Consider the following 144179-nt stretch of genomic DNA (forward strand, 5'->3'; position numbering starts at 1 on the left):
ATGTTTTTTACATCTAACGCATAAGCCTCTCATCCATGAGTAGATGCATGCACACAATCTAGACTGATAAATAGTGCTATAGGTATAAGGAAAATATGAATTTTTGATTTTCGGGTGAACTGTCCCTTTAAAGCAACAGTGTTTAGCTGAGCCCACAATGAGGGGCATTGATGACCCATATTTAAAGCCTGTTCCTGAATATTTCAGTAGCTTAAGGAAATTAAAACTTCTTGCTGTGTAATCCACAGCTACACTTGCTCTTCTGTAAAAGTCATCATTGTACAGAGATTCATACAAACGGTAGAGATCATTTGAACTGTTATGCAAAATAAAAAGATGATAAGAAAGCACATCCCCTTCTCTGCATGACTGACAGCAAGATATACAGCATGTAAAGTAGTCTGAACGCACCATAAAATTAAATCATACAATCGTACAGCACATGAGTATAAGAGGTGTTTGACAGTACAAGCATGGAATCTCTTTCACGGCACATGGCACGTCAGGTCAAACAACTACAATGGAAATCACAGTGCATAACTTAAATATCAGAACATAACACACACTTGCACACGCTTGCACACACTTGCGCGCGCACACACACACGCACCTGCGCGCGCGTGCACGCACACGCACACACACGCGCACACACACACACACACACACACACACTTACTGCATCATCTGAGATAGCTCACATATTCAAGATTTACACTTTAAAAAGGGCACATTTTGAGAAAAGCAACCACAAGTCTATGGCTAAAACAAGATTATTATTTGGGTTGTAATGCCTCATGTTTTCAATATAATTCTCTACATCTACATGATATCTTTGTCTAGCACCTGAGATCTGTTTTTTTTTTTTGTTGCAAATGCTAGTTGTAATTATAGAAATAGTTCAACATTTTGTGATTTGTACCTATTCACTGTCTTGCTGAGAGTTCTTTCCATTAAATATGAAGCTGGAGCCAGGAGATTGTTAGCTTAGCTTAGCTTAGCTTAGCTTAGCAGAAAGACTGGAAACAGAGGAAAACCGCTAGCTAGGCTCTATCCAAAGGTAAAAACAATCCACCTACCAGCACCTCTAAAAATTTGTGGTTTTACTCATCTGTTCCTGTCCAAGAAATAGTCCAGCACGTAACCCTGTACAACCACAACTTGTCTTTTTTTTTTTTTTTTTGTTACAGGTTTTCTACAGATTTAACAAGCAAGATATAATGTATTAATTAATGCAGTTTAGACATGCTGGTAGGCAGGTTTTGTTAGGTTAGTTACAGTCACGCTAGCTGTTTCACTATCGCCCTTTTTACACAGAGATCCCACAATAGGGGTGCAAACTATCTAATCATGACTTAGCTTTGCTTTTGTATACAGACCCAAACAACACCTAACATAGCATGATGGCGTTCTGGAAGCAAAAGGCATGGTGAGCATAATGTGTAACACAACAGCGTGGAGCTCTAGTGGGACATACAACACACGTCAGGCAGCTAGGGTTGGGTCAGTATGAGAGAAAAAAACAAAAAAAACAAAAAAAAAACGGTCCAGTTTTTGTAAAAAAAACCGCATCAAGTCGGTAATACCAACCAATTTGCAGTCATTTTGGGCTGCTGTTCTTCTTCAAGTTAGCTGCTAACTGCTAACACCCATCCTGCACGCTGTCCTTTTTACACAAAAGTCGATTATGCACTGTTACAACCTCCCCTGCCGGCTTTAACGCAAGACAACTCTGTCAACCACTCCACGATCTTACCTTTAATACAGGACGGCAAGGTAGAATAACAGCACAATATTCTTGCCTTGAAAAGGCAGTGTAAAAGCTGATTTTGTTTCCAGTCTTTAAACTAAGCTAAGCTAAAGGCTCCTGGCTTCACATTTAATGGACAGACATGAGGGTGGTATACAGAAGACCTTTTCATTGAACTCTTGGCAAGAAAGCAAATATGGCTATTTACCAAAATGTCGAACTGTTCCTTTAATGTGTAGTAGCTGTTTTGTAGGAGTCTGCTGAGTAACACAGTCTGGTATACACAAGGATGCTCTCAAAATAAAGGACCCATCTAAAGTTATTTTCTCATCTTAAAATAAATTGTAAATGTTACAATGCTTCCTGTCTGCTGGCACTCCAAAGGCAACAAACTGCACTTCAAGGCAACATTACACGTCAATACAGCAGTAAAACAAAATATCTTTTTAAAATATCCTCCGTGACTTTGTACAAGTACCTCAGCGCTACTGAATTAAATAAAACACAATAAAATAAAATTAAAAAAAGACACATTTGCAAATAAGCAACTGAAATGAGAGGAAATGACACATCCATCCAGTGTCGTAAACCGTACAAAAGGAGACTTGAGGTGAAACTGCTGCCATGATATGGAACTCCGTGACTAAAACGGCGTTGTCTAAAGTCATCATGAAGTTTGTCTGCAGTTTGCTCCCTGCAGAGTGATGCAGTTGGTGCAATGAACTTTCAGTCTCTGCTCCTGTTTCCATGATTCATAACACTTTTGCACGTGCAGGTGGTTTTCAAGTAGCAATTTTAACACATTAAAAAAGCATATTTATAATCTTTGTCGATACGTCCTGGAGGCAAAGGCATTCTGATGTTTGACGGGAGAAAGATGAGCGTGAGGATTTCCTTCATTAGGAAAATGTTTGTGTGTTGAGATTATGTTCCATGGTTGAATAATCTTTGGATGATTCCATTCAGTCATTATTAACCACAGACAGGCCAGTCAGGTGTAAACATGAGAGGAGTGTGTTTGAATGCCATCAGTAAAGTAAAATATTTGATTGTGTTTGCTTCCCTTTTATCTCCATAAGTTAAAATCCATAATATTTGGTGGGTCTTCGGGTTTCCAGTGTTCTTCACGGTCGATTATCTTTGGCCAAGGAGTGCATCATCCAGTTGACCTTCGTCTTCCAGCTCTCCCGCAGAGCTTCGTTGAACTTCACTTTGAAATTCTTCAGTGCCTCTTCCTCTGATTTGCCCAAAGCTAAAGAGTCCTTTTGAAAAACAAAACAAAAAAACATTGTCATCATTATCATCCTCCTCCTCCTCACCATCATCAGCAGCATCATCATCACTGTTGCATACCTTTAGATACTGGATATCTTTGAAGGAGGTGAGCTCTGGCAGTCCTGCTGCCTTCATCATAGCAAAGAGGTTGACGAACAGCATCCCGTTCCGACACAGGATCTTGTAGGCCCGCTCGCAGTACTCTCTGAACCTGACAACATGATGCAATACTCAGTCATCGGTTTAAAATACGTGAACAGAATCCCAGATCAGTAAACAGACTGATACAAAAACAATGTACCTCTCAAACTTCTCACTGTTGTTCGTCCTTCCTTGTTGGATCACGTGGACAAAGTCATAAGTCAGGATGAACGGCACACGCTCCCTGTTGATCCCCAGTTTCCGTTTGAAGTTGCCCAGGAAGTGACCAAAGTCAATGTGGAACAGCTGAGAAGGAGAGAAGGTGAAAATGACTTCTGGGCTCTGAATCACTGACCACAGTCATATTTCTTAAAGGGACAGTTCACCCCCAAATCAAATATACATATGTTTCCTCTTACCTGTAGTGCTATTAATTAGTTTAGATTGTTTTGGTGTGAGCTGCAGAGTGTTGGAGATATCAACTGTAGAGATGTCTGCCTTCTCTCTAATGTAATGGAACTAAATGACACTCGGCTCATCAAAATAATACATTTGAAAAAGTCAACGCTAATGTCTCTTTCCAGAAATCATAACACGGTTACTCAAGACAATCCACAGACCTTGTAGTAAGCATAGACTGTATATAAAGATGGACAAGATGGCAGCTCCCCAAAAGTGAGGCCGAAACATCTCGATTACCCCCTGGCAGTAGCTCATAATCCCCGCCCCCTTCACGTTAGCAGATGGGACATGGACCAAATGATAAAATCAAAGTACACATCTAATACATTTTTTCCCCAAAGATGGTTTCTGTCATTTTAAAGTTTTGTGCCCTCATTCTTTGATAAGATGGTTTTAATCAGTTATTTGATGCTACAAGCATGCATATACTGCTGGCTCACCCAGCACCACTGAGCTAGCTAATGTTACAGCACAGCCACGGCATCTCACACTGTCACAAGCACAAGCCTCTTGTCCATGAGTAGATCCACGCTTCCTTCAGTGCTGTGAAATGATTGGCAGGTGTACTTTGGAAGAAGTAAAATAGTTGCTTGAGTTTCTTGAAGATGTTTTACCTCTCATCTAACTGACTGATGCGGAGTCGCAGACTTTGTGTGGGTGTGAACACACAAGATGGCCGGGTGGGTCAACGACTCACAAGTGCCCTTAACGACTCTGAAACTCAGAGCTCACATGGGACCTCAACGACTCTATAAGGGTCCACATCTACAGTTTAAAGCCTGTGACTCCGCACCAGTCCATAAGAATTGAGGAAGCCTTTTGGAACTTTGGATTTTGGCGAAACGTCTTCAAGAAATTCAAGCAAGTCCAGTTGCCTACGATACAGCACTTATGACTAACTGATGACCAATATATTAGTAACTGGTACAGTTATTAGTTACTTCTCTCAAAAGTAATTAAATTACTTGACCAGTTACTACACATAAAATTAGGAACTGGGAAAAGTACCTTTTGTGCTCCTTTTAAATGTCCTCAATTCTCTCATCAATGCACACAGAGCTATATTACTTTAGTGCAGCCATAGCACAGTCTGGGATAAGATATAATGTGGATCAAATCTCACACCTCCACATAGAGTACAACTCAGCACAATGTTTTTGTCCTTGGGCTTGAGCAAGGACAATTAATGTCCATATTTCCAGGACTGCAAGCTCAAACTGTCTGCCACTATGCAGTGAAAGTCTAATGTTGTTTGATTAATTGAATTAGGTTATTTATTGTGTCGCTGTAAGGTCGGATGACAATTTAAATTTTAGTAACCAAATTTGTGTCACTTCATTTGAAAAAGTAATCACTACAAAGTGACCATCTAATCTGACAAAACAGACTCACTGTAGTTAAATTTTAAGAAGTATTATTACAGAAGAACTACTCCCATTTTCAAAATTCATCCATGTTATTCCTATGGTCAAAGACAGTCCAAAACATATAAAGAAACATGACAAACTCTCTCAAAAAATATAACGACCTAAAATTTCTGATGTCATCAGGTGTAAAGTCTGGAGCTGCTCCATAGACAATGAATCAGGAAGGATGTTCAAGATGTCACTGAGAGCACCCAGGGGAATGATCTGAGTATATCAGGACATGTTCTGTTTCAGACCTGAGAACACTACAATAAAATAAAGCTCACTTGGATATAAAAAAGAAAAAAAAAAAAACATTCTGTGGGTCCATAAAATCAGTCGCCCTTCCACTGTCTATGGAGCAGCTCCAGACTTTATCCTCTATGACATCACACGTTTGAGACTTACTTCTCTGGTGTTTGGCTTTGAGAGAGAGTAGCTCATGTTCACAGACATTGATTAAATTTTCCTCGACTGTGGAAATTGGAATTCTTACATGGTGTTCCCTTCTAAGGTTGCTGGCAGTTTGGAAACTCACAAACCTTGAAATACCAATCAGTATTACATGTTGAAGGAAAGAACAATTTGTGTTTTTCAAACATTAACCAGTGACTACTACTTATGCAACTGTGCCACTGATTTTGGCAACAACAGTAAGTGTTCTGCTACACTGCATTATGAAGCAGAGCACAAGTAAAGTCAGGTCGACACCCATTTCCCACTCTATGGCCAATCGCCCCCTTGTGGTAAGGTGATGAAACATATCACAGCAGCACAGCCCCACCTGTCCAGTTTCCCTGATCATGATATTGTCGTTGTGACGATCTCCAATACCCAAGACGTAAGTGGCTACACAGTAGCCGGCGCAGGACAGCGTGAACTCCTCTATTGCTTGATCAAGTTTTTCCCTGGTGACAGAAATATCAGAAGAACAAGGAAGCAAAGCATGAGTGGGTTTTGTTCTTACTGTACATTTACACTTCTCTTATCTGCATCAAATAACCTGCAGGACTACTAACACACACACACACACACACACGGTCATGAGGCAGGATTTCCTCACTGCTTTATGAAATATTCACAGCAGGAGTTCCTGTGGCTGATTAATGATTGGCTGTCATGTCCTGTCACGGTCTAGACGTGCACGGAGGTTTAAGCTTTTACTAATTTTCCCTGCTCCAGTGCAAGTGCTGCAGCATTTCAAGCTAATTACCTTTCTCTTCTGTCGTGCAGTCAGCTGGGCATGTCTTGCCAACGTGACGTACAAAGGCTTATTCATTACACTGAATGGTTCTCTCTCTCTCTCTCGGAGGAGCTTTTAGAAAAGACAAGACCTTCAGACTGTCTGGCACCAAATAAAAATCTACTCTCACTTAATATTGCTAAACCTGTAGTCGTCTGTGCACTTTGTGTTGGTCTGTCGTGGTTTTAAGATTCTGCACGCATGAAATTCTTTGAAGTAAACACTTCAAACCACATGCACAGATATCCAGAGGGCATTTCTCAAAACATAAAACTTAAATGCTCCAAACATAGATGGAAAAAAAGGATTTCTCTCCATACTGTCAAGAAAAAGACTTCTACATACACTGTAACTGTGTATTCTAAGTAAGGCTACAGTGTCATGCTTAAGCAAATACCCATGCAAGTTTATATTACACTGAAATATGCAAAAAGCATTTTTTTTTTTAAATTTTCATTGTATTCAGAAAATACCCAAAGAAAAAAAACACCCCAGAAAAAAAACAGTACAATGTTGGCAGCCAATTAAATTTCACATGATATAGGGCAAAGTTGCAAACAATATACAAAAAAATAGAGGGGTGGTTAACTCTATAGGAAAATATATACTTGTCTGTGAACTGAGGCTGTGATGACAGGCTGGTATTAATGATGAGTTGAGAGGACATTTAATGAGTATGTGTGTGTAGTAATGAAGGGATGGGGCAATACAATGAGTCAGTGATTTAATGATGACTGTATTGACACAGAAACCGTAACAAAAGAAAACAAAAGAAAGCAAAACTTGTAAAAGTACCATGGGATCTTTGACTAGAATTTAAAGTCGGTACCTATAATGTTTGTTAATTAGCATGTCATTATATCTGGTAACAATAGCATCTTTAAGAACTACATAACAACAAAATCTTCAGCGGGTTACAAAAATAAATTTGTAAAAATCTGAGCATCATTTGGCAGAAAGACCTACTAAAGCAAAGGGGAATGGCTGCAAATGCTGTCAAATACTGGGAAATATATAAAGGAAACAATTTACTCAGTATAAATTAATTCAAGCTCCACAGCATGGGTCCACTGGCTGATAATTTATGTGGGAAATATCAAGACACAAACAGGAGCATTTGTACATGCAATCTGAGAATGTAAACTGGTTAACTCATTTTGGGAAGGAGTTGTGGATCACATAAGGAAGTAGTTCTAAATCACCAAAGCTATGCCTTATGGGGGACCGAGCAGAAATGCCAAATGTATCAAAATATGAAAATGTAGGTATCGTAAAAGCTGGTCGAGTGATCCTCAGATTCTGGAAAAATACATTCCCTCCAGATTTTGTAAAACTGATGGAATGTATGCTAGAAATTGTGTCATACGAACACATGTCAGCTAGGGTCAATGATAAAGTTCAAAGCTTTAAGGCTTTTTTGTTTGTAATATCTCTGCTGCGCTGTAATGATTTTCTGTTTAGTTGTACCGCTGTGGTTGCTAAATTACTATTTCGGGTCTAAGAATGTGTCGCTACCAGGGGCCTGTGGATATGTTGAGTTCCAATAACAATACTGTAGGTTTGTTGAGATTTGACTATATAGATAAATAAAAATTAGAATTATAAAAGACATAAACAGGAAAACACTATAAAGAGTTTATAATACACGGTAGTGTAGTTGTTAGCAGACATAAGAACATTTTATTGTTTACTAATGTACAGTATTTGTCAACTATTATTATCTCTCCTACAAAGACATATCTTACTATTAAACTGTGTTTTACTGTATAGTCATTCATTATCTGTTTATACACCAGCCTCTGCTTATGGGTGCCTCAAAGGCAGAGTTGTAGTTGATGACAAATATATCCATAAACAATAAAAAAAGATCCTTGCATCTGCTTACACCTATAATTTAGTATGTTAAAGAGCATTTATTAATTGCTTTTATATAGTTTATAAACCTGGTTTGAACAGAAAGACATCCTTTTTTTTCAAAGATGAAATTGTTTTCTCCACAACCATATGTTGCAGGACCATTGTGGAAATTCGTAAATGGAGCAAACACACTACCAGGGCCTAAAACTTGGTAGCACTTATTAACTTTGTTTTATTTAGGAAGGTATACAGATGAAGAGAGGTGACGCTGATGGGTTGGTTTATTTATTTATCTGGACTTGGTGGGGGTTTGTGTTTAATATCTAAAACTGTTTATCTATCTATATTAATGGTTGTAAATTAGTTTGGAATAGTGTTGGTAATTTCCTTTTTAAATGAGACATTATACAGTGTACACTTCTTCCTACTCCTTTTTGAGCATGTCTGTTACTGTTTTGCTTTTATTTTTTGTTTTGCTTGAAAGGAAGTCATTCATTCATTCAATTAATTGGTTATTAGTCAGGCATGTGACTAGCAAAGGACAAAAAAGTAGGAAAATAGTGCAGAGCAGAGCCTCCGCCTTCTGCAACCAACAAACTCAAATAATAACTCCACCATCCAAAGTCAGACACACACAGCTGCTAATTTACTGCCGAATTACAGCTCAAAACCTGTGCTAACAGCTGATGCTGCTCCGGTGTGAGCATTTTGCAGGCTGGCGAAACCTGATGCCGACTATTTACTGGTGTTTACAACCCAGTGGCGCGCTGAGCTCATACCGCTCATACAGCATCAGAAATTAATTGCAGACACAGCCGTTCTTGGCTTACTAGTTCAAAAAATGTACGTATTAAGTTTCATAAAATAATTTTCTGTTCTCTTCTCAAGTATATTCAAGTCTTTTTTCAAGGACCTAGTCAAAAAATGTCTGATTTTTAAGGTTTCAGTACTAAAATTGTCCCAAATTCAAGCACCTCAACCACCTTGTATGAACCCTGTATAAATAATAAAAGGGGGGAAAAAAGTGAGGTGTTACCGCAATCTTAAATAAGTCAGTTCAAAACAGCCAGAGCATGTGACACATTTCACGCATCACTGTGTTTCAATCCCCTGTAACATGAACGTACTAAAGGTGCTGTTGTTGGTGCATTTTTTTTGGCATTTTTTTCACACATCTTGCGCTGTACTTGGACACATAATCACAGTGACGTAGTTGTTTACAGGAAGTCAATATATTGCTCCTGACCATTTTCTGATAACAGGAAATAACAGAAGCTGTGCCCTGAGAGATGTCAGTGAAAATGCAACTCAAACAAGACGAACAAAATCTATTTGTGTTGTTACATCAAAACAAAAAAAAAACAACAAAACATGACTCAAACTAGTGTATCATACTGTCTGTATTTGGGACACTGCTTATGACAGAGCTGGTCTGGGAGCACTTGGGGATCCCCCGACAAAGAACTGAGAACTGGGCAAAGTTACTGGGTAAAAGGCCATTTGGGTGGTTTTGCTGATCACGATAAACAATTTGAAAATGTGTGGATGAAATTCTGAAGCCTTGAACAGCATTGGTGTTCACATAATGGACCCAGTGCTGGGTTCCTGGGGTTAAAGGGTAACTTTGAGATTTGTCAACCTGGACCCTATTTTCCCACGTTTTTGTGTTTAATTGACTAATGGGAACAACAATTTTTGAAACTGGTTGAGTACTGAGTGGGTGCTGCAGCCAGCAGCAGCAGCAGCAGGATAACAGGCTGCAATGTAACCACTCGGGGTGATATTCATCCTCAATGTACATCCACTAGAGGTGCTTGTTGTTACCAACAAGTTTCTGACAACATTATGAAAAGGATCCCTACAGAGATAGACCTTTTTTGTTAAAGATTAAGATCCTTTTGTTAAACAAGAAACAGCCCCAAATCACTATCACTAAACCCACCAGACTCCATTTAAATAAACAGTAATTTTTTTTATTGTTGAAACACACTTCACTCAAAGTCGACAGAAACACAATAAGACTCACAAAAATGGTCTTGGTTCATTTTACCACTGTTCCAACAATCACCAACTCTTGTTTGGCTGAAATAAACCTTTAATTCACCCAGTTAGATGTTAAAATATACTGGCTGTATACACCCTAAAATTACTGTTTATTTAAATGGAGTCTGGTGGAACTGGCCATGGTGATTTCGTGGCTGTTTCTAGTTGAACAGAAAGGATCTTTCTCTCTAACAAAAAGGTCTATCTCTGTTGGGATCTTTTCTATAATGTGTTGGACACTTATAATAACAATCAGAGCCTGTCAGTGGCAAAACAAGCACTTTCAGTGGATGTAAATATTGACGGTGGGATCATGCTCTTAGTCTTTACCATGCCGCTGCATCATGGCTGCCGTCTGCAGCTCTTTCTCTCAATACCCAGTTAGATGTGAAAATACACTGGCTCTATACATGTTGTTTTCCCTGCCACTTCACCACATCTAACTGAGCGAGTTAAGGGATCATTTCAACTAAACCAGAGTTGGTGATTGTTGGAACAGTGGAAAGATGAACCAAGATGTTTTTTGTGAGTTTTATTTTGTGGGGGGTTTTTGAGTCTGGTCAGGTGCCTTTGGCAATAACGATTTCAAGGTTTTTCTGGTTCAACAAAAAGGATCCTACTCTTTATTAGAAAGCGCTATCTCTGTAAGAATCATTTTCATTATGTAGTCAGCACTTTCAGTGGATGTAAATTGAGGGTGCATAATTGCCCTGAGTGGTTACATTGCAGCCTGTTTGGCATCTCCCAGCTGCAGCCCTCTCGCTCAATACTCCAGCAGTTTCAAAAATTGTTGTTCCCATTGGTCACGTAGACACAAAGCCATGAGAAAATAGGGACCAGGTTGAAAAATACCCAAGTTACCCTTTAAAGAGCGTCATCCATTCTAGAGCAGTGGTTCCCAACTGGTCCAGCCACAGGGTCAAGATCATTAGTTCAAGGTCCACACAGTTTAATATATTTAGCGTCATACTTGAATTTGGCCACATTGTCGAGGTACTTTGCTGTCTCTGTCAAGTAGCTGTCTGTTAGTCAGTCACTCTACAGCAGGAAATGGCACTTCAGCATTAAAGTTCTGTGCTGCTAATTTATTGTACTTCAAAATAAAGTGTGGCTTTTTTTTTTTTTTTTTAAACAAATTCAACACGTTGATGAGTCACTTGTGGTCTATTCAGAATGGACCCATGACCCACCAATTGGGAACCACTGTTCTAGAGAGTTCAGTACAGTATCTACAGTAGAAGATGACATTTGGAGGCTCCAGTATTAACATTGTGTCAACATTGTTCATCATACTCACTCAGGATTCTTAGATTTGAGCCAGTTGAGCAGGGCATCCTTGTTGAAGGCAGCGGTGGCGGCACTGTTGCTGCTGTTACGCTGGATGTTGGCGATGGTGTCGGAGTTCTTCACCACCTCGATGAGCCCCATCTTGTTCCCAGTGGACAGGCAGCCATACGGGATCATCCTGCGAGTGTATGGTGACATTATCAGTGTCAGGTTGGTTTAGAAGAACTCTTCGTCCAACAGCTGCTGCAAACAGCTGCTCCCACTGTACCTGAGATCGAGGCCTTCTTTCTTCCATAAAGTCTCCATGAGCTGGATCATCTGGAGGGTCAACATGTCTTGTCGAAGATCTAAAGATGATGAGAAAAAAACAAGGGGGGCAATCTTCATTTCATTGCCACGAGAGATGGATCAAATTTAAATTTCATGCTTACTTTCACCCTGGTACTGTTTGACTTTTAACCTTCCTCTTTTTGAATTTAGGGGACGTCCCTTTCCAAACAAAGCAGACCTGCTGGGTTTTCCAGTACATCTTTGCAGTACCTTCAGTCTACAACCCCGCATTTTAACCCTTCCGTGTATTCCTTTTGTGCTATACTAAAATTAACTACAGCTTAAATCTTGACACTGTGTGGCTGCCGTCTGTGTGTGGCCATGCACTCAGATGTTCTTGTGTCTTACCATCTCCGTTCTTGAAGATGATGCCCACCATGTCTCCCTGGGCCCAGGGGTTCTTATACATCAGCCAGAGTGGCTTCATCTTGGAGTCCATGAACCTGCACTTATCCGGACTGCAACAGCAAACACACTCATTATAAACACATGATCATTATAATTGTGCCACGTTAAAAAGGTTAGAAAAAGCACACTTTTACAAAATTCATTTTTTTCCCAGCCTTAATGACATTTTATTCATCGGGTTTTAAAGGTGTATTTCACTAACAAAAATGATCATCTGTACATCATACTCATTACGTGTTATATGGAATTCATGAAGAAAACATTGTTTTTCTCACATGCCTCTACGGTGAATGAAGAATCCAAAAACAGAGAACAGAAAAACTATATTAAAACATCTGTTCACCAACTCTCACACAATTCGTGCAGGATAATTTAAGTTTCATTCATGAAGTCCTATTCTCAGTACTTCCCAAACACATGCAATTTTGCAAAAACCTTTCTATTTAAAACACTTCCTCACAAAAAAAGAAAATCACTTCCACATGCAAGTAGCACACCCAAGTGCATTGAACTTTACTTGTGCATTTCGTTGAGTTAGCTCGCTACTTGTCCATGCAAAGACTGTTAATGCCAGGGGTAGCACAGCCGCTCCCTGTGGCTTTGACAGAAAGGTCTATGGAAATGAATAACTGTTGTTTTTGCTACATTTTAATTTTTTTATCTATTGTTGTAAAGTGATTCGTACATTCTTCAACTGTAAAAATTGCACAGCCTATATACTAATTTACAAAATTCTTTTTTTTTTTTTTTTAAGATTTTTTTATGGCATTTTAGCCTTTAATTGATAGGACAGAGAGGGGAGAGTGAGAGAGGGGGGGTGGCATGCAGCAAAGGGCCACAGGCTGGAGCTGAGCCCGGGCTGCTGTGGCAACAGCCTTGTACATGGGGCGCCTGCTCTATCCACTAAGCCACCGACGCCCCCCGATTTACAAAATTCTTTCAACATTTCGTCAACTAAAATGTGCGTCATTCCTCTGGCCTGGCGCCTTTTCCCTTTAAAAACATCACTAGTGATGGCTACAGTAGTCTTTGAGCCTTCCTAGCTGGGCTAGCTGTGGATTCCAAATTCAACAAAGGGAAAAGTCTCAGGGGAAAATAGAGAATTTAATAGTGCATGGACAAATTCGTTTGCTTTCATCAGCAATGCTGCAAAGTTAAAGTACCAAATAATCAAAAGTAGCCCACCACAGAAAAGCCACCTTGTGCTTATACATATTAATGAATGCTCAATTAGATCTATTAGTGATGTTGATAGGCTGAATTCAACTTAAAAGGCTGTGTTACCTTTATTATAGGGCTCAAATATGTTTTGCAGCTCCAGACAGATTTTTTCTTTTTTGGCCAAACATGGCTCTTTTGATAGTAGAGGCTGCCGACCCCTGGGTCATGCAGACGTGTCTAAAATTGTATGGTTTTAGCACAAATGCATGTGTTTGGGAAGTACTGAGCATACAACTGGATAAATGAGAGTTGGAATATACCGCACGAGATGTATGAGATTTGATGTGGCTTAGATGTATGTTTTGATAAAGTTTTGCTGTTAGACATGGCCCCCTTTTACTCCAGTTCATCAAAAAGTCCTATGTTTTTGGATTCTTTGTTCACCATGGAGGCATGCAAAATGCTTTCTCCACAAATTCACAGTAACACAGGGTGAGTAATTGATATGCAAATGATCATTTTGTGGGTGAAGTATTCCTTTAAATATTAATTTAATCAATGACTATTGTCCTTCGTGATGCCACTGTAGGACATGGGGAAATTCTGTCCAGGGAAAACAAGCTAAGAGCCAATATTATTTTAAAGAACTGCTGATAAGGGGCATTAAGATGAACAGGTTAAGGGCAGAGTATAAATAATGGCACAATTCGCATCTGTGAGACTTTCAGCAGTGTGAAATAAGTGTAATTCAAGAGAAAAAAAAGTCTACCGGTACAGTAACAACTAAGGGTTAATGTGTCAATAGGCTCTCTACATGTATTGTGTTGTAATTCTGTAAACCTAAAGAGGGACCAAAACTGCCCCTGAAAATCCAATTAAGGAGTTAAAAGATGTAATTTGTCGTTCGTGTGTGTGTGTGTCTGGATCTAACCAGATCTCAGCAAGGATGACGCTGGGGTTGAGCGGTGACAGCAGGTCTGACAGGGCCTCCAGGTACGACTCCTGTCTGATACACAGCTTCAGGTCGTCCACTGTCATCTTCTGGGAGCCCGATTTGACAAAGTCACTCAGGGCCTTCATTTTGCCCAGAGCCTCGGTCTGTGTGGGGAGAGGTAAAGCTGTGATTTAGTACAAAACAAAAACATTTTAGACCTTGACATCAGCGCTTGTTAGTGTGTGAGATTACCTGTTTGGCTAAGAGCTTGATGTGGTGGATGTTTCCCCTGCAGTAGGCCTCCAGAATCAGGCCAAAACGCAAACTCACAGATGCCACGTGAATCTCTGACCTACAATAAACAAATCCTCCCGTCAAAAAAAAGGCTGCAGGTGCAGAGTCGTGTGTTTTCTGCTGAACTGCGTCTCACCTGAGATGCCAAAACAGAAAGTGTCCTATCCTCCAGTTGGACAAAGCCCTTTCTAGCAGGAACGTGGTGAGGTCACAGTCTAAGTAGGACTCGTACTTCAGCACCTGGACCAGCTGGATCAAGTACTGCAGCAGTTCATCACCACTGTGTGCAGAGGAAATGTTCAGTTAATGATGAAACACTGTTAAAACTCAAAATGTGTGATGCTACATAATTATGAGCAGAGCATCAACGTATGGATGTATAAACATGTGTGTACCTGAGCTTCCTGAGGCATCTGATCGTGAAAGAACGCACTGCTGGGTCGGGAAAACTGTAGTCTAAGAGCTCCAGGGCATGGATGGCAGGGAGTTCGGGCCAGTTCCTCAGTAGACTCACCATCTGAGGAGATAACACGACCATTTTCTACCATGATGAGAACAATTATAACTCACGTTTGATGACAAATTGAACTTCTCATGAGACTTGAGTGTTTCTACTACAATGGAAACCTTCTATTCTGATCATGTTCATCCAGATCAACGTGAATGCAAAGTCATGAAACGGACAGTTTCGCTGTTTACTGATATAATTGACTGTTTCAAAATACAGTGCAGCGGCATCATCACTCCACGTCACGAGGGCAGTTTCAACCACAGGTGGTTTCCCCGTGCACATTTGTTTTTTATCTCCATCAATAGCAACCGTGACTGTTTCTCGTATTTTGTAGCCCAAGTTTCGCTGCTGCATCACGTTAGCTCGTTTTTGGCAGTTTGTCACAAGCATTGAGAAGAATATGTTTTTCATCAAGATTAAATTACTTTCTTTTTCTGTTGTGGTTTAAATGTGCACACAGTGTCAGCCTCAGGTAGCCAGTTTGGATCAGACAGGTTACAGCGAAACAAGTATGGTGAGAGTCAAAAAAAAAAAGAACTACCATATTTTTTTTCATGCGTTGTCATGTATGACAAGACCCAAAAGGAACACAGTGAGCAGACTAATTGATACATAATTATTACTATACTATAGGTATTGAAACAGATTTTAAAGAATAATTCTGTCTGAAGCTTTTGAATCACTATAGCTGGTTTTGATCAATGATTAATCGTTTAAATAATTTATTGAGCAAGAACATTTGGTGGTTTCAGTTCATCTGATAATATGTTGCTTTGTACCATTGCTGATTAAATATATTTGAGTTTGACACAGCTGGTTGGACACAATAAACAATTTGATAAGTGTCACCCTGCACTCATGGAAATGCATGAGCATTTTTAGTTTGTAGCCATGCAATGTTTACATTTGGGTTCACATTTCTAGTTCAGAACCAAATGTCTCGACAATCACTGGATCAGCAGGTTTATCGGGTTTGACCAAATACAGGCAATACGTGACAGACATGACATTGCCCATTCCCACAGCCTCAGCTGTAGTTTGTGTTTAATGGGTCAGTCCATAGGGACTTGGGTTGGGAACCGTAGGGTCGCCTGTTCAAGTCCCCGTCTGGACCAAAATAGGGAGCATGGACTGGTAGCTCCTGGGCACTGCTGAGGTGCCCTTGAGCATGGCACCGAACCCCCCCCAACCGCTCGGAGCGCATGTCCATGGCAGCCCCACTCTGACATCTCTCCACTTAGTGCATGTCCTGTTTGTGCATGTATGTGTTTGGATCTGTGTGTAATTGACAACAGAGTGAAAAAATTGAATTTCCCCTCTGGGATTAATAAAGTATATAAAATTAAAAAAAAAAAAAAAAAATCTAACATGCTAATGTGTTGATTTAAAGGGGAACAGTTCCTAAATTAAGAGTTCCAGTATATTATTGGGAAGCTCAAAAACATTGGTGATCATGAGCTGCTCTCTCTTAAAGCCAGAAACCAGAATAGGAAGTCTCAAACTTGTGATGTCATCAAGTATTAAGTCTGGAGCTGCTCCATAGACAATGAATGGGAGTTTGATTTTATGGATCCACTAATGTTTGTTTGCTTTTTTATTCTGTTGTAGTGCTCTCAGTTGTAAAACAGAAAATATACCTATATACTCAGAACATTCCCCTGGGTGCTCTCAGTGTCATCAAGTACATACTTCCTAATTCATTGTCTGTGGAGCAGCTCCAGACTTCATACTTGATGACATCACATATTTAAGTTTTAGCAGTGGTGGAATGTAACAAAGTTCATTTACTCAAGTACTGTACTTAAAAATATTTATCATTTTACTTAAGTATTTTGATGCCACTCTCTACTTCTACTTCATACTTTAGAGGGCAATATTGTACTTTTTATTCCACGGCAATTATTTGATAACTTTAGTTACTCGTTACTTTACAAATTAAGATTTTTGCACACATACCTGATGAAAATGAAACAACTACTTGATTAGAAAATTGATTGCTATTTTGATGATAAATATGAGAACTTGCTGCTTTTCCTTTTAATTATTTTAACTACTTTATCATATTTAATTATTTCTTTTCTGCATAGGGTCCTTTTACTTTAAATACTTTACCTAACACTCTCCTGATTGCACTTCAATGTAACATTTTCAGTTCAAGAGGGCTTTTACTAGTAAGAGATTATATTTACAGTGTGGTATTAGTACTTTAACTACTTTTACTAGTTTCAGCCCTCTGATTTTTGGATTTGGGACAGAATTGTTTATGTTGACTAACATTTTTGGACTGTCTTTGGAATAACATTAATTCATTTTGAGCGTAGTTCCCTTCTCAAATACTAAACATTAGCCCACACAGTCTTTGCCAAACTTTAAGCATGTTAGCATGGTCACTGTGAACATGTCAACATGCTGACGTTTAGCTCGGCATTTACCTCAAAGCACCAGCATACTGTGCATTCTTTGTCTTGTTCTAACATTTTACAGTCAAAATTAATTGTTTAATCAGCCATATACTTGATACATTTATTGTTTGAAAGCATTAGCTGTAGCCCTACTGGGTGGATTGTTCAGCATGACGTATGTTGACAGTGGATAACTGGTAAAAAGCTAGCAAGTACCACCAGATCAAATATTATACGTTAAATATGTGAAATAAGTGATAAACATACAGGTAAAGTTATTTAGCAGAAGCAAAATAAATATTTCTGTACATTGTGAGCGGGCCGTTCCTATGTTTAAGGGGCCTCTGTGACCTGATATAAATGAACACTGAAAGAGACTGGTAAGTCTAACTGGTAAGGGCTAGCTTGGTAGTTAAAATAGCAAAAGAACAAACGGATATGGACGTTTCAAATATGGTCTATTTTTAGTCTATATTTCACCAATGTGAAGATATAAATGTCAAGGCAAGGCAAATAAAAGGCTTTGCCCACAGATGTGAGGGCGGAGGTTTCAAGGAGTGTAACATCAGTAGGCTGTCGGCTGTAGGTGGGTGAATTCAACATATTGACTGACCCAGGGAAACATACACTGAATATTCAGCCTGGGGAAAAACACTGCTTAGAACATAATACCCATAATGAGTCACGCTAAGAGAATAACGAGCTTAAGAATACAGGACCATGAGAACATACATGCGTTCTCCATTGTGAGGACTTTAATCTATTTAGGATATTCTCCATTTATACCTGAACTACGTCCTCACGCCGATTCCACTTGGTGATGAGGAGCAGCTTGGACAGACTTTCAGGAAAAAGGTCGCGGACTTCTGTGCGCAGCTTCCACAAGAGCTCCTTCTCATCCTCAAAGAACTCTGTGTAGTTTTTGTTGTCCATGATTTCTTTTAGCTTCATGTACTGCAGAAAGTAAAATGACACGTGTGGTCGACAACAAACAGCTGCTGTGTGAGAATTGTAAACTGTGAGATGTAGAAAGTCTTACCTCTTCTTTTGAGACATAGGTGGCATCGCCATTCTTCTCCATGTCACTCACCTGTAAAGAGATGACTGGCTGTGATACACATGAACATGTTGGTATTTACTCAAATACAGCTTTTTGAGAATGAGTACCTTGTCCAGCAGAGGGTAATAGAGAGGATGTGGCCGGATGTTGGGGAAGCGAATGAGAAGCCCGGCAGCACTGTCAACATTGGGGTTCTTCTCGACTGTTCCCATCGGGTTCAACAGGTCGCTTTTGTCATCTGTGATAAAAATGTCATACATAAAATGTGTCATTCACTAGATACTTTCATCTACTTAGTCAGTACATTTCCATTCAAATCACTCCCATATCTCTAAACGTGACAGCACATTTTAAACTTACAGCTCTTCCAGACTGCAGAGAAAAATAATTTCAGTGAATAAAGATGCAGCCATAATTTACACAGCAGACAACTGTTGTTTCCGCATCTTAAAAGGGCTATCTCTTGCATCAGTGAATGCATAATGTGTAAATATGTGGGGCTTTTGATGGCGCCACATGTCATTTTCACTGTGGTGCTGCCAGGCGCCGTGGAGGAGGCTGTCAACATACAAGGTGTTTTTGAAGAGGAGGAAATGCAAGAAAAGGGAAGGTCTGAAAGTACCAGGAACAGATGGCCATGTGGACAAGAGGAACTCCCCAGTCTTCAGTTGGTCCTTGTAGTCAAACACCATGGTGTTCACCCAGGCTATTGGACAATCCTGAGGAGAGGGACAGGGAGGATTAGGGTTTGTTGGTTGGCTTTGAAGACCATCTCCAAGCAGGGAAATTTTTCAGAAAGGAAGGAGAAGAGCCACAAAGAGAGAGTACTCTCACTTTCAATCAAAGTTACATAAAGATTTCATAATTAGGTCAACAAAAGTTTACATCTTTTGTTATCAAAATACATAAGTAGTGTATAGTAATTTGTCTTTAAATCTATCTGAACATCCATCTGCTCTTTTCCCATCAAGAAGAACAAATAAGTTCAACAGCTAAATCTATTTCTACAACATCCAAAAGATATATTTAAAGATAAATGATTTTTTTTAATCAATTTATTTAAGGGTATTGAATTTTTAAATCTCTCTTGTATGATATCTGATTTGTTTTAGACATTCATTTGAACTCAAATCAAATGACAATAAGAAAACTTAAATATTTTAATGACATAAAAAAGTTTAAAGGGTGTTTGAGGCAACTTTTACTTCATAATTCACCATGTTGAATAATACAATTTGAAGCAAAAGACTCTGCCGCTTCTGGTAAAACAACAAAAAAAAAAAGCATGACAGTGATGGTACATTTATAAGGTCTAAAGTTGGACTGTGAAGCCGCAAAAATGGAAAAAAGTTCCAGGCAGTGATCAGCAGATAAAAAAACCCTGACCATCCATCGTGTTAAAAACAAGAGAAACACATTCTGGCTGAGTGCACCCGGCTAAAAAAAGAGTCGATGCACATATACAAGAACAGGCTAAAATAGCTCTACTTCTCTCTGTCTGCAGGACTTCTTCTCTTCCGGGCAACAGAAGAGAGAAGTGGCTCAGAAAGCAGAAGTGGCCTTGATGCCCATAAACACACCTGGGCGCCATGTTTGGGCCCACCTCTGAAACATGTTGCCCACAGTCGCTGCAGCGCTTCAAAACAAGAGAGGCTGAGACCACAGCGGCAGAAAAAAGGGGAATTTGTTGTTCACTGTACTTGCCAGTGTACAGTGAGTGGGTGTGTGAAGTCAGCTTCTCACTGTAGCAGCTACTGTTGCTGTAGGTTTGTGCATAAACAGGGTTTTAAAAAATAAATAAATGGCAAGAGGGCGATAAATTCCTTAAAAACCTCTGTGTGCCTCTATTGGCATATTATTATTCTTCCTTATGATAGACTAAATTGCATATTCCTTTTTAAATGTATTAATGTACCGATACAGAAATGTAATATATGTTCATATACTCAGTTCCATATATGAAATATACGTGCATATTAAGTAAAAACATTTATGTATCAATTATATATGAAACTATTAAAAATTTGGAACAATTTCATATATTGACATTTATGTCTAGCAAATATTTGTTTATGCCCATATAATAGATTTATCGCCATATATGTCATGCCATTATTTATCATTTATACATATAATATATATGTATTTGTGTACATGTGTAATAGTCAAATTACACATTTAAGTTTTGTAAATAAAAAACAAAACCAAACTCAATATCAACATTGCAACGATATTATAGGGTTGACTGTTGGTGCTTTCACAAAATATTTACATAATGAGATTTCTGATAAATAATCACCAGTAATGTGGATATGAAATGGGTGCCGGCCAATAATAGAACAGCTAGAACATGCAGTCTGTTAAATTCAGGAAATTGCATCACTTTACTGTAACGTAGCCTTTAAAGTCAGGAAAAGACGACAGTTACGACATAAGACGATATCTACTGTCTTATTGGTATATTGCCCCATCCTCATGTGCACATAGTCACATAGCAAACTTACATCTTTAATTAATTTTTTTTACATTGCTAACACACCTGGTCGCAACATTACTAATGTATAAAACATTTCATGTAGAAATATTTTAAATATTTGTACATACATATTGAATGCTTATATTGTAGATACACACACACATATATATATATATATATATATATATATATATATACACACATATATATATATATATTCATACCAAAGCCTGTCATTATATGTTGATATATTTAGATATAAAACATAGACATTTATGTCAAAACTTATTAAGCTGAAAATATATAAGCATACAGATTTTTTTGTATATATGCTGTTTTTAAACACTTGCATATATATTGTTAACATATATGTTCGCAACATATATTACAGTATGAAATTTAACCATACAAATATTTTTTTAACATATCTACATGTACAAATTTTATTATGGGTATTTCATATATGTTATAAACTTATATCTTAATATATCCAGATGATGTATGTATGCGATAATAATATATCACATACAGGTAATATATATGTCAGTATCACTCTTGGTATAGAGGCATATATGTGATTTCCATATGGGTAATTAGGATATCAACTAATAGCTATCTTTGCTCATTGATTAATCTGCTGATTATTTTCTGTGAAACATTTCCCGGAGCCCAAGATAACATCTTCAAATGGCTTCTGTTGTCCAAACCAGCACTCTAAAATGCAAAGATATTCAATTTACAGTGATATGAAACAGAAAAAAGCAGCAAATGCTTGGTATTTTGCCTCAAAAATGTTGATGGTCAAAACATATGCACAGGTTTTAGGCATCTCCTCTGTACGGTCCCCACTACAGGCCTTATAGGAATACTTTGCTGATTTTTAACCAGCTTTGTATCATTACAGTGTGTGTAGTGTGTGTAAATGAACTGCGGTAAACTTTCCTCCATCTTCACAGTGCCAAGAGCTCCCTGCTCATCTCTCAGCTCAAATTGTATTTTTGCTGGATCTAGGGCTGCTGCTCGAACAACAGATTGTACTTCTGCATTTTTGTATGCCCAGCACCATGGAGACAAAGAGTATAGAAGCAGATCGAGAGAGACCCACCCCCTTCTCGCAAACTCAGATCAAACAGTAAAACTAGGCAGCACTGATCAAATATAAACCAAGATTTGGGTACTGTGTCGCCTATTTCTGGACTAAAAAGTCTTCAGAAACATAATTTAGCTCGACATTTAACTGTAATGCAAGATAGTTTGTTACCAGCCACCCGCCATCCGACAAATTTGCTTTACGTCATCCACCCTGCTGGACCGTATATTGGTCCGGTGCGGCGCAATGCACTCTGGTAGTTGAAGGTTTTCTACCTTATGAGTGATGCCACAGCACTTTCCCCTTGTTTTCTCTGGTCATGTAGCACCACTTTCAAAAGTATGTGTTTCTTTCTATTGCACAGGCAGCCCAGTTTCACTGAAAGACCATCTCTCCTGCAGTGAAATACTTCTTTAAATATGAGAAGAAAAGTCAAAAGGTAAAATGCTCACTGAGCAGGAGAGCTGTAACTACGAATGGTGACAGCGAAGATGAATTTAGAATTCCTTGAAAATGTTTGTCAATTCCTTCCTTCCTTGGAGTGATGTACAGATAAAAGAACTGAAGCGGATGAAATGTTAACCGCAGCCTTGCCACTGAACACACTTGCACAACCAGACACAGCAGCAAAACACACCCACACAAGCACACACTGACTACACGCACTACACAATGGAGAGGAAACAGATCTGTTTGTGCTTGCTAACAAATTCACACCCACCAGCCAAAAACACTCGCCTCCTCCATCACAATTTGTACACTAGGGCCCGAAAAAACGGCACAGGTTTCTGACAAACTCACCGCTTTCTTATTCTTCTTTTTAGTGCCGCGGGGTTTCTTGGCTTTCTCAATGACAGCATAGAGCGCAAAGCACAGGCGGCTCATGCGAGGCAGGTCAGCCACGTTTATGTCAAACTCCAGCTTCTGATCCCACAGCGGCTCAGAGCTGACTGTCACCTCTGAGGATGTCACCACCTTACAGAGGAGCTCACTGCCATGGAACAGACCAGCCTGCACCACGAGCTGGAAGGGAAACACACATAGACAGTGGTGATTAGATGAAGGCATGAGCATGTGGTTTGGATGCTGAAGAGTTTGTGTGAGGGAGATTGTTTGTGGAAGATTTACAGACTTCACAAGATGATTCAGAGTTTCCTGTGTCACTCAGGCTATGAGTCAAAGGGTCTACACATTCATAACGTAAGCAAGTCGCGATGCCTTTCAATGCTAAGTCCGTCCAGAATGATAAACAACCAGCAGAGCCAAAATTCAATATTGTGCAGCCATTAAGCTCCAGCCTTTTGCCAAATCAAGATAGTCTAAATCTATATTTCCAAAATATATGAGTGGCTATTCTCCCCCGGGGTGTGTTTTCAAACCTCTGCCTGCCAACTGCAGACATGACCGATAATTATGTGACAGGATAAATTTGCCATGAGTCATGATGTGCTCTGAGGCAGCGGCCGGAAGTGCACTTACACTTAATAACCCATCTAAACAGTAACGCAGTTAGTTATGAAACTGAATCACAAACACAGACACACATTAACAGAGTTCCCTACTTCTCTTCTCACTCTTTTCCTTGTTTGTCAAATTTGATGAGGGAAAAAAACTGACAGAAAACATTAATATTTGGAGTATTATTGCTGTATTGCTGCTATTTCTACATGCTCATTCACAGGGAGACACGCTTTAACACTCAGGTCAGGGCCTGTCTGCAATAGTAACATAATGCATGCATCGCCTTCAAAAAAAGAAGTGCATTGAAAGCGAGAGAGGGAGAGACAGCGTGCAGTCTGTCTTTTTTCTTAGAATCTAGGCCTCAGAATGAGATGTAAAAAGCAGATAGGCCCTCCCCACTTCCTGTTTTGAAGTTTCAACCAACCGCCTTGATGAATTATGGGAAACGTGTGGTCTGGACCATGTGACCCCCTGTCATTTACATGTCAACCCCGCTGTTCCTACAACTGAAATTGAGATATTGGTAAACAAGTGAATGCCACATTTCATTGAGTGACAAACCCACGCAAAACCACACCGACCTTCATTCCTTCGTCTGCATTGACTCGGCTGCCCTGCAGCAGGTGAATGTAGAAGGGCTCATTGATGGACCACAGAGAGGACGTGTTCTGCTGTAGAAAGAGTAAAAAGAGAGGACATTCAAAATTTTCACTCACATTCTTTACATTAAAGTGGAAACAGATAACTTTCTAAGTGGTATTCTTGTTGGTGCCACTGTCACAAACACAACTGGATCGCTTTCTGTTTTCCTAGCAACTGCCACCATTTGTTGTTACTTCAGTTCTTCCACCAGCCGCCATTTATACTACTGGGGATATTAACCACAAAGAGCTTACACTGATACTCAGTAGTACCTGAGCATAGCTACTGGTATTTACCAGACAAAACAAAAGTGCTATACTCTTCCTGTTTTAGTTGTGCATGGATGATGCACTTTCTTTGAGCCGTAAATCCAAGCAGCAACCTCGGGGCTGAAAAATGAAGCCAACATGGAAGTGCCACAAACTGCAGTTCCTTGAATGGCCACTGGAGGCTGGCTCCAGAAGCCATTGAATTCCCATAGACCCTCATGTTAAAACGTCAAACTTTACAGCAGAAATCAACATGTTTACAACCTGGTACAAAAAATAATTTTGGCCTCCATAGCTAATTCCCTTGTTCACGACAACTGTATGCGTTGTCTTATGTTGAATTTTTTTTTTTTTAGAACTAACCAGTTTCCATTTTTTTAGGGCTTAAAGTTACGCATAATTAAGGGTGGACCACTTTATGGGACAGGCTGTCTGCCGATAGTGTCCACGCCTTCTCAGGCCGATCCACGCCTCGCTCCTCCACAGCGCCAGCTGAGACTTGCCCAAATATGGTCACTTCTGACTCTAAAAAAACAAGATTGCGATCGTTGAAATGCCAATCTTAAGGCTTCAAAATGGGGGTCCACAAGCCAAAACCAAAGGTTACGTCACGGTAGCTGTTACCATCATTTTTACAGTCTATGGATCATTCCCAATGGCAGACAAAATTGCACGGTGAAAGTGGTGTCATTGTTCTACAGCAAGCAAGTTAAAGCAAGAAACTTTCACTATTTCCTCCTTAAAACGACATTTATAGCGATTACTGAAGTCTGAAGTCATGAAACTGTTGCTAAAATTTCCTGTTTGGCAACACGTCAAAGGACAGAAGCACGACAGAGGACACTTTAACCAAAAAAGTAAGAAAGAGGAACAAACTTTGAAACTGGAGGAAACTGACAAAAAGCTCTTCAGGTACTTTGATTAAGTCTTAAAAACCTGTACGTTTATTGTTTTTTTGCAGCTCATATTTCAATATTTCAAAGATATAAAGGCTTAAAAATGCATAATAGCCTTAAGTTCAAAATAGGTAATATATGCTCTGTGTTCAACTACAGTAAATGCAGGCACAGGTGTGAAGTGTAAATTATCAACATTGTGTTGCACAGCAGGTTTCAAGTGTGCCAAAGTCCGCAGTCTGGTTGAGGAACAACTGCGATGAGGAGAGAGAAAGGAAGAATTGCTGCTCTGTTAATGAAAGATGACAGCCGTCCGCTGACCTCTTACCTTCTTCAGGGGTAGTGGAGGAGGTCTGGACAAGGAGCGACTCTTGTATGCCTGGCTGCACATTCTGCCCTGCTCCTCCTGATATTTGCTGATGGTGGAGTGGTGCACCATGGTGAGGTGAGGGTTCTGACCATTTCTCAGACATGAGAATATGTACTGGGAGAAAAAGACAGACAGGAGGGGACAGGAGAATAGATCTGTTTACTCGCACAACCATCAGTCAGCTCACCCACAGATATTTCCCAGTGTTCTGATAGCGCTGGTTAACTCCTGGAGGCTGTTCATTTACTGTAGGTTAATGCAACCGAAATCTCATTATGTGTGGATGGATGCAGTTCCTTTCTGCAGGGCTGCTAGACAGATATGAGTCACCCCTGCAGGTAGCTGAGGTTTCAAAGTCAACAGTGGAGTCTCCTGCCACCAAAACCTTGACTCACCCCACTCTTGATCTGACAGCCATTTCTGATACTATGGACCACCCGCACAGGGCCAGACTCACAGGCACAATACAGAAAAGAAAATCACCCACAACCACTGAGAAAATAACAGCTCTAGTTTCTGTTTGAAATCATTTAGCAATTAACCGGTTTGACTGCACAACCTGCTTACAATGACACACCTAAAAAACAATAGCTACATAATGAGGATAAATTTTAAACAAATCTGCAGTAAGATTATTAATAAATACCAACCACTGGGAGGACACTAACAATCCAACATTTAACAGCTAAGTCAATCACAAAAATGGCACAGATGTATCCTAAAAAATCATCAACTCATTAAGTTGCTTGATTCCATCCTTAGTAAGTCACAACTCTGTGGGGGAAAAGTAGGGCTGGGTATTGTTTAAAAAATAACAGTACCACTACAAACACTAGTACCTTTAAAGTCATACTGATACCAATAGAGTCCCTCATTTAATACCTTTCTGTTCTACTTCATTCCATACACATACACACCACAGACTGTATGGTTTGTAGCTGCTGCAGCAGAGCGCCGATCACATGTCGCTTTTAATTGAAGCTTGCTGTAACTGGCAATGCAAATAGTCTTTTTTCAAAGATCTGGGTACGAAAAGGATTAAATACTTTGACTGTTAAAGTTTCAATACTACTTAGTATTGGGTCATTTAAAGGTATTGAATACCGGTACTCAGGAACTGTTGCAAAAAACTGACATGACATCTGGACTAAAGTTTGTCTGGAGGCATGTTGGAGCCTCTGAAACAAAGTGGAGGATAATTTTATGTTCTGATGAGACTAGAATTTAGCTTTTTGCTTATATTAATCGTTAACATGGAGGAAAACCAGCTTGAGTTGGAATGGGAACTGGGGAAATAATTATAATGAATAAAACATAGAACAGATCTGCTCAAAGATGCTGTTGCTGAGGTCACTCACTTTGAACTGGCACAAGGGATGATTCCCATAGATGAACTCCCACCTCCCGTTGACCTGTAAAGTGTAGTCCTCGGGCTCCTGTCGCACTGAGCGAAAGACGGTGGCCTTCTTCTTCAGGGCGCTCTTCACCAGAGCCAGTGGGAGGTCCTGAGGTTCCTGCTGCAGCATGAAGCTTTCCTGTGAGAAACACATGAATGCAAATAAAGCTGCTAGCTTTACAGAAAATGTAGCTTTCATGTCGGGGGATCTTGCTCCCGGGTGATGTTTTGAAGGTGGCATTCGTGGTGTGGGAGCGGGATTTCCAAAGCTGCTCACATTTACTTAAAATCCTCCTTTGATTTGTCTCAACAACCTTTAGAAATATGACTCATAAAAACTACAACATCAACTCACATCACAAGCCTCAAACTTGACATTGATGAAAATCTTCTTGGTGTTTTTTGACTTCACGCTCCCGCTCTGCGGCAGAGAGCAGCACGGCTCCAGTTCACATGGGAAGCTGTATTCCAACCACTGCTGCCATGGAAACATCTGCCGCTCCTGAGCCTTCTCTTCGCAGAAAGTACGCATCTTCGTCCGAAACTCGTTCACCTCATGGTTCTTCTGGGCTTCAAACTCATGGAGACCTGAAAAATCATAATGAAAGTGTCAGATAATACAGGTCTGGTACAGTGAGAGGAACGCTGAGCTCATTGTGAAAGATTTGTTTTTACAATCATTTACTGGAGCTTTTAATTAAATGAAACTCAAAGTAACTGACTGAGTGAAGTGAAACTTATTAAAGACAAACAAGAACAGATTATCGGGTAAAACTCTCATGACTGAGGTCAGAATATTTGAACTCGCAATAGTTAGCCTAGCTGTGCTCCATTTTCAAGTTAGATTCATTAGCTTATAGCTAGCTAACTAATAAAAAATATTTTAGTGCCTTCTTTTTTCTTCAAATGTTAGAGTTAATTTTGCTAACTGTTAAGAAAGTGTTACATCTTTATTTCAGTGCTGCAGGAATGAGTCCTAAAATCTGGAAATGAGTTAGCACGTTAGCACTCCCGCTTCCCTATTTTTGAAGTCAAATGGTTTTTACTTAGATGCCTGAAATAAGGTCTGTGGTTAACAAAAGCTGAAGAGACTTTCAAGTTTTGTTGTACAACATAACATACGTCACTAAATACCCCACTCATGAATTTCAAAGCTTTTATGTGTCTTAAAAAAGGCAGTTGATTAGAAGTGGCTAAGTTGTTCCGAGATTGTTGGGACATTAAATGTCATCACACCGAACAGCAAGCTCAGTGGTAGGAATGTTGAGTCATATGTAGTTGGTTTATAGCCTTTTTTCTGCAACAAACCAAAACCCAATGGAAATATCCCATAGGTTTTCTTTTAAGGGAACCAGGGGGATGTTAACTTCTTGATTGGACTACAAATTTAAGTTATCCCTGCACCACTCTGTCGTGCTGCTGTTGTGCTTGTTCCTATGGATGTTTCTCTGATTGGGAAGACAGTTGAGCCAATCAGAGTTTTGTATGCAGGATTAAGAATGGGACCGCCACCTTCATGTGCCCGTACAGTCTGTCATAAGTTGACTAACAGAAATAACAATTCCCGAAACAACATGTTTCTTCAGTTAACGTGAAAGCATTAACTACTATAGAAACTGCTATGGAAATTTCCTCGTCACCTGAAAATGATGATGATGATATATCACTGTATCACTAGAACGGAGAGGAGAGTCACTACTGATTGGTTAGTGTTAAACAGAGTGAAACAAAATGGCAATTTGATCTGAATTATATGTGATTTCACTTCAGTGTTGTAGGGCTGAACAATATGGAGAAAATCAAATATCACAATATTTTTGACCAAATACCTTCGACATTGATATTGTGACGAAACTGTAGGGTTGATTATTGTTGCCTTCACAAAATATTTATACAGTGAGATTTTCAATAAATGCTCATCACATCAAATAAATATTGTTGAAATGATCTGAGTAGTGTTGTCAAAACTATTGATTTATCGATACATATCGATCTTCCAAAGTATTGATGCACCAATACCAGCTGTGCTTTCTAGCTCTCTCTTGTTTTTATTGTTCACAGGAGTCATTATGCTTTTTTCTGCCACTAACCAAGAAAATAAAAGTTGTCATTATTATGTTAAAGCCCTGTTATATTTATCTCTTCATGAAAATTTTTAAATTTTATGTCCTCAATGTACATTTTTCCCTGTGGTATAAAAAATGGTATCGAACAGCACTGAATCGAAGTTAGAAATTCCAGTATCTTGACAGCACTAAATCAGAGGTCTGGACAATGACTCAGAAGACTGGAGCCACGCAAGGAAACTCTCATCTCCTTATTGATGGTGGCAGAAGACTGCATCTTGTCCTACACTTGGTAACTATACACAACAACACCACCAACCAGCAAAAACATACAGCAGGTCAGCTCTGTCAGAGGATGCGGCTGACCTTTGCCAATCAACTGGCTGATCTGGGTGTTGGTGAGTTTCTCCACTCGGTCGCCCTCCCTGGCCACCAGCCTCAGAACACACATGAAGGGCCGCACGTCGCTTATGCGCCTCGATTCTTCCTCCAGTTCTTCCCTCTCTGCTGTCTGGTTGATGCAGGTGAAGACGTACGCATCAGGATCACCCAGTGCACTGAATAGCGCCTCGCTTCTGGCATTTTTCCAAACCATCTGAAACAAGAGACACCAGCAGTACATGAGGTTGAGAGCGCCGTGTTTATGATCTGGCGTGTACAGCATGTTCTCTGGGCCTGTTAAATTTATTCTTGAGGAGTCATGTCAAACAAACTTTATCCAGACAGTAATTTAAAGCAGCTTGACTACTGTCATTATATTGTCAAAGCTATCAACTAAAGCGCTGTTGAAGAGGAACATATTTGCCACCACTCTGATGACTCTCATTTACTCAATGAGATAAAATGACACTCAACTGTACAAAAAAATGACCCCGACAGTTTCTGAACATGTTCTAAAATTCTTTGTGAATCACCCCGATTGGAAAGACATTTAATCTCTTAATCATCTTAACAGCTTCCAAGAGTATCATTACTTAACACAGCTAAATCAAACAGCCTGAAGTGGCAGAACTGTTGGCATAGAAACTGGCATATTCACATTTAACAGCAGATCTGCCTCAGCAGAGAGCTGGCCGTGTATACCAAGGAGGAACGCTGTGGCTCCTTCCCCAACAGTTGCATCAAAACTTCAAGATGAATCAAAAGCACAAGCGGGCATTGTTCGGATTGTGTCATGTTTTAATTAGGTTAATGTCTAAAGGAAATATTCAGCCAATTTGCTTAAAAGCTTATTGAGTAAATATTGTAAATAACATTCTGAATCAGTGGTCACCAGGGCTGCACCGCTGCGCTGCAGTCAGTCAATCGCAATCTATCATAAGGTCTTGTCTTCTAACAGGTGAACTGCACTTTAATTGTCCAAGCCAAAAATATTCTATCAAGGGTTTTCTGATCTCTAAAAGCAGCTAGTGATAATTAATTAAAGGGAGATGGGAGGGGACGTACTTTTTTGATGCCTTTGATGGTGTCGTTTCGAGACACAGGGAATTTGAGGAAGATCCCAGTCGGCAGCAGGAAGTCCATCATGATCCCCAGGTCCCCCTCCTTCTCCCATTCCTCCTGCATCCCATACTTCCCCGGGGGCATGGTGACGGCCTCTCATTTACCGTCAGTTCCTCTGCTGCACACCGGAAGACAAGCCGGCCGTCCACACAGAGGAAACACAGCCGGGGGTTAATATGTCCACTATGAACACGTGTAACAGTACAGTGTGTTGTTTGTTCCCAAAACCTGAAGCTGTCTGTCTGCACAAGGTTGTTTATGAGTATTAGAGGGCAAAAACAGAGTGTGTATGACATGAATGAATGAGTGACACTGTGGATGATCCTGCAGCTGAAGGGCCTTGTTTGCACCTGATGCCTTCCTCCATCTCCTCAATGTTTAATGCATATACAAGGATTTTAATATACGATATAAAATGGCAAACTGAGGCATGACATTGGGATTCTTCACACTTTACTATCAGCGTATAATCTGCAGTTTAATATTCAGTTAAATTCATACATCTCCATCTTAAAAGACTGAATGTTCTGTCAGAAAAAGGTGCTCAGGGTCAAATCAGGTGAAGACAAACTACAAAGAAACTTCAATCCACTGAATCATACACACTGCAAAAAAACAGACATTTTGGTAATGTGATGTGCTACTTCCTGTCAGTCTCCTGAGCTGACAGTGCAGACAGAGAGCATTTTATCTTGAGAGTAATTTTCACAGTTTGCCCTAAAGTAATTCTACACTATTGATTTTGGTAAGAGGAAACTTGCCCTGCGTGAGCTGCATTGCCTGTATCTTAATGCCAGATATATGCTGACTTCAGCCCGTATATAAAAATGTAATTAAACGGATTTACAGTATGGATATTATAGCGCATTGTAAATGTTTAAAATCAGAAAAATAAAACAGAAGGTGCACATGAATAAGCTATGCGATATAAAAGGTGATATTTAGCTGTTTAAGTAAAACTTGTGCTATATGTATGATAGCAAAGCCTTGCCAACCTGTTAGCGCAGACACCAACCTGTCAGCTCTACAAGCCGGTCATCTCTTCATGGTTTTCTCCCAGCGAAGATGGAGGCTGTAACATCACGGAGACATGTCTCGCTCAGGCGGCTGAGGACTGCGGATGTATCCGTGAAGTTGGAGCAATGTGACGTGTTGAAAAGCCAGCTCAAACGGAGGATTCGCCAGCACACGGCTCATGTGAGACGGAGGAGTGTGTGCGTGTGCCTGCTCCGGTCCGGTGCGCCGTCATTCATGGTGTGATGTTGCTGCGCTGAGCCTGACTGACTGAGACTGAGCGGCTGCGCTCTGCCTCTCTGCTCCCTGCGGGCCAAGGGACCGTCCAACAAAACTTCTGTACGCGCCAAGTGAACGTGCAGCTCTGCCTCTCTGTAACTTCCGCCCTCCGCTCCTTATATGGGCTTACTTGTTCTTTTCTGTCTAAACACACATTTAGACAACCACTCCATTAGTTAACTGACAGAAAAAAAAAACTGGAAACTAGTTTGATTATTGCCATTTCAGTAATTTTTAAAGTCAACTATTTGCCAGTTCAAGCCTCTCAATGTGAAGATGAGCTGCTTTTATATTTTAGTTTATCAGTCATTTTTTAAATTAATAAACTAAGAAATTAAATAATTCCTCACAAAGTTCAACAGTTTAAGCAAACGACTCATAAGCACTGCTTTTAATGTGGTAGTTAACTGAATAGCCTTTCTTTGAATTTTGGACCACAGTGGAGGAAGTATTCAGATCCTGTCAGTTAAAGTACCACAACAAACAAACAAACAAATAAATAAATAAATAAATAAATGAAAATACTACTTATAGCCTACTGCTACTAGTACAACAACACAAACAACAACAACAACAACAACAACAACAACAACCACTACTACTACTACTTCCACTAATAATGATAATAATTATGATGCTGATAATGATAATAATATTAGCCTAATTATAATAACGTCTATACTACCACTATGACTATTACTACTATTACTACTACCACTAATAATAAAAATGATAATGATAATAGCCTAATAATAATGGCTATACAACAACAACAACTACTACTACTACTAGCTACTTTTACTACTACTACAGCTACGATTAATAATAATGACAATAATGATAATATCAGCCCAATAATAATGGCTATACTACAACTACTACTACTATTCCTACTACAACATTACTACTAAAAATAATGACAATGATAATGATAATATTAGCCCAATAAAAATGGCTATACTACTACTACAACATTACATTACATTAATAATGATAATGACAATGATAATAATATTAATCACTCATAATAATAATAATAATCATCATCTCCCTCACACAAGTAAAGGTCATGTTCGAAAATGCAACCACAGTAAAAATGCAGAAGTAGTCTGTTATGGGCAAAATGCAACTGAAGTATCAAAAGCACAAACAATTCAGAGAAACGGTCCCTGTGATGTGTTATACTATCATATAATACATTTTGGATTATTATTACTGAGACATATGTATGTCATATACAAGTTGCATTTTACTGCTGTATTTTCTCTAGGCGAACCATTTTTTTTTAAAGTCTATTTTATAGATGTATCACAAACAGATCTAAAATAATAATAAATATTTTATAAGCTCATCAGATGCTTTATGTAAAATCTTTATCTGTAAATTATCTAATAGATGATGAATAAACAAATGTAAAGGAGTAAAAAGAAAAATGTTTCCCTCTGAAATGTAGTGGAATGGAAGTACAAAGTGGCATCAAATAGAAAGAATCATGTAAAATACAAGTACCTCAAATTGCAATAACAGTACTTAAGTAAATATACTGTGTTAGATTCTTCCACTGGGTTTGGGACTGTTGGTCAGATAAAAGAAAAAAATATGAAAATAATTGTTTGTTGCAGCATTTTAGTCTCTCTGATGTTCATTGTGATATTAAAAAAGCTTCTCTAATTTCTCAGGGACACCAATGAGAGCTTTAGAATCTTATGCACTGTCGCCACAAATAGACCCGAGGTGGCTCCTGGTTTTCAAAATTCTTGTAAGTCAGATGGTGGTTAGGTTTATTTCCAGGTACTATGTTGTCACTTGTGAAAGTCCAGCCCCCTGACTATTTATTTATATATTTCAATAAAAGGAGGTTAAACTGTGCAATCACTTGTTTATGTGCACTAATATAGGTAACCCATCATAAAAGAGACGGAAGAAAATGATATATCTGATGTTAAATGAACGTTACATGCAGGTGCATATAAGAGTTGATGAATTCAAAAATGTATATTTGTAAAATGAATAAATAAATATACCTTTTTGGTGAAAATTTTAACTACTTCCTAAATAAAACCAGTAAAATGACAAAATGCTTTGTGAGTTAAATGTTCAGACGGCCCCCAGCGTTCATATTTACACACACTGAACTTTACTTTAATGTCCTTTATTAATCAGGAGTTTTTAAGAAGTGGATGTCTGTAATCAAAATGAAACTCCTCAATGGGAAACCTGCCTTCCTTTTTCATATTACCATCAGGTAACTATAAGCCAGAGATATAACCAGAGAGGATTTTAGTTTTGCAGCAAACAGTGAGCAATGTCAACACCCTGGAAGTGGAGCGCAAACCACAGTAGTACTACCGTAAAAGGGGAAATGCAGGGGCCAACATCATCAGCATGACATTACAAATATTCCCTCTGCGCTATTTGATGCATAAAGTACCTCATTCTTTGACTTGATAGCTAGGCCAGGCTGCGTCTTAGCGAGAGACATCACAGGTAAATAAAAACATATTTGTCAGTTTGGTTTGCAGGTGTTAATCCTTCATGTGCACTCAGAGTCTTGGTGGTCTAGTAGCTCTGGTAAAAAACAGGAAGTGATTGTACAGAAGAGAAACTTTTGGCTGACTGACAGACTGAAAGTATCAACCTGCTTTCAACCCGCCAGTCGCTGAGCTATTTTCAACTATAAAACCCTGCCAGTAAACAAGAGTCGAAGCTTTTGTCAGCTGTGTCGGACAAAAGCTTCAACTCCGCCTGCTTTAATAGGAACTCTGGAGCCACAGTACTGTGTTCAGAGGGGTCACATAGGTCAGATCATTTCTGCTGGGATTTAATGAAACTGCAGTTTTAACTAAATTTAAAAAACACTTTCTCAGTGCACGAAAACACCAAATATTTAAGACAATATATTTACCCTGACAATAAGCGAACACATTATTAGGTATGTCATGTGATCTTCAGATGTGTGACCTGTTTACTGTCTTTAGGCTTACCCGCAGTGCTGTGGGGGGGCTGAGAGGGGTACATTCACTTCCTGGGTAAGTGTTGTTCTGGCCCTGTCAGCCAAATAGAAAAACAGTCAAGACTTAGAAAATTGCACTCTATTTCTTCTTTTTTCTTAAAAATGCACATTCTTCTATTTGTTATTCCTCTCCTTTCTCTCATGGTGTGTTGTGCAATATAACAGTGTTGTCATTTTGAAGAAAATTCCCAAGAAAAAGAGGTGCTGATCTAATACAAAATAGATACAAAAGATTATATTAACAAGTAAAATAAAAGCAAACACAATGCCAGAAAATGAAGTATGCAACAGTAACAACAAATCATAAAGGTGACAGATAATGACCCAAAACACACCACCACCAACTGCCTTGCTGTGGAAGCTGAAGGTGAAGGTGATGGACTGGCAAAGTATGTATCCAGCCCTAAACTCACCTGTGCACCTGTGGGCCATCCTCAAGCTGAAGGTGGGGTAGCGCAAGGTGTCTTCACATCCATCTGCTCCATGATGTCATCATGGAGGAGTGGGAGAGGATTCCTGAAGCAACCTGTGAGCTCTGGTGAATTCCATGCCCAAAAGGGTTAAGGCAGTGCTAGATAATAATGGTTGGCACACAAAATATTGACACTTTAGGCACAATTTGGACATGTTCACTGTTTAGATGTTGATGGCTGTGTTTTGAGTAATTTTCAGAGGAAGGTAAATCTATACTACTATACAAGCTGTACACTGACTACTTTAAGTTATATCAAAGTGTCATTTCTATAGTGTTGTCCCATGAAAAGATATAATGAAATATTTGCAAAAATGGGAGAGGTGTACTCACTTATGTGAGATACTGTATTTATAATCAGTTACAGTTACTGAGAAAGAAAATGCATTTTAATGTCAGTTACTAACCTGCATGTTGGTGATTACAAAAGGGTTACATCTAAATATATACTTTTGGGAACTATGTAGAATATAACATTCGTTCTTTGCTTTGCATCTTTTCAACATGTAGGAATGTCTTTTTTGGCACATTTCTGAATGACAACATATACACTTATGTTTTTAGGACTTTTCAGCATTATTGCAAAGTTTAAAGCATTTCTTCTAAAAGCAATCAAAAATGTATTAAGTTACTTTGATGAAGTAATTCAAATAGTTAAAAGGGTAACTAGTAGTCTGTAACCTATTTCATTTCAAATGTAACCTTCCCAACACTAGTGGTAACTGAAAAATGTGCAAAAATTCATTTCTACGTGTTGGATTTTGTATGGATTCAACAAATGAGATATAAAGTGTGTTTTTTGTGTGTTTTAGAGGTGTTGGTAGGTTGATTTCGTTACCTCATGCAAAAGCCAAGCTTGCTGTTAAGCTTTCCTGTTTAAGCTGAGCTAACTGGATGCTGGTTTTAGCTCCATGACAGATATGAGAGTGAAATTAACCTTCTCATCTGACTCAGCATGAAAGCGGATGCACTTATTTCCTCAAATCTCCCTCAAAAAATCCAACTATTGCTTTGCACTATAAATAACTTTCATCTGATGTTGACATAAAAGTAAGGGCTCGAAAATGACCCTTGGTTGGAGGAAACTGTACCTGACTGCTAGCTGAATGTCTTTTCAGAATCAAAGATGAAAAGATTATTTGTTGATAGACAGAACAGCCATCCAACTTTTGAGACAATCTCAAGGGTCTTTAAATTACACTGAGTTTGGTTACAGAGTGAGATCTAACATCATGCCATTAACAGTGCAAAGAAATACAAGCAGTACTTTTGAATGATTTGACAAAGAGGAAGTGTGTTGCAAAGAGAGAGAAAAAAATGGCACCTAACATGGACTAACTCCCTGAGGAACTCCACAGAGGATGAGAAACTGCCCATGTTGACTCAGAACGTTCTGTCTGTAGGCCAGCAGGTAAACAATGTGCCATTGATACACCACATTTTGAAGGTGGTTAATCAGCATGGCCCATCATGTCAAAAAGAGAAGTAAGATCTAGGCGGAAAAAACAGCAGTATAAAGAGCTAAAATTAAATCACCTGAGACTTTCATATGTGCTTATCATCTGAGATGTTTATTTCCTAACACCACTCTGAACTGTATCAGATGTAATATGAAGGCTTAAATAACAACTAAGACATCCTCCATAAATGGGAGACTGAAGCTTAGACAAGACTTGATTTAAAAGTCAATTTTATATATATAGCATAGTTATATCACAAGTTTGCTTCAAGAGGATGTACAACACCCTTTGTCCTTTGAACCTTGCTTCCTCTTAGTCTTCCTTAAAGATGGTAGCACCACTAATTATTTCAAGAGTAGAGTGATGCAGCACAGAGAAAACTGGAGGCCACAGTTCCAAAGACTGTTTGAACAATATAGAGGGAGACTTTTCAGACTGGCTGTAATAAAAGACACCGGCTGAAAAGGTTAGCTTTAGAAAAATTCATATTTGAGAAATTTCCTCTCAGGTTTCAGACACGAGTCAAGGCTAGAGATATTAATGAGGAAACATATTCTAAAAAGGATCTTAGGCGTATGTGAGACAACATCACAGAGATAATTTTGTTTTGCTTTTTCCTTGTGAATATCTAGTTTTATCATAACATTTTTTTTCCAAATTACCCTAATATCATTCAGCCAAAGCTGAGTTTTTGAAACTGAAGACATTTATGATGGCTCGGTTACATTAGGTGTCCCAGTAAGCTCTTCCAGTGAGCCAGCATGCACAACACCAGCGCCCCCTCTAAGTATTAAAGACACCCGTGCTTTCCCTTCTATACCATGTCAAAATGACTGATTGCAAAAGGTCTATTATTCTGAGAAACAAGCTTCTCTGAAGGTAACACAGAAGGGAAGGCTCTAATCAAACAAACAAGCACTTACGAGGAAGTAAGTGGCAACTTATTTAGAACAGAAGCACCGACAGAGTAAGAGCATAAAAGCGGAGGAGTTCAGCTCAGGGTTAAGTAAAGGACATAAGTTACGAAACATAACTGGCCTGTGATGGCATAAGAAGACTGCCATTTCAAAATTTTGAACAGAAAAACTACATTTTAAGTTTAAGTGCTCCTATTTCATACCTTCACACACCATCTGTTAATTAATGGAGGTCATTAACAAAAGCTGGAATGATGTGGGAACTTATGAATAAGCAATTTAGAGAGGCTGGACATATGACTGTCACATAATCACCAAAGATTTAAATGCTGTCAGATCTAAATAATATTGTCAGAAGGAATAACAGACAGCTCTTGATCTTTTAGTTGTCTACCTACTTTACTTGATTAGTCAGATTAAATTTATACTGTATAATGACTGATTATTTTATGTCAATATGTCATGTGACCACTTTTACAGACAATTACAAACATTTCCTAATTTCAAAGTTCATAAAATACCTGAACTGTGTTGAGTTTGGTAAAATCAGAGTTTTGTGGGACTAAATCTGTGACAAAATGTGAGTGCTCCTCTACAGTTTTGTTTTAAACTTAATAATTGTGTCATTTACCCTAATCCACAGAGGCCTTATATTTGTCCTTGACTGTTTGGTCAGCAATGCACTTACAGTTTCTCTCTCATCAGCTGTGTCAAACTCAGTCTGTCATTGCTATGGCAACATTTTAGGTGCCTGACTTCCCTCAAGGCTTCGGTGTACGCTCAGTGATGCAAACTTTCAGTTTACTGAAAGACTGAAATGCTCAACAAAGGCACTCATCACAAGACTAAACAAAAGTTTAGAGGGAAAAACGTTTGTGATTTCAGAGCATTACTCTATTTGATGTGTGCTATCAGAATAAATGATGGTGTATGTTTCTACGAATCATAGATATGTTACAATACTATGTTTTAAAAGCAGTAGATATGGTGACACTATACACTGATCAGCCAAACCATTAAAACCACTGGCAGGTGAAGGGAATAACATTGATCATCTTGTTACAGTGCAATGTTCTGCTGGGAAACCTTGGGTCCTGGCATTCATGTGGATGCTACTTGACATGCTCTACCCACGCAAACACCGCTACAGAACAAGTATGCCTGATCAAGGCAACAACACTCCCTGATGGCAGTGCCCCCCCCTGGTGAGGTACCAGCACATCCCACAGATGCTCGATCAGATTGGGATCTGGAGACCAGTTTGACACCTTGAATTCTACGTTCCTCGGGCCATTCCTTAACAGTATTTGTGGTGTGGCATAGTGCACTGTCCTGCTCGGGGCTCACTGCCATGAGGGAGTGCTGTTGCCATGAAGGGGGGATCTCAGTCTACATGTGTGGATGGGTGGAGCACGTCAGGTGGCGTCCTCATGAATGCCTGGAACCAAGGTTTCCCATTAGAACATTGCATTGGAACAAGATGATCAATGTTATTCACTTCACCAGCCAGTGGTTTTAATGTTTTGGCTGATCGTTGTTCATGTGTTGTGACAATTAAGCATCCATGAGTGGTTAGGTGTAGGCACAATAATCAATGGTTTGGTCGCTCAACATGTCCCAAACTCTCGTTACAAAACACTCACTTTTGTTGTTCTCGAACAGTACTCTGTGACTGTCTGCTGCCTAGTAGGCGTCTCACCCAGGTGTCACGCCATCTGTCATCACGTCCTCCTCCTCCTGGTGAGAAACTCAGCTCATAATACATATAATCTGAGCTACATCATATACAAGAAACATACAAATGTAGCATATCTGTGGTTTTCAGAAACATACAATGACAATATTGTAGAGCAACTGGGATGTATCAACACTTTCAGGTACCTGAATAAAGAGTAGATACTTTACACATAATTACAATAATTAGGAAAAAAAACTTTATTAAAAAAGTATGGGTCCACATGAAACAAGCCAATGTTGTTCCGTACATTCACACAGACCACACAGCTGTTGCAGACGAGCACTTGCATTGCCGAACACAGTGAAATAACAACCCTTCACACCTTTAGTAAGAGAACATAAATTAATACTTCTTGTCTTAGTTTGAAATGAACGACCTTTGATTTAACATAATGTGAAGTCCAGAGAAAAACAGCACAATATATTTCCATTTACACTTTAAATACAAATTCAAAAATAATTTCATTTGACTGAAAAATTAGGTTTGTCTCATTCAGGAAAATTCAAAATGGTTGATGTACATTTCAACCTGTACGTGATCTTTCAGTGAAAGAGCCTTCTTCAGAGAAGAAATAAACACACACCAAGTTACACATCAAGTACAAATGCACAAGTCTGTACACAGTACGGTGAAAGGTTACAATACCTTTCAAAAACTATATTTATAATAAGGTTGACACTTTAGTTGGATAGTTTAGAGAGCACTTGTCACATTTCAATTTAAAAATTCAACTGGTTCACTTTATTCTGTAAATGTTTATCTATAGAGTATATGCAAAAATTCACTACATATTTGCAGAAGAATTTAGTTGAACTGTTCACTCAACCTGTGCTGAGCAGATTGAGTGAATATGTAATACCAGAATCTCAACTAATAAGCTGTTGACATGTTACAAACACTGTGTGAACTTGGCAGACTATCCAAATAAAGTGTTTCCTAAGGTTGTCTAATCATAGTTTAGACAATTCCCAGTCATTTTCATGCCTTTCAGTAGCAAGATTTAGTTTTCTCAGAAACTTAATTTTTCACTAGTTTCATTAATGATAACTTTGGCTCAATGTAACATCAGACAAACCACTGAATTAGCACAAATTGAAACTAGCATCAAGTGTCTGAGAAAACAACATAAGCCAGTAATTCTTCAAAGAGGACAAAATGATTCCTCTTAAAACTCAAGTGCACGGTCATTCAACAACACAATACTCATGTGAAAATAAACACCCATTAGTTTTTACATGAGAAGCAAACTAACCTGTTTATACACATCTTACACATGTCCAAAAGTTACAGCATTATGTAAATCATGTTCAAAATATATGCACGCACAATAATCAAACATATGTGATCTTCATTTCTAATAGAACGATTTCAAACACATAGTCAAAACACAACACGACCAAACACAAAAAGCAGACAAATTCTTAAATTTCAGAAGAAAAAAAAACAAACAAGCAAATTAATTCAAATTCAATATGTAGATGTTTAATAAGTTATATGAGAAGTTCTGAAAAAATCAGTTCACAGCTCAGTTAGGGTCGGGCAATATATAAATATTACATCAATACTGTGATGAGACTGGATAATGGACATTTGGACAAAATTGTGTAATTCTCTGAACTTACCAGACTCTTCTAGCTGCTCTCTTTTTTTGTCTTTATCCACTCAGTCATCATGTCAACATTACTGATGATTATTTATCATAAATCTGTAAATATTTCGTGAAAGCACCAATGGTCAAAACTCAAATATTGTCACAATATCGATAGAGGTATCTGGTCAAAAAAAAATCATGACTTGATTTTTTCTATATGGCCCAGCCCTAGTTACTGCAGGAGTAAATTGCTGTGCCATTCTTAAGCAATCGTCATGTAAATGTGATTTCATTTTATAGGTTGCAAATTAAATACAATTATCATTGCACTTGACCATAGGAATTTTCTCCACTTACAAACTAACACGTGAACAGGATATCTGTAAGAGATAATGGAAAAGAAACAGTTTGGTGTAAGAGAACCATTTCTGTAGTGAGTGACTGACTTGTGTCACTTTGGTATGAGATATAAATGACCACAATATTAAAAATGTTGACTGTAAACTGTATGACACAACATCATTACAGGAGAGTTTGACACACCAGTCTTTCCCAGTTGAATATACGTTGAAAGACAATAGCAAACATGTGCTGTGAAATTGTGACATCACAAAGTGAAAATTTGTACAAATTTCCAAAATGCGAAAACTCCAACTATATGCCACGAGCGTTACGTGCTGCTTAATGTTTAATTTTTGGCTATTGTAGAGTCACGTAAGTATTATTCAGTTAGGAGAGATGATGCACTCATCACCATCAGTATAAGTAGGTTAAGACGTGACCCTCTGTGTCTAAGCAGCATCAACTCAACAGTACATGTTTATTGCACATTTTGCAGCATCAGTGCAAAAATGGAGCCTTTTAAATCAATGACACATGCACCTGCATTCATGTAAGAAGAGCAGTGACAGACCAAAACAAGGCCAGATCAAAAGAAAATAAAACTATAAGCAGTGAATCATAAATCGCAAAGAAAACCACAATTTCCTTGTAACTCCAATCAAATGGGAGGTATGCTGTTGAAAATCTGTCAGCTGACATCTGTATTTTCACTAAGCACCAGCAAGCGATAAGTAGCTGCCAGAAATGTGATGTTTTCTGGCATTGCTGAGTAACCTCCAGGTCCACAGACACCACACGGCTGTCACAGGCCGAGCCCGACCCACTGTGCAGGTCACAAGAGAACAGCAGCAGACTCATCGGCAGTTCATCTCCAGTTGTTGTACATGTACAGGCCGGCGAAGAACAGGTTGGACGTCAGGCTCAACAGAAGCCCCGGCCAGATAAGACTCTTGACGAAACCTGGAGATGCCACAGAGAAGGCAAATTAGTATCATATTACTGTCATCATGCATCATCAATGTGGCATGAAGGTTTTCTATTTTGTGTACAGGCACAGGTCCAGTGAAGGTTATAGAAAATTCTGCTGCATTGAAGGTTCCCAAAAAGCACAGTGGCCTCCATAATTCTTATATGGAAGGCATTTGTACAACCAAGACTCTTCTTAGAGTTGGCCGATGGGCCAAACTTAGCAACTGGGGGAGGACGGCCTTGACAAGAGAGGTGACCAAGAACCCAGGAGTCAGTCTGGCTGAGCAACAGAGATCCTGTTTAGAGATAGGACAAACTTCAGGAAGGACAAACATTACAGCAACACTCCAGGATTTATGGCAGAGTGGCCAGATGGAAGCCTCTCCTCAGCAAAAGACACACACACACACACAAACAACAAAAGGACTTCTCAGGTCTGACGAACTGTGTCTGGACTATATGGCTTCAATCAGTGTAATTTCTGGAGGAACTCAGGCATCGATCATCACCTGCCCGATACCGTCCCAATGGTGAAGCATGATGGTGGCAGCATAATGCAGTGGGGGTGTTTTAAGCGGCAGGGACCAGGGGACTGGTCAGGATTGAGGGAAAGCCAAACTGAACCAAGTAAAGAGATACCCTTAACCCTATGGGCCCTAGGCGTTTTTGGGGTATTTTTACTGCCTTTACTTTTAAGCTCATATCACAGTCATTATAAAGGCTACATACACATGCTACATCTTGTTTTTTCTCAGGACAATGTGGGCTAACCGGATTTGCCATCATTTCATGTCCTTTTATGTGCCTGTATTTTATATTAATTTTTCTATCAATGAAAAAAAAAAAAAATCTGTGTGCCTAAATTCTTACATTTTTACATGTATCTCAAGTTGGAAGAAGACATATTCTGCCATATATGAAGAGGGGAGACTCTCTGGAATCTGGCAATATAAGAACCATGATGGTGGGACATTCTGTCACTTCACAGCTGTCCAAAACATGTGGTTTGTGCCAGGCCGACATGATTGCCAGTATTTTTTCGTTATTGCAAGAAATTCCATTGACTCATTCACAAGTCAAAAATGTGTTTTATCTGAAAGAAACATGCAATATTTACATCTAAGATCATAGAAAAATAGTCAACCAAGTGCAATGATGTCCTCCAAGATAATATTTACCACTTTGTTTGCAGTAAACACAGTTTGTTGTTGTTTTTCAGTTTCAGATATATTGGGGGGCATTTTGGGCATGGGGGGGGGGGACACGTCCCCCTCAATGTATATGGTGACTACAGCCCTGTCATGCATGTATAATTAGGCCTCAGTTGTCTGAGTGCGCAAAGGTGAAGTACGCTGGTCTTGTCATACAAAGCTTGATGGAGTGTCAACTGGACAATATGGAGATATTTGCATCTTGAAAGCCGGACTACAAATGTGGACAGACAGGGAGAAACACACGCAAGCCTAAGACGTGGTAAGATACGATATTCCTCACTATATGAATTGACTGATAACAAGATGGATTGTAAAGAAATTCGTCAGGTTTTTATTTTGTAGACAATTGATCTGGATTTATAGCGTGATGGGATGACAGCACAATGATGTGTGTGGTATGGAAAGCTCTGCTCCAGTGCTTTCATGTGATATGCGTGGCATTTCTGTGCGACCCTGCGTTCGCGAGTAATCTATCCAAGAGTAATGTGTGTGCAAAGCTGTATGAAAGCTCTGTTATACATCATTTTAGTGTAACTTCATCATTTTTTTCGCTGTGAAAACATTCGACTACCAACAAGTGCTTGGTCTTGTCGGAAAGCTATGATTCCGCTGTTTCACGTGATATCCGTGGCTTCTCGCTATGACGCACGGTTGCGGAAGAAATCAATATAGAAGAACAGTTGTGAATTTGGACGCACTATGTGTCGTTCGGGCCCATAGGGTTAATGAAAACCTGGTTCAGAAAACTCCTCATGCTGGCTGAAGGTTCATCCTCCAACGACACAATGGCCCTCAGCCTGCAGCCAAGATGACAAAGCAGTGGCTCAGGGACGACTCTGTGAATGTCCTTGAGTGGCCCAGCCAGAGCCCACACTTGAACCCACTCTTACAACTCTGTAGAGACCTGAAAACGGCCGTCCACTGACAATGCCCATTCACCCTCACTGAGTTTAAAAGGATCTGCAGAGAAGACAGGCAGAAAATACTCAAAGGTGTACAAAGCTTGTTGCGTAATACTCAAGAGGACTCAAGGTTATAATCACCACCAAATGTCTTTCATTTAAGACTAATGGAGGCCGCTGTGCTTTTAGGAACCTTTAATGCAGCAAAAATGTTTTAGTAGTCATCTCCAGATCTGTGCCTCCACACAATCCTGTCTCTGAGCTCTGCACTCTTACACTGACCTCATGGCGTGGTTTCAGCTGTGATATGCATTGTAAGCTATGAGGTCTTTTATATACATGGGTGCTTGCCCTTTCAAATGATGTGCAAACAAATGAATTTATCACAGATGGACTTATTATTTTTATAATACAAATACACTAAAAACAACAAGTTATTGTTCTCTTTTTCATACATTTAAATTAAAGAAGAGATTTTATTCCTCTCAAACTTTTGTGTATATATTTGTTCAAAATCATTGTTGGTGAGCACTTCTTCTTTGCAAAAACAATCCACCCACCTGACAGGTGCTGCATATACAGATGCTAATTAACAGCATAACAACACAGGTTACAATAAAAGGCCAGTTGGCACAGTTTACAGTTCAGATGAGGACCCAAATGCAGAACTTGATGCAGGCAGCATGACTCAACAAAATGCAAGCTTTAATAGCAAGTTGCTTACAGCAAACAAAAACAGGCAGGCAACAAAAACTGTAGAACAGTCTAAACAAAATCTAAGTCCAAGGGAAAACGATACAAAAACTAAACTAGGAACAAACCAGGATGGCATCAGGAACACAAGAGACAGGGAACACTAGCAACAAATAAAGGCGGCCTGAGAATGACACAGAGAAAACACTCTGACTAAATACAAAACAGGAGAAGGATGTCAACAAGGGAAATGTGACAGCAGGGCTAATGATGGACAGATGAAACAAACCAAGTTGTGGAAGACAGTAAAAGAAGACCTGACACATTAGGAGTGACCCTCAAAATAAAACAGGAAACAAACTCACAAGCTCAACAAACAAAAAACCTAGGCGAGAAGTTGAGCATTTAACTCAGTTACAATGACAGACTGCAGTCAGGTCAGGATCCTGCTGACAATGACGAGCATGCAGATGAGCGTCACATTTTCAGACAGTTTCTTTGGTAGTGCGAGTCAACTGTTGCATCAGCTGTCTACATAGCTGGGCTGGATGATATTGCAAATTTAGATGCTGTTTATGAAGGTCCTGAGGTGACATGGTCTGTATTTGAAAGACTGGTTGGATGTTCTGACAAATTCACGGAAAAAACATTGCAATCGGCTTATGGTAGTGAAATGTACATATAGTTCCAGGGAAACAGCTCTGGTGGACATTCCTGCAGTCAACATGCCAACAGGACGATCCCTAGAAACTTGCAGTATTTGTCAAATTGTGACAGAACTGCACATTTTTGAGTGGCCTTTTATTTTGATCAGCCTAAGATGTAATATCAGTATCTCGATATGCCATACCAGTCACGTGGAGGATTATCTTTACAAAGTGCTCACTAACACGGATTTTAACAAATTTGTGAACACAGCGTGAGAGAAATAAGTCTTTGGTTCTGCATAGAAAAAAAGTCTTGGATCTTTGAGTTAAACTCAGAAAAAATGGAAGCAAAAACATAAGTGTTGCGTCTATATTTGTATATATAATGTATATATAGTGAAGTTTACCTAAGTTGCCAGTGAGCAAGTCCCCCAGCAATAGGATTTTGTCCGTCTATGACATTTGTGCTACAGTCTATTCAAACTAAATGAAAAGAAATGTACCTAGTATGGACAGAAAGAACAATTACAGTGTTCAATAAAAATGTACATATAAACATGCAAGTGTTGTTTTAACACAGCCTTCATTAAATGTGAGCCTATTCTTTAAAAACTGCACATCATTACCATTTCATTTTATGAGGCCTGAAGTTATGACATCCAGTTAGACAACAGGCATGAAACCAGAATTGTTATGTTTAAATCAGAGTCTGTACCTTCTGGAGGAGGGGCGTTCTCAGGCCCCTGTGTAGTAGTGCCAACTATACATGCAGAGGACTCAGAGGAGCTTCCTTGCTTCTCTTCCTCTTCAATCACACTGTTGTCCCTTAACAAAGAACTCAAATCTGCAAACAATGGAACCAGGTACATCATGAAGCCAACCATCAAAACATGAAGTCACTAATGAACATGCATTATTTTCTATCTCTGTACAGTTACTGTGTTAGGTTTGAGAATCACTGCCACCTGGTGGTAATATCACGCATGACACTGAGGTGGACAGAAATGTATGTTGCTGAAAAACCCTTACAATGAGCGTTTAACTTTTAACAGTTTGAAGTAAGCCGTACGTACCGTTTTGGCTTTGGAAGGGTGATATGTCAGGTGAAAAGCAGCTGCTGTAAATGGAAGAGTTTGACTTCACATGGAAATGTGATGACGACACAGAAGGGGACATGAGAGCGGGTTCTGGCTCTGCTGAGAAAAGTCGGAGTTTCCGGCCGCTGATGTTGAGGCGAGCGGGGCTGATGAGGGGCCGCCGTCTGGCAGAACCTGAACTGGATGTAACTGACCCTGCTACTGAGGGCGTTGGAGAGGGACCTGGGGATGATGGGCGGCTCCCGGATATCAGGGAAAAGTAGTCTGTGTCAAAAGGAAAAAGCAGTGATAAATCAAGTGCTCTGAAAGGGTTAGGGAATTGTTTCATACAGAGGGTGATCACAAAAATCACTCGTTTTTATACCTGACGATGGGGAGTCTTTGTAATATGAGGCTGGTCTGCTGCCACTAAACAGGTAACCAGAGTCTGAAAAGAAAGATGAAAGATTTAAAAAAAAAAAAAAAAAAAAAAAAAGGTACAATACATCATTTACTCCAACCATGACCCAGGGCTCTTCGTAAACCTGTAGAAACACAACTATAAATTAAAGCTAATGTTTTGTGCCTGATAAACCTAAAAGAGAGTAACTTTAAGCTGACACATTTAATTTCAGAAGTTAGTGGTATGTGGTGGTGGTCTATCTGTCAGGTTATTTTATTAATTTCAGCCCCCTAGTGAGTAAAAATGATAAATGCGGGTAGAGCAGCAACTTTCCATTTTTTAATTATTAATTAATCTGGCAATCTGGATTTTCTTGATTAATTACTTTGTCCATAATAAGTTCAGATGGTAATAAAAAAATTAAAATTACTTAAAGCCCAAGGTGACAACTCCCCATGGCTTGTTAATCACCTGCCAACAAAATCCAAGGATATTCAGTTTACTAACACACAAGACAAAGAAAAGCTGCCAATCCTCAAAACATAGAATTTGGGATTAGGTTATTTTTGCTCAAACCATGACAAACGATTAATTAATTATCACAATAGTGATGATTACCTTCCTGTCAGTGGACTAATTGATTAATTGACTAAACATTTCAGCCTTAAATAGGGCTTTTAATTTAAAGCTGCATTTAGCACAGCTCTTCTGTAGGTGGTAGGTTTAGCATCATATTACTTATGTGATAAATGTTCAGTGGATATTATGAAGCAATTTTATTACACAATATAGAACCCATTAGTCATTATTATCTTACTGCAGATGTGTATCTGCGTGCATGTTGGCCAATAAGTACAGAAATGCTGACGATATGTCTGAGGCCAGTAACAAGCAGTGTTTTCATTACAGGGCTCGTCCTCCACAAGGCACTGGCGGGTATTATTTTTTTTAAACTGTATAATGTTGCGTTCACAAAAAACAAACAATTGAAAAAAGAAAAAAAAAAAAAAGCAGATCCACATTAAACAGTACATGTGAAATTAATCTATGCTAAGAAGCCAACAGTGAGTCAACAGTGAGTCTTTCCCATATTCGCAAACAGTGGCATGACCCAGTTGTATGTCAGGCAGCAGAAAGTGAAAGAAAAACTGCATCTTATCAATTATAGATCTGTTCTGTATGCAATGCAAGACGCATGTCAAGATCAAACAGGTCTGAGCAGCTAAGGGACGCCATGCAACAAGAGCTGTGGGCAGCAGCAGGGTGAATATTCCCTCCTGCCCCTGCTGAAGGTCATGACCAGCTTCTTGAATAAATAATTAGCACTACTATAGTAATTATTTTCAGTTCGTTTCTTTAAGTTTAAGACCACAAAGAAAAGACATGGCACTAAATCTACTCACACAAGTCATGTTCAGATTATAGCTTTTTGTTTGTCTGAACTAACAGAATAAATAATTTGAATGTTACCTGTCCTGGTGAGGGAGGGGATGGTGCCAAGGCAGAGAGCTCTGTTGAGGCGCCCAGGCAGAGAGGAGGGGGAAGCCTTGCGCTCGCGAGGACTCTGTTGGCGGTTGATGAGCTTGGAGAGGTTAGGTGGTGGGGTGGGGACAAACGAGTCTGCCAGGTCTGGAGTGAGCAAAGGAGGCTGGCTGCTGAAGGGGGGCACTGCAGAGCTGCCTGCAAGGTATCTGCAACACAAGAGCAACGGAACAGTCTACTACCTGGAATCAAAATTATAAGAAGATTGTCACAAGGTCTTAACACTACACAACTCCATACAGAGCATTACAAATGGAGTTTTAAGGACACTGAATTTTCAATTTGTGATTGTATGTTTAAAGAAAGTTGTCTCCAGATGTGGTTTATCTTTTCCTCACAAATGTCACTATAAAACATTCTTGACATTAAAATATAAACTCTGCACTATGTGAAAAGTGCAAAGAGTCTGACAACAAATAGGTGCACAAACTGTGAACCATACAGCTCTGATACCCACTTAATGTGAGCACTGTATTAAAGGCGGCTGTCACTGAGATACTGCTGCAGCTGTCAGACAACATGTAGCAGCTGAAAGCTCCAACAGGACAAAAGCTCAAGGAGAAATGCTGCCCTCCAATACAACTCAACTTGCACACATCTCCACACCATACAATCAGTGGCCCAAACATGTTATGTGTCAAAGCAGATATAGATTATTTTCAGTGGAAATAAAGATTTGTCTGTCTATAAAAAAAGACAGCAGTCCTGGTCAACATAAAGCTGATATATTCCTTTAACTAAAATGCTCTGTAATAAAGCTACTTTTTTTAAAAACAGAAGAGACATACACATGTGGAAACAAACAGAGAAGACATATTCTTTAAGCAGTTTATTACACATCATGAACAGCAAGCATTCCTACAAAGTCTTCAAATTGGAGCCTGGCATTAAAAGAAAGACACCCAATTTCAGCATGTGAGCACCCAAAACACGGTACGGTTCATTGGGTACAGTATGTATGTTGCAGGAAACCTTTCAACATGGACGGAGCTCCAGTTCAGAGGCTACTACACAATATATAAATACATAGTAAATGATCAAATTGAGATAGAATGTAAATAAACTAATGAACTCTATCTTGGAAAACCAAGTTATTGCTTAAATTGTGTATAAAGTATCAAGATTTGGCATTATAACCTTTAATATTTTATGTCTTAGTGTTTCTGCAACACACACACACACACCTTGCTAAAACAAAGGTATGACAGTCTTGCTACAAACTTGATAACCATACAGTGCAGTAAAAATACAGACATTCACGACTACATTAGTAAAAGGTAGTAGGTCTACAGCTATCACTGTTAAAACACCACCACAAAATATGTTTGTGGCGACAGTATGATGCTACTGTTGCACTTGGCAACCTACACTTATGATTAACATAAAAGTTTATATCAAGTGCTTCTACAGCTAAACGTGTGACACAAATGAAGGTTAACAGTCGTACAGCTGATCAGGTAGTTACAGGAATCCTTTAAAATAAACACACAAATAGCCAAATACTCAGGCTAGATATTATTCATACATCACAGCATAACAAACATGCACACGGGAGCTTTACAGCAAACACTTTCGCACAGCATGTAAAATTTTGGCAAAAATAACACTTTTTGATATGTACCTTACATATGCAAACAAAAGGTAATAATTACTGGAATATTATATTTTTGTTACGATACAATTATAACAAGGCGCAGACCAGCGTGAGCTTCAATGCAAGTCCATAAAAATGTCACAAAACTCTTCCACAGTGCACCATGATTTTTTCAAACACTTTCAGCTATTGTGCCTTCATCAGGTCAGAGAAGAGTTTTGAAATGTGTTTTGACTTTGACTAAATATTGTCTTTGTCAAAAGTTTAAAATGCAGTTTGTCACATGATTAGTTTACGAAAGGTAAAAAAGTACCTCAGTAATTACTGATCAATCACTGTCTCACTGTCAAAGTGCTACAAATCCAATGCTAGAGCACTGTGTGGCACTGAAATACTTGCATTAGATTTTTCAAAGGCAGAAAAGATAAATCGCAGCTTAAAAGCTTGGAAATTGCGCTGTGTGAGTTAAGGGCTGGGCGATATGGACAAAAGGCTGTAAGTGGTTTTCCATGGCCTTTCAAATGAATCTAGTGGCAGAAAAAGATTTGAACAATTTAATTTATTTAGGCTATTTATCTTATTTAAGCACAGAGCATCAACAGAAAGGCCGAGGAAGGGAAGGCACAAGAGACACTTTGTCTGCATCGTATACGTCTTGTATATGAAATTTCTGTGTTGTCTCTGCATTTTTTTTTAAAAACAGATCTGTCGCCGCTGTCTCAATGTTACAAAATAGAATACAACTACCAAGAATGGCGATATGTGTTGACCACCTCACAAACAGACTGGCAATGCTGAACTGTACGTGTGCTGCAGTCATTTCATTCATCTCACAGACTGATTTAACGTAGTACGTGCAACATATAGATCGATGTCACACCTTAGACTAATCAACAGACTGATTAAACAGAGGAGCAGGTCTGTGTCTCTCTCTGAGTGTTGCTGGAGAACCTCGGAGTGAGTGGGGCGGAGCTGTGCGGAGAGTGTGAGACAGGAGAGATGCACGCTGGCATGCACTATGGAACGCAACTTGACCCTATATTAAGATAAACGGGGTTCTCTACGTTTATATGCTTGTCTGAAAATATATCGAAATATCGCTCATAGTTGTACTATCGCCCAGCCCTATGTGAGTTGTGCACAGACGATTATTTCCTCATAACCCTACAAACAGCATCTTTCATATCTTATATTTGGCAGCGCTTTTGTTGCAAAAATCCACAGTTTAAAGCTTTGAGGCGACTACACTGAAGATGCTGGTTTGAGAACACAACTCCAACTACAGGACAGCACAACGTGAAATTTAACCCCACAGTTACAATACGCTACCCACCAAATACAGTCTATTAACACAGCTACTAGTTCATAACACCTTTTCACATTAATGTCAAAAAATGACCCCCCTTCTCTTAATACATTCCAACAAAGTAAAACAAAAAAGGGTCGACTTGCATAAATTGACGAGAGGTAAATGTTAGCACATGCAACGTCCATCAGTGTTTTTAATACATCAACATGTTAGAATGTTGGTGGGTAATTAAGGGAAGCAACAGTTAAGTGCTAAAAAAAATTTCTGGCTGTAAATGGTAATGCAGTGCTTCTTTCTTCTTCTTCTTGGTTTATTTAAAAAGAATATGAAAAGGATAAGTCCAACATCTTACTTGAGACTTGCTTGAATCTATTAAAATCTTATAAACTTACTTTCCATGTCAAACTATAACTTTGATTTTATACACTCTGCAGAGAACTTGGTTGGTGCTTGCAGTTCTATATAACACTTGAAATACTTCCTGCTAACGCCTATATTCAATATAAGAGTTGAGCACTTCATGTTTGATCGCGAACTGATACAAAAAGGAGACAAAAATACCACCTAGACATGATCCCTTCAAGCAAATATTGAGACAAACCAAGTATCTGCCTGGTAGGCACTATTTTTAAGCATTAGCTTTCAGCACAGCAGAGAGTAACAAGGCATGAATTTGTACATGGATTATCTGTTAACAATGATCAAGGACAAACTGAAGCATGATCCAAATGGAAATCACAGAGGCACAAGATCTCAACAGTGTGTTAAGAAGAAGAGCAGCAAACAGCAAGACCTTTGAACTATAACAGAATTTGGGAACAGCATTGATGAACAAATGAGTGCTTCTCCCAGGCAGCTAAGTGTTTAGATTTTCAAATAAGCACATGAACCTCACACTGCCATGTTTACTTCCCCATTGTTCAAACAAAACAGGAAAAGGGCCACTGTTAGGACTGATGACAAGTCACACAATTTGTATGCAGAGGCTGTCTGGATGAAAATGCAATGGCAGCCACTTCTCTACAAAGATACCAGACATATGAAGATACTTCCCAGCTCTGGCTTGAGAAATGATCAGTCGCTTCAGCAGAGACGCTCTATTCTTTAGAGATTCCTCACGAACATCAGTTATAAATTAAAAAAAGTGGCTTCAAAGAGGAATACTTCCTGGAAATATCCAAGGTCATTCTTTGTTTAAAATTTGTAGATGATGTGGCGCAACATAGAAGCGATGTGATTAATCAAAAGCCACATCTTGAGTTTGGCCCGGCAGTCTCTTCACGTATTAGTATTTCATGCAATGAGCTGGAGTTAGTAAATGATTTTCAACCCACGGCTACACCATAGTGTTAATAAATGAATGAGTACAATCAAAATTCTTTAAAACATTACAACATAGTGTAGAATACATAGCTTAGTTTAGTTTGGTACTTCAACGTTAAAATCCGATTATATTGACTTAAAATCAGTCAGTCAGTCCACCACACTCTTGTTATGGTTAGTAAGAAATTATTAGTGCAACCAGTAATAGATTAATAAACACGATGAAATTGAGAGGCAGAATTTCCCACAAAACAAAATCTGTAAAGTCTTCTTGAGAGTTGGTAACTTATAATACTTTAGTAGTGTTCGTCATAATTCCTTTTTGATTACATGATTCCGAAAAGACTGCTACATCAGTTTATCACATACCTCTTTTCCACCAATATGGAACAAGTACCGCTCTGGTTCCTGCACCTACTTTTAAACCCTTTAGAGCATTATGACCAAAAATAAAGTGGTTCTTAACCCCCCCCCCAAAAAATTGATTCTCAGGGGAAACCAAAAAATAGCAGGTTTTTCTTATACTCGTGTGTGACATCAGTGAATGTGCCATTTTGTACAGATAAGAAAAAGAGGACGGAGACAGCAACAACAGAGAAGTAACGTGAGAAATCGTCATAAAAAAGAGCATGTGCAGTCTTATCAATAGTTGGTCCATGCTTGTTTTTATAAACACAAAAACAAAAACAAATGTCTGTAGTAACAGAACAAGAGCTTGCAGATTATCAAAGCGATCTGCCATTTTTGTCACTACTGTTTACTTTAATTGTGCATTGCACAACGTCACTTGTTGATGACACATCCTTGAATACAATGGCTCAGCTCAAAATACTTCATACTATGCTAGATAGTACCAAGGTTTCAAGCATCTCGAGTGGAACTGATTCAAGAACCGGAGCTAATTTGGTGGAAAAGGGGTATCATTTAACAGTCCTAAAACAAAATATCTAACAGTGATTCGGAGACAACTCTGTTACCAACCAGAGAGATTAAGAATTGTGTCATAGTCATTTCATAATACCTTATTTTTTGTGTATTTATACCCTTTACTACTATAAGGTTGACTTTTTTAACACACGTCAGATGTGCACGTGTGCTAGCAGGTGAGGTTTTGATGTGATTTAGCATGTAGCACTAGTGTTTTGTTCCCATTGTAGGCCACACACACAATCCTATGTTGCACATGTCATAACCTCACAGTCATTCACATATAGCAGAAAAAGAGGGGGTTATGAGTAAAAAAAAGTGAATTAAAAACGGCTTGTTCCTCACTCTTTTACAAAACACTTGTAGAGTATGTTCTGAACACAAACTTCTCCTGGAAAGAGGAGCCTTTACAAATTCCCATGTTTCAAACACAACTTGAACATCACTGCTCAGATTCTGACCTTCGATATCTGGCTCTTCTTGGACCCAGCGGTTTGCGAGTTGCCACAGCAGCGGCAAAGCTGACTAGGCAACAGAGGGAGACCGCACTGAGCTTGGCTGTGTCCATCCAGTCAGAGGCGTTGGTCAAGTAGCTCTCAGCCAGGTGGAGGCACAGGATGAGGAACCACAGGACAGAGGCCACAGAATCAATTCTCCTCAATCTGAAAATGCAGCAACACATGAGCTTGTAGTCTGTTCTTGCTTAAATTAAATTTGTCTGGGATTTGTCTGAAAGAGGCAGTGACTGCTTACCTCACAGGTCCTGCTAAGAAGATAGCTGTGAGACAAGTCAACAGGCCGACAGAGACTACAGCTAGCTGGTTGTCCTTTCCGTGCTGCCACACCAGCTTGGCATTTTCTATGGCCTTGTCTGGCACCAGCTCCAGCAGATTCTGCCACACTGGCACGCCTCCACTCGTCTCGTTGTTGGGGGCAGATTCATTCTGGGGTTTAGGCTTTGGAGGAATGACTCCACCACTTAGTGTTTGTGGGCCACTGACTGAAGTAGGCTGGGATTGCATGTCACACAAAGACGTAGCAACTAGGAAAGCACATATCAGGAAGGCAAGGGCCCGTAACAGTATGACCCCCGTGGGAGAAGACACAGAATAGGAGCTCTGTGGGAGAGAGAAGATCATTTCAATGTGAATCCTGACATTTTCACAACATGTGGAAATCACTGAGCTATGCAAACATAAATGCTGACATATAATAAAAACAGGCACCAAAAAGCCAATTATATAAAACCAACTGAAAATGCTTCTTTTGGCACCTAACCTCAGATGTACTGAGGGCTTAGACTGGTGAAATGTGTCAAAAAATATTAAGTATTTAGGACTGTAATTATAACAAATGTTGCAGAGAAAAAAACAAAAACCTATGCATTCCATAATTATTTAATTAAAGCATAATAAAAATAACCAAATCTTCCCAAGAGAAACAAGACCCATCCAAATAAAGTTTAAATATCTTTCTTTAAGTTTTAGAGCTTCACTAAGCCTGACATTAGTGGTGCTGTGTAACTGGAGTTATGAAGTTACTTGACAGGTTGGTTTAACCCCGGGCTTATCAGTTCAACTTCGAGCACAGGGGCATAAAAGATGAAGTTAGAAATTACAAGCCAAGCACATGCACTATAACCAGATCAGATTAAAGGGAGATTTATCTTATTACGATTGGAAATGAAAGTGTTTACACTTTTACTATACTTTATTGAGGTGGCATAAAGTAATATAAAATAAGATAAAACAGATACCTGTAAAATACTAAACTACTATAAATACTAAACTACAGTGAGATCAATAGACCGCATATTAAAAAGTAATAGGTCATAAATAGCCATGGACATTTCAAGTGTAGCAACATGTTGAGTAGTTTACAAAATTGTGAAAAATAAGAACTGGCTGACAATTATGCCCTCATACCTCAAGATGAAAAATATTTTAAATGTTAAAGCAATAACAAACCATCATCAAAAAAAGTTCAAATTTAGGCAGTTTCCGTTTCCCAGGCTTAAATAGAAACATCACATATACAAAGCTTAAAGAAAATAAATTCATGCCTGATTAGGTCACACTACTGGAAATGTTGCATCTAATTTACAAGCAGCTACAATACTAAACAAATGAGGATATCTTTTTTAATAAAATGCTACAGTTGGTATACCTTCCATTTATAATCACCATCCTAGTAAGTAAAAAGATAAAGATTTTGTATTCACACGTCCAACTTTGCAAGAGTGAAGGAATAAAAACCTGTTTTCAAATCTCATTGATAATCACTGATTTACTCTTTGGCTGAAATGTAAACATTTTTCACACACAGAATATGGTTACCCATCAAGCCTTACCATGTTAAGAGTAAATTCATTCATTCAAACACACCTTGCTGCGTGGTGTCTACAGATTGCACTGACCTTTACAAAGCCCTTGTCTGATTCTCGGTTGCGTCGAAGCTGATGGTTTAGGAGCACAGTTCGAAGCTGACGATTTTGATATTTGAGGTAGTACTCCACTGCTGTCTGACATGGCCTGCATAACTTATAGGTCTGCTCCAGGTGGTGTTTGTAGGCATCAATTTCCTCATCATAGTTCTCCTACAAAGGACACAAAAACAATAAATTTAATGTTCACAGTTGTCAGCCATGGTAACAACAAAGAAAGTGTTGCAGTGAACAGAAAAACAAAGCACATACATCATCCCTTGGGATAAATGAGCCCAACTGCTTGATCTTTACAGTCTGGTTGTTATTGCACTTCCTGCACAGCAGCATCTGACAGTTGACCCACTGCTGTGTCTTGGGTATCTCAGATGTGGGAAGGCTCCCAGACACCCCATGGTTCAGATGCTCCATGTACTGAGCTGGGATGGGTTTGTTGTAATCCCCATTCTGAAAAACAAGACACACAAGTAGGAATAAAATTACTTCATTGGCATGCTAAGAAAAATAATTTGCAGGTGCCATGCATTTTTGAAACCCACCTCCTGAAAGCCATTGTACTGGTCACAGTTGGGACAGTCCCAGCAGTTCCTGTTCCCATAGGGCACCACTGTGTTTTCATTACAGAACCAGCAGTTCACATTTGCATGGGTCGGCTTCTTTCTGTATATAAGAGATGACAGTAGTAGTAGTAGTGAGTAGTGATATGATGAAACATGATACTGATTATCAAACCAGCTGATGTATTTTTCCCGCAGTGGGATACTTAGAGTACATGGGTCTACAAGTATTATCATTATTATTATTATATCAATGAGCCATAATTTGTCTTAGATGCCAACCAGGGGGAGTACACAGTCGAAGTTCATGCCAATGTGTTTGGTTGTCTTTGACGTGCTAAAGTTTGGGAAGCCCTGGTGTTGTTTCACTTTGAATCAATATTTCATGAACCTATACACACAGTAGTTTCCAAAGACCCCCCCAAAAAAACCTACAAGTGTGTGCATTCAAATAGTGAAAATTGCTACTTCTCCTAACTGTCGCAAAACTATCTGTCTGATAAGTTAGTTAGCAACACGGCTAGCAAAAGTAGCACACGGGCTAGCGTGAGGATAAACAGACGACTCTTTCAAAATACAAAACAAATCCAGATACTTTGGTTAGCAACGTCATTTCTAGTGTGTCACATTTTAAAAACACAAATGCAAATGTTGAACACTGTTTGCTAACTTGTGCTGACGTGAAACTAGCTAAAAACATACGCCGCGGTGCAAAACCTTGAAGTTACCTGGTGGCTATTTTGTATATGAGCGCTCCACCGGCGACAACCGCCGTAGCTCCGACTCCGCTGTACATCAATTCAGGATACTCCAACAGAAGCTGGTTAAGCGCCTCCATTTTCACTGAAATAAGCGATTCGTGAGCTAAGTAGACATGGGAAATACAGTGTTCTTCTGGTACCGCGAAACACGGCGCGAGAGCGCACGCGGTAAATGATCCTTTTGTTCACGCCCATGTAACGGAAACGGAAACTGCGTAACTTCCTGGACGCGTTCCAATATGTATTATTCACTCCTGCTTGTGGACTGTATCGCTCTATAAAACCACCCACGATTAAAGCATTATGGAAATTATAATATTATCACCATATTTTGAGCGTTTTAGCTGGAGGCCTGTATTGAAATCAAAATAAATCACACATCTGTTTGATTTTAGGAAACACGTAGTGAAGTAAAAAGGGAGTTTGATAGTATTGGAATGTGGGAAGAGTCTTTTTCTGCCTGATTTTCCCTCTCATACTTTACTGCTGGTAGATTTCACCTTAAACCTTTAATACTGTGCACATTACCATTCTTTTAATAAATTTATTACTCAGTTTATATGCTGTCAAGAGCAATTATTTTCTGAATCATTAGCTACTGATATAGCTGCACCCTAAAACCTATCATGCAAAATATCACTAGCCAGTGGCTGAAAAGCAACACATTTACTCACCTACCACATAGCTTTGAGATAATGAAATTTAATTGAGTATTTCCCATTTTTTACACTTCTACTCTATTACAATTCAGAGTCAATTATTGTGCTTTTTACTCCAGTATTTATTTTAGTCACTAATTACCCTGCATTTTCAGATTAATAACACATTAACATATATAATCTACAAATAAATGTTTAAGACATGAGGCAGGCTTATTAAAATCTTTAGATTTACCAGCTGCTACAATAACGTGATGAAGCCTGCACACTTATGCATCAACAAATATAACCCCATAATAAAATATTCTAAAATGAGCCATATTGCATGATGAGTAATTTGTCTTTCTCTTTTTTTTTTTGCTAATGCTTTTGTCCTTTTACGTAAGTAGATTTTTAATGCATGACTTTTAACAGAGTAGCCTATTTTTAGAAGATCTGAGTACTTCTTTCACCACTAGTCATGGTAAGAGACTGACATGTCTTACTCTGGTTTTGAGAACATTTCTTTGAATCATTTCAACAAAGCCTATAGCCTATATCTTGATAGATTAACTATGTATCAGTTCTATGCATGAATTACAGTAGAGTTATCACTTCAGCTTACTAAGCTACAGCAGGCCTACATTTTATACTTAAACAATTAAAGATATCTCTGTAATAGTTTTGTATTATTAGCCTACAATGAATGTACAGAAAACAGCCATTATAAATAGTAGTGTGAGGCAATTAATGAGAGTATCTGATGCAAAAATAACATTTTATTTTTAACAAACGCATTAACATCAAGTAAACATTCACGAGTAAGAAAACTGATCAGTGCTTCTCCCAGAGAATTCCATAGTATGAAATACAATAAATAAATAATATTCTTACAAACGAATAGGCATTTACAGTAATAATGATAAAACAAACAAGAAAGAAATAAAAATGCAAAAATAGAAAACATAGGCTTAACTCATTTTTTAACTGTAGCCTATAAAAAAAAACCTTAACCAAAAGCTTATTTCACATTAACAAAAGTACATTTTATTAAAATAGCTACAGAACAGTGATGTTAACTTCAACACCTGACCAAGGCATGACAGCCCGACGCAACGATGAAACAAGTGAACATAATCCGTGAACTGGCTGAATGATAATGAAACCCTACTCAAACGAATATGGCAGCGGTGCCTCCGCCTGTCTTCCGTACGTGAGGGTCTGGTAGCTGCACGCCACCGACACGGTGCCTCCGCTGGGGCTCATGGGCTGGGTCACTCCGCCGTAGGGGCAACCGTTGTGGGGCACAAGCACGGGCGGGTGGTGGTGGTGGTGGTAAGCGCCGTATGGAGTGTGATGGAAGTGGGAGGGCGGGCAGTAGGAGCTCACCGGGCCGCTGGGAGACACGCTGCGGGGGTGACCGGCGATGACCTGGGGTGTTGGGAATCCGCTCGGCTGGGACAGGCTCCAGGAGTTGCTCACATATGGCTGAAGGTAGAGAGGCTCGGGATAGTCCATGGAGTTCCCGGTCAGATAAGGCACGCTGGGGGGTCTGTAGGGTCTCCTCACCCTTCTCCGCCGCCGGTAGTTCCCCTTGTCAAACATGTCCTCAAATGCGGGGTCCAGCATCCAATAATTCCCCTTACGGTCCCCTCCATTGTCCCTGGGCACTTTGACGAAACATTCGTTCAAAGACAGATTGTGTCTAATGCTGTTCTGCCAGCCCTTTTTGTTCTTCTCATAATATGGGAACTTTGAGACGATATAATTGTAAATCCCGCTGAGAGTCTCTCTCTTGTCTCTGCTGTCCTTAATGGCCATGGCGATGAGAGCCACGTATGAGTACGGCGGCTTCACCTGCTGCCCGGTGTCCCCCGCACCCTCGGGCTCAGGCGGGGGCGAGTTGGAGCTGATGTCCAGGAGCTGCACTCTCTGGGGTTCCTCCTCTGCATCCATGGCTCAGGTAGGCTGTCTGCGTCCTGCTGTGGCAACGAGCTGCAGTCTGCGTGTGAACAAGTCAGCGCTGTGTGCAAGTGTCCGCAGGTGCAAACACTCCTCCCACAGGTACTCAGAACTACAGTAAGTTCCTGTCTTTCATCTCGCCGCGGTTCTCACACCAGTTGTGGCTTTGCGTGGGGTGCTGAGAGATCTGCTTGGGTCACACGGGGGTCACAGAGTGGATTCTCACGGACAGCCATCAAAATGTTATCATAATAGAGAGAGGTCGTTAAAGATAAAGTAGCTCGTGTCTTCACATGCAGGGTTTGATGTTCACTGTGTTTAATAATGTTGTAGGGGTCACTTGCAGCACATGGACGTGTTGAAGTCTCCTGACCAATGAAAAGCAGTTCGCACGTGTATTGAAGATTTAACAGTTTACAGCACAGTAACACACTTTACAGATCATGCCGTCAGATCAAGACATCGGAAAGAGGATCGCTGACACACACACACACACACACACACACACACACACACACGACCAAAAGAAGGTCAAGAGGTCAAAGTCATGTGCACTTCAGTCTGCTCTTGCATTAATGTTCATGGAGGAAACAACCAAGACCTTACATTAAAAAATATGAAATTAATAAACCTCATCCTAAATTTCAGGATATGTGAACATGCAGGATATTGTTTTACATTTCTTTAACCCTTTGAAACCTGAGCAGATTGGCTTATATTTTTTTTTAAAACATGGGAAGAAGGCAATGAGAAATTTGGGAAATTACCTGAAAATTATAGCAAGATATTAAAACGTTATAAGAAGGAACTTTAGTTTTAGTAATGAAGAAATGATCTAAAAATAAGCCAAAACAGCAAAGAAAAAAAGAAAAAGAAGAAAAAAGACAAAAACAAACCAAACCAAATCAACAAGGAAATTACCTGGAAAAAAGCAAAAACATAAAATAAAATAAAAAGAAAATTACCTAAAAAAAAAATAGAGAAGGTAAAAAATAGAAAATTACAAAAAAAAACCCAAAACAAATAATATGTATATTTATTTTCTGTAACATAATTTAAAAAAAAATAATGACTGATGATTTTCTAATAACACTTTTCTACTAATGCTGATTGCCTTTTTCCTGTGTTTTATATAGAATTCAAACTAATTTCTTCAGGTTTGGATGGTTTGAAAACTTGTGAAAGTCATTTGAATGCAACACGAAAAAATGGATGTGATACAAGTTTTAAAGGGTTAACTGAGGTGATGGTGTAAGAAGTGCACTTTTTTTTTTTTAACTTAAGTGGCAAAACCACAGTGTAAAAGAAACTCTACAAATAAAAGTAAGGCATTCAAAATTTTACTTCACACAAAAGTACACCAATACACCAATATATAAATTTATATATATTTTTTTATTTTTTTTATGATTCAAATTTTAATTGTTTTCCTTAGGGTGGTACATGACGGTTCTAGATGTCAAATGATACATTCAGTCTTGACTAACAAAAATTATACAAATAGGATAATAGAGATCCGTACATGAGGGGGTGCCACACCAGTCTCACTCCACCAAAAAACAGTCAAAATAATAACATTAAATTTGAATCCTTGAGCATGGTTAGTCATTTTAGTCAACATAGATTCATAAGAGGTAGTTTTTAACATGTAGGTGACCCATTCTTTTACGTCTTTACATTTATTTTTCATAAATCTTATATCAATGGTGCTTTTGGAAGTTAAAGTACCAAAAGCTCTCATTGTGTAAAATGGACCATTCCAGTTACTGGATTGTCATTATTAACACTTATCATTATTGCTTTCATTTAATAGCTGATTTTTAATTGAATTGAATTTTAATTTGTCTATATACTGCTGGGTAGTTTACCCCAGAGGATTAATAAAGTCTTATTTTAATCTACAATGATACGTCATATTTTATTTGTTATTATATTTTGTATTATAAATTAAATTGTTGTATGCAAAAGTATTAAATTCATGTTGTAAAAAGTACAACATCTGCATCTGAATTGTAGATGAGTAGAAGTAAGATAAGATAAGATAAACTTCATTGTCCCAAACTGGAAATTTGTTGTGGGCACAGGATGCATAGCAGATAAAACCATCATGTAGGCTACAACCAAGACACACAGTAGACGACCATGCAGTACAGCAAGAACGCCAATTTAAATAACATGACTGCACAATCAGGACTACTGAGCAATTTAAATACATCAACTTTGTCTTAACAGTTAAGGCTAAAAGAATAAAAGCTCCTTAAGGTTGCACTAGCCCAGGAGATAATAATTAAAAGTGCAAACTGTAGTATAGATGATGCAAATAAAAAATAATAGTGCAAATGAAACTTGCAAATAAAACTGAAGTGCAAGTAAAATTGTACTAAAGTGTGCAACAGGTCAATAGTCACAATAGCAGCCCTGCTCTGCCAGGGAGACATCACAGGGCCAGCAGACAAAGAGAGAGTATAAAGCAGCAGAAAATGAAGACACTCAAGTAAAGTTCAAGTACCTCAAAACTATACTTAAGTACAGTACTTGAGTAAATATACATAGTTACTTCCCACCACTGCAAACAGGTGTGTTTTTTAATAGCTTTGCATACTGTATCAACTCAGAGGCACATGATAGTTGGGTATTTCCAGCACTCAGTATGCTACAGAGAAGTATGGAGGCTTGCAGGTATCAGAGCTGAGCATACCACCCACATACAGTGAGACATGAACAGCAGGCCTGTCTGTCCACCGAGGATAGTAGATAATGATCACCTACTCTCACCAGACAGCCTGTCTCCCCTGAACTGATAGGGAAACACAGATCTCAAAAAGTGAGCAACCAGTGGAAAGGCAGCTATGTCTTTGGCAGGGATTAGAGGGCGTTTAGGGTTAGTCGTTGTTATCGCTGTGAGGGTATTAATTGGAGTAACACTGAATACCTAGCTTTTCTAAAAGATGCACAGCTCTATCGAGTCTGTTCATTTTTAATAAAGTTAGTACATGTCAGAATTAGTGAGAGCATGGCTATATCAAACCCTAGCTCCAAGTGGTATTGAGGTAATTTTCATGACATGAAACCTGTCATGCTGACATAAAAATGACTGTATATAAAATGATACACAAGACATCTGGAGTTTTCCATTTGCTCTAATGATGCAGCCATAAAGAATGTGAAAATGAATGAAAGAAGGACTCCAGGCGATAAACTAAACTTACTTGATAACATACAGCTTGTCTCATGTATTAAATCAAGCTAGATATTATGAAAATGGTACAGTATATCACAGGATGTTCCTCTCAGTGTTAAAGACCTTTTCCTTAAGAAAATGTAGGCTTAACATCCAGAGAGAGTCAGAGAGACACTAGGCAGGAATGAATTCTGATGTCTCATCTGCTCTTCTGAACTTCCCTCTCTGATTTCTCAGGTTTTTTTTTAATAACTAATGAAAGTGACAAAAGAAAACTGGACAGCCCTCGGTCCTGTTTCTCGCTGAGAAAGCTAGATTTACCTCCCGATGTCATATGAGTGAAGCAAGGCGCCAGGCTAAACACAATCTGTGTAGTTAAAGCTATCTGAGACTGAAGAAGAATGCAGCAAAAGGGCCAAAAACAAAGATCATGAATGCTGGGTTTAGACAAAAGGAAAAAATGAAGAGTTGCAGTCCTCGAACATCTTCAAACAAACCTCAAGTCTGAGCCAAGAAAAAAGGTTTCTAGGCTGTATTCAAGAACTAAAGCTGTGTTTTCAAATGATACACAGGCCTCATGTTTTAACTGATTAACTTAAGATGACTATAAAATATCACAGGTGTGATCTGTCAAGAAGATACTCTACTAAAAGCATCAAGTATTTGCAAGACTTTTCCTTTTTATTTCTATACTGTGCAACAGTTTCATGAATCCTATTTATCATTTTCTCTCTGTAATCCTACATTACCTAAGGTAATCAAAGCACAACTCAAAGGATCACTAGAGTGTTTATATTCCCCGTTTAATCCTTTTAATGGACAGTTATCACAAAGATGCCACACCATTGCTTTTGCTTGAGAGGACAGAAGACCAAAATATAAATGACAAGCAACTTGATGATGTGTACTGGTGTGTGACTAATAAATAAACCATTTGAATATGTGCAAATGTTAGTAACCAGTCAGACCGATGAGCCATGTGTAAAATAATAACGTCCATCTCTTTAAGGCCTGTTTTACATGCTGTTTAATGTAATAATATCTCTATGTGGTGGTAATGTGTATCAACACGATGAAAACAAAGTTTTTTTTATTGAAATCATGTGTAAAAATAATGCCATATTGTAACTCAATTCAGCAACCTTTAATAAAATGACTTTGCAGTAAACTATGAATCTAAACTCACAGTTGACAGAGTAATATCACTAACACAAAAAAAGTTTATGTAATAACAATGACATGCCATTAAGGTAACATTCATTTTTTATTGTCATTATTGTTACATTTACAAGAACAAAAGTATGTTGAGATATGATGTAACTTTGACTAACTCTGATTATTGGAGGAGACCTAGCTGAATATGTTTTGTTTAAGAGCAATGTTCACTGATTACATTTCAGAAATGTGCAATTTCTTGCCAATGTCCTGAAACATAATGACATGAAAATCAGCATTTGTACAGAGATAATGTTACTTTTATAAATGTATAGAAAATGTACTTTATCCTGACTGTGCAGCATTGCAGCATGATTTATTTATTTTTATTTATTCATTTATTAGATCCCCATTAGCTGCTGGAACTTAACAGCAGCTACTCTTCCTGGCGTCTCACCAAGTTCATCAACCAAAAATGCAGCAAACATAAAATACATTTACATTCATACTCACAAACAAACACGACACAAGACACCTGCTCAAAACCTAATCCAAATAATACTGTAGCTCTACATGCTGACAATTCATTTCAAATTCATTTTTAAGGATCACTTGACATTGCATTTTCTGAGTTACCATAATAATAAAAGGAAGCAAATAGCTCAGTTTTACACCTTCCAACCAGATATTTAAAGTCCAACATATAAACAGTACAAATATTTTTTCATACCTGCTGGGTGAATAAAAATAGTTTTAGCTTTTTCTTAAAACTCATAACATTACTTTCTGAGACCAGAAAAAATGGTAATTCATTCCTTGCCACCATTGCTCTGTAATGCATTATTTTCTGTTTTAAATTAGCTCTACATAGGGGTAACAAAAACCAACCCTCAGACGACTGTCGAGTAAAATGATAGTGTGTATCTGAAAAAAAATGCTAAAGTCCTGTACAATATTTCTGGTGTTTTTGTTGTTATTATGTTTTTGATAAGACATATTAGTGAATATTGCACACTGCATTTTACACTTAACCAAGCTAAACAATCATTCATTGTACTTACATTGAGGCAGTTGAGGTGATAGAGGCAAAATACTGTATGTACTTTTTTGGGGGCGGGATGAACTGTCCTTTTAGGTACAGTTTTGAAATACCCGTGCTTGAATATCTTTTTAATTTGTGACACTTTACGCTCCACAAACTTTTAGAGGGAAATACTTCACTTCTCTTTAACATTCATCTGACAGCTCACTTGCAAAACATAACAGTCTGATGAGTTTAAAGATGTGGTGTATTTAAAGCTAACACCACCTGAGCCAACATTATAATGACACCTACAGTTACACTTACTCGGCAATAAGCAATCTGAGGAGGAGCCATGTTTTTGATGTATATGATTACCTGTATTCTAGAGGTAAATTTGTTGCCTCTATGTCAATAAAGTAAGTATATTCTGTGCGCTTTTGCATGTAATGAAGTATTTTACATTAAAGCTGTTGCTTGAGGTACCAGCAGTCAGGACGAGGAACTTCAAAGAAAAAAACACTGACTTTCGACCTGCAACAACCAGGAATTTCCCTGCAGTCATACTCCAAATACCTTTTACGCACAGATGGTGACTGCACAGCTACAGAGCTCACCTTAACAGATCAGGTGGCTCAACACCTTTGCCTCTCTTCTTCCTGCATACTGACATATGGATACAACGGTTAAAAGGCGTGTGTGTGCTGTTGACGCTGAGGCAACAGGATACTGTGATGTTTGTAAGGGAGATGAGTGATGTCCAGCTGCAGATGTTTTCTCAGCTCTCTCAGCTTTATCTTTAAAATCAGCCAGAGAGACCAATGCTCTTGGTTTCAAATCTTTTTGAAGGCTGTTTCAAACGAGAGGAGCAGAGCACATAAAAGCTTTCTTTCGAAGTTTGGTCTGTACGCGAGGAACAGATAACAAGATTAAATCTTGAGATCTCAGACTATGACTACAGTCAGATCTCTGTCCAATCAAAGTGCGCAAGTATGATGGGAGTTTACCCAGCATAGCTTTGTAAATGAATATACCAATGACTGAAAGGTCAAAGACGGCCAGCCAGCCCTGGAATAAAGTGTACAGCGAGTGCTTTATAATGTCTCACACATCTCAGTGCATTGTGATATACAGTATCCAACATGTGCAAGTAAAGTGCAAATGTATTCAGCACACAGATCATTGGACGAATTACCGTCCTTATCATGTTTTTACTCATGACTTGTACAAATAACGTACGTGTCAATACACCAATGTCGTGCCATCGCTTGAGAGAGATAGTTTAGTCTTGGCTAATGTTGTGTATTCAGTTGAAACTTTTCCACAGCAGACACTATGACTTATAATAATAATAATAACAATATCTCGACCTTATTCAGGTGTCCCATTGAGCCGTGACAGTCGGACAGTGAGCCAGCATGCACAATGTGGCGACCTTATCATTTACAACTGTGCTTTTCCTCCTCTGATGTGTCAAGACATCGTCTGTAAAACCACTCATCCTATCAGAAATGACAACAAATACAAATGAAATACGGTAAAAGATAGTCTTCAAAGCTGGCTGGTTGTCAGCAGTGTCACTGTGAAAATATTTTATTTAATTTTAGTAGAGAGGCAGGGTTATAAGGTCATTTTCATCAGTAACTGTGATATTACAACAAAGATTTAAATAGTCATATGCTACTATTAACCAAGGCATTGTGTAACATCACATCAAACAATCAGTACCACGTAAAAATAATAGACTATAATTCAACCTGACAGTTTCTCCCTGATTACTGAGTAAAATCTATGCTCAGATAATAAACATGTATGCTTTGACTGCAGCGGAGTGAGCATGTGTGAAACATGACTCCCAGAGGCACCTGTAAAGCTGCGATCAGTGATAAAAGGAAATGACAGTATGTATTGTGGCTTCTGTCTCAACATGAGCACATGTGGCAGACCACAGCCGACTCCTCGACTGACAGTAGTCATTTCAGGCACCACTCCCAGACCTCCCTAATCCATAGATTACAAGAAACCTGACTTCCCCCTGCTAGTGACAGACCAGACAAACCACTTGATCTGATGAGATGGGTCTGCGACAGACACAAAGTCAACATCACAGTCAAAACAAGGGCTGAGTAAAAACGTTTGAGGCACCACTGTTGTTTGCCACACTGCACATGTCCTCTCACAGTCTTTAACATGAGACTCATTTTAGAAGACGTGCGCATGTGTGGACATTTCACAGGTGATAAATGTGATCACTTCTCCCAGTCTTCTGACTCTGCTTGTTGGCTGAATTCCCGCACTAGGCGCGGCCCTGTCTCAGGTGATGAGATGCTCTAGTTCCCTGTTCAGTTCATGGTGCCACTGACCCGTGCCTCCTCCCACAATGCATCCCTTTGTAGGGTTCTACATGACAGCCTGTCAACCAGCCCTGTGCCAGTCTGGCCCTGCAGCCCACATCTCCAGTAAGCCACTCCCAACTCCAACCTCCACCTCTCTACTGTTTGCATCGGCTGCCTTAACTGAGGTTATCACACTAACAGACACTTCAGACTCATAGAGGATGATAATGTTAGTGTACGTGACCTTGACATCCTCACTTATAGTTGATCTTTATGATTCCAAACACATCCACTGGTTTGTAAAATCTTCTCTCTCGTAATGGCTGTTATCAATCATGGACTGATGCCTTCCTTTGTGGTGGAGACAAATGTCTCAGCCTCAGGTTTAAGGTAAAAAATAACATTGTGGCTGGCTTACTGTCAATAATGAGTGTGATCTCTGCCAAGATAAAGTCAACGAGGATTCCTCAGTGACAGATTGCATGCTGACAGCGTCCTTGTTCCTGGAGTGATTGTTGTCCACACAGAGGTTGAAAACTCAGTCAGTGTATCATTCATTAGCCCCACAATTACAAAGATGGTGTTTTATTACATTTGCACCTAAGCACTACGCTGATGGTCCCGTCTTTAAAGGCTTTTCAGCATCTTATTGAAAAATTACTGGACAGAATCAAAGTGATGACCTTCCTGTCTGACTTGTTTCCTCACTACAGATAAGCCTGTCGCCACACGTGTTTGTTAGAAGCTTTTATGCAAAGCTTTGTTACTGTATGCTCTGGCCTTTTTCCACAGAACTACTGGGAGGACTGATGTCAGATAGGAGCGAGGATTGTGACATCTCATTGACAAATGATTTCTATCTGCCTGCAACTCACTGCAGCCTCTCCCAGTTAGCACAAGTTACGTGGCTGAGTTCAGATCACATTTATCTGATAAGGACTTTGCCAAATACCAACCTTGCCTGAATAATCACCATGCGTGTTCCCACATGAGAATATTTTTCTATTATTTACTTTGAACAACAATTTTTAAAGCTCCCTCACACACTGCGTTACTTCAGTGGCTGTACCAAAAATAGATTCCTTTTGTTATGAGAATTTAGGGTATCATTTCTCCTGCTTGGCTCAGTTCTCCGGTTGCTAAAACCTCAAGTATTCAAAGATAAAGCTGTGGTTGTCAAATACCTTTTTTTTTCAGGTTTCCAAAATTTGAATGGCTGTTTCCACCTACAAAGTCTATGTCAGCAAAATATCAATGTAAACAGTATATGTATACATTAGATATTTATCACCTCCTATCACCTTCTGTGCTTTGAATAACTCAATGCACTATGTATTGCAGTCAGTAGCTGTCTAATTGTTACTCTCCTGCGCCATCTTGTGGAGGAGAATGGAAAATACACTTATCATTCAGTTGAGGCAGGTCAGTCAAGGCCACGATCTTAAAAAACCTTAACCTCCCTCAACCCCAATTATGATGTCACTACATTTGATGAGCTATACATGTGATAAAAATCATGAAATACAATAAATATGCATTATAGAAATGACATTTCATGTTTACTAAAATATGATTAGGTAAGATAAGGTTGCATCAGCGCAAAGATAGAGAAGTAAGTACAAATAAAAGCTAATGAATAAACAAATAAGAAGTGAGGTAAAATAATGAAGCATATAAAATAGAAATAAAACCAAGAGCTATAGACAAATTCAAGCAAAAATACAAGGAAAGCAATATGTACACACACACACACACAGTAACCACATCTTAAAGGAAAGTACCACCTAAGCTAATAATTCTAATGTTATTTACATAGACTTGGAAAGTTCAGACATTTGTGGTCATGACCTACTCTCTTTCAAAGCCAGGAACCAGAGAAGTAAGTCTAATAATATGATTATTATGGGGCTCCTACACATTGTCCTTTTGAAAATTCAACAATTTTTGAGAGGACTTGTGATGCCATCAAGTGTAAAGTCTGGGTCTGCTCCACTGACAGTTAATGGGAGCCTGATTTTGTCAACCCATAGAATGTTTTTTTTTTTTTTTTTGCTTTTTATACCCAAATGAGATTTATTCTATTGTAATGTTCTCAGTAATTGAAACTAAAAATAACTAATTCCCCTATGTGCTCTCAGTCTTATCTAGAACATATTTCCAATGCATTGTCAATGGAGCAGCTCCAGACTTTATACCCTATGACATCACAAGTTTGAGTTTTAGCACTCTAGTTTTTGAATTTCAGAGAAAGTTGTATTACTGTCACTAATCAAAGTGACACAGTTGTGTGATGAGTATTAGCAAAGCCAGCAATGTAGTAAATGTCCAGTGTATTCTAGTGTAGTATGATAGACAATCACATATGAGATATTATATAAAATCTTGATGTCCAAAATATTCTCATGTATCACTGCAAAATAACATGCAAGAATGCATTAACTTTATGCAGTTTGCTGTGGATACAATGTAAACTGAGGTTTAACATGTTTGTGAGGGAATATTCGGCTTCGGTTGTATTTCAAAATTGTGGCAGCAGAGGGCAGCAGACTGACACTCTTCAGGGCTGCAGGCTGTGAATCTACTCAATTTAATGGAACCTGCTGATATTGAATGTGAGGATGCTTTGACACTACGGTGTGTTTCATATGTTTGAAATACAGTGTAAAATGCCTGTGGCAGAGTATGCATGACATTTGTTTTGAACCACAATACACTCTATCTTCCCAGAAAAATCAAGAATGATGATCATACACAGCCAATTACAGCAGAATACTGATAAAACCAAGGTTATGCATTTCTCTAATGCCAGGAAGAAGCCTGTGGACACTCCTGATGTTATTACTGCTCAGGGAGAGACATTAGAGGCTGTCACTTGTTGCAAATATCTCAATATTTGGCTTTATGACTTCCTGTATTTTAAAACTCAGGTTGATAATCTTCTTTTAAAGCAGAAGCCCTGTTTGTCCTTTGAGGCTTGGAACAGACTAGTTGCTGCTACGTTTGTACTGGTTCTGGATTATGGTGATTTGCTGTACATGAATGCATCTGCACATTGTTTGCACATGTTAGATACTGTACACAGTACAGGGCTGGTTGGCCATCTTTGACCTTTCGTAGGCTCAGTCACTGGCATTTGTTCATCTATAAAGCCATACTGGGTAAACTCCCTTTGTACATTTGTGCATAGGTGTTCCAATATTTCTACATGTTGCTGTATATCTTTTTTTGTTTTTATTGTGTAGTTGATCGGCTTTAACTTTTTGTGTGCTGCTGTCTTGGCCAGGTCTCTCTTGTAAAAGAGATCATTGGACTTACATGGTTATATATGGGTTAAATTAATAAATTAAATAAAACTCAGGAACCAACAACAACCTCATCTTTATGCTTTTTGGTTTGGTTTGGTTTATCTTGTGGTATCATATAATCATGAATGCAAATCAGCAGAAATACTATAAAAAGAGCAGATTTTCATGTTTTTCGACATATATTTATGCAGAAAATGCTCCTGTGTTATGCCTCCTGAACCTCATACCATGACCTCAGACATGACAAACAAAGTCCAAGGATGTAGGCTTTATGGTCCTTAACATGCTGATACACTGTGTGGGGCGTAACCCCTGAATAAAAAGATCACCAAAACAAAGGGCCCTTCTTTAAACTCTGGCAAAAGCAGGAAGAATGTTTTGGCCATTAAATGAATTCAGCGCTAAAAAAACATCAATGCCTGAAAAATGTTTTGTGTTATGCCCTGTGGTGACTCCATAGTTTTAATGCTCCTTGACTTGGTGAGAAGGTTGGTAAACAACATCCAATGCTGGACCTGGTGACCGCCCCCCCACCCCTGGTTTCGTCATTCCAACACGTCCCGTTCCAGATAACTTTGAAGTCAAAGACAAAAAGAGGAAAATGTATCCCCGGGGTCTTTGGAATTCATGTGAGGAACCACAAAAACAACACTTCATCAGGGGCACCATGCAGAATGCTGATCAGCAATATATGGGGGAATTCAAATGAGAAGCATTGTGTGAGGGAAAAGCCAAAGAGATTTGTCTCGTCCCTGGCCCCTTCCTCCTTTTTACCATCCTCTCATGAGTGACTTTGATGTGGACAAGATGATTGAAAAACAAAGCGCCGTGGCTCGATTTAATTCCAGTGGAGAAAAGGTTAGTGGGATGAGTGGGTGGGACGGGGAAGCCAGGGGGGGGAGAATGCAGTTTCATAAGAGAGACACAAGAAAATCACATTTCAGTCAGTATATCAATCTGCCATGTAAAGGAGGGGAGCGCAGTGGAAGGAGGGAGGGCGAGGAGGAGATACAGAGCAGTGTAAAGTGAGCGGGGTGTGAGAAAAGGAGCTCCAGTTGATCGCTCTTTAGAAAAGGCCCCCCACTCTCCTGCTGGGTCCTGCTCAGCTCTTGTCCTCCTGGTACAATGCTGGTGGAGCGGCTGCCCCCACCACCACCACCCCCTGAGCCCCCACCCCATGTGCCCCCCAGCTGCCCTCCATGTGCTGGAGCTACGTTGACAGCCTGGACCCCAGACCCCAGCATATGGAGGCCAGACCAAGAGGCCTGCTCTGCAATGTGCTCCACAGCTGGGGCTCTGCTGGAGTGGGCAGCAGAGCTTCATGCAGCCACATGCTCTCCTCACCCACCATGTTAAACTGATTGGTGTAGACAAGCTGAAAATTGGCAGACTCATGAGGTCAGTTCACCCAAATTGTGAAAGAAAAAACATAAATATTTTCTCACTTACCTTTAGTGATATGCAGATACTGTTGGCTTCATTTGAACAGGTTTTGAGATCTGTTGTCGTGATTTCTGCCACCTCCCTGACACAAAGGGTCTTTTCTTGCAGCGGACATTTTAATTTATCGAAGTAGAGTGCTAGATGGATGACACTCCTGGTAGCTCATTGTTTCTGGTTACTTTCATACGACTTATTTTTAGTTAAAGTTACAACAGGCCCTTTTCACAGCAGTTTGACTTGTCATCGTAGGAAAAACGCAGGTGTCACCGACAACATTAACAGTGGCTCTGTTCTATTCGAGTGTCCCAGTGAGCTGTGACAGTGATTCATCATTAACTTTATTATTTATACCTGTGCTTTTTCTGTTGTGACATGTCAAATGTGCATCTGTGAGAAGGCCTGGGTGAATGGAATTTTGTTTGTGGTGATCAAAACTCTGAAAAGTTCCATGTTTGTCCACAACAGAGGATATTTCTTTGACTGAAAGTTTGCCTCCAGCCCAGCAGAAGGTTCATAGATACTTGTTTTATGTATATGAAATGGTCAAATCTTAGGATATATATATTTAAGGGGAGACACCAACTTTTAACTCATAGATACCACTATGAAACTTCTCCAGCTGATTACTTACATTAAAACAATTATTTTTCATTTTTACAAGTTTCCTAAAATTTTAGGATTGAAAATCTAGTTAAAATTATTTTATTTTCTTTGCAATATAATATAAATGCACTACTTTGCAGATATTTCCAGAACAAAAACATCTTCATCATGTTCATCATTTTGAGAAAGCAGCCTTTAAAGATTTATATTGTAAAATTCCACACATTTTTAGGGTAAAAAAAAATGTAACTAATAGATATCACCATAAAAACTTCTCCCAGCTGCTGTGACTTACACTAAGCCAGTCATTTTTTGTATAAGAAGACTACTGAAGCAAAATAGCCAAAACACTTAAATTTGACTGCTGCATTTAAAAAACAATGTTTCAATGTTTTTAACTCACTCCAAGCCCAAGTCTTGTGAGAGCAATCCACATACAGGGAATCAGAATCAGAATCAGAAATATGTACTTTTTTGATCCCCAGGGAAAACTGAGATATGTGACAGCTTAGAGAATTATAAGACCATAAAAAATCAAGCAGGGAGGGAGGGAGGTCCTTTTTGTTTTTATTATTATTTTTTTTTTCTTAATTTTGACATTACACTTTAGGCTGCATCCCTTTTACAAAAAGTCCTCCATAAATAAAGTGTATGCATAATATACATTTTTACATTGTAAGCTAAACAAATACAGGAAAACTTATGTTTACTGCAATTATATACTACAAGAGCTGAATAACTATACTGTATGTACAGGGTCGTGGATCAGGTAGATTACTGCATGCAGAGTAAAGAATTCTAGAGAAAAGAACACTACAAGAAAGTCAACAGCGAGGTTTTCAGGTCTCTAGATGCTGACCATAAAAAAGACACAGCATTTGGATATTTTATTCTTTCAGTGGTGTTTTTTATTTAGCTGAAATAGTCATTTCAATGTATGGGCCTCATGAATAAATATACAAGCTGTATGGCTATGAATGACCTGTCTGTCATCGCTTTATATTGTGTCAAGATTTTTGCCATTTTGTCAGGTCAGAACTTGACATTTGACATAAATCTGACTTGAGTCCAAATCTCATGTCCCAGGTGTACAGCTCTGGGGCTCTAGACAAATTTATGACTCCTGCAGGGCTTTTGCATGCTCAGATTTTGCAGCCATCAGAAAAAATAACATCTTCAGTACAACTTTAATATGGCATGGATTAGGCCCTAGAACAAGCAGATATAGAAGAATACAGTACAGCATGGAATGTGTGAGCAAACGTCTGAATCATCTTCAGTGACATTTTAAGGAAAATATTTGTTATTTTGTGTTCAATAAATTAAGTAAATACATACAGGTCCATATCTGCTTAAACAGGAAAACGACTATCATGTCACCGTCCCTGATACAGCCACTGAGAGGCCACAGGACCAACCAGTAACTGAGCTCCAGTAACCCTCGTATTTACACTTCACACATTTACACATCATTTAGAGCAAATGAATCAAACTATGAACTGAATACACTTGTCAGTTGCAGCGAGAGCTTTAATTTTTGGCCCGTCCTCAACCCCTCAATTCTGACATGAACTAATGTTGACTCATGGCAGGAATATGTGGCCATTCTGATGCTAATGGAAGCTTCAGCCTCCTACTTCACCACACAGCCCTCGCTCTCGATACAGCTCCACTCAACCTGATCCCAGTGTGTGTGTGTGTGTGTGTGAGAGAGAGATAGATAAAGGGACAGGAAGAGAGAGGGAGACAAAAAAAGGGAAAAGTGACGAGATGGTTATGTGGGAGGAAGCACTTGTTATCTTTTACCAGGTTGCTTTTCATAATAACACCACAGAACAGTAATGTAGTGCTTCATACAAAAAAAGCATGTTGATAAAGCCAAGCTAAAGCCACTTTTTTCATTGTCCTGCATGTTAAAGCCTTGTTTTTGTCACACACACACACACAGGATTGCAGTGATTGTGCTCGTTACCTGTCTGGGTGGCTTTGGCTGTCAGCCCTGTGTTGGTGGAGACAAGGGTCACCAGTCAGCAGTATGACCCTTTAATACCACGCGGATGCTTGCTGCTTGGCCTGGCATAGCACAATACAGTGCTGGAGCAAGGACAGGTGGTCATTAAAACTGCTGTAATCCCCTCCATGAATAGCTCATGGGCAAGAAGACAGAGAGAGAAAGCGAAGGAGGGAGAGATAGGGAGAGAAAGACAAAGAGAAAGAGACAGACAGGGCAACAGGGAGAGGGAGAGGTGAGGGTGGGGAGCGTTTGATGCTTGGACCGTGGGGCTCTTTAGCACAGTCTGCGGGCCGTGCTTCAGAGCGGATGTGTTAACAGTTTCAGGCTCAATGGAGGGAGAAATCCCCACAAAGGGAGGTGTACAAATATTGTGGGAAATCCGTCCGCTCTTTAATATTTCATGAAGGCCCACAATCTATTCATGGGACTCCATTCCTTTGGAGGGGCCCACATTCAGGCTCACTCCGCAGGCTCAATGGGCAGCCCTTAATTGAGTGCCCGGTCATTCTTCATCTCCCTGGCAGATTGTTCCCCATGAAAGCCCCTGCCTCTTCATCCTCCTCTTCTTCTCCCTGAGAGTGGCCAAAGAAAAGGGGGCATGCCTTGCTGGTGGTGCATGTGGGAGGGTGAAATAAGTGAGGGGGGGCTAGTTGTGGATCAAATATGATAATAGGGCAAGAGGGGATGGTAGTGCAGAGAGAGGTGGGGGTAGGGGGCTAATCCTCGGGGTGGGTGATGGAGAGGAGGGGGGTACATTCCCCTAGATGGTAGGAGTGCGTGTGGTAGCAAGTCCGTGGGTGTTTGTCTCTTGGGAAAGGCAGTGTGTGTATGTAGTGGGCAGGGCCTGGTTAAAGGAGCTGTGTGTAGGATTTATGAGGATCTGTTGGCAGCAATAGAATAAAATATTGAATATTTATTGTGTTTTCATTAATTTATAGTCACCTGAAATATGGAATCACTCTGTTTGAGCTGTTTATATCTGCATAGGGAGCGGGTCCTCATCCACAGAGTCCGCACTGCCATGTTTCTACCATAGCCCAGAACATCCAAACCAAACACCGGCTCTCACCATAGGTTTTCCTATGCCTGGAGCGGTATCCACCTGGTTGCAATCTGCAAATGCACCACTACATGCCTTTAAATCCTACATGCTGCATCTTTTGGGCTGCTAAGCATGGAAAGAGCAAGTTGGTGTCAATTTTCTTGCCATCTTTTTTCTTCTATTAGATAAAAGAGACTGGTAGGGACTGCAAGAGTAAAAGGAATAGCATGTCAGGGTTGGCTCTCCTCTTAATGAACAAGTTTCTTCAGGTCAGGTCAACAAGGATCCCTGGTGAATACACTATTAGGGTGCCCTGTGCGTTGGCATCAGACACTGAAGGGCATATTAAAGTGTCAGTATTTGATGACCTGGGAATGAGAACAGGTTGGTTTTAGAGACTAAGAGGATATCTTGACCCCTGCTGCTTCAATTTTTTTTCAAGAATATCTGTCCTCTGTGAGTCATTTCACTTTATGGAGGTGTGATTCAAAATATTTTGGAGTAACCTGTGAATTTTATCAAAGAAAAATGCAAAAACAGAATATGAAAGTGCTCACCCCACGTGTTCACGAATTTAGTGCTGATTTATCTGGCAAATATGTTGACCCCCCACATAGTGGAGCTTTCAGCATCTCATTCTCTTCATTTGACATTTCATCACTGCAGTACATCCAACCGTCTTGGCCCCACCTTCAGTCATGACAACAATGAAAGTTCACCCAAAAGTTATCCACCAAATCATAGCCAGAACATTTGATTTATTGCTTTTGATCTTCTTTGGAGAATTTGATCTCTGGCAGATCAAAACTTGTGTCCTTGGACTTTGTGGATGAAGATCTTGCAGATTAATGCTAAGACTCCATCATAAATGTACACCTCATGCCTGCACTGAGCGCTTCATCCGGCCTTAGGCTGCCTCAGTGTCCTGACTCAAGGTGGACAGCCAGCTGGGAGTGTGACCTGGGGGCTCTGGCATAATCAGGGTTCCTGTGGGCCTCCAGCTGCAGCCCGGGCTCCTGATCCCTGATTAAAGGTCATCCTGTTCCTTCTAAGGGCCTGTAAGACCCTGGGAGCCTGGCTCGCTCCCAGTGACTCCCCTTCACCCCTCCGATGTGTGTCCAACAGGCTTATGCTAGCTCATGAGGGACGGAGAGGACCTGCAGAGAGGAGTCCCAGAGAGAGGAAAATCCTCTACATCCACGGCACAGACTCGCATTCACACACACAGAAAACACAAGCAAAGACATACACACACAAACACTGGATGCATAATTTATCCCTGTGGTACCACGCCTGGTATCCAGCCCATGCACCCCCCTGGTGGAGTGTGGCAGAGCCATGCTAAATGGATTCTGCAGAGGAAGAGATTTAAGGCTTTCATAGCGCTCAGTGTGTTTCAGGCGGCCGCATCTCGGGGCTTTGATGGATTGTTCCCAGGTTCATTTTTGGATTTTCGGACAGATTTTGTAGTGGTGACCTGGCTGTGACTCAGTGCTGCTAGGGTTTACTGGAATTTGTATGAACACGGGATTCAATTTTGTTTTAAAAGAGAATGTCCTGTATGTGATCTTTAATGGGTCCAGCCACACGTGTTGCAGAGTTTTCTGTTCCCTTTGCAGCTTCTTGCAAAAGGAGAAGGTTGTGTCAGAAACCCCCACCCTACTGTACTTCTTTTTTTAATCAAATAATAATGCCAAAATTCGGCAAAGTAGCTGATCTGGCATGTTAGACATACACTTAGCTTAATTATGATTGAAAAGTTCAGCCGAAATTTAAGTTTCCTGCAAGCCACCCATGAAAATACAGGAAGGAACACTAAGTTTAATACTGTGAAGTCAGCTACACCTATACAGATTTTTTCTGAAATGAGTATTTGTTTAAAAGACCTTCATTTTACAAAATATCTCCATCCACAGGAGAACACAAAAATGACTCCAAACACTCTCCCCTCTTCACAGAGATAGTAAAGTGTACAGGCTGATGTTACCTTTTCAAAACACCTTCTGGAGATCCCATCACTGTTGATTCACATTCAATATAAGGATAAAGGAGCTCACTCAAAGACACAAGTGAGGATCTGGACATGCTTGAGTTTTCCTTCGATTCCTTATCGTCAACAAAAACCCTCTGGAAAGTGTACCAGTATCTCCTGTATGCAAAACTGTCATCTCTGGCAGACTGTAAACCCTGGATGTTGAGATGGAGCAAAAATATTGGGTGCAGCAGATGACTCTGTTCAGCTGTTAGTCATGCAGGCAGCAATAGTAGGTTTAAGTGTAAAATAGTCATTAGACCAAGCAGTGTTACAAAACTAGGTAAACCGATAGTCTGCCATTGTTGTGGTGGCTTCCAGTGTATGCTTATCTCACAAAGCAACAATGGGCATGCACAAATTGAGGAGATTATTTAATTGTTTCCCACACACTTTGTTCTACATGTCCACGCAGATACACAGGAGTTTTAGAAAATCTGCAACTCAGAATGTATTTCAAAAAGTCTTAGTTTTCCATTTGTGTTTGAATGAGAGGCCAAAATGTGGAGGAAAATTACAAAAATATTCAATAAGACAGGGTCTAAGTCTGGAACTTGCTGCCATGCAGGAGCCTGGAGGAGGAAAGGTCTTTGACTGAATCTTATAATTTGATTGTACTTTGCTTGTTAACCTAACAAGTGCAGATGATTAAATTCGCTGACATAATCCCTGGCGGCCCACATGGGCTCAGGAGGAAGTGGTTCAGTCTAATCCAGCCATCTCCGGATATGGGACTCTCTCACTATGGGCCGCTCCACTGGGCCTTTGTATCAGCAGGTATTAACACCACAAGTGCCGCCTGACACTGAGATGGGCACATGATTAGGAGAACTACTGACCGGCTTGGCTGAAAGCTCAGGGAAGGGGGGAGCTGATGGTGGCTTTTATTCATCAACTTCGCACAACTTCTACTTTACATGATTGCATCTTGGAATGAATAAGGACTGATCAAAGTTATACTAGTTACTCATTTTACTATGTACTCTTTCCTGATTTTATTCATTTAGCCTCTGAACAACACCATGAATACTCAGCCTTCTCATTAATTGCTCCCAGTGTTGTGTTAAAAAGTTTGACCTGCTGCAGCCCTCTTCTATAAATTAATTCTGCTAAGTGGCAGCACACAAGCCCCCGAATTATTTATACTTTTACTATTGGTCAGGGTGTCACTTAGATAAACACAGTGGAGGTTCATCTCATCTGAGCCACAAAAAGCCAGAGTGTGCCGCTACCAATGGCTCCACTGAACTTTGACCCTGATGGGTCAGAGAGAGCATTTGTCCCTCGGTAATTGGACAGAAGGGCCCTTTCGCTCTTCATTTAACCTTTGGGGTCCAAATCTTTCTTCCCCGACTACCATAAAGCCCCTGGTCCTGACCCAGTGTTTTCAGCCCTATCTTTCCACCCCCATCACAGGCCTTTGAAAGCCGGAGAAAAGCTGGAGTGTGCTTGCCCTGTCAGAGACAATGGCAGAGTTAGTGACCCCTGACCCTGCAGGCTGAGGCCTTTCTTCCTGGATCAGGCACTGCCTTTCGCTACGGTAGGTTATTGCTCCACAGCTTGGCAACAGAAAGAGGGTAAACACTTGTTAAGATTCTTCTTCTCTCGGCTCACCCCCAGCTTCTTTTCTCTCTCGGTTGCTCGGCTTATATTTTTTTCTCTTTTGGGGGTTCGGGGTCTGTTTAAGGATGGACAGGAGTGGAGGCTGTTTGAAATTCAAGCAGCAGCTTCATAATCCATCATTCTGACAGCTCTTTGTCACCAGTCCAAAGGGGACCGAAGTCACAGTTGCTCAGAGCATGGAGGAAAATACACTAGCTAAAGTAATGTAAATGGTTTAGACATGCATCTGCTTGTGTTTAGAAGCTTTTTGGACAAAAGCTTTGGTAAAAGTATGTGTATGGGCGGCTGTCCAATTTTGACATAGAGGTCTGAAAAAATCTGTTAGTTGTGAGAACTTTGTTTTAAATATCACAGTGTTCAGTTATGTAATTTCAGGTTACATTTAGATAAGCAGCAATTTTCATCAGCAAAATAAAAAAAAAGTTCTACAAAGGATGTGTATTGGTGAGCTCTTGAAAAACACAAGCTTGTTATCCACATGGGGTTAATTCTGGTCCCAGGTTTCAGCCCTGTTGGGGCTCTAAATCCAACAAAATTGGGATTTCACTCCATCCAGAAGTACTTCCTTTCCTTAATCTCTTGAGTGCTGCCCTGAATCCTTGCGTATCACTGTGGTGTTACCAGGGAGACCCTGCTGCCCTCTCTAACGCTGCAGCGGTCACCGCAGAGAGACGATGGACCTCGTGTGTCCAGATGCTGAGCATGCGGCCGCGGCGAGAGGAGCATCCTGTGAGGCAGCCGCAACCATATGGGCTGAAAAGGAGGACTCTTCTGGAGCTGCTGGCCTTCTCCTCAGGGACAGAAGCCTATTGTTCCAGCCCTGCCCTCCATGCCACTTAATGGTGCAGAACAGCGCTGTACAGTATTGTAAGATGCTCTCTGCTCCTTTTGCCCTGTCGGGCCCTCAATAGCAGGGCCCTCTCCCTCTTTCCCTCTCACTCCCTCTCACTCAGTGGGTGTTTTAGTGCCCTCTTCTTTCATCCCTTTCTTCAGCTGCCTCCTCCCTTTGCTACTTTTGCTGGGTTGCTCAATGTTCGCTTGAGTGATGGTCTAATTGTCAAGGAACAATTAAGCCATCTGATTTCTCCCCTCTCCTCTTGTCATGTCCTCTTTGTTTTAGAATGGGGCCGCCTGAGTACAGGAAAGGGCTGGAGGTCACTTCAATATCTGTCTGGGCTTCGATGTAAAGCCCCCACCATGTGGTCCTCAATTACACTAACCTTCCCAGATAGAGGTCCATCGAAAATATAAGACTTAACCCCTTGATTCCTTCTTAATACGATCAGCCATCTTTTTATGAGTTCCAATTCTGATGATAAACTTACTACTTGTATTCATATTTATTCTGACTTATCAACAAGCTTGTGGAGAGACAGACCTCCCAAAACCAGAGGAAAAGTGATTTATTGGCCCTTGTCTAATAATCAATCCACTCTAAGGCCTCCCCCTTGTAGGCCCAATAAATCTGTCTCTCCTTCTGTAGACACCAAGAAATATGTTCCCTTTTAATAGACAGGTGAACCAAACAGCTGGGAGACAGCTTTGCCCAAGATGGGATGTCTGCACACTTTTACCCCCGCCGCTCCTATTGTTAGTGTAATGTCACATCTGTGACCCTGTCTGCTCCCTTCTCCCATTTTGTCTTTCATCCTCTTCTCTGCTCATACCTTCCGCTCCATTTCATACTGTCTGGGTTCCTCCCTACGTGTGGAGGCAAGGCTCAGCACTGTAGTGCTGCAAAAGGACGACCGGACACGCACGTCAAATCCTGTTTTAATTTGATTCTCCTCCAGAGACATGCAGCTGTTTCCCACATTGAAACACAGGGAAGGTAAAGGGAATCTTCAGACTGCGAGTGTGCGTTCTGGGTGACATTTTCTTTCGTTTTGATCCTGCAGCTTCAGTTGGACACACCTGTAGATTATGACAATCACAGTGTTAGGTAGATTTCCTCAGTGGAATTGTCATCTTGGGATGCATTATTGCACCAGTGCCTTGACTGAAGCAGCCACAGAATACGCTTTCTGTTAGACTTTGTAAACTGACCATTGGGTCTACAATTTTGTCTCATATCTTCATAGCAGTGCTGATAAAGGAACAAAAAAAAATGTAAACGCAGATGCTCTTATACAGGACATGGGTTACTGAATGGTTTTATGGTGATGTAGAAAATCATTAAATATATAAGTATTTGAATGTCACCATGAATAATAACTGTGTGAAGGTGTATGATTCATCCATGGTAATGATTTAAATAATTTTGGAGGCCTCAGAGTCCTTGATTGTCTGCATGCAGGCGTCTAAGGAGGCTCCAGGGTGTCTGAAGGTTAAAATACTGTAAAATGAGGATGTCGTAGATGTTCAGACTCCAGTGGTAGACAGATTGGAGCAAGGGTTATACAACATCATCTTGATTCCTCTAAGCGTAGCATGATTACACACATATATAAAGGTTGAATCGTTTTTCTGTTTAAGTTTTTTGGTACGTCTCTGTCCACGTGCACATGCTGTGCCAAAAACTTTTCTAATCAGATTTGTGTTGTGATAAACATATATTCAACATCAACTGAGGCTAAACGAAATTTATTCTATTATTTATCGGAATGAAGACTGGCTAACAGAACAAGATTTTCTACATCATACAGGTATGAAAATATTGTGTATTATATACTATGGCCTTTGTGGACACCAGTCTCAGTTTAATTGAACACCTATGGGAAATCCTGAAGCAACATGTTCAACAGCAAACAGGCAATAAGAGAATGTGTTTTGGAAGAATGGTGTTCATTCCTCAGTCAAGAGCTGCAGGGACTATCTGCCAAGGAGCACTGAAAGGAGCACTGAAAGGATTAGGAGTTTGAAGGTTTGAGTCCTTGTGGTTCCTGAGTGCACAATTTTACATTTTACATTCTGCAATCACATATTTCAGCTTTCCATTTTTGGTTTGGACTCTTGAAGAATGGAGTGTAACTGGAGTGGTTTGAACCCAACTGCAGCAATGAAGGCAAGCAGGACAGTTTGTAATGATCTTTAATAACCAGAATGAGAAGGCAGGAAAAACAGTTAAAGTCAGTTTCTTGGTTCAGGGTTCAGTCCAAAACTCTTGGTGTGGCACGACTAAACAGATCTAGTGAGTCACTGGCATCTGGTGAATGCACACAAACAGTAAACAGTTCAAAAGTGTGCAGCGGAGGGAGCAGATGGGAGGTGACATCAGACGAGCAGAGGATAAGATACCAGGAGAACGCAGAAAGAAAGCCAACATTGTGTGGAGCCGGCTGCAGGTTGGTTGGAACTGGTGAGGAGTTAAAGGAGCTATATGTTAGAAATATAAATCAAATAGTCGTAAAATCATCCTCATATGTCACAGAAACTAAGGAATAATGTTCATATAACATACTGATCTCACCGACAACAATAGTACAGCCAGAATAATCGCATTTAAAAAAACATTTTTACAGACCACAAATCATGTTTATGTTTTGAATTTGTGTTTTGGCCTGTTGCGCCACCCACCGCCGTCTACCAGTCACACAGTCAGTAGAGTCTCAGCATCAGTTACAGTTACGACTGAACTACAGCAGCACGGCAAGCAGCATTAGCAGTGTCCCCGTACATAGCATTAGCAGCCGGCTCCTCCTCAGCTGTATCCCGGCAGCAGCGTTAGCTGCAGAGAAACCGGACTTGCTCGAACGGTCCGCTGGAAAACCGAAGATCAAGGACGCGTTGACGCAGCCCTGCCACGGCAGCCGCCCGTGGGCAAACAAATCAGTCTCCAGCGTGCCGCTGTCCAGCAACCTCAAATCTGTAGGGGAGGGGGGGTGGACACGACTCGCGGCAGTATTTTGAATTTGAGTGCAGTAACCGTTTTGGCCACATTCTTACATACAGCGCCTTTAAGGAACCAGCAGTGACAATGAGTGGATACCGTGATGCACACACAAAGGCAGAATGTGCAGCTATGCAGCAAAGTAATCCACAGCACAGGAAATCACAGGCAGCTGAAAACAGGTAAACTCACACTGCAGAGCTGACTGGCAGTCGAGAACAGAGGATTGAGTGGTTTACTGGGGAGCAGGCAAAGCAGAGGAGTCAGAGGCAGGTGAGATTGGTAACAAGCAAGCAGTATGGGAACACAGACTGGAAAGTCTTGCATAGAAATGACTAAGAACAATCTGACAACAAGAGTCTGTGAAGGTGGAGTATTTATAGTGAGAGGGAGTAATGAGCCACAGGTGAGCAGAGTTGGCTTGACGAGATGGGTGTGGTGGACCAGCAAGAGTGGGAGATGTGTGGACAGGTGATAGGCTAGTAGGCAGGTGTGGTGGAGAGGCAGGGTTGGCGGAAATTAACTGGGAGGCCGTTTACACGTTGCCAGCTATTTTCATAAACGGACATTTCACCATCTCCGTTTTCAAAAAGATCTTCGTTTACACTTACCCGTGTATATATACACAAGAGCATGCCAAACCTGTAGGTGGCAGTGTAACGAGAAGCTCAAGCCTTCCATGTATCCATTGTCACCATAGCAACATAGGTCGCACTCATGGGTCGCACTTTTGACACAGGCGCAAGTTCCGGTGCATACTGTGATGTCGGCTGCCTATAACTCCGTCTATCTCCGTTTGTCTCAGTTTACATGCAAACGCGCAGCCGGAGTTTTCCAAAATCTCCACTCTGGCCGGAGTTTTTAGAAAGACTCATTTTCAGAGGAGAAATCTCTGTTTGCGTGTAAACGAAGGGCACAAACGAAGGAAGATGTCTCCGTTTATCAAAATCACCGTGTACGTGCAAATGGCCTCTGGGTTAAATGGGAGAGTGGCATGTATAGCAGGCAGGAAGTGTGCACTGTGACACTGGAATTTTTTCCTGCTCCACTGTAAGATTAACTTACATCCATCCATACATCCGTTTTCCAAAAGTGCTTATCCTCTTGGGGGTCGTGGGGGGGCTGGAGCCTATCCCAGCTGACATTGGGTGAGAGGCAGGGTATACCCTGGACAGGTCGCCAGATTATCACAGGGCTGACACATAGAGACAAACAACCATTCACACTCACACCTATGGGCAATTTAGAGTCACCAGTTAATCTACCTGCATGTCTTTGGACTGTGGGAGGAAGCCGGAATACCTGGAGAAAACACAAGGAGAACATGCAAACTCCACACAGAAGGAGCTTAACTTACAGTTAATCAAAATCTTGTTGAAAATGTGTTTGATGGTTCTGATAATACCCAAAATAAGATGTAGTTTGCACTGCTACAAATGAGCAGAGGTAGAGATTTCGTGGATATGGTGATGGGATTATGGGTACTTTTGTGGTTGCTCCACTGCAGCAGAAAGAATTTAAGTGGTGACATCTCTCCACCTTGTGCATGTATAGGTCCTGTTTGTGCATGTGTGTCTTTCGGACCTGACAAGCAAGAGTGAAAACATTGAATTTCTCCTCAGGGGGATTAATAAAGGAAATAAACTTAAACTTAAACTTAAACTTAAACTAATGCACTGCTCTAATATTTGCATTATTGTTATATTTATTTAAAACTCATGTTTGTTCATCCATGTTTGGGATGCTTGGATTCCGCAAGGTTAGATTAGGAATAAGCAGTTTTATGTTTTGTGTAAAAGTGTTCTGTGTGGGAAGGGAGTTTTGTTTCTTTAGAGGAAACACGTTTCTTTGTGGGGTTGCTCTTTACATATTTAACTCTTCCTCTGGTTAAAAACATGCACTTCTATAATAGTCACTGTAGATGGGAAAGTGTAAATTGGACACCTTCTCATCTGGTTTACGCCGACTGATGCAGAACTGCCGACCCTCATTTCTTCCACCGACTCCCCATCTCGCCTTAGTTACTGGTTACTGACACTGTGCTTTCATTTCAAACCCTCATATCTGATCCACAAACCCTTCCATCAGCAAGTGTAGTTCATCAAAAATCTCTGAGTTTACCTGCTTAGTCTAGTTTCTCTGGGATAGAGCATCGGTTAGCTGCCTAAAAACTACTAAGAACTAAGAAGAGTCTGTGTATTTCAGTGTGTGGGGTGGACTTGTGGAATGGGCTGTGTGATGAGTTGAAACAAAGCACGAAGATTTTTTTGCAGATATGTAGATGAGGAAAGGTTTTTTAGGGGAGTGCATATTTATTTTGTAACACTAGGTGGTACTTGGACTGTAGATAAACTGGGTTTATTATTTATTTATTTATTTATTGGGTGGTAAATAGACTGGGGGTAGTTGTATATGAGTTGTAAATAAAATTGGGAATTTGTTGAAATAATGTATGAGTTAAAATAAGAAATGTAGGAAAGGAGTAGGGACATATAGCCTAAGTTTTACTTCTACCTACTCCTTTTCGGATACTGTTATCTTTGTCTTGTTTGGTTTTTCATGTGTTTTTTTATGTTTGGTTCGAAATACAGTCATTCATTCATTCATTCATTCAAAATTAGTTGTTCTTTAATTGTACTATTTTTATGGTCAGTTCATAGATAAATAACAACTGTTAGCAACTGCATCCTAAATCATGCGGACAGTGACATCGATGGTGTATTATGGGAGTACATTTCACTAATCATTACAAGCAAAATATTATGCAGTTGAACATCTCGACAAAGATTAGATTATGGTTTTGTAATTGTTGTAGAAGGTAATGTTCATTGTCAAAGCAGTTAAAAGGGGCTCAGTGTTTTGCTCAGGGACACTTGGCAGAGATAAGGTTGAAGTATAAAATAAAGTATGTAATATTCCTTTTGATAATCCACAGATGGTTTTGTTTAAGATGAAGCCAACCCAACATAACAGCTCTTTCTATGCTCTGTATTTTGTTTCAGTTTGCAGCATTTCAGTCCAATTCCTGATCACGTGTGCTGCCTGATAGCTGAGAATACCCATTTTTTTAATTGTCAGAGTATTTTTCACATCCCAGCTAGTGGTTAATGATCTGCCTGTGAGGGCTCGCTGTGTGACAGCAGTGCAGGGCACTGTGGTGCTAATGAGAGAAGAGGACGGCCAGGCCTCCCCTACCACACATACAGCCCTTTGTCTCTCCCTCTGCCCCCCATCATTAGCTTAATGTGGCCCTCTCCCTCAACTAAAAAGGCCACTGCCAGTTTGGCAATGGGTTCACAGATGCAAATCTCTGCCCAGTGCTAATGGAGGTAAATGAAAATTAATTGATTCTCATTCAAAGGCCTTTTCAGTTGCCTGTTCTCCCTCCGTGTTTTCTTAATATGCAGACCTTGCCTCTTCAACAATACGCGCTTGCTCCTCCACCTCAACAATTCAAACATATTGCAATGTGCTTGCCATTGCTATGCAGAGCAGATGACACAAAAGCAAGCAAGGGAGCACATCGTCCTGACACCTAGGTATGCATGAGATGTGTACCTTTGCTCTTTGACCCATCATAGCCTGGGGTGTGGCTGTCTTGTTTAACAGTTTAAAGGCAAAGTTAATTTTTTCGCCTGCCTGCAAAGGGATAGTGATGAACTCACATGAATTATTTTCCCCAGCCAAAATAAATAATGTACTGTATGCAGTCCTACCAATTTCAAAGCTATTTCATCATACTGAGCTGAATGTTGCTTTTTGCAAATTCACAGGGTCAAGTTTGTAATCCGTTTTAAAGCCAAGGCTTTGACATTTCATTTTCTACAAAAGTGAATGTGGCAGGCGGCTGTTACTGATTTATCCACAAAAAAACAACTTTTACTGACACTGGGGAATTGGCAAATGCCAATGGCTAATTTCAGACACTTTCATCATGCATGATCTACCAATACCATGCATGTTCCTGACTTGTAGCAGCAGAGTTAAGCAGCACAGACAGATTCAATTCTCAGGCTCTCAAACAGGTTGAACAGGGCTTCACATCAGAGCCTGCTGTGTCACAGGCTTACACAGAAAACATGAAACACCTGCTGACATGTAACTGAGGTCTTAGAATAAGTTGTATAAGTTGCTGGAACCTTGAACAAGACAAGGAATATTCCACCAATTTTACACATGGAGCTCAGTTCATTCATCATGAGGAGTACTATTCAGCTTTCCAAAGTTTGACAAAATAACACCGACAGTGTCATCAGGGTTATCAAAGCTTGGATTTGAGACTTCAACATTTTAACACAAAGCCTGCATATCAAACCAGAAGTGTGGGATTTGACAGCATATTTAGCTACATTTCCAGCAATAACCTTTGAGGCTGAAAAATGAGGCCAACACAGAATAGCCAAAAACTGCAGTTCTTTGAACGGCCACTTGAGGCTGGCTCCAGAAGCCAGTTAATCCTCATAGACCCCCATGTTATAAGGCCCAACTTAACAGCAGAAACAAACATGCTAACCCTTCATGTCAACTGTATGGGGGATGAATTTTTATGTAACTCACCTGTTTTCATTTGGGCTCAGAGTTACACATAATTAAGGGCAGGCCGCTTTAAGTGACAGGCTGTCTGCCAGGAGTGTCCTTGGCCTCTCAGTCAGATCCACCCTGCGCTCCTCCACAGCGCCTTTGTCTTGTCCAAATATGATTACTCCTGGCTCCAGAAAACCAAGATGGGGACGGCTGAAATGCCAAACTCAAGGCTTAAAACTGGGAGTCAAACCAAACCAATGTGTGACGTCACGGTACCACCAGACACTTTCGGTATAATACCCTTAGAACTGTACCTAACCCTAAACCGTAGATCTGTAATGTGTTTCCATCACAGACAGTAAGTATGCAGGGTTGTTAACACACGGTAATAACCACACCACTGCTTCATCCAGTTCTCCTTGTATTTCCTCTTCACTGATGCAGAGAAATGTCTGCACCTTGCTGATCGCCCACAGAACAAGGTTGCATGACATTTTCATAACATAAAGGAACAGGCTGGAATTTTTGGTATGGTATATCTAAAAAAAAAAGTGGGTGTGTGGTTTGTGCATTGAGCCCTTGTCTAGCAAGAGTGTTGATACTTTATTGATCAATCAGGAGACTGCAGTGTTACTAGGTCCACCTTTAAGTATAAGATCAGGGCTAAGTACCTCAACGAAGGGGTGACGAAAAAACGGGACAGAATGGAACAGTCCTATTGGAGCCATCCACAACTTGTGACAATGGAAAAGCAAAATAATCGTTGTAACAACCTAAACCGAGCTGAACTCAACTGGATTGCTTGGTGGGATCTTGGCTTTTTGAGACTAATGATCAAGATAAACTGGCCTCTGAATTGGACTGAATTTGACATAATTTTTTTGCTTTGAATTTGACCGTTCTGTTTTTTAACGTCTCTTTTGGGTGCCCTAACTTGGGCTAAAAACTTTCCTCCTTGGTTTGTAACATCTTGAGATTTGATAGCAGGCAGTCAGCCCCATCAACACCTCTCGATACAACTACGATAATGAGGTGTGATGGATGGAGATGTCACATGTGGAAGATAAGGAAGCTCGGCTCACCGGATCCCTTCTGCTCTGCTGCTGTCTGTCCATTCTGTTTGTTTACCAATCAATCGATCACCCTCTGTTTTCCTTTTGTGATTAACCAAGCCTCCTTTTCCGTCTTCCCCCCTCTCTTGCTGGCTAAGGAGCAAAAAAATAGAGGACTAGTGAAACATTAACCAGACGGAGGAGAAGTGACAATGATGAAATGAGCCTGCAGGGATGATGCCGCTGTTATCTACCAATGGGACGATTGTTCCTGAGCCTGTAAAGTGCTGCCTGGGGTCAGCTGAGGGGTCAAAGTGGACTTTCAGCCAGGCTTTATCTTCTGGATGAGACAGGGGCTCATTATACTGATATACAAGACCATATTAGACAAATATACGACTTTCAAACTGAAGAGACAAAAGTAAATGCTTGGGATTTTATGCCATGTCTGGACAAACAGGATGTCACTCGCAGCAGTGATGCAGTTTCAGGAAGTCTTTAGGAGCATCTGAGTTGACAAGAGAGGATATATAGCTCTTATAACTGTGCGAACGCCTCATTGCTGTGTTTCTGGTTGAATTTATGGAAAGCTGTGAAAATTGCACACATGGTGTTTATCTCACCAAGTGAAAAACATCACGACCTCCCAGGAAGTGCTATTCATATAAAACTGAATCACATTCACTGGCTTTGGCCAATGACAGATAGCTTTACATCTTTCCACAGACCATACCGTGAGACCACAGCACCCATCAATTTAACAAGCAAAAATGTACAAAAATAGTCCCCCCGCCCCATGCCTCTAAACACCACCAACACACACACACACACCCACACACACACACACACACACACACACACGCACACACTCCCCCGCCCTACTCCAAAGTTCACACATACAAAATAACACAAAAACCAACACGTTTCAGAATCTCAAACCAATCAAACCCAATAAAACTAACAAAGCTGGGCAAGTTTTTTGAGTAGGCTATGAAAGAAAACCAGAGATGGCCCTACAATGAAAGCCAGTGAAAGGAGGGCCATTTGCTAAGCTATCATTCATGAGGTATGGGTCCCATGCCTGTACAAGCTTGCTCCCAGCTCTACACACTTGTTGCCATTGTGACACACTGGCAGAGAGAAGCCTCTGTAGTCCCGGGGATCAATTCAAACCCTGACAACGCCACACTAAACCAGGGTGCCATTTGTTCAGAGGAACCCCCCGAAACCTCTCTCCCCATCTGTCAGGGGGCCTCCGAGGCACTTTGTGTCCATGTGTATGTGTGAATGTGAGTGGGTGGGAAAGGGGGAGTGGGAGAGGAGGTTAATCAAGATTTGGATGCGGACGGGAGTGGGAGGAGGGCCTGCGCGGAGAAGGAGTGTGTGTATGTGTGCGTGAGAGAGTGAATGTGTGGTAGGGGAGCACAGTCATTATGCTGATTTCCCTTTTTCTTTCAAGACGTTAGAAGAATACGTTCTTTTACATCCCTTTTTTCCTTCAGCCAGGCAGTCCTCTGCCACCTATGCTGCCCACTTTTATGCTACGGCAAGGGTGGTCACAGGGACAGAAATCTGGGAATCAGGTCAATTATGGATGGTGGCTCGCTGATAAGGGAGAAAGAAAGCAAGCAAGAGAAAGAGGGTGTAACAGGGAGAGGGTGTGAGACTGCTGTTTTTTTATCACTTGGTTGAATGCTGCTGGGTCACAGCAGCAAGCCAGGCCTGACCTGGCCGCCTGTTTTGTCAGATCTGTTGTGACGCTCCTAACTAGATCTGTTCTCACACAGACCTCCCCCTTGAGTGCCACATAAACTTGATTTTTTATTTTTTTTGCACGGTGGTACTCCTTCCAGTAGCTTCACACGCATCCGTGCACACCTGCAAATTCTCAAACCACTGCTTTGTTTTCTATTTGTGTCTGTGCTATTGATGATGCAGAAAGGACGCGACAAAGCAGGACAACTATTTGTTCTGTACTTAATTAAGTAACCGTAAGAGTCCCTTTCAAACGCTTCCGTGCGGCAAGCTGCCTCAAAGCACAACTCCTGTTCAGTTCACACATCCGTGGCCCTAAAAACCAACCAGGCACTGTTTCCCGCTGACCGCAGTGTTCGATTGGGGTTCATGTTGGTTCTTGCTCACAATGGGACAAGTGCTGACCTCTGGCCTTGGAACTGACCCCCTCTCTTCCAGGGGTTAGGTGCTGAGACAGATGTGGGTAAACTTCCCCATGTGAACAAGAGAGTGGGGCCCACTTGTTAAAGGACTCTGTTTTCTCCCTCGTCTTGGAGAAAGTAAACCTCAGAGTGGAAGGTGGGTCTAATTGGTAAGGCCTGGATACGAGGGTTCAAATAGCAGCAGACCGGCTGAAGAGTACAATGGATATTAGTGAGGAAATGAGAGACTCATGAAAAGGTTTTGGTACGTTCGTGCTGCTAATTGGCAGTGTGAAGGTGTAATGAGCATCAAAAGAAGCTTTTACTAATAGGTGCAACTAATTACACACCTCTCTACTGCGCAAAAAGGAGCATTCAGAAGTGAAATTCTCAACTGGAAAACAACATTTATAGAATCATATAGTGCAATGATATTTAATCAGCTTTACAAATAAATAAATACCGCATAGTTGCATGTCCTTCCCAAAAGCCAGAGAATAAAACTGAACCCTGGAAGAAACCTCCAACTTGTATCTGACAGCCTAAAATGTATTTCAAATTGTGAATCAATTCCAATTCACAGTTTCCCCTGCTTTTCTGATGAGACACCAGTAGGTGGCACTCCAGGCCTGAAGGCTCGAAGGTGATATGAGTGAGTGTCTCCTCACGGAGCTGCAGGCTGAAGGAGCCCACAAAGATGATAAAATAAAGAAATATTGCAAATAATATAATATTAAAATGATGTTTAAAGTTGTCTCCAGCTTGTGTTGTGCTTAATATAGCTTATTTCTTGTGTGTAAATTGTGTCAGTCAGTCTATTGTATACTTAGTGCCTGTTTCTCAATATATTTAATAATTGATTTATTGATCATTCACTGAGTAACTTTAAAGTATGACCTACAACATTTTAATTAGTACATAGACCAAGGCAAATGTTAAGAACCCTAGAAAACATCAGGGAATAAAGATAAAGTAAAACCCCAAATTAGTTTCTGTAACCAAATTTCTTTTTTATTTTTACACAGCTAGATTTTAGATGGCAATACTGTAAATTTCTCTCTCTGCTTGAATGCCCAACCTGCTGTAGTTACCAGCTCTGGGTCAGGTAATCTGGCTTTGCATGGGGGCCACTTTTGCAAAACATCAGGAGCTCAAAACGGGGCCAGTTTTCCAGGAATTGAGGATGTTTGGGGCTAAGTCTGGACCTCTGTTGGAAGGTGTGGGGCATCCTCCCCTGGCACTTTTTTTGATAAACAAGCTGTTTTTTTAATGCCTTTTAAATAAACGCTAACACCAAATTTACATACAAAGTACAAAAAAGGTTGAATCAATGTATTTTCATTGTAAATTAGAAAATGCATGCTTGGCAGGCCACCTGGCACCCCACAGGCCTTAAGTTGATTTCACTGCTTAAAGTTTTTTATGATGTATATGATTGAGATGTGATGGGTTGTTGAAGTTCAAACAAGCCATCAAACAATTAGATAAAAGTTACTTACGTGTATGGATTACTACATACAATGGCTTCTTAATTACAAATCAAGTTACCAATAAACACTCTGACATTCATCATTCCACTAACCTTTAATTTTTGATCTACTTTAATACTAACAATTCTATGCTTTCAAATGCAATATCTTTTATTTTCACATGTTGTATGCCTATAAGTAACTTACCTTTACAAACACTGTAATTACATCACACTCCCAAAGGATTTGGTTACATATTCATGCTTTCTCTGATCTCAAGCTGTCACATTCAAATAGATTGTCATTTAACATGCAGTATATAAACCAGTTCATATCAGGGAAAGAAAACAAACAGTTAAATGCTAATGGGCCCTTTTATTACATCTTTTCTCTCTGCTTATTCGATTTCGGTGAGTGAATTTTTCACTTTGGTTGCTAGGGTTGTCACAAGTAATTTTTACATGGCAGTGAAATACCAAGCCAGGATTCTGCTGGCTCCTGTCTAATGGGTGCTGGTCAAACTAATAATTAAAAGTATCATACGACTGGGATACCAGGAGAGAGACAATGGCTGAGAAAGGTAATAACAGGCCATTTAAATCACCCCAAATGGGACAGCCTGGTTGGATTCAGGGGAGACCTTTTCTTCAGCCTTTCAGACACAGCCCAAATATGTGAGGGGCGTCTGCCCAGAGCAGCATCTCTCCCAGTGTGTCAGTGGGAGTACGAGAGCCATGTGTGTCCTGAGTGTGAACCTTTCATTTTTTCCGTGGCCGAAGAGTCATAAATGTCTTGTTCCTATTGTGTGGGAACTCATCTTGGACATTGTCCCCGTGGCTCTGCACACCAGTAGCCAATAAGTGGAACATGGTCTCCTATCGAGCAGCAGTCTAGCATTCCTGGCATTTCCAGTCGGCTGTCTGGCATAAGGTCGGAAGAGACACCGTCAAGCCGAGAAACCTTGTTTTGGTTTCTTTTCCTGTTGAGGAGGTTTTGGTTGTCTCCAGACTGGAATGTCATTGTCTTCAGTGTGTTTTTCAGTGCAGAACCAAAACATAGCTCATTTTCACCTGATGCAGAGACTGATCCAGGGACACAATCAGCATCTGAACTTTTGATATAACCAGAAAGACCAGTCTGGCATAAACCTCTGCTTTGTGACACATTTTAGTCTATGTAATTTTTAACATTAACCTTAAAGGGAAAATTTCAGCATTAGGTGATACAACAGATAACTGTTGTTTGAATGACATTTAGATGTTAATAATTTCTCTCAAAAACAGAAACAAAAATACAAGGCTTGAATTTTTGTGTGTTGTTGTTTGTGTTCAAATGCTCCCAATGGGTTAATGGTATTGCAAACTCGCACAACGGCAGCCTTGATAATTTTACATAGCATATGCCATATACATCATATTGCATGTTTATGTGGTTTATTAAGGTGGCAGTTTAACTAGACGACAAGAACAATACTGTTCCCATGTTTGAATGGTTAAAAAGTGTGCCAGTAAACCCAGAACTCCGTTTGCGCTTTTAGCACTTCCGGTTCTCTCGTCTAAAAGTCAATATGTTTTTTGAATGGGATTTTGGTAAAATGCCTCAAATAAGGTCTGTGGTTAACAAAAGCTTAAGCGAGTTTCAGGTTTTGTTCTACGACATAAAACACGTCAGTAAATACCCTACTTGTGAATTTTAAAGCTTTTACGTGTCGTAAAAAAGGCGGTTGCTAAGAAGTTGCTCAATACAAACAAACCCTGTCGGGGACATTAAACATCATCAACCCCGAACAGGCGAGAGTTCTGGCAGTCCGCCATTACAGCTTCTTATTTAGCTTAAACAATCCGATTTCCCCATTATACAATGTTCTTAAAATAAAGCGGCCGAAATCAGTTGAAAGCTTAGTGGCGGTGACGTCAAGAGTCATGCGACGTGGAGTAGTCATGTAGTCCGTTAAAGCCTAAAGTTAGCTTTTTACTTCTGGCGATCGCATTTAAGCTTCAAATGCGGTATGAAAGGTGTTCATATGTGAAGATTATCTCGCCGGGTTTTGACGTCAGCCCTGGCACACTCTATATGAAGCTGAAGCCAGATGTTTAGCTTAGCTTAACTTAGCTTAGCTTTGTTTAGCTTACTTTAGCTTAGCATACAGACTTAGAACAGGAGGAAATCATTAACCTGGCTCAGCCCAACGTGTGTTTAAGGTATCTTTTAAAACTTAATAGAGCCAGGTTAGCTGTTTCCTCCTCCTCCAGTGTCTATGCTATCGTCGGCTTCCGAAGTAAGCTAGGCTAATCTATCTCAATGTGCGTGGGTGTTAATCACTTCACACGACAAGGAATCTTTTGTTTCTTTACTTTACTTAACTTCGGCAGAGAAGTACTGAACATACAGCCATTTACAGGCAACTCTGCTGTGTTGCAGTCTCTAGGTCGAGCACCAAACAGCAAGCTAACGCTGTCCATGCTATGAGCTGCGAGCACCGTTTAACCTTTGCTACTGACTCCTGCTAAAACTTGCTGTCTTCATATGTAATCATGTCATGTCAGCTAACCAATAAAAATGTTACATACATGACTTAAACACAATGTCACTCACTGCCGTCACAATGGCCACATTTTTATTTACACTTTATGTGTGTGAAGAGCTCTGATTTTGAATTTGTGCCAGTCAAAATCCCATGGACTTCAATGGGTTGCGCGCCAGTGACGTCATAGGTGATAGAAACATGGGATTTTGACTGGCGCAATTCTTCACTCTATCCAGGAGTAAAGAAAATCACAATTCTGTGTTTTTGTTATTGTTTGCTGTGCAGTTAACAACGCAGCAACTTTTCAGCATTATGAACTCCTAGCCGCGAGTAGCGTCTCTTCTAGGTTGAGTTCAAAACTTTCACCTAAAAGGGGGCATGGCCATTGTGATGGCAGTGAGTGACATTGCGTTGAAGTCATGTATCACCTATGACGTCACTGGCGCGTGAGTCAAGTATCTCACAACAAGGAAATATTTGTAAGGGAAGAGAGAGAGCACAAACTTAACTATTGTGAACTGCCTTACACTATATTGAGCTAAGCTAATCACCTCCTGGCTCTAGCTTCATATAGCGTTAGCATACAGATTGCAGTGGTATAATCTTCTGATCTGATCTAGGCAGGATATATTATTTAACATAAACATTTCCTAAAATGTTTTAATATTTCCTTAAATACTGTATGCAAGCTTAATACTTTTCTAAGTCAGTGGTTCTCAACCTGTGAGCAGGGGCCCAACAAAGGGGTTGCAAGATAGAGCTGTTGGTTTATGAGCTTATGAACAGTTATCAAAGAATAAACTATGGGTTTTTTTCCTGACTTGAGAAATGATCAATTTTCTTTGTAAAAAAGCCCTTCAAGCTTCTAAAAATGATTACGATGAAACACAATGCACAGGGAGCATCAGTCTTTGGTTGAACTGCTCAGGACTCCTTGAAATATTAAACTTGTGACAAGCAGTCATACTACATAGAGCTTAGTTTGTCTTAAGGGTACATATGCCATAAAGGTTGGAAACCAGTGATCTTAGTCATAATACTAAAAGTTCACTTTAAGAAGCAGCTCAAGACAGACCTTAATGATCACAAGAGGGCTCTCGACTGATTTCTACCTAATGTGAGGTCTGTTTTCAGGGTGGATTTCCTCCTCCAGGCCGCCCCTCACAGTCTAATATCTTCCATCACTGGGGTTCCTTCCTGCCTCCACTACTTCAGCACCAAATTAAATAAGTAAAGTGGAGAGAGGGTGCAGTGTCCCGGGCTGTGTCGGGGTCGGCCATGAATTACAGTGAATGAATAAATTGAGATCCTGGAGGGCAGGAGACGGGCCTGGCGCTCGGTCCTGTAGCCCAGTGAAGGCATCTGCCTAATCAACACTCCAGTGGGAGTTCTTGCTTCATTATGAACTCAATAGTAATTCCCAAGAAAGGTAACCAGGGGCTTTCTTGCCCTGATGTCAGAGGGAGCTGGGGATAGATAACTTTCACAGTGGTGCCATTTTGCCCTGACGTTTTTAATGAAATGTACTCATGGAGACAAGACATTGCTTTTGTCCTTTATAATACTGTTTGTCATCAGATATAAAAAAACATACAAGTTACATTAAGGTTTATTTTTTTCAAGCTTATTGTTTTTATAAGCTTACTGTCCATCAGATAAATTATATCACGTTTTGTTTTCTTTCTCATTTTTCTGGAGCATGGAACATGAACTTTGCTTAATTAAAGGAATTTTTCACCCACAAAATTTACATTTATGAATCATTTCTTAATGTTGTGTTCCCTTGAACTTGTTAAGAAATTAGTTTTTCTCACATGCATTTGGCAAATGAAGACTCCAAAACAGCAAAACTACAGCAAAACATCTGTTTACGAACTATTAAAAAACCTGTGCAGTATAATCCAGTATTTATCCAGTCGTTAGTGCCCACTACTTCCCAAACACATTGTACTGCCTTGACCCTTTTCTTACTGCGTAGATGAGTTTCACTTTTAGTCCAGGTGTTTGTGAAGTAATGAGCATACGACTGGATAAATGAGACTTGGATTATACTGAATGAGTTGTGTGAGAGTTTGTAAACAGATGTTTGAATTGTTTTGCTGTTGTTAATTTTTTTTAGATTTTTCATTCACCAAAGGCATGTAAGAATACCAAAGTGTTTGTCATGAATTCAAGGCATTAGTAGCTGGTGTGGAAATGCTCATTTTGTGGGTAAAGTATTCCATTAAAGAGAAATTTTGGTTTATTTCAACCTGTCTCCTATCGTCCTAAATTTGTTTCAAGTGACTAGTGACATAAAAATAATAGTTAGCATGTTAGCCGTTAGCCTAGATACAGCTGGGGCACATAGTATAGGCTGACCAACGTCCTCTTTTGCCCGAACATGTCCACTTTTCACGTCCTGTCCGGGGCGTCCAGGGGTCTAAATTGATGATAATGTCTGGTTTTCCTTTTTTATGTGTGTGTGTGTGTGTGTGTGTGTGTGTGTGCGTAATCCCCGAGAGGCTGCCTTATTGGCGAATCTCCAACACTCACAATAAGGAAGCAGCAGACACCGGCGGCACAGCATTATTCTAAGCTTCCAAGATACCAAAGCGCAAGTGCAGCTTCACAAATGAACTGCAGAAAAAATTCCCAACTTACCATCCCGACCTGGTCGGGATATATGGGAGGCTGAATGCACCGTGTGCAAAGGTGGCGCATATGTTTCTGTGTCTAATAAAGGTGCCGGGGAGCTCAAAGTTGGATTTTCTAATACAGAAGATCTATTATTTAGAACATTATTTCATATTATTTATTTATTTATTTGTCCAGTAAGACTTGAAAAGATAGCTATTATTTTACAAGTTGATTTTTCTAATAGCCTACAGAAGAGACGTTATTTCTATCATTATTTCATTCCAGAGATTTTACATTTATATTTATTTTTGTACAAGTGAAACTTGTAAAAACATTATTATTTTAGGCATAATAAAAGCAAGTTGAGTAACCTCTGAGAAGCCTACCTAAATTTCTGTCTTTGAGAGATATTATTTTGTAATATAACTGATTTTTCTATCCATACATATAAACTTTAAATATATTAAAATTATAAGGCATCTTTGAGTAAACTGCGAGTATCATTTACTGTAAGTAGGCTATCTCGTGGCCGGGGCAAGTGTCCTCTTTTTTGGAAATCAAAATATGGTCACCCTAGCATAGTAGCATCAGACCTGTTAAAACGTAAGTGAACGGGCAACCTCTCATACAGTGTCTGAAATCTCGCAAGAACAAGCAGCAACAGCTGGAAGGCAGAACCAGACAGTAGCCTGAAAAGTTCATTCATTTATTTTATGAAAGATTTATAGAATAATGGCTGACTTTTTGCCAGACTTCGACTTTGTGGAGGAGGAATATGATTTTGCAGAGTTTGATAGCCGCCCTTATTTATTTGAGCCAGAATACACTGACGAAGAGCTTCGTGAAATTGAAGAACGGAGGAGGCCAAGAGAGAGAAGCGCAACAGGTAGAGGACGAGAGAGGAGGAAAGGCTGCGTAGCTCTGGAGATTGGTGGTGTACCTGTGAATGCTGTGCCCCAGTGCCCACAGAAGAGGAATGCCTCTGTTGCAAGGAATGGGACCGGTTGCAGCCTTATTTTCAAGGTCTGGATGTGACCGAGGACGAGACACCTCCACCTGGAGTAGTATCCAGCTGGGCTTTATCAAGAGCTTGCGAGATTTCAGGCACAGTATGAGATCGCTGCTTGTTCTCGCGATATTTCGGTCGCGCTTTGGAAAGCAGAGCTAAATGGTAAACAAACATGGCACCATACCGGTAAGGTAAGACAACACGCTTACATGTCGTTTTCTATATGTACTCTGACATTTATCCTAACGATATGAGCCGGTCTTTGTGGAAAAAAAGCTTGTTTAGTGGACTAACGTTGCACTTGAAGTATGCCCGTTCACTTACGTTTTAACAGGTCTGACGCTACTATGCGCCCCGGCTCCGGCTATTATTTCTATGTCACTAGTCACTTGAAACAAATTTAGGACGATAGGAGACAGGTTGAAATAAACCGAAATTTCCCTTTAAGCTGGAAGGAAAACACAAGAAATTTTTTTATATAATTATATCAAAATATTAGTGATGTAAGATCAGAAGCTCTTTTTATTTCTTTTTGTTCATGCTCTGCTGTCTATTACAGTGAGTAGCCTAATTGATATTGAATTATACATATGGTGCCAAATGCACACAAGCAACATGACGACAATTGGATCCAAAAAAATTCATTGTCAAAGTTGATGAGAAACACACGCCTCTTTTGCAGTCATAATCCATCACTTTGCTGGCTATTAAAAAAAAAAAATCTAATTAACCAACTACAGTTATTTTTGTAGTTGAACTTGTGGCCGTCCTCTCTATTGTAAAAACAAAACTTAAAGTATACAGCCAGGCCAATTGTTTTGTGAGACTGTACTAAGGCACAGCGGTGCTTTGAGCTAAACGCTAAAGTCAGCACAACATGCTTACAGTGACAGTGTTAACTTGCATTCGGTCGTAGGCATGAAGCTGCAGTCTGAGTGCAAAAGATGATCAGCAATAGCACTCTTGTGTGATATTGCTTTTATACAACAGTTCTACAAGCGGCATTATAAAGCAGCAACACGTTATGATTTGTTTGTTTTAATGATTTATTTGGCTCTGATAGCACAAGTAGTTCGGCAACTGGACTGGGACTGTACTGTTTCCAAGCAACACATAAACATTCCTGCGCACTAGCTTGTTACTTTGTACAGGTCCACAGGCCTACGACTATATATCATGTAGGCTACGTCTGTGTGTTTACATTTATTTTGTAACAAGTGAAATAAGTCTGTTGACAGTTGCTTTGATGGCATACATGTGATGTCATTCGCACATACCTGGAGATTTGCAGTGAAGTGTTCAGGCTTCTTTCTGTCCCCTCATCTGTTTCTGACCATTCATAATTCAACTCAGATTTTGTTTGCGGTAATATGTTTCATTTTGCGGTGCAAAGACTGTTACAATGACCATTAATGTCGGCTAATTAATGATTGACATAATTAATGGCTATGAACTCCTGTAAAGGAGAGTGATACATGCACAGTTAAACGTACCAGTGCTGTTATACTGTATATCGGCATTCATGAAATGCCTCTAGACCGATCAAATTACTGGGTCAGAACTAACTGTTGTATAACACAATTAATCCTGGTGGGACCTTAAATATTCACCAATCCATCTAGGAACTGTGAAAAATAGCCCGTCCAACGATGCTGCTAGCAAGGCTAACAATATCGTACCAACTGAGTTAACTGCTGACACCTGGGAACACGTTGACACTGTAAAAGATAAGTTGATTTAGTTTGTAGCCTTACTTCAACTGAGTTCAACTTTGACTTATATCACTTGCCATAGTTATGCTACATAGCCTACAGTTTTCCTGTGCAACCAGGGATTACTACCAACATGTTGGGTGCTCTCACAGTCAGTCTTATCTCCATATAATGTGGTTTCGATTATCTTGGTAAACTGTTGGCTGTTTACAACTAAAGATCATGGTCTTGGTTTAATTTTCCCAGGCCTCAGTGATTACTTTGGTGACCACAATCTTATTACCACTTTTAGAAATGATAACTAAAACTACTACAGTTGGACTCAAGTTGGATTAAACTGGAATTTTCCTTTCAGCTCACATACTCATTAATGTAGCCTCTATTAACTCTGTCATCAGTTTGGTCCTCTAATAAGTTACCACATCTGGGTAATCTCTGCCTGCCATAAACAAGTCTTCGTCTTAGCTCGTAGATGAGGGGAAAGTTGATGGGAAACATTAACTCTTACTTGCAGTCATAAAATAAAGTGTTAAAGGGAAAACAGCATGCACTGTGTAAGTGAACCCCGAGGCCCAGTGTTTTACCGCCTTGGATTTAAAGTCTCGTTATTGGGAGATTATTAGACTTAATCTAGTAAAGAGGAGCGTGAAGTTCCGATCACCCCGAAGGCCTCTAAGAGTCCTTTGAAACAGTAGGGGAATTCATCTGAGCCGGCCATATGTTGCCTCCCTCGTGCCTCCTCTCTGAGGGGGGAGAGGTGTGCCTAATTCTCAAGTGAAGCCCATTCAAACATCACCTGAGGCTCTTAGCTGGCAGGTAGCGCCTCAGCTAGCGGTCAGAGCAGTCCCATGTGTTATGAATGGGCTGAGACATTGATGATGGAGCACTGGGTCACCCGCGGTGTGGAGGAGGATGAGCTTTGCCTCAGGGCAGGTGGTGGCTGGATAGCAGAGGAGCGGTGAGGTGCAGAGGGTGACCATCATGGGAGCCCTTTGAACTGCAGGCTGCAGGTGGAATGTGCTTAGTCAGCAGGTCACTTTTTTCATCCTGCTTAAGGGGTGAGCCTGGAGAGTCAAGCTAATGCTAATTGTCCTTGATGTGGTGGTGTGTGACTGAGATTTACCAGTCATCATGACCAATCCATTGTCCATATTCACCAGCAGCAACCCAGACTCTTCCTCTTTGATCCTATAAACCAAATGCTCACTACAACCCCTTCTCAGAAGGTTTGCATTCATCTGAAAAATGACTGCAGAGAAGATTAAACAAACATTAAACAAGCCAGGATGACCTGACTCTGCCTATATCTGTTCTAGTGTTGGATTTAACATATTAAAGGCGTGTTGCACTGCAGTTTTGTTTTTTTTTAATGCCACTAGTTATTGTTGCCAGGCAGCCACCCCATCACATCCTTACACAAACCTTCCTGTGATATCAAAGTATGTTTTTTCCCCCCAGTAACTAGTATCTAGTTCCTAAAGACAGGCAGAGGGTACTTGCTGTAGCTCATATTGAGGCTGAGAGACTGTCAGTAAATAGTATGTTGGGCACAGGGAACCAGAGACCTGTGTGGGTACGTGAGACCCTAAGAGAGAGGGTGGATCACAGGGAGTACCTCCAGTTGGCCCAGGAGCTTTGCCTTGATGATGGCCATTTCCAAGCATATTTTAGGATGACTCAAGGGCAGTTTGACAACCTGCTGTCCACTGTTGGGCCATATAGTTCTGGGTATCCAGTAGCTGCTACCACCAGTTTCTCCTCCATTGTATACCAACTGTTAACTTGTTGTCGTAACCACCCCAGAAGGTCCGCCTCTCTAATTATTTGATTGGACAATGGGAAAAAAGATGACGAAAAAAGAGATGACGTTCTGAGTTGATGTTTTTTCAACACCAGGAGGTCAGAGCACTCAGGCAAAAACGTGCAGAGACATGTTGCAACGCAAAAACCATGAACAAAAAGCTTCATTCTCCTTAAAAACAATTATAAAAAGCCACCTGCACCTGCTACAACACTTTCTGTGTGATCAGGTGATCAGGGCCTTACATGGGCTGTCACTATATAGTACTTCTCTCTGTACTCCCATTAGCACATTGGTCACATGATTGCAGGGGATCATGTGTCCCCTTCCCTATCACATGGCTTATATATGACTTCTGGTGCATTACTTTTCATGGGTATACATACGAACAGTGCATGAGAACAGCCTACAAATTTACATTATCGAACCATTTATGATACAAAATAATTAACAGGAAGACAAAGGCTCTTGTAGCAAACGAGGCAGATTTACTAAAGTTATTTTCAAAAAGAAAAAAATTGACTTGCAAGCAATGACTTGATTCCACTTCTGATACACTGTGAGCTGTTTTGGGATCATGTTGGTGGTTGTCCAATGTCTTTTCAGCCCTTAAAAGTTGGATTAGCTGAGACTCTCTCTTATGACAGCTGATAATTTACCATTCAACATATAGTTTGTAGAGAAAAATGCCCTCATAGATACACATGTGTTTCTTATGGATATTTATATACATCATTATTTTTTTTCCTGATTAATATGATTTTTTTGAATAACCCCACTAAAAAAGCCTGTCGCTTGTTTTTATAGTTTTTGGAGATTTTTGCAGTTGTTGTCTTTGACACCATCAATTATATTGTTTAAGAGGAGCAGACATATTCAGTAAATCAGGTTAGGCGATCCTCAGTGGGACATCAGAATTGTCTCTCCCGACAGCACCATGTGAAACTATTTGAAAAATTCACTACATATGTTGGTACCTCCAAAGCGAAATTCCATTGGAAAGACAGTTGTTTAGATACTGTGATGTCAAACAGCAACGTGAATCCCAGGATGCAGTCGGCTTGACCGGAGCCACATGACATAGGGGGCTTGCTGTTCCTTCAGTGGAATCCCTTTGTGTGTCCCCAGACCCAGGGCGGCTGACCACAGGGGCTCCAGACCATCGGAGTATTGCACACAGACACACCAGCATACCTCAGCCTCAGCCCCATGAGTAAATACTGATTCACAGCAAACACCTCTTCACAAACAAGGGTGTGATTTGTTAGTCAGAATGAAGAGATACTGAATTTGCATAAGGTGGTCAGACTTCAAAGAAAAGAAGCTTGTTTCCATAATTGTTTTACAGACTGTTGGTGATACCATCAACACAAACAGTTATAAACTTTCAGACATTTATGAGAGAGAGCTGGTGAATGCTGGCTCCTGATGGGTTAGAGGTGTGCCTTAACTAAGGGAACAATTAAACAGATAAAGCTTGATCAGATTAGAACTGTTGCAGCATATACTGTATATCTGTTGCTGTATACTGAGCTGCAGCAGCCCGGTCCCCGCTGTGTGTCACACTGCTGCTCGCAGCCAACAGATCAAGGCCTCGGCCCCCGTGGTCCCCTGTTAGCCCCCAGCCAGCCTCCAGGTGGGCGCTGCTAATGAGCCCCAGTCGTAGCTCCGGCGTGGGCCTCTTCTTCCCAGGGTTGGAGGGGGCCACAGAGGGGGCAGAGGGGGTCTGCTGGCTGGGTCAGCACCAGGCAGGGGGCTGGGGATGGGACAAGGAAGAGAAACACAAGAGGGAGAGCTGAAAATCACACTTTTCAGACCTTATTAATGGTGAGTTTGTATATGAGTGTGGGAAGATCCAGTGTGAGGGCCCTGTAAGGAAAAAAAGGTGGTGCCACATGGTGCATTATGAAGTCCATTTTGTGCTCTTTGATCTGTGTTTATTGTAATTGACTACACAGTAGTCCACTTGTTTCCGTGCTTGTTGAATGGGCCAGGCGGTAGGTTCTCTTTGCCTTTACAGTGTGAGATATTCCAGAGTAAACAACCCCTCCTTCGTCGGCGATGTGATACACGTGAAAAAGACTGCAGTGACTAATGGGAGTGTTTGTCTGACGCTGCCAGCCTCTGCTTTTGTTTCCTGGGCTTTTGATGTGATTGATACATGGTGTTTTCAGAGGGACAAATTGTCTCCTCCGCAATGTTTTCCCCAAAATAAAAGTTGAAGGGAGGGTACGCGCTGTGGTGTGTGTGAATCTCCACATCAGAGGGAAAAGGAAGGGCGGCAGTGTTTGAGGTTTAGAGGGGACTTTGATGATGGGATGATGTTGGAGGTGACCACAAACATGGAAATGCCTGAAGCCCTGTTGCGTTGTTGGTCTGCTCTACATTCAGGTGATTCTTAAAATACCCAACAGACACAACAGTTTTCTTTGCCATTTCACTCCTGACATAAAAGACTCCCAGTAACTTGTCCTGCTTGCCTTTATCCTTTGTTTTACCTCTGGCCTTGTGCAGGAATGTGCTGAGCTCAGCTGCGGCAAGAAAACTGTGACATAAAGGATGGAGTCAGGGAACGTCACACCATCAGCATCTTGCAAAGTCAGCATGTCTTGCTCTCAAAGTGGTTGACAGTGATTTGTCTGTAGCTAGTCAGCGCCCTGTCTCTTTCGTGGGAAAATCTGTTCTTATCTTAAAAAAGAAAACTGTATTACACGTTCTGTTAAACTGGGTTTAAATCAACCTGGTGTTCAGTGGATGGCTGGGCTATAGGTGGATGCTGAGGGTGTAATGCTAAAATCTCTATCAAGCTTTCATTTTTTAACAGCACTCTGCTGATTTAGAGGCCTCTGACATTATTAGCACTTTAGAAGTTCAAAAATCCAAAGCCTTTGCTTGTAAAACACAAAGCAGTCTCTGCTAACATTGAAATGCTTTGGCTTCACTCAACAGTGCAAAAGGTTTTAAAAAGTACTGACATTTAAGCAGGTTATCACAAAATTTACAATAATATGCATTAAAGGGAATGAGATAGTAAAATTAGTTTAACTTTACACTCTGATGCCAGACCATGCAAGATCTTAAATAGTATAAAATGTATACTAAAAGAAATTTGGCAGCCAGGGAAATGACACCAAATTTGGGGTGAAGTGGGTGTTTTGGTCAGTAGTCTGACTGCAGAGCTCTGCACAGTTTGAGGCTGTGCAACATGAGATCAGTGTCAAAATCAATGCAGCAGGACCAGAGGTATCGTCTTTTTTATTCTACAGATTCTTACCAAAACCTGGCGCCTACTTTACTCACAAAGCAACTTGACAGTACAGGTGAAGACTGCGTGTTATGCTAGTGTAAACAGATGTCTGCAGAATCTGTAGGCAACGGGAAAAGATTTTGGTATCACAAGCATAATGGTTTCCATTTGTAGTTCATTTATAGTCCGAGCGGTATTGACCAATCACATCTGAGTGCCAGGTAATCAGTCTGTGTGAAGAGGCAGATTACATTGGCCAAAATACAATCTTGGAACCCATCGGCTATCTTCTAATGACAGTCTATCTTTTTATTAGTTTTTTTTAAAAATTTATTTATCTGCATTCACGCACACATATCTATTTATAGAGATAAGAGTGACACACAGAAGAGGTCTTCTTGGTCCGGATGTCCACTGGCTATACCAAATCTCCAGAAATATTGGCTGTTGCCCCCAGATAACAGCGATAACCGATCCGCTGACGCTACTGGGCTGCTAGCCTCAAGCAGAGATGAGGAGCAGACTACAGAGGTCTCAAGCTCACTTCTGTCTGACTCCATACCAAAAGAATTTTTCGTTTCAAGCTCACAAAGCACCCTCTGGAGCCACAAAAGGCTTTATACAACTGTTCTCACACATGCAGTAGAGCTCCCCAACACCTGTAAACAGACTGAGGTGTAAAATCAGTGGAGTTCCCTTTATGTTAGGTCAGCCATACATTACAATAATCTAGGCACTAAGATATAAAGGCATGTAAAAATAGTACAAATATGTAAATATAAATAAATATAATTTTTTTTAGAAATATTTCTCAGTTGATGATGAAAAAGTGAATCAGTCAGTGTCACTGACAGCCTGTGGCCCGTCCTTCTGTCACCTCAGCTCTCAATAATAGACCAAGATTAAGGCTTTTTTTCAGTTCTCTAACCTCCATTATGGGTGTAAAAAGAGTTGGTTTTACTGGGGCACCATTTTTGCACGTGTTGGATCTCCTGTGGTGCTGGTCAGTCAGAGTGGAATACCCTTGCGTCATGGGTTCACACCGATGCCATAAAGGAGTCTTTGTCATCACCAAGCGGGGTCATCTCTCTCCTCCACTGGCCAATAAACGCTCACATTCTCCACTTTTCTTATGATTTTGTTTAGCTCACAGGCTCCAGACAAAAAGTGCAAAGACTTGAATTATTCACAGGAAAATGAATAAAGGATTAATTTGCATTGATTTTGCTCCTCTACAAAAGGAGTCCTTTTTTTGTCCAGGAGAACCAGAGAGTGAGGCATTTCTTCAACCAACAAATCAAACAAAAAGATCAATGGTATCTTTAATATGGCTATCAAGGAGGGAGATCTCAAAACTGGTGCTTTGTGTTATATTAGTTTGAGAGATTTTCCACTTGGTCTGCAGGCATAGACCGACTGTGACTTTTGTGCAGACTTAATGCTCTTGGTCACAAATTGAGAAAACATCAGTCTAAATTTCAATAGTGTCGCTTGTGAATGTTCTGAGAGGTTCTCTATAAATCAAAAGTGATTGAGGAGTCGGCGTTAATGCGGCGACAATCGTGCCTTTTTCTGCTCTGTGTTCATCTGCTCGACTCATTCAGCAGCATTCACCACAGCCTGTGAAAAATCTTGTTCTCCTTTTACATGTGTTTGGTTTGGCTGGAATGGATTAGACACAAGCTCAGTTTAAAGCAAAAGAGGGAAAGAAGCTGATTTTCTGCCTGATTTTCTGTGTGTGTGTTGGTTATTTGCAACCACAGTGACATTTGGTATGACGGGAAAAGATGAATAAAGTCAGAAATCTTCTTAAAAATGAGTTTGACTTGTACGTAGTTTTTTACAAATACAAGTTTGTTTTTACTCAGGGGGCTGCACAGACACAGATAGATGGTTTCAGCTTAAACAAAAATTAAACCACTGAGGATGGACCCAGCATTGATGCTAAAAGGCTTATAATTTATATCCTGCATGTTAGTTAGCTAAAACTATTTTCTTGGCCCCATGATATTTTTTTTACAGAACATAAACATTCTTGCCTTATATAATAAACTGTAATGTGTGTTGTATGTCACATTAAAGGCGAGCCAGTGAGAAACATGGACAGGCAAATCAAGGTTAACAGGAAAATATGCATATTGTTGCACTCAAACATCATTTCTTTGACACTAAGTCGATTTTTAGATTTTCTTTGCCCTCCACGTTTGATCCTTTGTCTTTGCAGTGCCCACCCTCTGTTTTAAATCCAGGACCTTGTATGCAGAGGGATGAGGGGGTTGCCAGTCCCATGGAGCGCAACCTTGTTCGAGAGTGCCCAAGAGGGCCATATCTGTCATAGCACATTCCACTGTGCAGCTATGATATGAATGAAGTGCTGTGGTGTGCCCAAGCTTCAAGTGTGGAGCTCAAAGGGCTGTTGAAATGCTGTAATGTAATTATGTGGACAGTCTCTCAGATCCATTAGCTTGAAATGGTTCTACAGCCCCCCATTCAGCCGGTGGGCTGCCATGTCTTTTCTCGGGGAGGGGGGCTTCGAAGTCATCTGAAAAGACCTCCTCTGTACTCATTGTGCTCATTGTCTTTGTAAGCCTGTTATTAGTGGGGGAATCAAGTTACGGCACACCACTGATGAGAACTTCTGAGATTTTACAGTTACAGGTGGGGGGTGTATTCTTTACTGGGCATCTGTGCTTGTTAATCAAATCAAATTTGAAGAAAAATATTTGATTTCACGGCATGGGTCAAGAGCTTTCCAAACTTTTGCCTCCTTTAATGACTCCCTCCAATTATTAGATGTGTTTTAAAGTGAATTATTCTGAGTTTTTAATGGAGAAATGTAATTGAATGTGATGGTACATTTGTGTTTTTGATTGTCTAAATTATCTTTTTGTCTCCATGACTACTTATTTTCATCATGCAGGAAGTCTTTGAAGGACACCAGTAGTTCAAAACAACTAAAGTAAACTCTCAGGAAACAAAAGAATAAGAACATGAGTCTAATCCCACGTAATAAAAGATATATTTTCACGTTTTAATGCCACAATTTATAGATATTCTCCCCTAAACATAGTTTTTTGCAAATAGAAGATATGCTCACAACAGCATCTTTTTATATTGCAGTAGTGATTTTTTGGGGTCTTTTATTATTTTTTTTAACAAAAACAACAAAATCAAAATGATACTTTACCTGTGTAATTACTGTTTTTTATCCACTGTGTGCACCAGTCACATCTTGTGAAATCTAAACAATAACAGCATATTTATTTCACTTAAAAACTATTTAACAAGTCAGCCATGAAAACTCCACTCTCGTCCAAGTGTCCAGATAAAAGTGCAGATTGCATTACAGCCTTGTAGTTTACAAAACTTCCCTCAAACCTTCATTTAGGAATCAAATTAAAGGTTCCAGCAATTTCCAAAATTTGATTTGGTGCTTTGTGTTTACCTAATCTCTGGCATTCACACAGACACCAGTGGAAATGTCCAAATGCGTCACTGCACAACTTTAAAGGCCTTTCCCATGCATAGCAGTCTAGTGACCCATTCTAAATAACCTATATCATTGGGGAACTGCGGTTTATAAAGGAGTCCATTGGGACCTCTGCTGAAAGGGGTTTTTTTTGGGTGGAAGCCTGGATGAAAAGTGCAAAGAGGAGGATAAAGAAAAAGTATAGGAGATGTCAGGACGCCTTTGGAAGGAAAACAAACTGCAGAGACCAATGTGAGTTGACTTAATCTGATTAGACTAACCTCATCAACAGCCCACTTAAAAGGGAGAAGAAAGCCCTGAATTGGGGCGAGAAGCAAGAGAAAAGGGTCCCTCTCTGTTCAGAAAGCCAAAGAGCCTCGGTGAATACATCACATTGTACTGGACATGCTGGTCTGCAGATGGCAAAATGACAACAAGCCGCATGAAAAGTGAGGCAAATATAATTGATCTCAGGGTTTTCTTCTGCAGGTATGAAAAACAGCCGAGGGAGTAATGAGATTAAGGAAGAATAAAGTGAAAGTGCATGAAAAATACCACTTTCCCTCACGTTTGTGGTGCAAACATGCAGCTTTGAAGCCTTTTGACTGAGTGCACCCAGCCCTGTAATGCCATGAGAAATATTTCCAAATTCATATTAATTTATTCAAATTCTGACCTCTTATAAAGCACCCTGCAGTCCTGGTAATACATCAAACACAGAATAGTTGAACAGGAAAATAGCTGTTTTAATACCAGCACAATTGATGAGTGTAAAAAAACCTTTTAATACATCTGGCCACTCCCAAAGTTAAGAAATCCCCAGCAACAATACACATGAAATATCTTATCCTGGCAGGGGAAAATCCCCTCAGATCTTTTGCCAATGTCTGTGAGGAAAATATTTTTACACAAATATTTGTTAATATTTAGTTTAATTAGATTCCATAATGAATCATCAGCCCTGTGTTTGTGGTATTCTGCAAATCCCTCTACTTAAAGTGGGAGGTGAATGCAGCAGCCACAGGTGTCCTTTCACTCGGGAGCTTTAGATCGGCTGGTGTTGGGTTTCTGGCTTTACTTGTTCTAGAAACCTCACAGCACTAACTGGTACTAACAGGAGCTTTGAAGCCCTGCTGTCATCTCTGATGTGGAAACAGAACATCACATGGTTGTGTCCCGACCGTCATCACGTATCTGGAGTTTACTTTGTGTCACCAGGAAGTATTCACATCCTTTACTTAAGTAGCAGTTGAAATGCCACAAAACACCACACCATACAGTACTTCACTTTGAGTAAAAGTCCTGGGTTGAAAATGTTTCTTAACTAAAAGTATGTATTATTAGCTGAATGTACTCATCAAGATAATCACTGAAGACAAATGTCCCTTGTGAGAGTTATGCTACCATCATGGCTGTAGTCTGAGGACACTGAGGTTATGTCCTCTGGGAATTTGTTTACATACAGGTTTACATTTTGCCGTTCAAAACTTTGACATAATATGTATTTAATATGGCTGATTCCGATACTTTGGGGGGTGGAGAGACATGAAATGGGGGTTTGAGGGTCCTCTGCTAGAAAATTTGGACCTAATTTCCTACACTCTGGTGAATTTTTATGCATCACTTTGTAACTGTTCTGCATCAGTTTATAGTGTAAAAGTCTTTAATTTTGTCAAAATAAAAGTCCTCTCTGCGTTCATGTTTTTATTGGTGGGGACAAATTCACAGGTTCTACTGAGGGGGGACGTGTCCCCTACGTTCTCCCCAAAATCTGCACCTATGAATGAGTAAATACATAAATGATTCAGCATTTGTCCACCAGAATTGTGAGCTCGAAATAGCATTTCGACTCTAATGTTGGGTATTACACAAAATATTGAACACAAAATAATACTTTAATCTAACAGCTAAAATACAAAATAATTCAAATAATTAAAAATGTTCACAAATGGGGGTGGATGTCTCAGACTAGCGACCTCAGTATTTCTAAAATCCATGACTACAGAACTGAGCATAATATTATTGGAATATTATTAATGATGCTGCAATATATATAAAGAGCACTTCACAGTTGTAGTCGGTCAAGGTAATTTAACTACTTTGTATCTACAATGTTAATCTGTAAATTAATGGATGACTAAAGCTGTCAAGTTAATGCAGTGGAGTAAAAAGTTTAATATTTCCCTCTGAAACTAAGTGGAGAAGAAGTATAGTAGTAGTAGTAGTAGTAGTACCATAAATACTCAAGTAAAGTACAAGTACCACAATTTGTACTTAAGAACAGTACTTGCACATGTACATATACATGGATTTTTTGTAAATGTGTTGTATTCCTCTGGTGTGTGATTTTGTACTGGTCTTGCAGTGTGTTGTACTCGGTTTCCGCACAGCTACATGTGTTATTACATGATCTTTTTGGTGACCACCATTGATTGTATATATAGAGGTGTGTCTCCTTATCTTGTTCGTGTCTGATGGAGGGCTGGTGCTTGAATTGTCACATTTGGTGATACGATTAAAAGTTTCTTGTGTGCGGACCTGTTTTTGTATTTATTTTTATTTTTGGTCTTCAATCCAGCACCCAGTAATTATTGTTTTTGGATGTGCATGCTGTTTTTTGAGACTTCAGTTTGTATCACCTCTGTGTGTTACCCACATTTTACAGATTTCTTACCCTCATCGGACCAACATATTTAACCTACTGTAGCAAAAGTATTAACTTATTTCTTCTTTAAACATTATTAGTTATGTAACTTAAGTGATTTGAAAAAATGCATTATTATTATTATTATTATTATTATTATTATTATTATTATTTTAGGATAGTTAGGCTATAGTAAGTTACAGTTAGTTGTCTTTTAACATCATCTTAGTTAGCGAAGAGTAATACTTCAGGTCATTGACAAAGTGCATGAGGAATATCATTTATTTGTCACATGAAATCCCACAAGATATTACTCCAGTGAAATGACCCCCTCTGATAGTGTGTGACTTTAAACTGAGACACATGGCAAACATAAGTCAGTGAATAGTTCCATATATTAAAACTGAATAGGAAAACTTGGAGGCTTTTGGCTGGATTTGTCCCAGGACACTAATACATTGGTGCTTTTAAAAAACACTTATTGAATCAGAAATGAAAAACTGGAATGATGAAAAAGTACCTGTGAGATATGACACAAAGTATAGGCTACGTGTGGGGCCTGCAGCTACCCCAGACAGTAGGATGAGGGATATTAAAGGGGAACAACAAACATTTTCAAAATTCATACATGTAATTCCTATAGTCTGAGACAATCCAAAAATATTTGGAGATATGATCAACTCTCACTCAAATCCAAAAAGTAGAGTGCTGAAACTCAAATTTGTGATGTCATCAAGTATAAAGTCTGGAGCTGCTCCATGGGCAATCAGGAAATATGTTCTAGATGACACTGAGAGCGGCCAGGGGAATCGTCTGAGTATATGGAGACATTTTATGTTTCAGAACTGAGAACACTACAATAAAATAAAGCTCATTTTGGGTATAAAAAGAAAATGAACATCCTGTGGGTCCACAAAATCAGTGTATGGAGCAGCTCTGGACTTTATACTTGATGACATCACAAGTTGGAGACTGACTTCTCTGTTTTCTGGCTTTGAGAAAGAGCAGCTCATGTTCACGAATATTGATTGAACTTTCCTGGACCATGGAAGTAACATATTGGAATTCTCAATTTAAGTGGTGTCCTTCTTTAATCAGATTCATGCACCACATGTTTAGCAGCATCATGTTTGGTCACTTTGTTGTGTTGCCTCTCTGAAATAGTCACAAAGTATCTGAAACAAAGCAAAGCCACCCAAACAGTCACTGTGACTGCTGGGTATTGGGGATTCATCGTGGTAAACACATCTACTAGCACTTGATTGGGGAGTGTGTATAAAGGGATTGTCCAGCCGACACCAGCTAATACAGATATAATTGACTCTCCTTCTGCATTCTGCACATGGATTTGGAGAAGTGCACCGGCTCATTGTACAACAACAAATTAAGCAGGCAGCAGTCAAAAGGAGCTGCTGAGCATTCACCGGATCTGGACAACAGACTACTGAACTCTGCAAAGTCTGCAAACACAGCTTCTCCCTCCTTTTGGGCCCTTTCATGTCCCCCGACATCTCCTCCTGCAGATCCCCATCTCATAAAGCCAAGTCAAAAAGCAAGTACTTTTGGCTCTCATTTGGTGAATGTTGATCGTCTCTTATAAAACAGCAGTGATTTCTGTTCTCTGCATTCCTCAGGCCAGCAATGTCGGCACCAGCTTTAATGATGCTCTAATGATGAAGTCACTCAAAAGTCTCTTTCAGTTGAAGGGGAATTCCTGCTCTCTTTGTTGTCTGAGCCCGAGATCTTTGAAATGCAGGAATGAAGAGGGGGAATTATTGATGGATAGGGTTCGGAAATACCAAGAGCTGCCAGACTTGTTCTGACTTCAGATCAGGTTCAACAGGTGCTGCCTCACCCACACAGAATTATTAAAACCAAAATCGCATTTACCCCACTGCTGCAGGGAGCAGTTGTGTAATCTGTGCGCTCTGTAGAATTAGATCTGCATCATTTGGGCCGATCCGAAAGCAAATAAAGGCGATGTGAGCCCAAGCACACACAGCTGGCCCTTGAGACTCAGGATCCTGGGTAAACAAGGGTCCAGCATGCCTCAACACAGCTCACCCATGGGGGGGCACATGAGCCACTGAACAAAGCCTGATACTCTACTAGAGACTGAACTGAAGCAGGGCTTAGCAAAATTTTATTACATTTGGCCTGTTTCAATAGACTGCTGACCAACAGAGGATCACAGACTTTGTCATCAGTTTGAAGATTACTGTGACATCTACGCCTCCTTAGACTCTGTAATGCTCCTATTGTCACAGTACACCCACTGATTTAACATGGAAATCTGCTGCTCACTCACATTAACTTTGCATTTGTTGCAGATTTATGAAGAGTGATGGGAAACTGTTTAACTATATTTTTAGGAGCAGAACTGGTATCGTTAATTTCAAGAGTTATTTTTCATTCCTTTTATTTAATAACCATATCAGAGTTTTTTGAATGTAAGAGCCCTTTCACCAATATTTTTTCAAAGCATGATTTTGAGTTTTTAAGTTGCACTGTGGTTTTTTGTTTCACTACTTTATGATAGTCAGATTGCAGATACTATAAAGCTGATTCACAGTCGATAATACTTCACAGTAAACATCCTATCTGCTTTTATTTTTGTCATTTTTTATAGTAGGGTGTAGTGGTGGAAAAGTATTCAAATCTGTTACTTATGTAAAGGTAGCAGTACCACGGTGTAGAAATATTTTGTTACAAGGAAAAGTTCTGCATTCAAAATCTTACTAGAGGACAAAAGTATTAGCATCAAAATATACTAAAACAAAACTACTCACTGTGCAGAATGCCCTTTATTACATCACTGGATCATTAATATTCATGTCTAAATTTACTAAATTTGCAGCTGGTGAAGATGGGACAGTTTTCATATTATTTAAATACTGCTGGGTAGCTTAATCCACACTATTACATCATAATTTATTACAAGATTTATATTTTGCATCAGGTCTAATAATCTGAATCTGCAAAGTAACTGTTAATTAGTGTTGTTAGATAAATGTAGTGAAGTAAAGGTATTAAGTAGCATAAAACTGAAATACTCAAAGTATGAGTACGTCGAATTTGTGTATAAGTGGACTTGAGTGAATGTACTTTGTGACATTTCAACACTGGTGTGGCAGTAACCATAAAAGTCTTTGCTGTATTACAGATGATAAAAATACATAAAAAATATCATATTACATGTAATTTAGGATTAAATGAGATACAACAGTGCAGTCTTTGCATGTATATTTGTAATATAGTTATGTTATAGTTATGTTTGTAAAAATGGATATTTGTATATACATGTATAGACTGCACATGTACAAACATATGCAGATCCTACTGCATATATTGTATGTATACATGTATACACATATATAATCACATGATAGATACAAATAAAAAATGTATATACAAACATTTGTTGTATGCATAACTTTTTATCTTACAGCACATAAAACATACTTTTGTAATAATAATAATAATAATAATAATAATTTACTGTATGCACAACTATTTCCTATGTGGTTTCTTCCTCATTTTTTTCATTTTACCACTTTTTTCACCTGTTCCCCTTCTTCTTTTCTTTTCTTTTCTTTTCTTTTCTTTTCTTACATTTTTACATAAACTGTTTAGGTATGGTTAGGTTAATACAAAAAAATGTGACAGATCTTTGATTTATGTCTGACTTAATAACTATTAAGCAGATTTATAAGCAGAAAATTAAATTCACCAGATTATGGTAACATTAGATAACAAAATAACTTTTGAATTTTGCTTAATTTTATTGTTTATTACTAGATCTCCACATTCATTTGGACACAGATGCGCCACCCTGTGGTCATCTCCATATAGTGCTCATAAAACTTTTCCTTGTCTCCTCGCAGAGGCTTTATCTCTTTCTTCCTAGTTTATAACACACAGCCAACAAAAAAATAAATTCAAAGAAATATAAAAAATAAAAAGTTACAAGATGTCTCATAAAGTATCAGTACATTAACGGTTACAAATAAGTATAATAATTAGAGAGCAACAACAAGATAAATATCCCATCTCATGTAAACATTCATAAACACCATTCCCACTGAGCTTCACCTGACGCAGACTTTATTCAAATTCCACTATAAAAGCTTGGAGCTTCAATGCCAGAACTGATTTACTTTGGTAAATGCTCTGAGATTGATCATGTCAAGTTGTTTAACTTGATACAAATCAGTCGCTAGGTGGTGCTCTTCTCCTTCAAACACTGTCACACTTCGTTACAAACACACACACATTAATAAATCTGGTGGAGAGGCGTTCAGTGACAGAAAGAATATCTATATGTGTTTTAATAGTTACACATCAAATACTCTGTTTCTTATATTAACATCCCGTGAGACACACTGACACATAAACCTTATTATTCCATGATACTTAATATGAACATTTTGGGCTTTATATTGTATTTATTATTGTTGTATCCTACTTTTATTTACAGTGTTATTTCGATAATTTTCTTCAAAACCTAAACACTTATTATATGTAATCAGACATTAGGATTACTGAACGTCTGCTTCTTTTTCATAGAAACTGAGATCCTGCAGTCCACATATATTCCTAATGCAGCTTTAATGCCACCCAACACACTGATTCACATGTGCCTGTTCTAATTTATATTTTACCCTATTCCCTTTAAATATAATGTTTCCAGATTCTCAGGCTTGACATTAAATGCTCCTTGGTCTCCAGGCTGTAATCTGCAGGTTTTGGCACGTGCTCCGCGCAGACCGGAGAAGACTTTACGCGTATGGCACGCGGACAGATGTGCCCCCTTTCCTCCTCCTCCTCCTTCTCTTCCCCTTTGAGCGGCTCCCGCTCCGGGATGATTGACACAGAGCCGTTCACGCAGCCAATCAGAGCGCGCCCTGCCTCATTTGCATAAAGTGGCCGCATGCCATTGGCTTGGTGCGTGCTACTGCAAACCGCCTCGCGTGCCATTACAGATGTCTTGTCCTTGAAGGCGCAAGAGGTGTCTTAAAAATAGATGAAATGTCTATTTGTTTTCATGTAGGGCCAAAAAATGTTTATGGTGGAGATAAACAAACTCAGTCGCCATTTGACGCAGCAGGCATTTCCAACTTTGAGAGGAGGGCACGAGGATTTGGAGATAAAAGAAAATATAAATATTCTGGGTTTTTATTGGCACGCACACCGCACACCTCACGCCAAAATAATCACTCTCTTATAAGAAGCATTTATACATTTGCAGCCAGAAAACAATGCAATAATTTATCTTAATAAACACACAGATATCTTAAGTTATCACACACTGTTGAAAGTAGGGTTGCACTGGCTGCACTGTCAACACACTCTACATTCTTCCCGTAAACACACACACACACACACACACACACACACACACACACTACCATTTTTTGACGCGCACGGAGCAAAGTTGGAAGCAAACATCCAGGCGCATTCCCCTCCCTTATCACTTCACAGCCCGGCTCGGCCGCTGCTGCTCGCTCCGCTTTGTTGTTTGTCCCTGCAGGGCTGATTGAGCAGCGCGTGACTGACGGCCCGCGGGGGTGTTGTCCAATCAGCGGTCTGCCCCGCGCCCAATGGGTGAGTCCTCTCTGCGATTGGCTGAGGCGAGTGTGGGAAAGAATGCAGAGAGGGTTTCACACGAACTGGGAGCACGCGAGCCGTCTATAAGTACCGCCGCGGCGTGTGTCGGCGGCAGAAGCGGAGACTCGCCACGCACGGTGCAACGCACGCTCCCTGCACTCAGATGACAGCTCAGTGATAACAAGCGACACACAACGCGAACCGATCGGTGGGACTGTCGGGTTACCTCTCTTATATGTCCTGCAGCGGCGAGACGTGAACTTTGTGAACGCTTTTTGTTTTCCCGGAGCTTCAGAGGATTTACTTCTTTACGCGTGTACCTGGTTTGATCAACGATGCCAGCTGACACTATGGAAAAGCAGACGGCATCTCCTATTGCCGGTGCCCCTGCTAATGGGACGCACACACCGGACAAACCGAAAAATGCCAGCGAGCACAGAAAGGTAAGATTATTTTATTAACTTTCTCAATTAAGAGCGTTACATTAAAGGGATATAACGCAGTTAACATGTTTGTTATAATGATGTGACATGGCATGCAGTGTCCAAGGTGTGAACATGAAATTTATGTATTATTGTTTATTCTTTGCAGTCATCCAAACCGATCATGGAAAAACGCCGGAGAGCAAGAATAAACGAAAGCCTTGGGCAGCTCAAAACTCTCATCCTGGACGCACTTAAAAAAGATGTAAGTTCAGATCATTTCAAAGCTTTTAATCACTCTTTCGTGATCATGTATGATTTAAAAATGTGTCTTGAGTATAGATTTAATTTTCAATGTTGCGTCCCCACAGAGCTCCAGACACTCCAAGCTGGAGAAAGCAGATATCCTGGAGATGACAGTGAAGCACTTGCGGAACCTGCAGCGCGTGCAGATGAGCGGTAAGTTTATTAAATCATATAAGAGGGTAAAAAAAACCCATGATGAAGTCATTAGGAAGATGTTCAGTCATAACTGTCTCTCTAATGTCTGCTTATTTCTCCCCCCAGCAGCACTCTCTGCAGATGCCACCGTCCTGAGCAAATACAGAGCCGGATTCAACGAGTGCATGAACGAGGTCACGCGCTTCTTGTCCACCTCGGAGGGGGTGAACACGGAGGTGAGGTCGAGGCTCCTCAACCACCTGTCCAGCTGCATGGGCCAGATGATGTCCATGAACTACCCGCAGCAGGCCGCGTCCCAGCAGGCGCACCTGGCGCAGCCTCTCCATGTGCAGCTCCCATCCACTCTCCCCATGAACGCTGCTGCTCTGGGCTCCAAACTCAGTCCGGCAGAGGCCGTGTCCCCTAAAGTGTTTGGTGGCTTTCAGCTGGTGCCCGCAACTGATGGACAGTTCGCGTTTTTGATCCCCAACCCGGCGTTCACCTCCACCACAGCTCCTGTCATCCCCCTCTACTCAAACGCAGGAGTGCCTGTTGCGGTGAATGCCAGCCCGGTGCATGGCAGCTCGGCACCGACTGCAGCTTCCCCAGTCCACGGCATGACGTCCTTCTCCGGGGGGTCCCAGGCGGTGAGCCCGGTAGGAGTCAGCACCGGCTCAGAGGGCAACGAGCCTGTGTGGAGGCCTTGGTAGCGCAAGGGAAAAAGAGACTCACGATAACCCAGTTTGCATTACTTTTCCAGTTTAGACATTAAACTGACTGCACAGACAAGTGTTGCGGGGGTTGAACCTGTGACTTTTCCGCTACGGGACGGTAACTCTAACCACTTAATGCCCCCAGTAGTTCAAAGAGTTTCGTTATATGGAACAAGTTTTTTTTTCTAATTTATTGTCTGATTCCAACATTTGGATGTCGGTGATAAATATGCTGTACATGTGGAAGATTTATAGGAAATTTTTGTTATGAAGTACTTTTTATGAAAAGGTTTTAGTTTTGTACAGATTTGTTATTGATTGTTATACCAAAGCTGTGTTTTATATTCTTTGTTCTGTGTTGGAAAGAAAAACTGAAGTTGGGTGATGGCCCATTGTTTTAATAAATGACTTTTCAGAAATTAATTTCTTGTCTGCAGCCTGTTTCTATCACATCTATATAACTTTATTACACGTTATTTAGACGTTTTTAAGGTCATTCAGTCGTTGTCAGGCCGTGCGTAAAAGTCATGCGTAAAAGTTAGGGAGCATGACTTTTTAAGCAGAGTCACAGCAGTATTATGAGGCCAAATCGAAGCTGTACGTATTGATTAGGCTATGTTCCCAATATGACCTCCTAAATCAATTAATCTCCTCAGTTTTAAGCGACCACCTTGTCACCAGTTTGGCGGGAGCTCTTTACATCTGGCCCGCAGGAGAATGGTCCCCGGGGACAATGGGGGTGTATTTTTCTATTGCTATAAAGGTAATTAAAAGTTTGAAAAGGGTCTCATCCTGTATGCAGCGGGAGCTTTAAGAAGTCTTAAACCCTATTCATGAGCCTGGGAAATGCTCTCAGGGGTTAATGTCACTAACAGATTGCCTCAGTGAAAGGAGAATATGGAAGGATCCTCGCTTCCTTTTGTGTATCAATTGTTCACTTTCACTCCCAGAGGGACTGCACCTCAATAAAGGAGAAAACGAGGGAACTTGGTCAGACTTTGGTTCGATGGCGGGGAAACCCAAGGAAGTCGGAGTGGATTAAGAAATATACTGAAAATATCTGATACTTGGTTATGACTTAGTCTGAAAATCACACCCTGTCACATAAACCCACTGACAAGATCACTTGCCTTTTATTTATACACAGTCCGTGGTCTACATCTGGCCAGCTGCTTCTTCCTCTCAGTTTCAAAATGTGTATTAAAGGTCTCCTTCTCAAACTCTCCCCTCCTGTCTCTGTTTATCCCTGGGTGTAAACTTATCTTCCTCCGATGAGTGGAGCCCGGAACTGTGTGTTTCAGTGCCGGGCGGCGTGGCGCTAGCCGTGTGTCAGCCACTTGCAGTCAGCGGGCCCCTTTACTTGCGATTAGGTTACAGCCTGGTGACCGCCGGTCAAAACCCCTCAACATTTAATACTCCACCGGCGCGCCGTGGGTGCGCATGTCTGGCACAGGCCGGGAGTAAGTCGGTTTTTAAAGTGTTTCTCAGGCCTGACCACCAGTACGCACAAGATAAACACTCTCGGTGCTTTTTGTGTTCAAAATATCCAGGATTTCAAACTTTAAATTGTGTGCACATCTCGTGCGTAAACATGTCCACAAACTATCCATATTTAGTCTCATATTCAACGTTAGAGCATCTGCTGATCCTTAAACGATTGTGCAGAAACCAGTGTCAGTATCTTTAAGTGAGAAAATGGTTATTGTAACATGCATTAATATAAATATCACATGCTTAAAGACAGTTTGAAACAACTTTATTTGGGAATTAGGAAGTTGGATAATACATGGAAACATGCTGAGGTATTTGCATGTTTCAAACAAAAATAAAGTTGTCAAAAAAAAAAAAACCCAACATAAAAATACCCTTTTTTACTGTAACTTGGCCTACGTGACTTGTGATTGATGTTTTTGCACTGATAACTCAAACAACTCCCGATATTGATCTTTTAGCAGTTGGACAGTCTTGGTATTTCGTGTAGTCTCACTTTCACCCTGCTGAATGCCAGTGCCCTGCAGATGACACCGTCAGTAAATGACATACTGAAACCCCCGTCTGTCAGTGATGCTTGAGCAGCTTCCTTCTGCGAGGAGGCATACTGAAACACCAGTTGGCAGCGTGTGTGGGTTCTGCGGTCGTTCCTACTGCCTTCGTGTCTGAGTTAATAGTTCAGAGATGCCTTTGTGGAGCTGAGGTCGTGAGAACTGAGCGAACTAGTCTGCCTGCGGCCGGGCACTGCGCCAGTCAGTAAATCCCCGCTGGCAGGCCGGGTCGTGCAGCCGCTCTGCGGAGGTGAGGAGGCGAACACACACACGCGTGGCCGCCAAGAAGCGAGCCTGGTCCGGTGTAAACAAGAGGGATCGTTGAGGGGGGACTCGGGTCCAGCGGTATATAGTCCCAGGAGAAGTTGACTGAGTCCATCCTATTTTTATATGGCAACATTGCAGGCTGTTAGCAAATCAGTTTAAAGCTGCGGTTTGTACTCTGGTGTGGGGAAATAGAAAGGGAGATAAAGAAATCCCATTTTCATAGCTCACTGTTTGCACAGAAGAAATCAGGTAACCAGGCAACAACAGCATTACACATAGAAAATGAATTCAAGAAACGTTATAAAGAGATAAAGTGTCATTTAAAACAAATGTAACAACACACACCATGATTTTAAGTATGCGTAATTTTGCAGATGCGTATAGCTGAATGTCTATCCAGATGTGGCCCCTGCATTGTCGGTTTGCTCCACTTGCTGAGGTGCAGAGCCAGCAACACATATTAGAAATTATTTAAGAAATTTCATTATCAAGCATTTATGTAACGAAACAGGCGGGAATCCCTCCTCAGTGATGAAAAGGATTCCTCCACAGGGCTGGATGTCCCTCGGGGACCTGCGCCATCATGTCCCCTGGGAGAAGTCGCTATTGAAGGGGGGTAGGGGTCGTCAGAGGAGCCACAAATTATCATTCTCATTAGCGACTGAATGGAGGAACGCGCGCACCATGTTGCCGCCAAACTTTTAACATCAGCTCTCCCTCCAAAATCACAATTGGCATTGTTGCATTAGGCCTTGTTTAGCAAGCACCTAATGCTTTTTGTATGCAAGTTCTAACACAGTCAGTCGCATTGCATCTTCATGCAGGACTGCAACACTTAAAGGACATCAGTTGAGGCACTCATTTAAAGGACCTCAGCGAAACTCATTGGATCAGTACATGTGAGCAGATAAATGCAAATATGTTGCCAGATTTTTGTCTGTTTTAACGGAATTGAAACAAGGAAGTCATGCAGGAGTCAACAAGTAGTTCTGTTTTGTTTCACTTGTCATGAGGTGGATTTATAGTTTTGTTTAAAGTGCTTCTCTTGAAGCAAATGTACATCAGTTATTCTAATAATTAAAAAAACCATTTTATTCAGTTCATTAAAGAAACAGAAACTTGGAAGTTAAAGTTGCCAGTTTGACAATTGCCTTTCTGGGTGAGCCTTATGAGAGAGCTGTTGTTAAGCCTTGTTAATGTTTAAACTTGTGGTAGGCAACCATCATGTGCCAAGAAGTGCCAAGGATGTTCTTTATTGCAGCCAAAGACATAATCAGGTGTTTCAAAAGTTTCAAACCTGATATTTTGCAGATTCATTTCATCAGGAGATAAGCTTCCTTGATTTAAGACCATTCTCAATATCTCTCAAGAACAAGAGCCTTTTGCTTGGAGCACTAACAGTTGCTCTCTGAGTATAGGAAATAGGCTGCCCCTGAGATTGTTAGGGAGCTCCACTGCTCTCACTTTGCATGGATGACGAGCTATATTTGCTCCTCAATTTGAAGACGCTGCAGCTAAGAGGACAGAAGGAAATGTTCTGCATGCTTTGGCCACAGGTTCTGCCGAAGGGAAAGGCGTGGATGGAGCATGCAACAAGCTCTAAGTGTTTTTACGGTATGTGTCAGTGTGTATGTGCACTGGACACTCCTCCATGCACCTGTTTTCTTAAGAATCAAGAAAGGGAGAGGCAGATGAGGAGACAGACAGACAGACAGACAGGGCTGAGAGGGGCAGGGACATGTTAAAAAGAAGGTGATGAAACCTAATAAGTTTCCCTGAAGTGTGTGATTCAGCAGTGACATGCATGCAGGTGTTTGTTCGGAAGGGCGTTGGAGACTGGAGATTAAGTTGGCACATTATGAACTTATTTCGTAGTGTCACTTGACATTTGACTCCTTGACACCTTATTAACAGGTGTCCACTTTTTAGCCACACACGCCTTCCTCCTCCCACCGCCCGCTCTTTTTTGGCTCCCCCCAAGCTCCCATCCTGTCTCGGTATTTATAGCAAGGGACCACTTATCCCTGGGACTGGGTGAGAGGTGTTGGGTGTGCACAGACGGAGGAGGTGAGGCAGGGTGGCTCAGGCGCAATGGGACACGTCAAGCCTGATCAGATATCACAGGGTCCCGGGTGTTGTGTGGGCTCCGTTGATCCTCGCCGCTTGTCTACAGAACGTATTTCTGAGGCCAGGTTTGGCTTTTCAGCAGCTTCTCCGGTTTCAAGGCATGAGGCCTGTGGCTTACAGCCTTTGCAACTGGTGCAGATTCCACAAGAGAAAGTAAAGGGTCCTCTTGACAAGGCTAGAGGTCATCCTGCAGACTCCTAGGTGGCCTTGAGGGAGCCCCGTCTTTGAACGTAGACACATTTTATTTATGTATTTATCCACTGAGGGGGTCATCCCTGGCTTTCTCCTGCACATTTGGCAGCTGTTCTTCTATTTTAGCTCTGGTTCAGAGTTCAGCAGCACGAGTCTGAGAGATAAATAATGGTGTCCTCATGGTGGAGATGTGAAAAGGAAGCAGCTTAGAGATGTTATGACATTGTGGACCCTGAGTTAGGAGACCATTAAGACCATTTCACCATGAATAACAGAGAAAAGAAGGTTCTTAAACTGTAGTAAGTAACTCTTTAAGAAGACTTAATTTGTGATTACTGGCTATACATAATGATAAACTTGTTTGGTACTGTGCTTTAAAAATAAATATTAATGTTTTAAGTAAATCATGCAGGATACAACATACATCCAATAATGAATAAATCAGTTAGTGCAGATGAGGTTTGTTATGCCATGAACATAGAAATATTCTGTTGCAGTCTCACTGTAACACAAGTGAAAGTATTCATAATATCACAAGACAAATAAAGTTGTGTTGTGGTAACAGTTGTTGATAATATGATCAGTGAAAGCCTGGATCAATTAAAGTAGCTGACTCAATATCACCACCTAGTGTATGAAACCCCCCAGGACTGCACTCGTGTGTGCGTGTGTGACTCACCCCGTGTCTCACCACATGCCCAGACTTGTACCCAATCTGACACTTGAGAACATCATGCAAAGCAATCTGACTCATGTGTCTTCTCAAGATGCCACCTTGCGCATCTGATGTTTTTGTGTGTGAGTGTATTTCATCCTCTTCCTCTTCTTCCTCTCCTACTGTCTGTGTGTGTGTGTGTGTGTGTGTGTGTGTGTGTGTGTGTGTGTGTGGTGGATAAAAGCGGTGTGTTTGAGTGTACACGTTTTGCACTGTGTGGTTGGATGACAGTGTGAGAAAGAGCCTTTGACCTATTTCTCTTTCATTTAACTCATTGTTCACATCGCAGTAAGTCAGGCCAGTGAGCCTAAGCAATATGAGGAACCAGTAAATCAAAATGGAATGCATCCACTATTAGGCTAATGATAGTAGTTACACCTGTGTTTCCTTATAAGCTTTATTTAATCAGGTGACAAAAGGAAAAACACATACAACAAACATAACCACACAAACAAAAGGACAACATGCAGTACAGGACTCTGTGTGATCCAATGAACGCCAGCTAAATAATGGTTAAATACAAGGTTAATGTATCATTCACCAAATCTATGTTCATCATGACCAACATAAGCAAACAGATTCGGGTAACAGCAGCACACGGCTATGCTAGCGAAAAATAGATGCTGAATATATATGTTATATTTTGTCACTTTTTTGTGACACCTGCTAACATCTGGCTTTTTCATTTAATAGGAAAGGTTGCAATCAGCATTTATTCTAGGGTGAAATGACTGTGCATTAGTCGTGGGTATTTATCATTTCTGTCTCCAATCAGCAGTGGTAGAAATACGGCACCTGGGTGAATGCATTAAGTTTAGCTTCTTTACTGATGAGGTGCAATGACGCGCCACTACGAAATATTGTCCGTGTCCACCATTGCAGCACTCGAACATTGATCCAAATAAGTCTGTTGTTGCTGCCTTCTCAAAATCAAGAGGAGAGAGGAGAGGAAATGAGATGAGGCGTGAGGAAAGGAGACGAGATAGTAATTGGGCCACCATGACTTAAAATAGCCATAACCATAACCACACCACACTGTGTGTGTGTGTGTGTGTGTGTGTGTGTGTGTGTGTGTGTGTGTGTGTGTGCGTGTGTGCGCGTGCGCGTGCGCGTGCGCGCGCAGCTGAGCATCACCTCCCATACTGTCCCATTTACTGCTGATTGTATCTGTAAAGTGAAGTGAACATTTACCTTGGGAGGGAACGAACTATGCGAAACTGCCACTCAGGAAAGTTAAGCCACTTAAACATGTATGTTAGAAGTTATGTACATACACATAAATAAAAAGCACATGAGAGTTGGGAATGCTGTCTAAAACTCACTCAGATAGAGAGACCTTTAAGTCAATATAAAAAGATGACTGGGTAATTTTAACAGGTAGATGTGAATGAATTAGCACTCAAAGATTTTATGTTAGTAATGTGATATTAAAAAAACAATTTTTAAATTGTAGGAGCTGGGATGTTATTTAAGTTTCCTGAAGCTGGCATTTGTCTGACTGCAGTTCAAAAAAGAATGAAAGGCCTGTCTGTAACATTGAACATGACACACCTGTTAAAAACAAACAAATAAACAAACAAACAAAAAAACAGAAAGGTGCCCTCATCTGCTGCAGAGCAGTGCACACAGCTCTAGTCTACTGGCAATGGGAAAAGAGTCTATCGCCTATTTCTAGTGGGTTTTCCTGTGTTTAAAAAAACCACATACATGTGCTAATTTGGGTGAAAAAGGGGTATGTTTTTCGTTGGAAATGACTAACTTGCTGTCTTACTGAAAAGAATTCTGAAGATACAATGCAAAATTTTCCTTCACCACAAAACAACACATACAGACTCAGTATTGGGGCTGTGCGTGTGTTCTCTGCTGATGTCCCTTTTCCCTCCCTTGCAGATCTGCCCAGGTGTGCTGCATTAGTTAACGAGGTGCAGCACACCTGGCATGATGGAGGAGGTGCTTAAGAGCTCCTGTGCCAGCAGCAAAGGGGAGAGGCCTCTACGAAAATCCAGACACAGCATTAAAGATCTCAAAAATGGTGAAAGAGTGAATCTGGGGTTGGCTTTCACTTCCACTGGTGACACTGTTTACAAACAGTAAACAATATTTCTGCACAGTATACCTTTAATGTCTGTGTGTTCAGTACAGAGCTTGGTCCTTGGTGTGTTTAGCCTGGTTTAGCAAAAATACTGGAAGCACAGGGAACAGTTTCCTTTCTGTCAGAGAGTTTTAAAGGATGAATTCAATTCCAAATACTAATATGGTATCATACGCAATGGGCAGCGGCAGTTATTGACACAGCAGGCAACAGTCCAACTCATCAAATATTGCCACTTTGTCAATGTACATCGACAGGCGGGACAGTATAGGTCAAACATACTCCGGACTTTCACCTGGCAGGCTGCTGTTTGTTATGCATGTGAAACCAAAAGTAAGTGCAGTTATTTTAATTGCAATGTAGTGTGCTAACATGTGTTGATGTGGATGATGTTAGTAACAACCAGACTTATTTCAGGGCAAGCTACAAGCTTTTTTCCTAAACCAGCCTGTGCTTTGGTTGCCTAAACTCATGGAAATAAACATAAAAATGAGGTGCTTCATCTACATCGTGAGTTTATTTTGAAAAAGACTGTACGCATGTAAGGAGCAGAAACTGTACCGAGCCTGTCATATTTTGACGTGTAGGTCCGTCAAGGCGACGGTGTTTGACGAGTTGGGATGAGAACAAGTTGGTACAGTGGCTCTCAGTTTCCTAATCTGGGAGATTTATCAAGTTTTTATTGTATTGTATTTGTTGGTTTCCTCCTTGTCCGTAATATCCATCCACACTTTGTCTAATGTCATCTTTCAAAACTTTCCAGTTAAAACCTCTTGTCTCTAAAAGGCGTTTATACCATTCAGCCCTCCCTGTCTTGCTCTTGTTAGAAGTCCATCTGGCTGAAATGTGCCATCCCTGTCTACGAGGTTTTATTCCAGAGTTGGATTTGTAATCATTTGCAATATAACAAATGTTAAACTGATTTTGAATGACATTTTGTTCTTATGGAACAAAACCTGCAAGTTCAATTTCATTTAGTCTTTCTATTCCTTTGAGCCACTCTTTCGTTTTATGTTTACAAAAAAATGCAAAGTTAGCATATTACATATTTTCCTGTCTGATTATTACTGGAAGATGACGGAAAGTCTCAGTCCCTGTCTTATATTTAGTGAATGAAATACAAGCATATTTGACAGAAGGATATTATACTCTGGGAGGTGTTGAACAGCTGTATTTCCTGACCAGCTATCCCACGACGCTGAAACCTGTCCTCTCAGGACCCTGGCTAAGCTAGGTGGTGACAGCCGCACTGTTGCAAGAGCATTATCACTTTAGCACAGTGGAGAGGGGGGCATTGTCCCCTAAACAGGATGTCCTGGTGTCTGGTCCCATCTCATATGGGCCATCCTTTGTGTGTGTCTCTGTCTGTGGACACTGGGGCAAATCCTTAAAACAGATGTGACCAGGATTTGAAAAGGTGCCATGCCCTTTATAAAATGTCGGGCTCTTCCTTCCCTTGCCATTTTGTTTTCTTTTCCTTTATCAAGACATTTTCCTACATATAAACATGACAAGCAGACACTGAAATTCTCTCTCTGTAGGAGCTGAGTGTATATGTGTCAGTGTGTCTTTGCACTGCGTGTGGTAGAGAGTTGGAGTTATGAGATGAGCCCTTGTCTTTTTTTCCTCTTTTTCTTTCTTCTTCCCTCTCTGCCTCTTTTCATGCCCTGGGAAGGTAAACACTCATCCTCTTTGCTCTTGTTTTTCTTATGGTAACTGTTGAACAGTGTGTGCTCCACTCGTGGTTTTATTGCCTGGATTGTCATGCAAGAGGCAGGGGAGACAAGTGTCAATAAGTGGATGGGCTCACTCCAAACAAATGCGCCCAGAGAATGGGCAAAGAGAGCCGAGAATGCAGCTGGGTACACACACGCACATAAGCACACACACACACACACACACACACACACACACACACACACACACACACACACGAAACAAATGGTTTCTTCATGCCAAAGTCCCTCGAGACATTAGTCAAACATCATTCAAACAAGGCATAGTAACTGCTCCGATCAAGTAGCTATAATTTCCATTTTTTAAAAATCCCTTTGGGACATAACGCTTTAATAAAATGTCTGCTTCGATAAAGCCCAATGTAACAGTCATATGACAGTGAATCAGCTTTTGAAAATAAACTACCTTTAACAACCTCAAAACCATTCTGTACATATTTCTCATAAACTAGATTTGCAGACGAGAAGCAAAACATTCTGAAACACAGTAACACAAATACTTTTATACAGGGGTTTTTAATATTTTTTAGGCGAGGGTGCCTTTGCTAAAAGAGAAAAGGAAGGGACCCCCTACAACATAAATTGTATTAACTAGAGTTGCATATGACTTGGCTTACAATAATGTGTAAGGCAGCCTAAAGTGCCCAAAATATACACACCTTTTCATGGTGCATACAATACACTATTAAAATAACAATTATTGATTCATTAATTTAATTTATACTTCATGTTTTAATGTGAAACATAGGTAAAAACAACAACCCTAATCCTAAAAAAGAATACATTTGACAGAAAGCTAGCTCACATGATTGCACAATGATTCATGGGTAACAGTTAGCTCATCATCAGTGTTGTGTACTGGAAATTAAATGGGTTCTTTTTTTGTTAATGAACAGGCTGATTAGCTTTGCTAATGATATTTTGGACTTATTCATTCATTCATTTTCCGTAATCGCTTATTCTGTTAGAGGTCGCGGGGGGGCTGGAGCCTATCCCAGCTGACATTGGGTGAGAGGCAGGGTACATCCTGGACAGGTCGCCAGACTATCACAGGGCTGACACATAGAGACAGACAACCATTCTCGTTCACATTCACACCTACGGGCAATTTAGAGTCACCAATCAACCTGCATGTCTTTGGACTGTGGGAGGAAGCCTGAGTACCTGGAGAAAATCCACACTGACATTGGGAGAAGTTGCAAACTGCAATTAAAAAGATACTTTCAATTAATTATCAAACAATTATTTGGCGGCCCCCTGCAACTGTTGAGGACCCACTTTGATACAAACAACACACATTTGATTTAAACTGTAGCTTCCTAGTTACTGTTTGGTGTAAAATTTGGATTTTTTCCTTCTGCCTATTATAATTGACTTATCAGCAGTTTGATATTAGGGCCCTATCACACTAGGCATCTGTCGCTGTAGTTTTTGCAGTGTGTCCCGCACCATTGGCACCAGTCAGCTGGCATTTGTTGCCTGTTTTTTGGCCAATTAAGCATGCTGAATTGGTGTCAGAGCTGGCAGTGCCGTCAGTAAATTAAATTTCTCTGATTAGCAGTTTAGCTCAGTGCATGAGAGGACAAAGAGAAGTGAGGAAAGTAAACAAACGGCTAAAGTCAAGAGGGTGTAAGATTGAAACAAACTTGCTGCAAAAGGTAGAATTATTTTTCTTAGCTCATTATCAGAAACTGTTCGTAATTGTTTGTGTTATTGTTCACTATAGTGCACAGTAAATATCTTTTGTATTTTCAATATGAGATTGTGTTGTTAATGTGCTAACTTGATAACTACTATCTTGACTGTCGGTCTTATGTCTCCCTTTTTGAGTGATGTATCCAGACTGCCGCCACCTGCTGGTTTGGAGAGTGTAGTTGGCTGTTAGCGACACAGGGGATGTGAAGTGATGCAACAGTTGGCCCTCGTTGCCACTATACTTCTTTGCTGTCAGTTTGGTGTGTCTGTGCCTTTGGCAGTAGACAGATGTAGTTCAGCTATTCTAGATTGTGCACCAGTGGTTAATTATACTCTATCATATCGGAATCTAAAAAAAAATGAGAAATCATGTGTTAGTTTGAATATTGCAATTGACTTAAAAGGAAATGTTAAAACACATTATCCATCACCACTTTCATACTCCCCCTGCACACATCAGTCACCCCACTGTCACACTCTTATCTTTATAACAAACAGCTTTTTAGTAGTGCTCAGCGATGGACTGACAGAAAGTAAACAGTGTCTCTACGTGTGCCTTTCTCTCTGCTGGTGGTGATCGCTCCGGGATGGATGACCCGTCCGACACTCATCTTCAGCCATGTTCTGCTCTCGAGAGCTGAAGAAAGCGGGCCTCATGATGAATACATGGAGCCTTGATAAGATTAGCACGGGCCAAACATACACACGAGACACTGTCTGGCATGTTATTCTCAGTCGCAGCCTATTCATGAGGGAATCCCTCCCTCTGTGAGTGTCTGGCCGTGTGTCTCTTACCAACACTCCTCACGTCTATTCCTTTATATGGGATGTTTGGGAGCGATGCTGCATTTGTTCTTCTAGTTCTAATGTGTCTGGCTGAAGAACTACTCTCAACTAAATGAAGTATCGATACTTCAGATATAAAGTCTGAGAATTTGAGAATCAACACTCACATCAATAGGACACCAAAAAACCCACACAAATCGAAGTCACCATGTTCTGGGCATATAAAACAATCCTAAACGGCACGACGGGGGCAAAAAAAAAAAAAAAAAATCACCAGAATACAAAAAGTTAATTACTTGACTCTCAAAATTTCCTGGCATAGAACCTCAAATCTCCCCGCTACAAATATGTCCCCGCCAATGTCGAAACAAAACCCAAGCCCCTGGCTAGAATAGATGTGTGTATTGTACATTTTTTGCAAACCACAGATATGTTGCATTTCAACACGTTTTTATATGTTGCGTTTCAACTTTCATTGTATATTGTGACAATGCTGTGGTAATGTGTAGTTAGATTTAGACGCAAAAAACACCCACCCTGGTTAGGGTTAGGAAAATATCGTGTTTACCCAGTTTGGTTGCTACAAACAAGGGTAGAAATGTCCCAAACTCTTGTTCAAAAATATCCGCTTTTGTGGCTGCAAATACAGCTGGTCTGAACAGTGGTCTGCTGCTTGGTAGCCATCTCACCCATGCCATCCACCATCCACTCTTCCTGATTAGAAACTCAGCTTATATAGGCTACATGTGATCTGAACTCTGCCATACTTATGAAACGTATAAATGTAACACATCTGTGGTATACATACAATGCCAAAGTTTTATTTGGTGACTGGGCTGCATGAGCACTCCTCTTGGTGTGTGCACTCTTTGCTCCTCTACACCTATTGTTAGCATGTATGCAGCTACCACCGCCTTAGGTTTACCATTAAAACTGTCTTGAGCTTCACTGTAACTGATGTGATTAAGTAATTAGTGGCTCAGGAGGTAGATAGGGTCGTCAGCTAATTGGATGGACTGATGGACTGGCCTCTGCCATTAGTGTGCATGCCTGAATGGATGAATGTAGCGTGAGGTGCACTATTGCAAGTCCATCCATTTAACACCTGACCACCCTACTGAGCCTCGGCAGCATGCCTAAGGTGTGCAATTTAAAAGTTACTAACAAGTCCCGTAGATCAGATAAGTAGAGAATAGTGGAAAGAAAAGCTTAATGTTTGGCAAATTATAATAATCTCTTTATTTGTCAGTAGTCACAAGGCAATTTGACAAGAGGCAAATTCACATAAGGCTGTTGAATCTGATCTCTTTGGCATTTTGGAGAAGTCACAGGGCAGGGTTAACCATCATATGGCACCCCTGGAGCAGTTTGTGGATTTGGTGCCTTGCTCAAGGGCACCTTGGCAGTGTAGGTGAAGTGGCCCCTCTCCAGCTGTCAGTCCACACTCCATATTTGGTCAGTACAGGACAAATACGACCCTTTAGTTCCCAAGCCAAGTCCCCACAGACTGAGCTACCTGATCCAATCATTCAGTGCTGATGAAAATGTATTCATGAGTGTCTTACTGCTGATGCACTCACCTTATAAAAAATTATGTGTCTCCCCCACATACTTGAAACAGTGAGAAGTATCTGTGTCATTAATCAGTATTGATATTGGACAGCCATTTTTGGTGAACTAACCTTTTAAAGTAAAGCTTGAATTGAATCAGCCACACAATTTTTCAGAAAAGTGATTAATTGTTTTCTGTGTGATAAAAAAAAGACACACGTGGGTGTCTATTTCTGAGAAGTCTAACACTTCAACGCTCTGTAAGGTGTGGGAACAGTCTGAGCATAATGTGTGTGTGTGTGTGTGTGTGTGTGTGTGTGTGTGTGCCCAGCCACCCCCTGCAGTGTTGCCCTGCGTTGACTGACAGCACCAGTGCGGCTGTACAATAGCTGATCTTTGCTCTGTGTCCGACTGTATACACACAGAGTGGGATGGCTCCCTCATGCAGAACTCCAGTATTGATCACTTCAGCGAGATCCCACAGCCGCACTCATTGTCCTCTCCCCCTTTCTCTCCTGCCAATCAATAGCTCTTTGTGTTGATTTTTACCCATTGACAAATCACTCTGCCCCATTGCCTTTGTTAAGCTGTCAATCAAGCGGGAGGTATTGCCTTATTAGATCTCATCCAGTCCAGACTTTGGAAAGGTAGACCTTTTTTATTTAAAAAAAATTGGACTTGTGGCAAAAAAAATCATCATTGTTAAAGAACATGAGTGAAATACTAGTAAATCATTCAAAGGAATAACAACTTGATACACACGTGCATAAGCCATAAACTGTATACAACTGACAGTACGTGTCTTAAATAATATAAACTACATGCATTTAATTAACCTGATGTGTCTCATACTGTATTATAACTGCTTTAAATGCTCACATTCTGCACTAGCTTACAAAAACCAATATGTCCTCGGCAAAGCTAACTGCAAAATAATAGCTCGTATTAATACCTTCATTCTGTCTGTGTGACAATGCAGGCGCCCATCAAGCTGTCAGCAATTTAAAGTCTCGTGAGTCATTAAATCCCATTGTCTAAATGAGGAATCTCTGTTCCTGAGAATGTGACCTGAGCTCTGATGAAGTTGGTCACAGAGAGATCTGATCTGCAGCTTTCACCCCTTGACATTAGCACACCGCTAGTCCTCACAGACCCACAGGGCACCGATGAGTCGGTCTGATGAACCTGCTCATATGAATCCACTGTTTGGTGATTTTTTAATTAGGCACTGAGGTGTCAGTCATTTAAACAGATTCAGTTTGAGGATTTTCTGTTTTAAAGGAAAAATCTGTCATCCAAATAATTGTTTTGATGACACAGGTTTTAAAAACACATGACTCTTTTCAAAACTTCAAAAATATTGAAAAACCAACCACAATATTTGCTCAGCCTTTTACAGTATATATAGTCCTCTCATCCACTCAAACACTTAAGTTCCTAGACAACTAATTTGTTTCCCTGTTATGTTTTGCAAGGAAAAGTAATCACTTGCTGAGTCATGTTCTCTGGGGTTTTTCAAGTGTAAGAAGTGCTATGTTTTTGTACTGGATGGGAGTTGATAGGGTGGTGGTTGATATGGATGGTGGGTGTACAAATTTACAAACTTAACTAACTTTACTAATGCTAACTTTGATAGTAGAGACCAAGGTTAGCATCCTGAGTCCTGTAGGGGTGTAACGATTCACAAAATTCATGGTTCATTTTGGTATGATACAAACAGTGGTGTTACGGTACATTTTCGACACAGCAAAAAAGTATAGTAGTTTTTTAGTAAGTTTTAGTAAGTTTTATTAAGTTTTTTTTTTTTTAAAAATGTTATTTAAATTAATTTATCTTATCTTACTATATATAACGCAAACTCTGTCTGTGTGTCTGTGTGTCTGTTCCACGTTTTTCTCCTGACTGACTTGGTCAATCCATGTGAAATTTGGTACAGTGGTAGAGGGTCATGGGAGGATGCGAATGAAGCAATATTACATCAATTGGCCAAAGGGGGGTGCTATAGCAACCGATTGAAATTGCAAACTTTGAATGGGCATATCTCATGCACCGTATGTCGTAGCGTCATGTTGAATTTTTTGAAAAACACTTAAAAACAATCTCTTCCTAGGAAGTTTGACCGATCTGCATGAGACTCTGCGAACATAATCTAGGGACCAATATCTAAAGTTCCCTCTTGGCAAAAGTTGGAAAACTTACTAAAACTGAGCTTCTATAAGGCAATGAATATTGCGGAGGGCGTGGCTCATCACATAAAGGTGTATAACATCTCAAGGGTTTCACCGATCACCACGCAACTTTGTCGGCATATGACCACACATAATCTGAGGGGATCCCTCCATTATTGACCCCATCAAACAAAATTTTAATTTCAAAATCTAATTTCTTATCTAGGCCTAACTGCCGTATCGATTTTTACTAAACTTGGTAGATATGTAGAACAGGATGCCTCAAGGTGACTGGAGAAATTTAACTCTAATTGGCAACTGGGTGGCGCTATAACAACAGAAAAATGCTTAAAAATGGCTAAAATGCAACCGATTGCTGTGGCTCCCCCTGTGGCCCAATGTTGTTGTTTTTTTTTTTTATTTTTGGTATGAATAAGTCATGGCATGGTATGCTGTACATAATCATGGAAACTGTCAGTCAGTCATTCTGTCTGTCCCACGTTTTTCTACTCACTGATGTGGTCAATCTATGTGAAACTGCACATAGGCATTGAGGATTGGCATAGGTAGAAGGTGACAAAGCTACTAATGGGTATGGATTAGTCTATTATAACTGACATCATTAAAGTACAATCTTTTCCAATTTTGAACAATGATGGAGCTATACCTGAGTGACCATCTTCTGGGGTGTCTTCTTAGATAAACGAAACAAAACAAAAACACATCTTTGTAAAATCTAAAATGTAATATTGTAGTTATAAATACACAAAAGAAACAATTCAGTCTCTGAAATGCTAGAGAAATTTCCTTTTATATTTTTGTTAAATGTTTTAAAACATAATTTGGCTTTTTTTTTGGTAGGGCTACAAAGCGGGAATTATGGTCTTGCTGAAATGGTCTTATTGAAGGAATACTGTGGCAGGACTTGCATACAATACGCATGTTCATAAAGCCTTTACATTTCCACTACAGAGTCAAGTCTCATGTCTGCGGCTGTCATCACGTTAGCTTGTAGCCCGTGTGTTGCTCCTTGTTTTCGTCTAGTCCCAGTGACTGGCACACTGGGGTGAAGTCAGTGTACACAAGTTGACATTTGACGTATTCCACTGATGTTACCTACTAGGGCATTAACGATTTTTTTCAGGTCGACTTATCTGTCAATAAAGTCGAAGTCCAGTCGACAAGTCATTTGATGATGTCATCACATTGACATGGCGGAGGAAAGTGAAGTATCTCCACACATGTGATGTGTGTCTGTCAAGGCCTGAACATACTCGGGCGGAACGTACGCGGAACGGACTATGCAGAGGTCCACGCGGACTCAAAGCAGATGTCTGCAAGCCCTGTGCGCGCAAAGCTCAGATTTTACGACCGCGCGGACTCCACTCCATGCACCAGTGACTGCTCGGCATGTATTTTTCACATCGTCCTGCCTTTCCAGGACCTCTGCCGTGATGATTGGCCAAGCACGGGAGGCGGAGGGCACGCGCTCGCCTGCCTGGCTCGGTGGGACCGCTCTGGGGAGAGGACCTGGACGCCATGCTGCTGGTGCCTGGCTCTGAAACAGCATTTAAACAAAACAATAAAAATGTGTACCTGTGTAACACCTGTAAGCCTATTTGTTTGGACAGTAGTGTACTGTCAGGTTAAATTAACTAATGCAAGCAAAAGGAGGGCTGTTAGTTACCGTTCTGCTCCGGCTCCGACGCAAGTGCGTCTGTGTCTCCACCACCACTTATGCCAGAGATAGATTCTGACCCGATTAGTGAGGAGATTCTTTCCTCAGTCCCGTCAGGCTCAGGCTGGGGTCTGGTTGGCCTCCTCCAGTCTGCGTGTTGCTGCGCCTAAGGGCTTTTTGTTGCCAGCTTTAAGCCTGACCACTTTTTCTTGACCTCAACGTAAAGAATTGTGACTTGATCAGCTACCAGACATTGGCTATAAAGCTATGGATGAATAAAAGATTTTTTTTTATTATTATCATCATTACATTATAGGCTACTTATTGAGAATTTTATTCAAACCTCAGCTGGAGTCTGTTTGTCAACGGTGACACTGCTGACTGCCTCCGTGATCTTCTTCCAGACAGCGTTTTTATGGGCTCCTTTAATGTTAGTTTTTAAACTTCCAAAAAGCATGTCTTTATTTACCTCCACCTCAGACTTGAGGGTGTCGATTTCCAGCTCAGAAAAGTTTCTCTTCTTTGCAATATTTCTCCTCTCCATGTTGCGACCTCACAGGGCGAGGCTTCTGAACCATGAATATTTAAGGGCGTGGCATGCTAATGACGACTGATTTCAGCCGCCGCATTTATCAAGGCCTGATCATTCGTAAGCTGGGACTGGTCAGATACGAACGTTTCATAAATCACACGTGTGTCCTATTGTAAGATGAATCCTGCACTCAGATCTGCACCTGTTTCTACGCTCGTTTGATAAATGAGGGCCACAGAGAGAGAGGGAAAAAACACATGACTTGTCGACTCCTCCTGGGGGGTGTCGACTTGTGCCACTGACGTCGACACGTCGACAAATCGGCTTTTCTGTTAATGCCCTATTACTTACTGTCGTGTAGCTGATGTGCTATTGTATTTTTATCCACTACTCTCTCGTCATCGCTGTTATAATACAAAGCAAAACCAAAGTGGCTCCCATGCCAGACCTGTAGGTTATTGGAGGATCTTCTATTTGTAGTGTGGTAATGGTGTTTCTAACCATCCTGCAACTAGTTAGCTTGGTGTAGCTTCTGGCCAGTGTGTCTCAATGGAATGGAGTGTTCTAGTTTGAGGGTGTGAGGGCAGACAGCATGTTGCCTGTTATGTCCAGTTTAAGCTATGTGTTTTATTTTCCAAATGTAACAGGATTAGTTCAGTGTATCGTTCAGTTTGTAATGGATACTGAACCCAAAGCCTCATACCAAAAGATTCAATGCAAATTTGTGTATCGTTACACCCCTAGAATCTCTAGTGTCGTTTGGTTCAAGCAACAAAAGCACTTTGGTTAAATTTAGGGAAAGATTGAGGTTTTGACTAAATGCTGATAAATTGAATATGTCTTGTCTTGTGCTTCAAATAATTATTGAGATTTTCAATATTTAACCAAGAGCATGGTGTTTCCTCAACTCTAACCAAGTGCTGTGAGTGCCTAAAAAGATTTGTCGTATTAATTAATCAATACTGGAGAAACACAAATAAAGTGCATCGTCAGTTCTGCTGATGCATTTACTATCAGTATTTTTCATTATCTGGGTAGCATGCTAAAACGTATTTGCTGTTGCAACTCAGGAGACAGGGCTGGATGATCATGTGCACAACTTGTCCAAACTTTGTAAATATAACTAACTATGAAACACAGATCAGAGCACTTGTGATTGTTTAGTCTCTTCATTGTGGGCCAAGTGATCATATATGTGTGTACTGTAAACTGAGGACTTGGAGCCAAAGGGGTGTAAGTGCCATGTTAGGTTAATATAAGTATCAAATATCAAATGAAAGCTTGCAGTCAGATCTGAAATAGTGATCCATAGATTGTAATTAAAAGAAGGCTCAAGTGAGCTTACCGCCTTTTGGCGCTGAGTAAAGCATCATGGATAGAGCACGCCACAATGCTTTGTTCACTGCCAAAAGGGCGTAAACTCACCACAGCAAAGGAGGCTTTAATGAGTTTGATGGAAGATGAACCAGATGAAAAAGATGATCTTGATATCGACTTAGACCCAGAAGGTAAACTGAAGAAGAAAAAGAGAACTGAAAATAAAACCCACTGAGAAGTTTAGGCCAAATTTATGTTACCACAGTTTCTTTAAATGGCAGTTTACCTCCTCTGTAATACATACAATACTTGCCACAAACAGAAATGTTGGTTAAGTTAACCATGTGTATGACATCGACACAGCTTAGATGCAATGTTCATATTCCCAGTCCCATTTGAACAAAGCTTCACAATACATAGACGTTATTATCAGCCTAGTGGTTCTTAGCTTCATCACGTTCTAATCAGATTTGTTGTGTGTTTGGCTGTGGTCATCGAAAGCAACACGGAGAAGCTGAGTCATGAACCACCTGCTAAATATCTACTTTCTCTGTCACATGTTGGTTTCCGCTCATTAAACTAGAGCTCAATAACAACTGTGACCTTTTTTTGTTGGTTTGTCGCTACGAGAAACCTCCTACTGCCTCTAACTTTCATGCCTTTACCATCTTTTGCTTGTCTATGGATACGTCTGTGCCCTTGTTGGTTTCCACATACGTGTCATTGTGCAGCCTATTCTTTCACATATGGCCAGTTGCCATGAGTCAGCGGCGGTGGTCAGAGGTTTCCACTCCTAGACACAACAGTCTATCCGGGAAAAACAACTCTCTGATGCCTCAGTCTTCCTATATTGTCTGGGATGATTCCGAGCTGGGAGAGGCTTATTGTTTGGATGTCTTTGTAGTGCAGGTCCATTGCTGCGGAATGCGGGGATTTCCTCCCAAGCGGGTATTTTTAGATCTCTGTGTGAATTCAAGGGAGCTCTGAATAAAGCTGTGCAGTGTGGGGTCTTAGGGTGGGGTCTGTGCACCCGTGCACATGTGTGGGAATCTGTGTGTCTGCTCATGTGATCATACAGAGAATGAGTGTGTGTAGAAGTGTGTGTTGGGAGCTATGCAGTATTGTGCAGAATCATATCTATGTCATCCAAAACTAGGATCAGGATCATCGATGCTCTGCTCAGACAAGATTGGAGCATCACATCCAGGGCCTTGCTGATTGAGACGCCCGTGTTTCATTTGAAATTTCACGGCGCATGTGCCCTCTGTTTCCGGTTTGACAGCTCCAGATTGGCCTGCAGAGCGCCCGTTGAAAACAGGTCTGGTCTGGACACTGCTTGTCCACTGAAGTGTTTCGAGGGGGCTTCACCAGGTCACCTGGGGGTCTTTGACCTCCCAGGGTAATGTTCTTCTTCAGGTCCCTCTAACTGACAGCGGTCAATGGAGGCGTCCATGCAGGGGACAGACGGGCGGATGGCTGGGGTGAAATCAGGGAATAGACAGGTCATATCCAGAAGGACCTGTCACCTCTGATTCAAACCAAGTGAGATCTCCTTCCGGGTCTTACTCACAGCTCGTCATCTTAGCTGACATCAAGTGACACATTGGCTTGACCTGTCACATAGGTCTATAAATGAATGTGTGTGTGTTCATGTGTGTGTGACTAAAGTCAGTCCTAAATGTACTGGAGGAAAAAAAAGGTTATTTCCTGCTGAGGTGCAGCGGAGGAGAAGTATATGTTAGCATAAAATAGAATATAGCTGAATTTGAGTACAGAACTTGAGTAAATGTAGTTTCACTCCATTTTTGCTTGTAAGACTTTGTTTTACTGATTAATTTTTCATTAAACATAGAGATAACATAACATGACGCAGTGGGTGTGTTTTCCTCCTGTCATTTTTCTGAGTCACCATCCGCCACTGGTGTGTGTGTGTGTGTGTGTGTGTGTGTGTGTGTGTGTGTGTGTGTGTATGTGTGTCTGGAACATCTTAAATAGACTTCCTGCTAGTTCACTGAAACCTGTATAACAAGACAGAGAGTTTACAGTCGTGCTTGCAGCTCTGTTAGGCCGTAGGCTCTTCACACACAGCGGTGCTTTGAGCTAAATGCTAAAGTCAGAATGCTAGCGTGCTCGCAACGACAGTATTAACATGCAGATGTTCAGCAGGTTTACCAAGGTCACCATAGGTTACCATGTTAGCAAGCTAACATTTCTTATTTAGCACTAAAGAAGTTTTGGACAAAAAAAGTTGTATTAAAGAGAATTAATTGAACTTTACAGTATGGACTTTGGGATTTAGGGCCATTGATTATTGTTAACTGCTAACTGTTAATGAATGGGTAATCTTAAAAGATGTATCGACTTCAGCATGGTGTCATCAGATTGTTTTTGTCTGACCAAAAGTCACAAACCCAACCAATCGTCAGAAAAAAGGTTTGCATTGTACGTTTCTGCAAACAGTAGATTACATATGTACATTATTTGTAGCAAATAGCCTACATAGAAACCTAATGTTTCCCAAAAATGCTGGTTGGATGTAAGTACAAAAACTACTTGGTCAAGGTTAGGAAAAAAATCATGTTTTGGCTTAAAACACTGACTTTTGGCGCCACAAAAGTTGCTGGAAAAGCAGGGACAGATAGATGAAAAACACCTGATTTGGTGGTCCAAATACCGCTGGAAAATACTGTGATATGTTGGTGCAAAACACCTTGATTCAGCAGCTCAAAGATCCCTGGGAAACACTGTGATGTGCCACTAAAAAACACCTGGATTTCGGGCCACAAATAATGGTGGAAATGCTGTGAAGGGTCACAAATGGACAACTGGTGTGGTCTTTAACAGTGGTCTGAAGCTTGACAGGCACCTCGCCTAGGTGCCAAGCCGTCCTCCATCCCCTCCACTTTCAAATGAGAAAGTCAGCTCATATGGTACGTCACTTTAAAACGTTGATAATGGTACATATGAAACGTTCAAATAAGAATTATTAATTTGCAGAAACATTCAATGCCAGCATTTTCTTCTGGCAGCTAGTAATTAATTAGCAACATTATCAGAGAAAATCAGAACCTTTGAGAAGCCGGTGCCAAAAAATATTTGACAGTATTGCTTTCTGAGTTACTTCTAAGTTTAACAATTAACAGAATTGTCAGTGATTCATTTCTTGTTGACAAACTAATCACGTGATCGACACTAATACTGTTAATGCTGAGCTCTCAGTTGCTTGGTTATATCTTTAATAAGTGAGTACTGACCTCAACATCTCAGACCTTTATACAAAATGTAATTACCTCATTGGCTCAGATTTCAATAGTGCCAGTTTAGAGTGGAGCATCTGCACTGCCTTAAGTGAATGGTTGACCCCATACAGCCCTCGCACCATACAAAGCCTGTAATGACATCATCACATATTTCAGTGGTGAGTAATGAAACAGGTCAACTCTTAAATGTCTTGTTCACACACTGCTTATCTTTCCTAATGCAATTATGCCTCTTCTACCCACACGCCTGTTCTTTGGGGGTTTTCCTCTTAAACAGTTGGCAGGCCTGTGTTGATGATGTCACAGTGATGATTATTTTTGTCTTACACCCACCAGGTCCTCATTAAATCATAAATAGCATCACACATGTTTGGCAGGAAACACAGAAATCCACCATAAAGGAAAAAATAAGTAATCTAAGTTGTAAAATGTTGTTTAATATATTTTCTGAAAATAAAAATACAAAGTTTGTGCATTTTGTGTCACCTTATTTTGGTCACTTTCATACTTGTACTCATTTAAATGTTCTAAATTCTGTATCTGACAACTACACTATAAGTGTTTTATATAATAAAAAATGAAGAAGCAGCAATAAATACTTGTAGTGGATGTAGTACAATATATTCAGCAGCAACAGGCATAAACACTATCATGCACACGAGGAGTTTTGGGCTAGAAAATGTTGAAAGTACTGACATATGCTTCGTTCTATTATGTCTTTAAGTTAATGCTTTTTTCCTCCATCTCCTCTCTTTCACCTTAAACAAAAAGAGGGGCCTTTAATGTGCGTATTAATGTAGAAGCAGGTGGTAAAGAAGCCTTTGTTAATCACTTAATGATGAATTCCCCCCACTTTACATGGTGGCTTTTTCACCAGCCGTTTACTTCTTGTGCATGGGCTGTGGAAACTTTATAAAAAGTTTATCTTACCATGAAATGAGTAGGCACGGATAAATGGCTAACGTGGGGTTTTGTCCATCAATGCAGTCCGCCTATTGGGGGTCCACCGACTGGGCAGGTTTGGACCATATGTCATCATTCCGACCCTTTGTGTGGGCGTGTCTCTGTGGCAACCGCATCAGCTGTGGCCATTGTGCGCAGGGATTCAATGGCCCATATATTCATTGCAGGGCTAGTGTGGGCCCCGCAACAGAAACAAATTGATACATACAAGCCCCAGCCCCATTTGGCTCGCATGACACATTTCCAATGGACAAAAAAAGGACATTTTAGTCTGTTGAAAATCTTGAGAAAAGCTTGGTCGCCATAGTGACTGTGCAGTAAAAGCAGCCATGGGCCATTAAACTCCAATCAGATGTAAATTTGGGCTGCCCCCAGGCCCACGGATGGAAAGCCTCCTTCACACAGCAGACACAAATTAAACAGTTTGTTTGCCAATTCACATGTCATCTTAATGGGGTTTTATTCGTTTGCCCTTTGTTTAAATGAAGAGAATTACAAACCGTCATTGATTTATAATACGGGACCACTTCAGCTGTCTGCACATCTATTCATTACTGACTCGGAGTCAGATGGTTAAAGAAGATAAAGGACACTTTAAAAATGTGTGAAATGTTGAGCCAACAAGAAAATCCTTCTCTCTTTGACAATTTAAGCAACAAAATGTTCAAACAACATAATCAAATAAAACAATACTGTTCTGTGACAGTGGTGTACAGTTAATTTTATTTCTATTTTGGTTTTGCTTTCTGTCCTTCTTTATAACTTAGATATTTAGCAGTACATCCCATTTCAGTATCAGCAGTATATTTATGACAGGTCGGTTGTATATTTTACTTTGTCATTGGAGATGGACAAGCAGTAAATCCCAACCGAATGACCAGGAAAAAATGTTGGCAATGTACGTTTCTGTACACCACAGATATATTTGTATGTTATTCTGTAGCAGATACGTTGAAACTTAACAATTTAACCATGCTGTGCATAACATGTGGTTATGTTAGGCACAGAAACTACTTGGTTATAGTTAAGACAAGATCATGTTTTGGCTTAAAATAATTGGTTTTCATTGCACTATCCCTGCAGGAAACACAGCAATGCCTTGGTGAAAATACATAAATAAAAAACACTTGTCTTCACATTATCCAGACAGGAAACACAGCAACATGTCACTAAAAAACAACCACTTTCTATTGCACTTCTTCTGGAAGGAAATGCAACAATGACCCGGTAAAAAACAGCCACTTTCCATTGCAGTATCCCAGCAGGAAATGCAGCGATGTCTCCGTAAAAAACAGTTGCTTTCTCTCTCACTTTTTCCAGAGGGAAATTTAACAATGGCCCAGTAAAAAACAATCGCTTTCTATCGCACTTTTTCAGGCAGGAAACGTAGCAATGTCTAGGTAAAAAACAACTGTTTTCCACCCTACTACCCCAGCAGCAAATGCAGCGATGTCTCAGTAAAAAACAACCACTTGTCGTTGACTTTCCCAGCAGAAAAACAGCGACAGTTCGCTAAAAACGTCCATGTTTGGCGCCTATAAAGCCA

The 144179-nt window shown here is 40.4% G+C and overlaps 4 protein-coding genes across 6 annotated transcripts; 1 reads left to right on the plus strand and 3 right to left on the minus strand.

Annotated features, from left to right (window-relative positions):
- Positions 1-1158: 1158 nt before the first annotated feature.
- pik3cd (phosphatidylinositol-4,5-bisphosphate 3-kinase, catalytic subunit delta) lies at positions 1159-32084 on the minus strand. Its single transcript, XM_049580820.1, has 23 exons — positions 31746-32084; positions 30674-30848; positions 29594-29822; positions 27517-27749; positions 27124-27300; positions 25724-25879; positions 24170-24259; positions 22929-23150; positions 19184-19280; positions 18669-18799; positions 18541-18591; positions 18288-18455; positions 14984-15105; positions 14725-14868; positions 14547-14646; positions 14292-14458; positions 12140-12249; positions 11730-11808; positions 11472-11639; positions 5816-5939; positions 3324-3469; positions 3101-3233; positions 1159-3009 (listed from the first exon to the last, which is right to left on the minus strand). The coding sequence occupies exons 2-23, from the start codon at positions 30812-30814 to the stop codon at positions 2872-2874; spliced, it is 3126 nt and encodes a 1041-aa protein (XP_049436777.1). The 5' UTR covers positions 30815-30848; positions 31746-32084; the 3' UTR covers positions 1159-2871.
- Positions 32085-41083: 8999 nt separating this feature from the next.
- On the minus strand, positions 41084-58099 carry tmem201 (transmembrane protein 201). 2 transcript variants are annotated; one of them, XM_049580854.1, is made up of 11 exons: positions 57884-58099; positions 57138-57258; positions 56851-57045; positions 56572-56751; positions 54909-55273; positions 54617-54817; positions 48931-49151; positions 47443-47505; positions 47055-47342; positions 46697-46825; positions 41084-42516 (listed from the first exon to the last, which is right to left on the minus strand). In XM_049580854.1, exons 1-11 carry the CDS (start codon positions 57991-57993, stop codon positions 42422-42424), a joined length of 1968 nt encoding a protein of 655 aa, XP_049436811.1. In that variant the 5' UTR covers positions 57994-58099; the 3' UTR covers positions 41084-42421. The 2 variants fall into 2 exon arrangements, with proteins under 2 accessions (XP_049436811.1, XP_049436812.1); XM_049580855.1 differs by lacking the exons at positions 41084-42516; positions 46697-46825; positions 47055-47342; positions 47443-47505; positions 48931-49151 and having other exon boundaries at positions 49834-54817.
- Positions 58100-59315: 1216 nt separating this feature from the next.
- foxl2l (forkhead box L2-like) lies at positions 59316-60584 on the minus strand. Its single transcript, XM_049580829.1, has one exon. The coding sequence runs from the start codon at positions 60508-60510 to the stop codon at positions 59722-59724; it is 789 nt and encodes a 262-aa protein (XP_049436786.1). The 5' UTR covers positions 60511-60584; the 3' UTR covers positions 59316-59721.
- Positions 60585-118033: 57449 nt separating this feature from the next.
- her9 (hairy-related 9) lies at positions 118034-119935 on the plus strand. Of its 2 annotated transcripts, none has more exons than XM_049582038.1 (4): positions 118034-118379; positions 118528-118623; positions 118730-118817; positions 118926-119935. In XM_049582038.1, exons 1-4 carry the CDS (start codon positions 118272-118274, stop codon positions 119507-119509), a joined length of 876 nt encoding a protein of 291 aa, XP_049437995.1. In that variant the 5' UTR covers positions 118034-118271; the 3' UTR covers positions 119510-119935. The 2 variants fall into 2 exon arrangements, with proteins under 2 accessions (XP_049437995.1, XP_049437996.1); XM_049582039.1 differs by having other exon boundaries at positions 118929-119935.
- The last annotated feature ends 24244 nt before the right edge of the window (positions 119936-144179 follow it).

Source organism: Epinephelus fuscoguttatus, linkage group LG7, assembly GCF_011397635.1.
Source record: "Epinephelus fuscoguttatus linkage group LG7, E.fuscoguttatus.final_Chr_v1".
Lineage (NCBI taxonomy): Eukaryota > Metazoa > Chordata > Actinopteri > Perciformes > Serranidae > Epinephelus > Epinephelus fuscoguttatus.

Bases quoted from the DNA above. Each gene is read 5' to 3' on its own strand.
- pik3cd (XM_049580820.1), bottom strand. From the start codon at position 30,814: ATGCCCCCGGGGAAGTATGGGATGCAGGAGGAATGGGAGAAGGAGGGG. The intron at 23,151-24,169 runs GTCGGTGTGGTT...TTTCCCTTCCAG, and splicing joins ATGCAGACGAAGGAATGAAG to CTCGTGGTGCAGGCTGGTCT. The intron at 3,470-5,815 runs GTGGGGCTGTGC...TCTCCTTCTCAG, and splicing joins TGATCAGGGAAACTGGACAG to CTGTTCCACATTGACTTTGG.
- tmem201 (XM_049580854.1), bottom strand. From the start codon at position 57,993: ATGGAGGCGCTTAACCAGCTTCTGTTGGAGTATCCTGAATTGATGTAC. The intron at 56,752-56,850 runs GTATGTGCTTTG...TGTCCTTTGTAG, and splicing joins CATTTATCCCAAGGGATGAT to GAGAACTATGATGAGGAAAT. The intron at 47,506-48,930 runs GTAACATTCAAA...CTTTCTTTTCAG, and splicing joins CCCCTCCCTCACCAGGACAG to ACTCTGGTTACCTGTTTAGT.
- foxl2l (XM_049580829.1), bottom strand. From the start codon at position 60,510: ATGGATGCAGAGGAGGAACCCCAGAGAGTGCAGCTCCTGGACATCAGC.
- her9 (XM_049582038.1), top strand. From the start codon at position 118,272: ATGCCAGCTGACACTATGGAAAAGCAGACGGCATCTCCTATTGCCGGT. The intron at 118,380-118,527 runs GTAAGATTATTT...TATTCTTTGCAG, and splicing joins ATGCCAGCGAGCACAGAAAG to TCATCCAAACCGATCATGGA. The intron at 118,624-118,729 runs GTAAGTTCAGAT...GCGTCCCCACAG, and splicing joins TGGACGCACTTAAAAAAGAT to AGCTCCAGACACTCCAAGCT.